We start from the raw sequence: 144,179 nt of genomic DNA on the forward strand, positions 1-144,179 counted from the left end.
GGCCTTCGAAAGCCCAGAGGGCAGGGCGCAATGTATTTGAAAAGTAGGACATGCACTTTTACGTTTTCCATGTCCTGGTATTGAAAAACAATAACATTCATTTTGCACTACTGCAAGACCTATCTCTCTCCTAGGATGATATTGAAATTGCCCTATTACGTTTTATAAGCATCAATTCCAAATGGGAACAAGTTAACAGTCCATGTTTGGTGTCAACGCAATTTTAATTTCAAATCCTAACATGGTGAAGTTGGATTTTAAATAAAAAAATTGAAAATGGTACTTTTAGAAGGTTGGAATTTTCTTGCTTTGCCCATTAGGTGACTTAAGCCTCCCTCTGGGTCACATTAATTGGTGTGAGTGACAGTTGGTCTTTGTGTATTCCTCCTAGATGCCACACAAAATTGGGTGCTTATGTTTGACTGGATGGGCCATCACTGGCAGGGTTCGAAGGAGTCGCTGGACCCAGCCCCACTTACACTTTAATAAGCTATGGCCTGTCTCCACAAAAAGGGCTGCATACCCCCTGTAGTTAGTCTGGAGCCAGGGCCAGGAAGGCAGGGTATCTGTGCACTTCAAAGGCATGTCTCTAGAAGCTTCTCCCCACTTCAAAGGCACAACTGTGTCTAAATGAAAGACCTCACACAATAACTCTTCAGTTCATTAGACTGCTGTGCTGGTGAAAAGACTGCCACTCTGCTGGACTGTTACTCGGAAGGAACTGCTGTCCTGCTGTGCTGACCTGCTACCTGCTGTCCTCTTGTGTGAGTGAGAAGGACTGGACTTCCATCTCTTGAACCCAGAACCCAGACTTCCTCCAAGTGCTAGTTGTCTGGCCACCTCATTTGAATTCTTAGAGACACAACAGGCTTCCAACAACCTTGCATCTGCACCTTGACTCTGCCATCTGTGGGTCAAGTGGTGCAACCTCAGTCCTGGATCCTTGAAAGTAGGCTTAAGGTGCTTGGAAGCCTCTGTGAATTCTGCAGTACCAATGCATCTCCACTGATGTGTGGCTCAACCCTGAGTAGAACTGATGCACCTCCGCTGCTGCTTAGATTGTATTCATCACAAAAACCTGCATTGCTTCTGCAGCCCGCAATACCTTCGAAACTTCCACAGTGTGATGCCTCCTCAGCGCAGGCCCTTGTATCCCTTATGGACAACAGCCTTGATGCCGGACTCTGCATCGAATCCTTGCAGCTCTTCAGAATCAACAGATTGCCCCGACTTGGTGCTTCATCCTAGATGCCGGACTTCGCATTGCAAGCCTTGTCGACATAATCCTCGGCAAGGACACAGGCCCTTGTGTCGCAGTCTCAATACGGATCCTCGCAAAGCCTGCAGAACAGAATTTAAAGCACTTTGCTTAGTTGGTTTAGCCGGCCACTTTGGTCCCTGTAGCCAGCCCATGCTTCAGCGTGGTCATCCTGAACATGTGAAGTTGTCTCATCTGGTGCAACCACATATGTACAGTTGGCACTTTATGCTTTTTGGAGCTATTTTCACTAAAATCTCTGAAATTGAATATTTCTAGTTCTAAAGATTGGATTTTCCTCGTTTTGATATTGCATTATTCATTCAATTTTACTCTATATTTTTTACTTGGTGTGAGATACTTTTTGCTTGGTGTTTTTCATTGTATTACTGTTTGACATGTTGCACACATTCTTTGCACATTATCTCTAAGTTAAGCCTGCCTGCTCTGTGCCATGCTACCAGAGGGTTGAGCACAGGTTAATTCAGGATTAGCTTGTAGTGCACCCTGACAAGAAATGTAGTTGCCACTTGTCCAGGGCTCCCATCCTAGATAACCAACAACATAATTTCTCACACTAAGTTAGATAAAAGTGTACAAGAGGCATTATCCTTACATGGACTTGGCTGCTGCCGTGATGGCCCAGGGGAACAACCATGACAACCCATCAGAATAGACTAGAGGAACAACCATCATAGGCCAGCAGTAGTCATCATCCTCTTAAGTGCCTTGCCTATTAAGCACTACAGGGCGCCGGGCCTCAATTCCTGAGGACTCATCTACAATGGTATGCGCTGTCTAGAAGTCTAAGATCTGCACACAGCAAACGTCTGCAAACACCCAGGTTTTAGAAAGCATGCTGTGGTGGAAGAAGCCCCTTGTTAGGGACAAAAACCACTTGGAACTTATTCCAGGCCGCAATAAAAAGCATCCCCACACTTCTATCTTTCAGAAAGGTGCTGAAAACCTGGCTCTTTTCCAAATAATATGATCTGCACAACATTCGGACAACCTTACTTGACCCACCTGTCATTAGTGCCAAGACGCCCCTGGGAAATCGTGCGCTTTACAAATGTACAAATCAAATCAAATCAAGCCTAGCAAGCAAATCCTGAGACAAAGATTTAAATATAATGAAATGCAACCAATACTATAATTTGTCTAGTGAAAACTATAATATTCCCAGACATAGCCTCAAAAACCAAAATACAAGCTCAAAGTCTACAAAGAATCTCCACTTATAACAGCAAAAATAATAGATGCCTGTGCACAACTCAGTATGTCGGTGTTTACTCCTAAGAGCATCCTCATTACTCAAAGGCTGTCCCTGGGTGGTACATGCATGTATGCTTTCGTTATTGCACCCACAGTATTAACCTAACCCACTTGCATCCACAAAAATACCTGCCAAAAAGGCACTCCCTCTGCTCACACACAAGTTCCAATCCTTTGCTCTTCTTGAAGCACAACTGACTGCATGCACATGAATTTATTTTGCCTATTCTTGAAATACGTTTTGAAGTTTTATCACTGGTTTGTGTTTCATGTATTTAGCCTTAAATGCTAATGACTGAATTGTTTAAATCAGGAGAATCTAACATACATACAGATTTTCAAGATGACCACTAACCCTAAATGAGATGTATTCAGATTAATTTCACATTAATGCATTTTTATGTGGATAGAATTAAAAGTCCACTATGGATTTAGACTTCCTGCACTGTTTTGGAAAGCCCTGGCATATACTAATTATGTTAGCTATGTATATAATGTACATTTGAAACCATCTGTTGGAACTTTATAAATCAGTATTACTCAACAGAAAACAATTTTCAAAATGTTTAAACCCTTTTAACCTAGCTACTTTTTGGTTTTGTGCACCACAATAGTTGCAGGCAGGCGGTTCTCACAGGTGAGCACCTTGTGCTCTTGTAACTTTCTTCACTAAGTCACATCTTATTTGTGTACATTACTGCCTCCTACTGCAGCATGTGTGCCCAAAACCACACTCTCAACTGTGCGCACAAAGTCACATCTCAGCTCTGTGCACCTACCTACCCCTCCGCTGTGGAAACTGATCTCTTGTGCCTATATGCAAATATTCATACCACCTTTATCTGCACAGAGTCTCACATCTGTGCGTACTCAGAAATCTTTCAATATTTGCACCCAGATCACTATCACTTGTGTGCATCTAGCCTCTTACATCCCTTTGCACAGGACCACCCCATGTACTCCTATTTAAATTGGGACACCCTTTCTGTACATAACCCACCTCACATTTGTGTGCATGTCAATCCTATTCATCTCTGTGAACTTAGACTCTCCTCAATTGCAAGCTGTTAGATTTGGGGTCTCTAGTTGGCATAGGTAGGTACTTGTGAATTGTGACAAATAGGGACCCTTGCCTCTAGTCAGGGTAAGGGGGTACACTCCTAAAATAACCCCTGCTCACCCCCTTGGTAGCTTGGCACAAGCAGAGAGGCTTATCTCAGAGGCAGTGTGTAAAGCATTTGTGAACACATACAGTAACTCAGTGACAACACTACAGATGGACACCACACAGGTTTTATATAAAAAATAAGTATTCTTTAAATAGATTTAAAGCAACACCATAAACGACAAAAATACACAATACTATACTTAAGATGGTAGTATTAGCTTAGTTCTGTTCAGTTCTTAAGATGCAACACTTTGCGTCAATGTACCTTACGATGCGTTGCGCTTCCACAACAAGCAATGTTGCAGGGATGGGAATGCAGCAAAGATCTGGTGCAAAGAAATAAAGATGTGAAGATCTTCCAGATGCGGCACGCTTCTCCGATGATGTGAGATGTCTTGATTCAATGTGTTAGCTGCAGCGGCGACACCCATGTTTAGCGATGCGACGGCAACAGCTTCAGCTGCGAAACTCTTCTCTGACGTTTGCAGGAGGCTACCGCACAATGCGACAACTACAACGGTGACATCCTAGATGCAACGGCAGCAGCTCTGAAGGTGGCGCACTTCTCCTGGGGATGTGAATACGACAGCTACAGCGCCAACATTCACGATGCGACTGCAGCGTCGGTGACACGCTTCTTCCTCATTGCAAAACACTTCTCTCAATGCAATGCAATATGACAGCTACGGCCGAGACACGCTCCTTCGGAGTTGCGATGGCAGCAGCAGCAACGGCGACATGCTTCCTCTTCGTTAGGAGACACTTCTCTTGCTGCGGTGCAATACGACAGGTACAGAGCCGACATTCAAAATTCGACAGCAGCAGCAGCGATGGCGACACGCTTCTTCCTCATTTAGTAGCGCTTCCAGCTCCTTGCGACACTCAGTCCCTCAGAAGGCCCAAAACAGCAGCAGGCACTTCCAAAGAACTCTGGGGAGCTGGGGGTCGAAGTCTGTTGGCTTTGAGACTTCAGCAGGAGACAAGCTCTTTTCCAAGCCCTTGGAGATCCTTCACAAGTTGAAAGTAAAGCACACAAAGTTATTTCTCCTCTCTTTGGCAGTCAGGCAACCACTGCAGGCCAATCCCCTAAGCAGCACTTCAGCTTAGGAATAGTTTCTCCTCAGTTTCTTCCGGTTCCTTTCCTCAGCAGAGGTTTCTTCTTGTAGTCCAAAAGGGATCTACATTCTTGGGATCAGGGTCCCAATACTTATACCCCAAAATCCTTTGTCCTCTGAAGGCATAGAGGCCTTTGCCCAGTCCAAACCAGTTCTGGAGCACTCTGTTTACATGACTCCTTCTTTCCTTTCACAGTGCAGGGCAGAAACATCAGACGCCCCACAGGAGGTGGAGCCAGCATTGTGGAGGAAAAACACAGCCTTGGAGCACTTTGTTGAGAACATTTCTTCACTTCATTCACTGTGCAGGGCAGAGACCTCGGCCACACCCCAGGAGGTGGAGCCGGCATTGAGGAAGGCTGGCACAGCCCTATTCAGGTCCCAGGTGCAACTCCTCCCACCCATCTAGATGTAGATCTCTCTATTCACCACTGGGCTGACTCATTCTGTCTCTTGGAATCCCCCAACCCTGTCACTCAAAAACACCAGACAAGGAATACATAACTTAGCAGAGGCAGGCTTTGGATAGTTAGACAAGAAAATACCTACTTTATAAAAGTGGTATTTTCAAACACAGAATGTTAAAACCAACTTCACTAAAGATGCATTTTATCATTCTGAGTCCAGGCATAGTAAACTCGAAATTCAACTGTATTCTCTGAGTCAGTTAGGATTATAAAATGTAATAATCTAACTGCCCATTCTGGCCTATGGAGAACAGGGGGCCTTGCAATAGTGAAAAACGAAAATGGCTGTAATTCATAGGGGCGTCTGATATGAAAAAAGGGAAGGTTTAGCGACAGGCAAGTGGGTGCACTTGCCCAGTCATCATGACTAAGGGTGGGCGTAAAATCCGTTTCACGGGCGAATTTGCGGATTTTCCACGATTTCGCGATCCGCGAATCTCACGAAATCGCGGTAAAATCCGCGAATCAGCGGGGACGAATTTTCAGCCAAGCAAGGGTTACAGCAGCAGGTGCAAAAGTTGAACCTAATTTCTTTGTAACCTTTTACAAAAGGGTTACAAACAAATTAACTTCAACTTGGACACCTGCTGCTAATTGCTTCCTGGCGCCTCGTTGCCTACTTGCAACTATTCTCTGACCCTGCTCTGACCCTTGAAGCAGGGTCAGAGAATAGTTACAAGTAGGCAACGAGGCACCTGTCCAAGGAATTAAACCTCATCAGGAAGCACTTACAGATATAAAAAACAGGAAGAAGGGAGAGGATGGCAAAAACACCCCTTTTGAGTTGTCAGGAGGGGTTAAACTAAAAGAGACCTTTACAGCACAATTTTCATATGCATTTTGCTAAAAATTAAAAGCTGTATGTTCTGTAGGGACAACTCAGGAATCTGGCCCTTCAGAGATCCGGCCTCTCTTTCTTTCTCTCGTTCTCTCTCTCCCTCTCTCTTTCCCTATCTATCTATCTATCTATCTATCTATCTATCTATCTATCTATCTATCTATCTATCTATCTATCTATCTATCTATCTATCTATCTATCTATCTATCTATCTATCTATCTATCTATCTATCTATCTATCTATCTATCTATCTATCTATCTATCCATCTATCTCTCTCCCTCTCCCATAAACGACTGCATGGGTAACTTCGCTATGCAAGCGGCTCGCGAAGACGCAAAAATCCCCGCGAACACGCAAAAAACCCCGCAAACATGCAAAAAAAAAATCCGCAAATTCGCACAAATTCGCGAATTTTGCGGATCGCAAATTCGCAGATTGCGAATTCGCAAAATTCGCCCATGCTTAATCATGACAGTACCAGACTGCACGCAGGCTCTGCAATGGCAGACCTTAGACACATTTTACAAGGCTGCTTCTGTGGGTAGCACAACCAGTGCTACAAGCCCACCAGCAGCATTTGGATTTACACGCCCTGGGCACACGCAGTGCTCTGTACTAGGGTCTGACAAGTAAACCAAACCAGTCAATTAAGGAATCACAAATTCATACATTAATTTACAGTAGGGAGCACTAAGGTGCAAGGGTGCCTTTGTTGCAGGGATGATTGATTTTGTGCGGGAATCAATCAATCAAGCAGGGGTATATATATCTAGCGCAGCTACTCACCTGTGAGTTCTCAAGGCACTGAGGGGGCAGGTCTTGAGGTCTTTCCTGAATTGGGTCAATGACAAGAATTGCCTGAGGTAGATAGGCAGGGTGTTCCAGGTTTTGGCGGCGAGGTAGAAGAAGGATCTTCCTCCTGTTCTGGTCTTGTGGATTCGTGGGACGGAGGCCAGGGCGAGTTGCGTGGAGTTGTGTGGCGGGTGTGTGTAAAGGTAGGCTGTGGTTCCGATATACTGGCCCTGCATGACGGAGAGCCTTGTAGGCATGTGTGAAGAGCTTGTAGGTGATTCTCTTATTGATTGGGTGTCAGTGGAGTTGTTGGAGGTGTTGTGTCATGTGGCTGCAGCAGGGGATGTTGAGGACCAGTCTGGCTCCGGCAGTTTGGATGTTCTGTAGTTTCCTGAGCTGTTTCTGGGTGACACTGGCATAGAATGCATTGTTGTAGTCCAATCTGCTGGGGATGCATGGGTGACCTTCTTTTAACCCTTGGCGTAGTTCGCGGAGTCGGACTCCGCGGAGCTACGCGAAGCCGCACTTGCACTCCGCGAACTACACGTAGCTCCGCAGTCATGCGTAGTTGCTTGCTAGACCGTTTTTCGTCTTCGGGAGCGCGGTGCGCGTGTTCGGGGCGTTGCCTGCATGCTCGGGATGGCTAGCGCGCTAAGTTACCCAAGAGGTTTGTCCCGCCCGCTTGCGTTCCCTTATTTCCTGTTCCGGGTCAAAAGTAACGTGTTCGGGGTGTGCAAGACATGTTCGGGAACTCATCTTCTCGTTCGCACTACAAAAGTGCGTGATCGCGTTAAATATCGCGCGAACCTACCCACGCGGTCGCGATGGGCGCAGCCATCTTGGATCACACACTCTGGCTATGGTTTTGGGCCTACTTTAGCATCTTGCTGATATCTCTTCAATCCTGGTCTTTTTACTTACTTTTTCAAACTTTCTTTAGGTATTACCTATCTCTATCTGTGCCTAGGTTTATATTTTTCATTTTATTTCTACTTTTACAACTTTTCTACTGTTTTATTTTACTTCCTTCTTTTACCTTGCTTCTTCTTTCCCCTACCTGTTTTTCTTGAACTTTTCTTCTCCCCTCCACCCAGAACCATGGTCAAGGGCGCCAGCAGCAGCGGCGGCTCAAAGGGCAAGGCGCCTGTGCCCCAAAAAACCCGGCTGCATTGCGGCAGAATGCGCCCCCTAGGGGTGAGGCCCGCCAACTTTTTGGGGAGGAGGAGGTGGCTGCCCTGGTCTTTTTTATCCAGCGGCACCTCCCCTTAATGTTGGCAGCAGGCGGCAGGCCCGGCTCCGGCTACCACCAGATTGAAGAGCGTCTCCGGCGGTGGGCGAAGGTGCGCCGGGCAGTCTTCCGCTGCTCCGGTATCCGGCGTACCCACCATCAGCTGACCCACCGCTGGGCAGACATTTTGGACCGGGAGCAGGACCTGTTGGACCTGCTTGGTGTCGAGGTCGTGGGTCTTGGTGAGTGGCTTCCCCCCAAAAAAAAGTGTGTGTATAATATATATCTATAGTAGTATAAGTATTGTTATTGTATCTTTGTAAATCTTGCCTGAATAAGTACCGCGATGACTGGTGCTCCTAGTTACATTTCCGATGTATTCCGTTATATCTATTGTAATTGTATGACACTGGTCTGTGCTGCGCTTCTTCATCTTCACTGACTCTTGCGTGTTCAATTTGGCGCTAGCTTTTGCTGTTTATTGATGTGAGATTTTCTTTATTGAAGAGAACTGAAGTTAGTTAATGCTATTAATAGAGTCTTGTCCTTCCTTTGTCCGTCAGTGAAATAGCGGATTGATGGATAATTGTACGTGTTTGCATATTGTATCATTTTTTTTTCACGGCCTTCTCTTCTGCATGAATCCTCCTCTGGCAATGAATGCTAAAGTTACTTTGTTCTTCTTACCTCAGCCAGGGTCGGCTTTATAGGCATGTGCAAGCTGTGCAACTGCACAGGGCCACCAAACACCAGGGGCCACCACACCAATATATATCCTTAATTTAATAATCCTCATAGGATGGATACATATTTGCATGGCGGCCCCTGGCAGGGATTTGGTGCCTCCGGCTCTGTTCCACTTCCAAACACCCTGACTCCCCCCTCTTCACTGGCCTCCATGCTCCGCCCCAACCTCCTCTTCCGGGCCCCCCTACCTACGCTCCCTGGCCAGGACCACCATGAGCCTAGAGCCGCCCCTGCCTCAGCCCTCCATAGAACTGATGTAGTTTGTTAAGTGAGTGGGTAGGGCAGCACTAGCATTCAGTGAGTAGCAGAACAAAATATGATGCAATGAACGTACAATTTCGTGTTAGTATGCACAAAGTTAAGCATGTCTCCTCCTTGTGATCTATGCATTTTGCTGGCAAAAATAAAAAAGAAATGCCTACTTACAGATAATTGATTACCCCATTCTTGAATCGGTGGTGTTGTTCAGGTGTTACTGCCTCTGTGTTACTTAGTAATCTGCAATCAGAAGGTTTATGGAACATTTGATTTGTTTTCTCCAAGTATCGAGTCAGTGAATCATGCAAGGCAGTAGTCATTTGGTAGATCAATGTTTGTTTCTTTTAATGTTGTAGCAGTCGTTTTTGAAAATGCTGTGCTGTCTATGTTTCACAGCACTCAATGCTTTTCTCTTTCTTTATTATTTCTTACATGAACCACAGAACCCAGGGGCAAGCAGAAGGCTGGGACCGAGTCGGCGGGTGAACCTGAACCACAGGCACAGAGCTCCTCTACTGAGGATCCTGCTGCTGTCCCCAGTAAGCCCAACAGTGCTTTATTTTGGAACAATGATATTTCCCTAACTTTCTAACGGAGCTTTTTTTCCAACTGATTAATGACATTTCATTCCTAACTAAATTTTGACAAATGCTTTTTTGATTTTGATTATGTTTTCAAAATTTTGGGTATCTGTTCCTGCCTTTCTGTTCCTTCAAAGAGCCTCTGCTATGACTCTCTGTGCTACTACTAGACTGTCTGTAGGTAAGCTTGCCTGTTGCCCACTCTTTAGTTAAGGTATTAATCTTTTCAAAAAATCTGTGATAGAATAGCTGCAGGCACAGGGTCCACTCCTGTCTTATGCTTTTTCCTCTGTAATGTCTCTTCTTTGCCAATTGACACCAACCAAGTATGCATCCAGATGTTGGTCTAGTATTTTGTAAACGTTAGTATACCACTACTACTCTTGTGGGTATTCTATTATTCTATGCAGTCACATACATAACTATGTAACTATGCACCACAAAATTGGATGTTGGTGATAGGCAGGTTGGACCTTACTTACTTACAGTCTTACACCTCAGTCACAGAACTCTGAGGAACCCACAATTCACTGAACGACAACCTATATGGGCTCAGTCATTGGTCAATTATTCAATTATCCCACTCCTGAATCCCAATACCAAGATGCCCAATGCTTTTATTACACAATCCATAACCTAAGTAACCCCCTTTTGCTCACTCTCTCGTGTAAGTCTACAAGACAACAGACACTGAAAATATACTTCCGAGTCAATGTGGTACTTCAAAAGCTTTATTTTGTTAGAAGTAACTAAGTAAGTAACATCAAAGTTTTTTTAAGTTGTTCCGTGAAATACGTCAAGGCCCACCATAAAAAAATCAAGAGTTAAAAAAGGCTGAATAAAGTAATCTCCATTTGTACAGCTACCAGTTCACGATAGGGAAATGTGGGAAATGTCGGAGACCCCTCACCATTGAACGTATACTGGTTACATATGCCTCTTTTTGGTAAGCTCTGGAAATCTCTGCTTCGTAGAAGGAAATCTTCTCATCTGCCGAAAAATAATGACAAAAGTGGTGCACGTTAGACAGTATGAAAAAATTAAATACATTTATGCAAGTTTTTAGCAGTCGTGCTAAAAAAAAGGTGTAACCTGAGGCTGTAAGCATACTCGATTCCACAATCCACATTGAAAAAGTAAATACGGGCCTTTTTTTTCCAAACTCTTCAGGTGTATGCTTTGAACAATCATGTGGCCTCAAAGGCGTCTTCTCGTACTGCGCAACAAGCTGCGAGGTAGCATGCGCAAAACTGTAGACATTGATGTACAAACTGGTTAGGTTACATGGTTCAGTCTAACTTTCCAAGGACTAGAGTAGCAGTAGAGATGAGATGAGCTTGGGTACCATACCATAACAAATGAATGCTAAATGTGTAGTGAGTTAGTTACTCTGCTGTACTAGGCAATGTGGACTACTACTGATTACGTTGTACTTAACTGTTTTGCAGAACTCCATTCTTGGTGAACAAGTACAATGGGGGCTGTGCATCCATCTAAAAAGGTGTACTTATTTCTATAGGTGCATAACCGGTACCATCCACCAGTGCCGACGGGGACAGCGGCGCAGCGTCAGCAGAGGCGATCCCGGAGGGGAATGGAGGACCAGAGGCACCTACACCAGCACCAGCAGCAGTGGGGGAGGAGCCAACAACATTGGGCGATGGTAAGTTACATTCAATAGTGATCCGCATTACTTGGTGGGTGGGGAAAACTTCCTCACTGTACTCTGATATTTATAATGAACTTGAAGTTCTACTAGACAATATATGACGCCACCTTTATTTGTCATTACCAAGCTTAGCATTACCACCGGCGAGAATTGATAAAATAACAGGCCTCTTCTATCTGACTACAACTCAGCTGTGAAAGGTTGGTGGCAGACTAAAAAAGTCTTATCCACAACATTACATGACCGCGATGGATTAACACTAAGGAGATCGATTTTAAGTATGATGAAAGGAGCAAGGAAAAAGCACCAATCATCTAATATAGAGGGATACTTTGGAATCAGCAATGCAGGTGGCTGATAGCAGTCGGATGCATGGGTTGTTGTGGAAGCATAGAAAGGGGAAAACACAGCTGCCTGCGTGGGTGGGAGACACATCCAATATCGGTGGGTAGTGGTGGATAGTGTCAGCAGCGGTGTTTTGGTCAAACCCAAAGGCAAGGGAAGGAGGGGACGACTGGATGCATTCCAGGTCGTTGCTGATGAAACACAAACCACCTAAGGTTTGTTGCGCGATATAAAGAATGATAGTCTCTACTAGACATTTACTAGTACTAGCTGGCCCCTGTTAATTAATGTTAGTTTGAGACTGTCACTGTTCCCGGAAGCACAGAGTATATGATATAAAAAAACGAGATATGAAAAAGACAGATGTTGTATGTGTGTGACCGTTGAAGTACACCCATGCTATGCTACTAGGGCAGGCATAATGCCGTGCCAAAAAGTCAAACAAATTAAGTATATAAGCTGTAGAATGTTCAAGATAGATAAAACACCATTTTTTGTACTCAGCTTGCTTGCTAGTGCTACTGTACTGTGCCACTATGTGTTGAATACATTTTGTGTTCTTGATTTGCTGGGATTTTGGATTACAACAATTCTGTCTCTTTCTTTATAGTTACTCCTTCAAAACCAACGAGAAAGGAGTTGGCAGTCCGGGCCCGGCAGCGAAAACTGCAGGCCATCGTTGAGGCCTACCGCTGGCTGGTGGCTCAGGCCGAGAAGGAGGAGGAGGAGGCGGCGGCAGCAGCTGCTGCTCTTCCAATGTCCCGGCCCCCAAGCCTGCAGGAGTACGTCGCCATGGTCAGGCAGCCGCCCGCCGCCAGATTTTTTCAGCATCGCCCACCCCCCCACAACAACATGCATGCCAATGTAGGTGCCGTCAATTCCAAAGAAAGATTCTCCTCCGGGTAGCCAGGCTGGAGGGTGAAATAGAGGAGCGTGTGAAGCTCATTGTTGATAAACACTTAAAAGCCCGCCGGCTTTGAGATGGACCCTGTTTGTTTGTTGGGTGGGAATTGGGTGTTGGGGTTTACACATTACATTGAACGTGGAAATTTGGTTAGGGGAGGTGGGTAGGGACAGCTGTGGGGTAAGATTTAATATATATTTTATTTTTGTATCATCTTTATTTATATTATTTTAAAATAAACGATAAACGAGACACAAAGTTATGTTCAAAAGAAAACATTTGAAGTTCATTTGCGTTTCTTGGGGGGTGGAGGGGGGATTGTTTCACCAGATAATGTACGTTGTGCAACATCGCAAGGTTTAATTGGCCATGCAGGTCGGCGGACAGTGCTTTCTAATAAAAAAATATATTGCCCACATCTTTAACATGCATATTTGTAGTATTAGACTGTAAGTCTGTCTTGCGTTATACCTCACAGCAAAGTTATCTTACCTGTGATTGCTGATGATGATTTATGATGAAGTGTGGCACTGCAAGGGCTGCATTTGTTTCCCAAGACAATGGAGAAGAATCTGTGGTTCTGAACTTCTGTGATAGTACTAGTAGTAGACAGACCCTGCCAGTAGCATTTTGAGACAAAAAGAAAGAGGCAGTCATTTGCGTGACAGACAATGTGGGGGTAGTATAAGTAAGTACAGTACATTACACGACTGACCCAATATTGCAACTGCTAAACTGAAACAAAACAATGGTTTTGGGGACTGGAAACTAAGTGCAAGAGAAGATAAGAAGTTCAACTGTAGTTGTAGTACTCACGGCAACGTCAAACTTTTCTAAATCATAATGCTTTAAACTTAAACCCAAACAATTACGCCAATTCATTAGATGTATTCGTTGTTTGATGGTAATGGTAAATTATTTGGCATTATACACAGAGCTTGATTTGGGAAGCCGAAGAAGATCCTGGCCATGCCTTGTTGACATTTCACTATTGTTGCTGTCACCACATCTGCCCCAGCAAGCGCGTAATCAAATTGTTGGTGTATATTTAATGTAAGAAACATCACACCTCAATGAAACCACGCAGCCCGGGGGAAGAGGGTTAGGGTTTGTTGAATGGATGGGTACGGGGGGTTTGGGAAAGGTTTGAGAAAGAAAAACAGTACGCACGGAGACAACAAAAGCAAAACAATGAAGACAATGATTTATGATGTTGATCCACTAGCCAATGAATGTAAGGAATAAACGTAAGAAAAGGACACGCTGAATATCATTCTTGGTTTCCCGCCATCCAATTGCTTGATGATGAGGATTAGTTTTAAGGGTGAGTTGATGCTCATAGTATAATAGCAGTGGGTGAAAAACGTCCAGCCTGAAAAAGAAAAGGCAAATACAAAAGAATGTGAATGACCTAAACAAATTGTAATACAGTAAAGATCAAAAAAATACTACAAGAGGAGTAGTCGTATGAGAGGACTTTCAGACTGAGGCGGCTTGGATACAATATGTATAAGTCTACTAGTTGCACATCATTATTAATCTAGAAGTAAAAAAAAAGACAGGAGCCAGCACAGAAGAGGCCCACGACGACGACACAGGGTCGCCCGTAATACAAACTGCGTTTCCCTAAAAATTTCACAGAGCCACAGAAAGGGGAATAAAAAAGCAACCTAGCATTTACAAAATTAATCAACAAAATCAATGCGTCATTCTCAGTCATCAATCATACCACTATTGTACTCTACCACTGCACAGTACACACACATGTAGTAGCCTGGGTCTAATGTGCTGTGCCTCTTATTTGTATTTATTACCTTGTATTCCACTCCAAGAAACATCGTACATCAATCAGCTCAGATCCAACTGCCTAACAGCAAAGATATGGTGGTCACCATCATTATCAGGTGTGGCACGTCAAGTCCAACAGCAACAGCAACTCAGTCTGTAGTGAGTGACTACGATAAATTAAGTCCTGACTGCATCTGTGTAGTAGTAGGAACACAAGTGCGTAAATAATTTATATTATTAAATAACATGGAAAAATTGGCTATCACGTGAGTCTGAAGTTACTAGTATACTTCAACTCCATGCACATTTGCTCAGAGTCAGCAAAACAATACATCCAATGCAATGCATGGCATCATTCATTTAATATACCTGATTGCTCTTCTCTTTCACTGTCAGATGATTGATCACAGATGCTGCCGAGCCTTTTAAAAGTAATGCGAGTCACAACAAGTTGACTTCAGTTGTGGAAGCCTGCTCAAGTTTCTTTTGACACTGAAGAGTCGTCTATGAATGCCTGCTCAATTTTCTTTTGACACTGAAGAGTCGTCTATGAATGCCTGCAGACAGAGGTGGTAGCCTTAAGACTCAGTAAGGCAGTGATGAGTTGCAGATTTCAAATGAAATAGAGGATGGCTGTAGTCATGTACGGTTCACTTGTTATGGAGGGACTGTTAGAGGCTACATTATTGTTATTGTACTATACTCCATCTACAACATCCAATGTATGGCTGGCAAGATGGAATTGTGTTGACTTGAGTGGAAGTCAAGAAGATGGAGCAAGACTCTGAGGAGTGCAGTCAACATGGAACATAAATGCACAGGCGTGCAACTCCAGGAGGTAAATAAAAAGATACAGTGAAAATAAATGCACAGGCGTGCAACTCCAGTAGGTACATAAAAAGAATCAGTGGTGGGGATGGATTTGGTTGTGGTTTTTATTAGCAGTTTTGCACCAGAAAGCCATTGTTAATAAGAAAATAAATAACACAAATAAAGGAAGGGAGAAAGTAACAATTTAAAAGCCTATTTGTCAGGGAAGAGGAGCTCGTCCTCAAACTCAGGGGGTTCAGACAGAAGTAGGTCATGTAACACAGTAGTGATGATGTCTTCGGACTCGCTTTCTTCATCCAGCTCTGATTCACGTACAGTATAGTCTGGTGGTATGAAGTGTTGATTCATTTTTATCATTGTCAGCCTCTCCACGCTTTTGGGGGAGAGACTGGTCCTTTTCGATGTCACAATGGCACCAGCAGCACTGAAAACCCACTCAGAAGGGACACTGGCTACAGGACAAGCCAGATACTTTATCGCCAGCCTGCTCAGCACTGGCCACTGTCTTCTTCTTTCATACCAATAGACCAATGGGCTTTGCTCCATGAACACCTCTGTTGTGTCATCCAGATAGGCCTGAACCATCCGCTCAGTGTTCATTGGTGCTCGGCTTTGCTGGTCCTCTTTCCCCTTTGCAACAGCAACGGACTTACCCATCCCTTTTTGTAGAAAAAAAGCAGTTATGCTTTTGGTTGTGTCTGCTGAATCAGATCGTGTAGGTGCTGCTTTTGGTACTGTTGGTGCCTGCTGGGAAGCAGACGCACTGCTCTCATGCTCTGATGAACTTGCCTCAGGAGGGTGACCTGGAGTACTTTGACTGTCCTGGGCTGGCACTGGCAGGCCTTTAAGTAACAGCCGTTCGGTTTCTAAATCATTAGCTTCCACAGTTATGGAAGTTTTGTAATTGGCAACATCCCCATCTGAAAAAGGAATTACTGCGCTACTGCTGACAAACAATTTGTACCGTGGATCCAACATTGTTGCAGTTATGTAATGTTGATCTGACACAATCATTTGAAGCCTTGCATTTACAGATAAGCGGTTGGCTAAGGCCTTGGCCAAGGTATATGCATCAACTTTTTCTTCGTCACCTTCGTATCTTTCACAGACCTCCTTCAGCTGTTGCTCGAGCATGTACAACAATGGGATGGCTTGGCCCATAGTACAGTCCTCCCTGCTAACTGCACGTGTGAAGACCTCAAAAGGTTGTAGCATCTCTGTCAAGCATTTAATGATGTCCCACTGCCACATCTCAACGGTCAGGGTTTTAAGATTAACAGTAGGATCCCCTAATCTTCTTGACATGACATAAGCATTCAGTTGTATGTACTGCTCAAAGAGACGCTCAAGCATGAAATAAGTAGAGTTCCAACGTGTTGGGACCTCCTGGATCAGTGCTTTGACTGGCAATCTATGTTCACGCTGAATGACGCGTAGCAGCTTCCGTGCTTTAAAATAATGGTTAAAATGCGTGCATATTCTTCTGCAGATGGTCAGTATGTTACTGACTTTGGCTTCAGTTTTCAGAAAGTCTTGCACGACTAAGTTAATGCAGTATGCCAAACAGGGTACCCTGAAATAATGTCCTTCTCCCATTGCCTTCACTACATTACTGCCATTGTCGGTGGCAACAAAACCAATCTTAAGGCCTCTTGGTTGCAGCCATTCAAAGACCTTGCTGTTAAACTCAGACAAAATGTTTTCAGCAGTATGATTTTTCTCCATACCAAACATGGCTACAGTTGCATGTCTGCGAGTATCATTAAAAATCCCAGCAACGTCAAGGCCTGAAGTTAACTTGTCTTTAACACCTGCAAAAGAGATCCAGTGTGCGGTGATGCACATGTAATCTGCTGTGGCTTCGCGACTGCTCCACATGTCTGTTGTCAGGTGGATACAATGGACAACACTCTGTTGTAAGGCTTTCCCAATCAATTCCAGCACGTCGTGGTGTAGTGCTGGAATAGCAACTCTTGCAAAATAGTAGCAACTGGGAACGTCCCATTTTGGGGAGAGTGTTGGCACTAATTCCCGAAATCCCACTGCCTCAACAAATGAAAATGGGAGAAGGTCGAGTGCCAACATTTTTACAAGTTTCGCATTGTACAAACGTGCTATTGGGTGGTTCCGCTTGTACTTTCCCTCCTGCCTAAACATGCTAGTAATGGTATGCTGCTTGGTATTTCTTTTTGTTATGCTAGACGGACCACCTTTCAACGCAGACTTTGCACTCCTTGGTGTCTCCGGCTGACTCTGGTGCCACTGAGAAGTTGCTGATGCGGAGGATGTGGACTGCACCACTCCAGTGCTGGCGACAGGGCTCATTTGTATACCACTCCCAGATAGAAGGTCATCGTCTCCCTCTTCTTCCTCCTGGTCAACCATGAGTGGACCTTGTAGTACTGTATCCCCACCAACACCAGTGCTTACATTTTTTAAGCTCGCAAGGTGGTTCTCCCACTGGATTACGTGTGTTTTTTTCAAATGGGTCGTTTGGCCTCCAGGACCATAGTTTGTACCAATCTTACCACGACTAACATTGGTATGACAAATGGTGCATACAGCAATGTTCTCCTGATGTGGGTGAACCGTAAAAAAATCCCACACTGGGGAGGTAAACTTTTGTCTCCTGCCAGAGGAAGAGGACCCACTTCCAATGCCGGATGAACTGGAGGATTTTTGTTGAATTTCCCTATGTAACAGCTCAGTACTAGTACTGCCACTACCTCCTTCTGTTGAGGTGGCGCTTGTGCCGGATGTCGGACGCTGCTGGGCCTTCGCTGATGAAAAAATGGGAGCTGGTGTTACTTTGGGTGCTGAGTGTGTAGGAGTTATACGTGCTACCTGCTCATCACTAATCGCAGCCCTTCTGGATAGGGTGAAAATGTTGGTCTCTACATCCTCTGCACCAGGAATAACGCTCGTGATGATAACAGTGTCAGACCCGTCTTTATCACCAGCAGTATCCTGCTCACCTACATCGACCTCCATTTCAAGCCTTGGTGGATCCTTCCTTTTTCCTAGCCTGGTCTTGGGATGTCTCTCCTTTGAATGCTCAGATACTTTTGGATGCCACTCCTTATCAAGGTCATCTGAAGGGATGCTTGGCGAAGAAGTCGATGCACTGCCACTACTAACCCTCCTTTCCCTTGGTAAATTGAAAGACAATAGATCACCTCCAGAAGTGGCTTCCTCTTCTTCTTCCTCGGAATGAGGCTCTACTTCCTGAACTGCCCCGACTTCAGGAGGAACAACTACTACTATTGCGTGCGGAGATGGTGGTTGTTGTTCTTGAGGAAGCACTATAGCGAGCTGTGGTTCTTCAACAACTACTATTGTGGGATTTGGTTGTGTTGTTGAACAACTATTGCGGGCGGTGCTTGTGGTTGTTCAACAACTATTGCGGGAAGTGGTTGTGGTTGTTGAACATCTACTGCTGGCGGTGGTTGTTGAGCACTTTCATCTTGCAAGGATTGTGTACTACTTTGAGACAGCGATAAGTTTAGTTCAGGCTCAGTATCACTGCTTTGTAACACTAGACTGGCTACCTCTTCGACCCTCATGTGCTTGGCCCTGGGTTGGTGGCTTGCCCCCGTTAATGCGGATGTGCTGGCCCCAGCTTGCACCCCGGACACCGCTGCTGTAGGCGTACCTTTTGGGGGCCCAAAAAAGGTTTTGGGGTCCATACCACACTTAAGTGACACTTCCTTCTTCTGTACCTTCTTCTCAGCAACTTTCTTGGTGGTGGAGGACCTGGTACCTGCTTTCTTAGGGCCCATCTTCTTCTGATGTCAGCACACAGCAGCACTCAGTAGCACAAATTGCAGAGATGTGTGGTCAGATGAGTCACACACCACACATGGCGTACAACTGAAGGACGTCCGTCTGGCAGTAGAATGGGCGATGGATGAAAACAACCAGCACCTCCTCAGTCTTTCTTTGTGCACCTACAAGCAAAGAAGACAGAACAACATCAGTCAAACAAGCAGTAAGCCAACATGAACAATTGAAAGACACACAGGCCAATGTATAGAACACAAAACAGAAGACTAATACTACCAGCACCACAGCTCCCAGCCACATGAAGTCCAGAAAGAACCAGTAAAGTCAAGTGGGCCTATATACCAATATGGACAGAAAAAGGAGGATGCCTGCTAAACATGACAGGTTAATGCAAGGAATAAAAATACCCCATGGCTAAGAGGTTGGAAACCTACACCGCAAAAACACATACAAGGCATAACATTATTACACACACAAAAAAGTTACCTACACCCCTGCCCAGACAACACATTTGGGAATGCAATGCCATACACACATGCACTAATGATGTTAATTGAATAGACCAAATAGAAACAGCTATATAGAGCAGCCCCGCTAACTACTACCTCTGGGACTCTGGCCTACTGTCAGATCAGACCAAAAGCAGGGAGGCCAATGATAAATGCACAAAGGAAGTACCTACAAAATGGCCGCCACCACATGGCCTGTCCACCAACAACAACATGGCAGAATCATCACAAAGGAAGTACACACAAAATGGCCCCCACCACATGGCCTGGCCACCCACAACAACATGAAAAGAAAGAGAAGACAGATAATAAATGCCTATGCCAAAGGGACAATGCCTAGCTTCACAAAATGGACACACCACCGCCCAAATTGGTCACCCCACCCATAAACAAGAAATCATTACATAGAGGACAGAAAGAAACTGGAAGTGGTCCATGCTCCAATAAGACAAAACTACAACCAAATGACACATAAATGAGGACTTTTTGTAGCACAAGAAACACATTAAACATTTTCGAGGAACTTTTATGCAACTCGGGACATATTGTTCGCGAGAATGCAAAATCGGCGTGTTCGGCAGCGCGATTTGAATGAAACGTCGGTATCGCGTTCCCGAGCCAGTACATTGAGCGCGCGAACAAGACAAAAAATGTAAAGTCACGTTCTCACACTGTGCAAAGTTACCAAAAGTATGCGAGCTGTATTCCTAAGGTTACCTACTGGCAGGGAGTGCCCTATTAGTTACACACAAGCAACCAAAAGCTGAAAGTACCAACATAAAAAAAATGTGAAGCAATCCAAAGCCATACACAATGTAATTAAAGATACAGCACAAAAAGACTTGATTAACTTTAATGCACCTATGGCTGTGAGTAGTAGTACCTCTGCCCTACTGCCAGAATAGTCAAAAACCTTGGATGCCTATGGCAAAAGCACAAAGGAAGGACACACAAAATGGCCGCCACCATAGGGCCTGGCCACCAACAACAACATGGAAAAATCACAAAGCATGTATACCCAAAATGGCCTCCACCACATGGCCTGGCCACCAACAACATGGTAAAATCAGTCACAAAGAAAGCATACACAAAATGGCCGCCACCACATGGCCTGGCCACCAACAACAACATGGCAGAATCATCACAAAGGAAGTACACACAAAATGGCCCCCACCACATGGCCTGGCCACCCACAACAACATGAAAAGAAAGAGAAGACAGACAATAAATGCCTATGGCAAAGGGACAATGCTTAGCTACACAAAATGGACACACCACCGCCCAAATTGGTCACCCCACCCATAAACAAGAAATCATTACATAGAGGACAGAAAGAAACTGGAAGTGGTCCATGCTCCAATAAGACAAAACTACAACCAAATGACACATAAATGAGGACTTTTTGTAGCACAAGAAACACATTAAACATTTTCGAGGAACTTTTATGCAACTCGGGACATATTGTTCGCGAGAATGCAAAATCGGCGTGTTCGGCAGCGCAAATTGAATGAAACGTCGTTATCACGTTCCCGAGCCAGTACATTGAGCGCGCGAACAAGACAAAAAATGTAAGGTCACGTTCTCACACTGTGCGAAGTTACCAAATGTACGCGAGCTGTATTCCTAAGGTTACCTACTGGCAGGGAGTGCCCTATTAGTTACACACAAGCAACCAAAAGCTGAAAGTACCAACATAAAAAAAATGTGAAGCAATCCAAAGCCATACACGATGTAATTAAAGATACAGCACAAAAAGAGTTGATTAACTGTAATGCACCTATGGCTGTGAGTAGTAGTACCTCTGCCCTACTGCCAGAATAGTCAAAAACCTTGGATGCCTATGGCAAAAGCACAAAGGAAGGACACACATAATGGCTGCCACTATAGGGCCTGGCCACCAACAACAACATGGAAAAATCACAAAGCATGTATACCCAAAATGGCCTCCACCACATGGCCTGGCCACCAACAACATGGCAAAATCAGTCACTAAGGAAGCATACACAAAATGGCCGCCACCACATGGCCTGGCCACCAACAACAACATGGCAGAATCATCACAAAGGAAGTACACACAAAATGGCCCCCACCACATGGCCTGGCCACCCACAACAACATGAAAAGAAAGAGAAGACAGACAATAAATGCCTATGGCAAAGGGACAATGCTTAGCTTCACAAAATGGACACACCACCGCCCAAATTGGTCACCCCACCCATAAACAAGAAATCATTACATAGAGGACAGAAAGAAACTGGAAGAGGTCCATGCTCCAATAAGACAAAACTACAACCAAATGACACATAAATGAGGACTTTTTGTAGCACAAGAAACACATTAAACTTTTTCGAGGAACTTTTATGCAACTCGGGACATATTGTTCGCGAGAATGCAAAATCGGCGTGTTCGGCAGCGCGAATTGAATGAAACGTCGTTATCTCGTTCCCGAGCCAGTACATTGAGCGCGCGAACAAGACAAAAAATGTAAGGTCACGTTCTCACACTGTGCGAAGTTACCAAAACTACCCAAGCTGTATTCCTAGGGTTACCTAATGGCAGAAATTGACACATTAGTTAAACACACCCAAAACCTGACATACCCCACACATAAAAATAAGATGTTCTAAATCAAACCAAGCCATCCATGATTTTCAAATTAAGGGTACACCACAAAAACAGTTGATTAACTTTCATGACCCTATGACTAGTACCTCTGGCCTACTGGCAGAGTAGGCCACAAGGTTGGAGGCCTATGGCAAGAGCAAAGTGGCTGGGAAACATAAAATGGCCGCCAACACATGGCCAGGCCAACCACAGAAAGTTAATACAATGAACTCAAGCATGCCTACACACTAACTACATGGAGTACTAGGGTCAGCTATTGGCTTAAAAAAAATAAAAAACATTTAAATTACACAAACAGAAATTCCACAACAGACATTGGTATTGCATAATGACCATAATCCAATGCCAGCCATGATGTTTGTTTACAAACTTGAATAAAAATGTAAACACAGACCACAGAATTATGATTTTACCCATGGGTACCTCTCTATGTAGCCTGGATGAAATTTAAAAAGAAATACAAGTTGGGACCTCATAAAAGTACAGGCCCCCATCAATAATTTAAATCCAGGAATGAATACTTTAGTTAAAAAAATCTCAAATCAAACAAACACAAGTCTACAACATCATATTCACTCATACATTACTGAAACTTACTTGAAAAAGAGAATTCCAAATCCGAAAGTCCTCAATAAAATCCAAGAAAAAGCAGTAATGCAGCCAACACACCCAGAAAGTGATCCTTCCAGCTCAAAATCCAAATGAAAGTGAGCACCTCATGGACAAAGCACTGGGAGGAGCCTTGTGGACAGGAACAGGAAGTTGTAAACTCAAGAGCCCTTCCTCCTTGATCTTCAAAAATAGAGTAGAAACAAAAAGAGGACTCCTTCCCCCCAAAAAATACAGCCAAAGGCACAACTTTAAGGGGTTTCTCACTTTTTGGCTAACCAAAATGGTAATTTATTATTATGGTTTAACTTTTAACATGCTCGCGAGTTATTCTGTGCAAGATTGCAGGTTCTGCGTGTTCGGCAACTCGATCTTACGAACAAGCATCCTCGCGCGTCCTTATGACGCTATCGCGCATCCAAATGACGTTATCACGTTCGCACAGTCGCACGGAATGGTGCGGGAGGGTTTACAAACATGGTGGCACATGCGACCGGGAAAAAGCGAACGCAGAACCAAGGTAAGCCATTGCCACGCACGCGATAATTTTATTCAGTGCGCGAGAACTACGCTACACACCGGATCGCGGAGTAATCGACAGCTACGCGTACTCCGCGGAACGCGGAGTTGACGTAACTCCGCAAACTCCGCGAACGGAGCGTAGTTCTTTGCCCAGGGTTACCTTCTTTCTGGATTCTGTGGGGATCCATCTGAATTTCTTTTGAAGCAGGAGGAGTATGTGGAAGGAGGATGAGGATACTGCATTGGTTTGGCAGTTCAATGTGAGTGTGGAGTTCAGTATGATGCTGAGTTGTCCCAGGCTGAAGGGGTACATCCCAAGATGAGTACTTTGGTGTTTTCCAAGTTGAGCTTGAGGCTGCTATACTTCATCCAGGTAGCAACGTCTTCCATTCGGTTGTGAAAGTTGATTCTGGCAGCTTTGGGTTCATTGGTGAGGGAGATGATTAGCTGTGTGCCGTCTGCGTAGGAGACAATGTTGAGTCTGTGGCTTTTGATGATGGCTGCGAGGGGCCATGTTGATGTTGAAGAGGGTTGAGCTCAGAGAGGAGCCCTGGGGCACTCTGCAGCTGATCTCAGTGGGTTCTAAGAGGTAGGGGGTAGTCTGACTCGCTGTGTTTGGCTGGTCAGGAAGAAGTGATCCAGTCCAGTCCCTTGTCACAGATACCAGGGTCATTGAGCCTTGTGATTAGGATGCAGTGAGAGATGGTGTGGAAGGCAGCCAAGAGGTCGAGTAAGAGGAGGGCTCAGGTTTCGCCTTGGTCGAGGAGCGAGCAGATGTCGTCGGAGGCAGTGAAGAGTGTGATCTCCGTGCTGTGGTTGCTTCGGAAGCTCGATTGGGTGGTGTTCAAGACGTGGTTCATTTCAATTAACTCAGAAACTTGGGCATTGATGGCCTTCTCAATGACCTTGGATAGGAAGGGAAGGAGGGAGAGGGGTCTACTGTTCTTGAGGTCTGTCTCATCGGTGGACAGCTTTTTCAGAAGGGGGTTGATCTCAGTATGTTTCCAGTAGTCAAGTAAGGTGGCGATTTCGATGGAGCAGTTGATGGTGTGACGAAGCTGGGGGAGATGGAGGCGGCGGCTCTATGGAAGATGTGGTACCGGCAGGGATCTGATAGGGCTCCTGAGTGGATGCTCTTCATAGTCTTGAGTGTGTTGCTATGGTGAGTGGAGTCCAGTTGAGGACGATCTGTTGGGGTGTGGCTTGGTTTCATGCCTGGTGGTGGTGGGTGTAGTGGCAGGGTCTTGGGTATCAAAGCTGTTGTAGATCCGCCTGATCTTTTGGTGGAGGAAGGTCCTGAGTTTGTTGCAGAGGTTTTGGGTATGTGGGACGTCTGTAGTCTCACTATGGGACCTGTTGAACTTCTTGATGATGACGAAAATTCTTTGCTGTTGTTTGCACTGGCGTTGGTTTTGTCTTGGAAGGCTGTCTTCTTTGTGCTTTTGAGGAGAATATGGCCTGTGTTGATGGTCGATTTGAAGGTTGCATCGGTTTCTGGGTTTTTGTTGTTCCTCCACCTCTTCTCGAGCTGTTTGCAGGTGCATCTTGATTCATGGAGGGCGTGAGTGAACAAGCTGGCTTTCTTGGAGTGTTGCTTGCCAGGTGTCCTCTTGAGGGGTGCCAGAGTGTCTGCACAGTTGTAGATCCATTGATGAAGGTTGCATGCTGCGGTGTTGGTGTTTTTTGGTGTTTTGCGGAGTGGTCGTGCTGAGGAAGTCAACGAGACGTTCTCCAGTGGCCTTGTTTCAACAATGACGGGGCGATGAGGGCAGTGGTGTGCGGTAGGCATGGCTCAAGGGAGATGTACGCAGTGGTATTCGTTCCAAAGGAGTTTAGTGGTGTGGCTGTAGGTGTAGTTCCTGCTGGCAGAGAAAATGGGGTTGAGTGTGTTTCCAACTGTGTGGGTCGGTGCAGTGACTAGCAGATTGAGTCTGATGTTGTTGAAGTTCTCCAGCAGAGATGTAGTGTTCTTGTCACTGGGGTTGTCCAGGTAGAAATTGAGGTCTCCGAATAGAAAGTAATCAGTGGATGTGAAAGCCTGGGGTAGGATGATGTCTACAATGGCATCAGTGAAGGGTGGGCAGTGGCTGGGGGGCCTGTAGATGAGAAAGGGACACCTTCCTGCATAAAAACAATAATTTCTCATAATGCAGGCACCCTTGCACTATGGTGTACGGGTGCCTCCGTTGCCTCTAGGCAGCTGACACAAGGAGCCCTGTAAAAGTGACGCAGTGAAATCTACGAATTTTCACTAGTGACTTTTACGTCCATGGTGCATCAAAACATTACTCCTGCTTGAAGAAGGCATAGGGAGTGCGCAGCATGTTAGGTATAGGGCGCCCTGAGCATTGCTGGAGTTGCGTCGCGCTTGTGACACGACTCCAGCAATGCGCTGCCCTTATGCCAGAAGATGCGACACGCATCTGACTATCCTTGCACCACGGTGCATCACATTGTAAATACGACGCATACATGATGGTGCTAGGGTATTCCTGCGTGTCGCATCTTTACTGGTGCATCCCTGCTAATATGCAGGGATGCGCCAGTCCTTGTGAATCTGCCCCATAGTGTTGTGTGTTGTTTTCTAAAATAGCTTTAATCTGCGTGAGAAATGGATTCCAGTTCATTAACCAAGGACTTTGGTTTAGAATGAGAGATGTTAGCCTGATAAGAGTGTTCTTGATAGGGATGGGAGAAACTCAGAGCTTTTCCATGTGAAATTTCTTGAAACATGGACATTTTCAGCAATTAAGCTTTTGAGGTGAAATGTAAATTGCCTGTATATAGCACCACTTTTCTTTTTACAGAAGCTCGCACCTCGCATTAAAACAATTTATATGGGCAAAAACTCTTCAAATCTTCCAAAGCTGCAAATATTACACAATCCTTATATTTTATTTATAATGAAGTTGTTATTACCCCCCTTCTTTTACATAAGTTTAATAAATCAGTCTCTTCATCTTGTTGGTGATGTCTTACTGCTGAAGGTTCTTTAATGCATTTATTGTTCTATTGTTCTAAGGTACATGATTTCTGGAAAGCTGTTTGGTCAAAATGTGGATCCATTTTTTCCTATAAAATTCAGTTTAACATTCACAATGTATTTTTAGGTACTTTGTCCCATGGCTTTGATCAAATTATCTCTAAATCAATAGGTTTTGATCTAGTTATTGCTACAGCTTTTAAGGTTATATTAACATGCTGGAAAGACAACTCTAAACTATCATTTTTACTTTGGTGGAATCTAACATGTGATGAGCATAGGATTTCCTTGTGCCCCATGCTTCAATTCATCTACAAATTAAATTTGATTTACTGTGGCTACCATTCACTACTTTTCTATCATCGAATTTACCTTCTTTATCGTTTTCTCTTTTATATTATTTTTTGCCTTTTTTTTCTCTCTTCTTCTATCTTCTTTTCTTTTCTTTCTATCTCCTCTTTCTCTCCTTTCTCTTCCTTTCTATACTTTTTTATAAAAAAAAGAATTTTTAATTGCATTTCTTGAATACTGTTTACATTCTCTTATTTCACGCAGGGTCTTAATTCACCAATACAATTGTTTATGTCCTTGTTCTATTCTTCTTGTGTATTTTGCTTCATGGTCTTATGTTCAAGACTAGCAGTATAAGAATTATATAATCTGTTTTATATCACTTATTCTACTGATGGGGTAACAGCGTTTACAACGCAACTTTTACCACGCAGTACCTTTACCACGCAACTTTTACAACGCAAGTCGTTACAACGACTTGCGCTGGGGGGCGCTGTAGGATGGGGAAAAGTTTAATTTACGATCCAAAACCTTCCTTACTATCCACGGGGACTGGAGTTGGAATAGTAAATTAAACTATTCATTATCCAGCGCCCCCCAACTCAAGTCGTTGTAACGACTTGCGTTGTAAAACCTGCGTGAAAAAAGGCATGCGTTGTAAAAGCATGCATAGTAACGACATACATCCCTACTGTTGCTTTGCATGTATACTTGTATACTTTTTCCTTCCTAGGAACCAAATGATTTTATTTGTATTTCTGTGTTATTTATCCTCAATAAAAATTTTATAACAAAAAAAAACAATTCATATGATTCTGGCAGGATACTGGTTTGAGTAGAAAATATCTCTTTGGAGACATTTTGGGCCCAAAACTTTGGGGGCAGGGCAGAGCCTCAAGACTTCTTGCTGCGCTGCGCTGCCCTGCGTCAAAAGTAAAGGGCAGGAATGCACCTTATCTATGACATACAGAGCATTCCTGTCCTCTTTCACTGCGCTGGCACACAAATGGCTGCCTTGGGCCTACAAAGGCACCCTTGCACTATGCTTGCACCATGATGCAAGGGGTTCCGCATTGTAGGAATGATTGCTCTTGTGCAGCAAGGGACACCTTCTGGCACCAAAATAATCAATGGAGTTTTCCTCTTTCTGCATTTTGCAGCGCACATAGAAAGACACAATAACGAGGACAAATAAAGGCGGAGAAATAAAGTTATTTCTTCTCGTCACAAAACACTTTGCTTGGCGCACATTTTTGAAGCATCCCCAGATTTACCCTATGTTATAAATCTGGGGTGCGTCAAAACCATGGCATGCCTAATGCAACTTTTGCTTCTATGCCTTACACCAAATCTATGCGGCTACGAAAACCCAAGCAGTTTGGCTGTGCATGGCCTCCTAGATATGGGTCTGCACTCTGCGCCTCCGTAGCGTCAAAAAAAGTGATGGTCCAGTGCGTCACAGGCTTTGTACATAAGCTCCTCCATGTGCAAACCCATCTCCTGCTGATATCCCACAAGACTTTTGAATGCAAGATACACACTGAAGTAAAAGAATATATAAAAAGTTGCGTAAAGTTTAATTTCACAACATTTTATTAAATGTACATACAGTGAACTTAAGGAATTTTGATGGTATGAATATAACTTCTTCCAGCCCCCGTCCTACGTTAAGTATGATATTGCAAAGGCGACTTTGATATGCCTTCAAGTAAATAAACGGGTTGGGCTAAGAACTAACTGCAAATAATGTAACAGGCAGTGCCACCCTTTGTTGGCATTATTGCTAATTTCTGATCATTTCGTAGCATTATTATTGCCAATGGAGACAGTTTCTGAGATTCGGTTGGAAGTAGCAGTGGCAATGGCAGGTGGGGTCTGATTACCTGAGTTTCGCAAAAATGGTCTTTATTGGCAGTCAGTACCTAAATCTTTTATGTTTCTTGGCGATGATCTGAGCCATCCCTTGAATGTAGTTATCAAATGGATCCATGGGTCTGGCACACTGGTAGGTTCCGGTTGAGCAGACCTACTGAAAGCCCCTGCCCTATCTGAACACCTATGCCAGTAGGAAAGGGAGCACCATCTCTGTGGTGGGAATCAGTAGGGTGGGGATGAGAAAAAGGTACTGAACTAGAAACACTGGACTGGATCTCACTCTCAGAATTGATCATCAAAGGCTGAAATTGCCGCAGGGTAACTTTGATGTTTTAAGTAATGACCCTTTTCAAGGCACAGACTCCTTGTCAAGGTAACCTTAAGTATGTGACCTCAAATACTGGCAGTATTCCTTAGGCCGGGGAAGTGTACCAGTAACTAGGAAGTGAGCATCTAAGTGTATCATAGCAAAAGAGGTCTAGGGCCGAGCAGGGATGAAGGAGTCTCAACACCCTTTGGGCAGAATCTCCGCAATGATAATTCACATTATGGAGACTTCGCCCCTAAGGTGGAGACCCCATGATTGAGGGGCCCCCACCTTGTGAATCAGGCCCTTAGTGTCCCATTTTCCAGTCTCCAGCCCGACTAGTCCTGCACCTGATTCATTGTCTTTGCTGAGCCTGAATCCTGATACCGAGGTCTACATGTAAACTGAATATAGAGCAACTTTGTCTGGGTGCCAGCACACAACCTGGCCAATCTACTTTATTGCTTTAAATTATTTCCTTCCATAATTTATTACTTTGACCCTTGACTACCCAGAGATCTCCTGCTATATATGACTCCTTCAGTCATTCCTGTCTTCTCAAACCAGCAACACATGCATTGGTGGACCGCCTATATCTGATTTCACATATTAATATCAGCCTATGTAGGCCAGAAAGCAAAGTAGAGTTCAACCACAAAATCACTACCTTAGACAATGTGGCACCCATGACTGCTGCAGACAGCCACAGAGAGGCTTATTTATGAGGGCCCAGCGTACATTTTGCACCATGTGTGATAAAAGCTTTCATAAAGATTTGTGAAGCCATGCAAAGCCAGCCTGCGAGGATTTGGGAGGCCATAGTGGAAATCGCTGTGTCACCTTACTCTGCACCCTGGAGGGGTTCCATGGGCATTGCAGTGGGTTTTCCCACACAACATAAATGAATTTGATGCTGCCCTAGATTTATAAAGTGATGTAATTCTGGGGAAGCGTCAAGTCCATACGTCTCCCAAGGTGAGGAATAATGAGAAGAAATATGTTTATTTCCCCTTGATTGTCTTCTTTCCAAGTGTGCTTCAGTCTGCAGAGGACACAGAAAGAGGAGAACGCCCTGTAAGGCTGTTTTGTGTAGGAAGGCAGGAGCAGTTGCTTCTAAAGGGAAGGATCCCCACACCTGCTGCGAGGGCTGCAGGTATACACAAATAAATAAACTGCATTGGCAATATCATTTTATTTTGTCGCCAGCTCACTCTGTGTACAATGTGAGTGTGAGGACAGGGGTGTGGCTGAATCCTTCAATTGCAGGATGACTGCTGCCCCTGCTAGTGCGCATGTCTGATTGGCCAGATGTCTTCCGACGGCCAGCCCGGCATGCGCACTGTAAACCCAGCTATCCCAGTGCTGGGAAACAGCTGGGGGATTGCATGCAAAAAAACCTCAGTCTCAAAATGAGCGCTGGGTTGGTGTGCTCCAACCAATCCTGGAGCTGGTCTCATGCTGAAAACGGTGTGAGAGCAGCTCCAGGTTTGGTTGGATTCACGTTTCACTGGTCAGGGAGGAAATCCTTCACTTTCCTGCTCATGGTCACAGGAAGTGAAGTAACGAACCAAAGGGACGGAGCATTTATGGGGAGTTTTGCGCCCACTCACCTCACCATACTTTCATATTGCAAACCACTACTGTAGGAAGGTACCTCTTCCTGTATAGAAACAATCCTGCCTGCAACAATGGCACCCTTGCACTATGATGCATGGGTCCCTACGTTGGTGCTAGGTTGCCAAAAAAGTGCCAGCACAGGCAGAAAGGACAGCAATGCACTGTATTGCTTAATTATGGTACATTCCTGCCCTTTCACTTTGGCTAAGGGCAGTGCAGCAAAATGCCTATATAAGGCCCCAGTTCTCTAGAATAGCATAAATGCAGCATTCTCTATTGAATTGATACAGCTTACAGTATGTTTTATGTAATATCCAATGCACTGTGCATTAACCAAAAAGGCTAAGAAATATTGTCCATCTCTTGAGGCCTCTAGTGTATTTTGATTCAGAAAAGGGGGTGGTGATGAACAGAGTGTCTGAATTAAGCACATTGCACCATCAGGATTCAAGCAAGCCGGGCCGACGACGGCTGAAATGCCAGACACCGGTCCACGGTAGCTTGTTTCCTTCCCAGTGTAAGAATTGGCTTGGTAGTTTGGTTTGCCCTGTTCCCATCATGCACTGGGACAGGAACAGACTAATTTGCATGTAGCCGGGTTCTGAGCTGGGATGGTGCAGTGAGCTAAAAAACGGTGATGGATCAAGCCCTGATCTTTGGACTGGGTAAGAGTGGTCTGCTTAATTCAGACACTCTGTTCATCACCACCCCCTTTTCTGAATCATTTTGTCCACCATAAGTGTGGAAGGGTATACTCAGATGCGAGTCCCTTGCTCATTGCACCATCAGGATTCAAGCAAGCCGGGCCGACTACGGCTGAAATGCCAGAAACCGGTCCCCGGTAGCTTGTTTCCTTCCCAGTGTAAGAATTGGCTTGGTAGTTTGGTTTGCCCTGTTCCTATCATGCACTGGGACAGGAACAGACTAATTTGCATGTAGCCAGGTTCTGAGCTGGGATGGTGCAGTGAGCTAAAAAATGGTGATGGATCAAGCCCTGATCTTTGGACTGGGTAAGAGTGGTCTGCTTAATTCAGACACTCTGTTCATCACCACCCCCTTTTCTGAATAATTTTTTCCACCATAAGCGTGGAAGGGTATACTCAGATGTGAGTCCCTTGCTCATTGCACCATCAGGATTCAAGCAAGCCGGGCCAACGACGGCTGAAATGCCAGAAACCGGTCCCCGGTAGCTTGTTTCCTTCCCAGTGTAAGAATTGGCTTGGTAGTTTGGTTTGCCCGGTTCCCATCATGCACTGGGACAGGAACAGACTAATTTGCATGTAGCCAGGTTCTGAGCTGGGATGGTGCAGTGAGCTAAAAAACAGTGATGGATCAAGCCCTGATCTTTGGACTGGGTAAGAGTGGTCTGCTTAATTCAGACACTCTGTTCATCACCACCCCCTTTTCTGAATCATTTTGTCCACCATAAGCGTGGAAGGGTATACTCAGATGTGAGTCCCTTGCTCATTGCACCATCAGGATTCAAGCAAACCGGGCCGACGACGGCTGAAATGCCAGAAACCGGTCCCCTGTAGCTTGTTTCCTTCCCAGTGTAAGAATTGGCTTGGTAGTTTGGTTTGCCCTGTTCCCATCATGCACTGGGACAGGAACAGACTAATTTGCATGTAGCCAGGTTCTGAGCTGGGATGGTGCAGTGAGCTAAAAAACGGTGATGGATCAAGCCCTGATCTTTGGACTGGGTAAGAGTGGTCTGCTTAATTCAAACACTCTGTTCATCACCACCCCCTTTTCTGAATCATCTAGTGTATTTTGAGCACTTTGCATTATGAAACATAAGATAAATTAATTCACTCACCAGAGTGACCATCTGCAATGTCCAGGCGTGGGCCACTATCCTTCTGAAGGTAATGGAATATGTTCTGTTACCTAAAAGAACACATTTCAAAAACTTCAGTCCGATGAAGGTCTGATTTACGCAGGACATAAGCAGACCTTGAAATAAAAGAAAATATGTCTCTACTTTGCCACATGCAGTCTATGTCTTGTGACTTCGAAGCACTGTACAAACAGGTTCTTCCATTCCACCAAAGCAGCAGTAGTAATTTTACAGTCTCAAACGATGGAACGTGAACCTGCAACTGCATGCTAGATAAAGATTTCAGCAGCCACATTCAGATTGTTGATCTATAAATCCTAAAAGCTTACACAAATATAACAAGAATACATATGCTGGAAAATATGGGATATGTAGAATTCTTATTGTATACAAATTGAAATGTTATTTTCAGTTTTACATTGTTGTGTTGGAACTATATATTGGGCTTGTTTGGCGCTGCACATGCAAATAGTTATGCTGTCATATTCATCTCCACCAGGAAGATGAAAAGGTGATGTAGACTGAAGACCTGGGCAGAGTTCACAGATTCAGTCTAGACGGAACTCCACAAAGTGGTTAAAAAACTCTGCAGCGCTATGTGGTGTTCCACGGGTGGGCGTAGTTTCCTGGCGCACCCGTCTGCGTTACATTTTATGCTAAACACAATGCGGAGTACATCCTCGTATTCAAAATCACATGCGTACAGCCATGTGCGGTTTGCATGCTCCAGCCATCTTGTTTTCTTACTCTGTTTATGGTGCTGGACCTGTTTTTCAATCCCTTCTTCATCTTTTTAATACTCTATCCTCATAATTAATATACCCTTCTATTTTATTTATTGTATTAGTGTGTGTTTTGTCTCTGTGTATATTATATTTTTTTTAAATGTATTTTCGTGACTTTTTGTATTTTTCTTTATTTTTCCCTTTACTTCCTTATCTCTTCCTTCCTTCCTTTTCCTATTTCCTTACTCTATCCCACCCAAAGCCATGGCAGTGCAGGTTGAGCAGAGGAGCGGCATCCCCAGTCCCTCCTAAACAGCCAGCAGCAGCCGCCTACCTTGCAGGTAGCAACTCCATCAAGTGGTGCAGCCCGGGGCAATCATTTTTAGGTGGCGGTGGCAGCACTGTTATTGTTGTGCAGCGCTACTCCGCTCCATGCTTGTAGTAGAGAGCAGACCCGGCAGTGGGTACCCCCTGTGGGAGCATAGGCTGCGTTGGAGTGGGGTATGGAGGTCCGCGCAGCGCATCAGCCAAGTCCAGTGCACAACCCAGCAGCTGGCCTACTGCTGGGCGGATATCTTCGACAGGGAACAGGACCTGATCGACCTGCTTGGTGTTGAGATTCCCGAGCTCAATGAGTATTATTTATTTGTTGTGTTTGTGTTCTACAATACTACATTTTTTTCCAAATAGCATGCTGCTCACACTCAGATGGAAGGTATGCTTAGTTTATGTTAGAATATTATTATTATGTGATCCAGTTTTAGCTAGGCAGGTGCTCGCCACTGCCTAATCATATTCATCGGAGCGAGCTTTGGCTGATTAATTAGGTAGCCATTCCAGACTCTCTGTCCTTCTGTCACCACAGTGAATCATTGATGTCAGTGACTTAGCGTTCTCTGTGACTTTCATTAAGTAGCTTGTACAGTCCTAAGCTATTAATATTACGGTCGCAAGCTATGTGTAGTATGCATCTATGCTTTGCAAAAAAGTGAGACCGAGTTGGTCAATCAATGAGCTTGAGAAATGAGAATAGAATCAAAGATCCTTCATTGCAATACATTAGTTCGAAATGTTTTTTAAGTTACTTTGGAATATGGATGTTAGGATTAGTATGGCCCACTCAATTACAGTCAATAGACTCAAATCTAGTACTAGAGGCAATCTATTTTAAATAAGTACAATGTCATTGTGTTTGCTTTCATGATAATTCTGTGGAGATTAACACTACTATTGATCTATTGATCTATTTTTTTAATCTTATTTCTTACATTAGCTCCCAAGGGCAAGAAGAGAAGAGAAGCCAACCACCAGTGTCACTGCCGAGGGCTCGGCTAACAACAGTAAGTCCTAATATTTATTATTGTCATTTCCCTAATGTTGAGTTTTATGATTTTTATGGATTTAGGGTAGAATCTTGGTGTATTGGAATGCTGGTGCTGGGTTCCAGGATGGGAGTTGCTGGCTGGAGCCTAATGTTACTGGTGAGAAATAAAGTTGCTCTGACACAATTGCCTGCTGTCTTAATTTCACGTGGCCACAAGTACCTGTGCTGTGTGAACCACAATGGATTGGCTCTTTTTCATCTGCCCACTATGCTACTTTTAAATGTTCTCTTGTTTATTTTTTGATACAGTCTCCTTTTTTCTAACTCCACTATCCAATTTGTGTTTAATTCTTATCCCTGGATTATCCTTTTTTTCCCATATTTATTTTATTTGTAGCAGACTTTCTTCTGTATCTACTAGTCTATGGATTTCTTCGGCTTTTTAGTACTGTGTTCCCTATATATCTTGCAGTACTGTAAGAATAAGAACAGATTTTCGGTACTGATTTTTTCTGTGATGATTGCAGGCCAGAGTAAGCTAGATAAGCATGTTTGTTGTGAATGTTAACAAGAGCGTGGCCATGGTCATGGACTTCTCCCCCAAGGTTGTGCTGTAATTCATTCATACAGTATACCATTAGTTTCCATCACAGTGCAGCATAGCTGGAATATATGAGGTTCCATTGAATTTATCAACCAACACAATATATCCTTTAGTGACCATTATTCCACCCCTTCATGTGCTTCAATGACTCAGAGTCATCACCATAGAATATAATTCTGCCCCTCCATTATGAAATATGTTTGGTTGGCTTGACTACCTGGCTTTTCTAACACTGTCAATCAATGGTGTAAGACCATTGTGATTTGTGACTCGCAAATTGTGAGCCGCAATTTGCGAGTCACAAATCACAATGTGCAACAGTGTCTCAGACACTGTTTGCGATTTCCTATGGGAGTCGCAAATTATATGCCTCATGAATATTAATAAAGCACTCTTAATTTGCAAACCCATTGGAAATGGCTGGCCCTCCCAGGTATGGTGGCCTGCTGGGCTCACCTGGGACCACTTGACGACTGAGCATTTAAGGTCCAAGGATTCCAGAACTATATCTGTTTTCACAAAGATTTTTGTGGAGGTAAAGGAAACATACTCAAAAAACTCTGGACCTTTTAGAGTTTTGGAAAAGAACAGTTTTTTGGAAGGTAGAGTATCGGGACTTGCCTGCTGCGCTCGGCATCACCGTGATAACGTGTTGACCTGGCGGGAGATTTATCTCCAAATTGAAATATTTAAGGAATCTACCTTTGTATATACCCACTATGATGTACTTTTGAGAATCCAATTGAATGTCATTAAGAAACTGAATTTAGCCTTGAGAAAGCCCTGGCGCAATTCGCCCTAGAGGGCGAAACAGAGGGCGAAACACGTGTTGGCTGTTTATGTTCAATTCTGCACAAAAATAGTATGTACAATCACCTGGGACCACTGCCTGCCCCCAAAAGTATTTCCCCCTTGCATTCGCAAAGGGGAAGCGATCCCTTTTGGACCCCTTCCAGTTTGCGAGTGCTTTACCACCCTTCTGAGAAGGGTGTAAAACTGCAACTGTTTTGCAACCGCAATTGCGGTTTAAAAATAGTCTTACATAGGGTTCAGACTCGCTATTATGAAGGGACACCCTTGGAACATCCATTCCTAATAGCGAGTCGCTAATCCTATTTAGCGAGTCCCTGATCCTATTTAGCGAGCCGCAAATCATTTGTGACTTGCTATATTGGGTTAGTACATGGGCCATTTATTTTTTGCATGCGTAAACAAGTTGCAAACCTGTTTGCACATGCAAACAATGGTTTTACATCTGGTCCCAAAAGTCCAAAGTTATATTCTTGATAAATGATACTGCTAACTGAAATGTAGTGTTGTATTACAGTTGTATCTTTTGATAAAACAAATTAAGGGGATGCATATCTGGCATCTAAAAAATGTGTAATGTTTTTTTCTAGCTGTACAGTGCTTGGACCAGTTCTGCTGCAGAGGCGGTTGGAGGGGAAGACAAAGTCGTGGCAGGGACGGGCAGTGGTAGTCATATTGTTTGCTTATTGGATGGATGGCTGAAAGGATGGTCGAAATGGTGGATACTGAATGGATGGATATGTAGATGGATATATGGATTTGAAATTTTGGTGAGAGAAAGTAAAACTCAAATCATGGTGGCAATCAATGGGTGACTATAAAAGAATGAAATGATGAATGAGTAATTGCTTGGATGAGGAAGCAAGGGACCTCTTCTGGAGAGAGGCATACTCACCTACTTCCTTAACTTGATTGTATCAAAGCTTTGGCTTAAATTGGGGGTATTTAAATGTTTGCCTGAAACAATTGGGTACTACTTGCGAAACTGACAAATCCAATTCAATGTCACTGCTTGTCGGCTTCACCATGATTGCAGTGGCTGCCTCACTGACGGAAATGATGTTCGGCTTAGGTTGGGGTGGTGCTGTTGATGCAGGAATACTGCTCCCAACTTGCTGCCAGTAGGCCAGTGTGACAGACACACAATGTTGTTCGAAAAAGATTTGGACCAACATGTCTCTGGTAGGAAGCTGCTTCTTGTCACTGACCACTTTCAAGGAAGGATCTTTTTTTTGTTGCCATCTTAAAGCTCTCAGTTGGCAGTTGTACTAAACTGCAGAAGCGGAAGAGATTAGAGGACTGATGTGTGACATCACTGCACAGGCCTTCTGTTTGACACTACTGCGGGTAATATCTCTTCTTCTCTTGTGCACCTAAACAAGGAAGGAAAGCATTTAGTGAAATGTGGCATTGTTGCAGTTTGAATTAGCACAGATAAAGGCAATTTTAGTGTGGTTGGTTACTTAGGTAATTACCACTTTAAAGTCAAACCACACCACCATACCATGAAATGTAATTCCCCATCAGGATAACACACAATATACAGATAGAACTCTTCCCTTTATGTTCATATATTCTAACAAACATGCTTGTGGCACTGAGGTAACTGTATAGGTAAATGGAATAATATTTCTTTTTTTAAATGGAGATTAGTGTTTTGCATATTGCATGCAAAGTGGTCCAGGAGGGAATGGAATCATCATTACACAAATGAATGATGCTGATGTGTCTGCAGTGCACAACAGCCCGGGTGTCCAGGAGGAAATGGAATTATTTCTAAAAAAACTGAATGCTGTTGCGCATCACAGAAATCAAAGAAATTAATTTAATCTTTTTTTTTAAAACTTTAAATTAAAAAATAAAACTATTTTTTAAATTAAAACTAAAAAATAAGAACATTTGTTAAGAAACCTAAAATAAATCAATTACAATTAAAATTTAAAAAATAAAATCGATAATTTGTAATGTTGGTATGGGAGGATGAGAAGAAACCTATTGTGAGGCAACAAGGTGAAAATAAATGCAAGTCATATATAAGCACTGTTCATCAACATTATATTCTTAATATAAATACTACAATGATCCTCAGGCATATTATTAAACTGGTGTCTCACATTCATCCATGCAAGCCTATAGGCCACTGACTACATGCATAAAATGTCTGTCAGCCAGTGCCACATGGTCAAAAAACAGCAGCAAGCAAGGAGGCACGAGGAACAAAGAACACATGCAAGCCTATGGCAAAAGCACACTGGCTGGATGCACAAAATGGCTGCCAGCCCGTGCCATATCATCAAACGACAGCTAGTGGTAATAGGGTTACCCGGTATCCTTCAACACCGGGGCATTAACAAGTAATCTACAGCTGATGCTGTAGGGTCAAGCAATTGCATAGTATATTATGCCGTAATAAAGTTTTAAACCAGTAAATTAATTCAGCATGATCATTGAACAATTTCAGAAACACCCCAAATTACATTAATAAAGATACTCACACAATTATAAATGTAAACAATAACTTTTTTGTTTTTATATTTGAAAAAGGTTCAGACATATATGGCTGTCACATATACAATTCTTTCACAAAGGTGAGCTCTGTGACATATGTGAATCAAATGAGACAAAATGACACAATGGTGATATCAGTGTAGGGAAAATACATTTTTACATATATATATACATCACTACAAAGTCCCCCAGATGTAGGACTGAACTCCACAGCAGGTAAGTTCCAAACTTATTTATTCAAAGGCATACAATTTCTCTTCCCTGATTTCAGTCCCTAGACTGACACGTTTCGAAGCTATGTTGCTTCTCTTCAGAGACTGTGTCAGGCAGACAGTTAAACAAGTCTCGCTATATCCCTGTGCACACTCACATTAATTAATTGACCTCCAGTGTGCCTACTGTGATGGTAATTATTCAGTTTCATGCACACTGGGATCTGTAGTCCCCTTTACTGCTGATTAAACCCTCCAGTGGGTTTGTCTGCAGCACTCAGTCGGGGACCCTTTTTCCAGCCCTCCAGTGGGCTACAGGAAGGGACCTTGCATGCCTAATTCAAATTGCTTGGTGTGCCCTTCAGGATGTGACATTACACCCCCACGGGACCCTCATTGTTCTCAGGAGGTGCATCGTCCCCGCGGACGGTGGCGCAGCGATTCAACCTTCACTACAAAGTCCCCCAGATGTAGGACCGCATTCCACACCAGGTAAATTCCAAACTTATTTATTCAAAGTCATACAATTTCTCTTCCCTGATTCCAGTCCCTGTCCTGACGCGTTTCAAAGTGGTGTTGCTTCTCTTCAGAGGCTGTGTCGGGCAGACAGTTAAATAATGCTCACTATATCTCCTGTGCGCGCTCACATTAACTAATTGGCCTCCAGTGTGCCTACGGTGATGGCAATTATTCCATTTCATGCACTCTGGGATCTGTAGTCTCTTTTTACTGCCGATTAAACCCTTAAGTGGGTTTGTCTGCCGCACTCAGTCTGGGACCCCTTTTCCAGCCCTCCAGTGGGCTACAGGAAGGGACCTTGCATGCCCAATTCAAATCACTTGGTGTGCCCTTCAGGATGTGACATTACACCTCCGCAGGACCCTCATTTTTCCTAGGAGGTGTGTCGTCCCTGTGGCCGTTGGCGCCGCAATTAAATCTTCACTACAAAGTCCCCCAGATGTAGGACCGCACTCCACACCAGGTATGTTCCAACCGTATTAATTCAAAGGCAGACAATTTCTCTTCCCTGATTTCAGTCCCTAGCCTAACGCGTTTTGAAGCAGTGTTGCTTATCTTCTGAGGCCGTGTTGGGCAGACAGTTAAACAAAGCTCACTATATCTCCTATGCATGCTCACATTAAATAATTGGCCTCCGGTGTGCCTACCGTGATGGTAATTATTCTGTTTCATGCACGCTGGGATCTGTAGTCTCTTTTACTGCTGATTAAAAACTCCAGTGGGTTTGTCCGCCACACTCAGTCTGGGCCCCTTTTTCCAGCTCTCCAGTGGGCTACAGGAAGGGACCTTGCATGCCTGATTCAAATCACTTGGTGTGCCCTTAAGGATTGTGACATTACACATCCACGGGACCCTTGTTGTTCTCAAGAGGTGCGTCGTCCCCGCTGCTGGTGGCGCCGCGAACAAACCTTCACTACAACGTCCCCCAGATGTAGGACAGCACTCCACACCAGGTAAGTTCAAAAAGTTTATTCAAAGGCATACAATTTCTCTTCCCTGATATCTGTCCCTGGCCTCACGCGTTTCGAAGCAGTGTAGCTTCTCTTCAGAGGCCGTGTCGGGCAGACAGTTAAACAAGGCTCCTTATATTGCCCGTGCCCGCTCACATTAATTAATTGGCCTTCGGTGTGCCTACTGTGATGGTAATTATTCCGTTTCATGCATGCTGGGATCTGTAGTCTCTTTTACTGCTGATTAAACAAAATGTAATGGTCTGTCCTTTAGTGGTTATTTGTGTCTTCCGCAGTAACCCTGGTGATAGTTATTTCAACCTTAGGGTGAGGGTGTAGGAATGGGAGGAAGAGAAGAAACCTATTGTGAGGCAAGAAGGTGAAAAATAAAAAAATGCAAAACAAATCCATTTAATATATAAGCACTGCTCATCAACATCATATTCGTAATGTAAATACTACAATGATCCTCAAGCATATTATTAAACTGATGTATCACATTTATCCATGCACGCCTATGGCAAGGGCTCACTGGCTAGATGCACAAAATGGCTGCCAGCCAGTGCCACATGGTCCAACAACAGAAGCATGAAAGGCACCATGGGAAACAAAGTACACATGCAAGCCTGTGTTAAAGGCACACTGGCTGGATGTATAAAATGGCTTCCAGTCACATGGCCAAACAACAACCTCAAGTAAGGATGCATGAGGAACAAAGAGAACAGATTCCACAAAATGGCCCCGGCCACAAGGCATGGAGAACAACGACAAATCAATGGTGGCCTATGGTAAACACACACACTTGTGTAAGGGTGTCCGAGTGGTAGGGAATCATCCCTGCAATGCAGGCACCCTTGTGTCACGGTGCAAGCATGTCTGTGTTGGCACTAGGCAGCTTTTTTTTGTGTTGACGCAAGGGTAAACACAGGGGTGTACTGTATTTCTGTGAATACGATACATCACTGTTTTTTTTAAATAACACAGTGCAACACTGCTAAATTACTAGCAGCACCACGCTGCTCCATTTCTTTGTGAATATGCCCCTCAGTTACCAATACCGGGGATACCAATAACTGTGGGAACAAGGACCCTGAGAGTCCATTAAGGCAATAAGAAATACAGAGTAATGAGTGATTCAGAATCTGTTTTCTTTAATTCCCTATTCTAACCGAGATTTCCACCCAGAGATTTCAGCTGTTTTTAGCTGCCAAAATTACCCAGTTAATGAAGACATACATATCTGTGTTGTTCACAATAGATCTCCTAATTTGAAGGTGTCAGTAATTGCTATTACCGCCCCAATGGAATTAAGGGCTTAATTTTGAATTTGTTAGACGGGTATTTACTTTGTCAAGGCAATCGAGTACACTACCCTGTCTCCTTGAGGGAGTATAATTCCCCGGCAAATTTTGAGCTGTCCACTACCCCATACAGCACTGCGATGCAGTGAAACTGATATATGACAGGTCATTTTATAATGCACATGCAGAATCCGTGGCCCTAGCCCACTTCCACTGTTCAGGTAACCCTGACTACCTTACACCCAGGGGCTGGAGATAAAGAAACCTTCCCCCCTGATTCTAGACTACTCATGGTCTGGGTCCCAGGGAAGAAGGCGGGGGTAGGTTGCAGGATTAACTAGGTGCCAGTCAAAAAATTGAGGTTTTGCCACTACTCAGAGACTACACCCACAGTGTGCGGAGCAGAAGAGGGCTAAGGGCGATAGTAGTTTAATCAAAGAATTTCGCACAGTGCCTATTGTGACCAGCCCAGTTCTGCAAAGAACAGGGGGTCACACAGTCTCTTGACCCACTTCGGATTGCTCTCACATGCGTTTCCCTAGCCCAGTCAATTACTCTCATCACCCTGCCTGGCAAAACAAAGTTGTCGGGTCGGAGAGGAAAGGGCAGTTGGTCTGTCACACTGAGGGCACAAAAGGAACAATTTATGAATGGGGATGAAGCAGGGGAGCCTCTCAGAGGAAGGAGGTACTCCATTAAACACACGTCGATCAGAGTAGCAGCCAGGCAATCAAGGCACCAAGGAACAATGATCCCCTTCTCTGCATCTCCCAGGAAAAGAGGCACAACATCGCAAACTCTGTACTGCCCTGGAAATGAGGCACAACGTCTTGAGTCAGACCAGCTGGTCGCACACAATGAAGAACTGCAAGTTCCGTACCTCCCTCGAAATGAGGCTCACTGTCAGGAGCACATTAATTCAAGTCGCACCACATAATCGCAGTAACACACGCAGGTTCAGGTTCAGCAGTGCCGAACAAGCTTGAATGAAGCACCACTTACGGTACACCCCCACCTCCGAGGGTTGCACCCTATGAATCGAACAACTCATGCAATGAGCATGCATTTGGCGTGTCACATGACAGAGATGCAGCACCATCATCACAGCAGGCCACTTGGGGTCCCATAACCAGTTCATCTGCTCACCCCCAACAAAACGCATATGCAGGTTGAGGCCCCACTCCTTAGATGCAGGCAGCACTCTTACGGCTCTGCACAAGGCAATCTGGTCTCCAGGAACAATACTTAGTTCCACGCTCATGCCGTGCTACCAGTTGGACTCCAGCAGATGATGTGGGCACTTAAAAGGGCACCGCTCTCCAAGTGCAAAAATTAGATGGGGTGGGTCCCACGAAGAAGGTCTTTGTTGTCCATGAGATCTCCACAAGAAAACAGGGGCAAGCCAAGAAGCCCTTGGAGAGCACACTTCAGGATGCCACACATCAGCAGGTATTCAGCCGAGGTGAGCCACTATTCAGGAATGGTGCACGGTCCCTTCCAAATGTGGTAATCCTCCTTTTGCACAACAGATTCCACCTGCAGTGTGCACCATGCAGTTACAGGATGTCTGGTCCCTATAAAAGTATCTCCCCCTGCTGAACTATGGCACCAGTAGTTATAGTGTAGTGTGCCTTTGAAGTTGAGGGTGGTTTCCCGTTGAACCACAGATGCCTTCCCTAAACTTCAGTTCTGTCTGCCATGGGGTTGTGGAATGCAGATTCAATCTTTATTGGGGCCTATAATCTGGTTTCTCAGAGGCAGAGTATCAAAATCTTCCCCCTAAATCTATCCAGCCAAACCCTCAAAAAGGTCTGCTAATTCCAACTGATGCCCAAAGTTTATAGCTATCTCTAGGGAATGAACAGGTGCTCCCCAAGCCTCCAGTATGAACTGATGGCAAACTAAAAACAAAGGGTTTTAGAGCAGAGAAATGCCCACTTTCAAGAAGTTGCATTTCTAACCTATTGATGACCAATCCCTGTTTACCACCGGAGAGGGTTTGTCATTATGAATGCGCTGTATGCCACTGTTATAGCTTGAAGTGATTTCAACCATTCCCCCATGTTAATCTATGGGACGAACACACCTCATAGGTAGTGAATACACAGATGGGGATTCTTCACTGGGTATTCTTCACTACTGGACAGGGAACGCACATGTGCACCTGCCCTACCTTTCACCTACCACTTGTTTCACCCCTTAAGGATTACCACAGGGGTGCCCTAATGGTAGTGAAAGGTCCCCTCAGGATTGGCCAATGGCTTATAAAGGCCAACCTGAGCATGAGTTCAAATGCACACACATAGGCCTGCAAGGGCAGGCTTGAGGAATGTTTAAAAGCATCAGGCAAGCACCACTTCCTAAAGAGTGTAGGAAGGGCGTGCACATTTTCACACTGTAAATACAGTGTGAAAGTGCCCAGAGTCCTAAGGCCACTAAAAGTGAATCAGCAAAACCCCGGTTTTGTCCCATGGTAAGAGACGACCTCCTAGGCTGGTAAAACCCACATGGGAGCTCTTCATTACCTGGGCAGGGAACACCGATGTGTACCTGCCCTGTCTTTTCCCTACCATTTGCTGCACCCCTTCGAGCTTACCGTACAGGTGCTCTAGTGGTAGTGGAAGGTCCACTCAGGTTTGGCTGAGTTAAGAATACCAACATTCATGCTCTCATACATCGGGGACGGTAGCTGTGGTGATGGATACGTTGAGGATCTCGGTGCGTGCAATGCTGATTTCCTTCTGTCCCAGGTTGAAGATGTGGTGGGGCGGTTGGTGCTCCAGAGTGGATTGTGGTCATGATTGTTGATGTGCTCGGTCTCATGAGTGGCTTCCCTTCGGTGAGGAGCTGGTGGTTGGCGGCATCTACAGGTGTTAGGTGTTGGCTGAAATTGGTGGGTTGTGGGTATGGGGAGGGGTAATGATGGTTTCAATTGCCGAAGGGTAGGAAAGCTCTCTGGTAATGCTGTAGAATTCCTACATGTGATTGGAGCTCGCTTTTAAATGGCTTGTTAGGGACTCCTTCTTGGCTTCTTTGAGGAAAGGACGGTAATTGTTGACGCCCGATTTGAAGGTGGTGAGGTCAGAAAGATTCCTGCTGGAATGCCTTCACCTCTCTAGTTGCTTACATTCTCATTTGAGGGTCCCGTGTTTGGGGGTAAACCAAGTGGTATGCTTGCTGGACCAGTTGATGCTGGACGTTTTTTATGGGGGTAATTGTGTCGGTGCTGTTGTAATTCCAAATGGAGAAGTTCTGGATGGCCTGCTCCAGGTTGCTGGTGGTGGCGAGTCTGGAGGTGGAGAGGACAGTTGTCCACTGGGTCTTGGTGATTCTGTTCCATCGGCGGTGGGGGGTTTAGGGGACATGGTGGCAGGTCCTGGTGGGCCTGCAATGCTGAAGTTGATGATGCAGTGATCGGTCCATGTTAGGTCGGTGACATGGATGAATCACGGATACAAATGCATTGTAATCATCCTACTACTGAAATGTTAACGCACTTACCAAAATCGTGCTTCAATGCAACTCTTAAACAAATAAATTCATTCTTTGTGGAGCTCATTAGAGGAGAGTTTAAAAACAAGACATATCAGCTACTCTAACACTGCTTAACAAAACCTAATCATGAAATCTTTAAACAGTGAAAATATTGATTCCAGTAGGACTCTGTGTTGTTCAGCTATCATACAATGTGTTATTCATACCCATCTAATAAAAACTTCTTATTGTAAATATGCTACCTTTTTAACTATTGTAGTTTACGGCAACCTTATTTAACTTGGGGGCATATTTACAATAACTGGCGCATCCCTGCAAATCAGCAGGGATGCGCCAGTTATTGTGCGCCACAGCTCCGCCATCAAGGATGTGCCGCAGTTACAATGCGGCGCACCATGGGGCAAAAACGGCACAGATGCGTGACGCATCTGTGCTGTAAAAGTGGTGCATTGCTGGAGTTGCGTCGCAAGCGCGACGCAGCTCCAGCAATGCTCTTGGAGGCCCTATCTTGTTAATGCTGCGTCAATCCTTATGCCTGCTTCAAGCAGGCACAAGGTTTTGACGCAGCATGGGCCTAAATGTGACTGAGTGAAATTTTGTTGATTTCACTCAGCCACTTTTAGGAGGCGTTCCTGTGCCGCAACGCCCCCCACCCCTGCACAGGAACGCCTACATGTGGCGCAGGGCTTTACAACGTGACGCATCTCCCAGATGCGTCACGTTGTAAGTACCCCGCACCATGGCGCAGGATTTGCGCCGCCGCTGCCTCACAAAAGTGAAGCAGCAACGGCGTAAATGAGGCGCAAGGGCCTTGTAAATCTGCCCCTCGGTATTTTAAATATTGCAGTATGCAGTTAACTTTCAGTAAGCACTTCAAGAAGTGAGAATGGACTGAAAATACAGAAAAGGAGAATGAAGTTACTTAATCTTCGTAAGGCAAATAGCGCCGTGAAGTTGCATACATTATATAGGCACCATGAACACTCATTTATGATGCACTCTTTTTACAGAATTGCTTGCAACAAGGTAAGCAAATCAGTAGGCACCCTGCTGAATATCCAGACTTGGAAGGAAGCTTCACAGAGAAAGCAAAGCTGACTCCCTGGAGCTTTCTGAAGCAACAAAGATGCCTGGAAGGTTACATTTCAAAAGGCATGAGTGAATAAAGATCCACAAAAGGATCTCTAAAAATAACTCCTTTCAAATCATAGCCCTAATTTGTTCCCTTGGGTCTCTTCCATGTGTGCAGTATGATAGAGTCATGGTTGTTGACCCATATAGATAACGAATCATCTTTCTGTTTTTAAACTTATTTTTCCTATTGATCATAAGCCTGTGAAAAACTCATGTAAAGTTCTATGTGGAAATGATGTGAAATTCCCAGAAAAATAATGGAATACTGCATTGCTACACGCAATGGCGGTCGAAAAACAACAAGGCAAACGAGTAAAAGGCATCCTGCATAAACACAAGTGGTACAGGTTGATAAAGCATTTTTGGTCATTCAGGAGGTGTGTACACAAGGGTGTATGACTGTATGCATGCATAGGTTCATGTTTGTTATGCACCTTTAGGTAGATTGGTGCATGTGCACCTTCTGAAGGCGGGTTATATAAAGGCCAGGCTTAGAGAAGCTATTAGCCTCGTTTGGATTCAATTAATAATGTGCCAACCAGAGATGCCGTGAATCAAGGCAAAATATGTGCAACTGCTCAAGCGTGATCTTGAAATTGATGTGAATGTTTAGGTGAACCCCAAGCATTTTTGTAATTTTTGCCACGGTGACAGAGTGCTTGAAAATAAATGTGAAGTTGGAGATCAAGGTGCTGATGTTTTCATCTTGTGTCCATGGTCTAAGTTGGGAACCTTTCCCTGTGGGGTGAAGGCCGCAGTCTATGCCTCACTGACCTTTCATCAGCCATGTACAAGGGCTACTAACATTGAGGAGGAAACTGGTGTTGTCACTGCGAGCAGGAGGACACGTTTGGATCCTTAAGGAAATATGTAAGATACATCATGAACTTAGGGCAGATCTGCAGGGTTGAGGTTGGGCTCCTGGTTACTTTGAAGGAGGTTATAACAAAATCCCATAAGGAGCCTGACAATTGGAACTCATGCTCTCATTTTGGTGCAGAAGTACATAAACTGTTTGTGCTAGAAGCCAGAGTCACCTCTGTCATCTGTGATTCTTACATTCACTGTGCGCTACGGAAGAGACAGCAGTGCCCCTCAGTACCAGACTGTGCTTAGAAAGGTGTTTCCAATATATCTGGGTTATTGATGCATCTGGGGAAAGCCAAGGATGCGGTTGTACATATTTATGTGGATGGAAGATGTTCTGCAATAATTTGGAGGTTGGCAAGGGGACAGCAGTTTGCAAGGTAAGATGTCTTAAGTGTTTTAGTAGGAGAGTCTTAAGGAAGCCTTGAAGGAGCTGCGATCCATCCCAAAGGTGAGGGATGTGTGTCTGATGTAGGAGAGTCTTAAGGAAGTCTTGAAGCAGCTGCGATCCATCCCAAAGGTGAGGGATGTGTGTCTGATGTAGGAGAGTCTTAAGGAAGTCTTGAAGCAGCTGCGATCCATCCCAAAGGTGAGGGATGTGTGTCTGAGGTAGGAGAGTCTTAAGGAAGTCTTGAAGGAGCAGTGATCCATCCCAAAGGTGGGGAATGTGTGTCTGATGTAGGAGAGTCTTAAGGAAGTCTTGAAGGAGCTGCGATCCATCCCAAAGGTGAGGGATGTGTGTATGATGTAGGAGAGTCTTATAGAAGTCTTGTAGGAGCTGCGATCCATCTCAGCGGTGAGGGATATGTGTCTGATGTAGTAGAGTCTTATAGCAGTCTTGAAAGAGCTGCGATCCGTCCCAAAGGGAAGGGATATGTGTCTGATGTAGGAGAGTCTTAAGGAAGTCTTGAAGCAGCTACGATCCATACCAAAAGGGAGGGATGTGTGTCTGATGTAGGAGAGTCTTATAGAAGTCTTGAAGGAGCTGCGATCCATCTCAGCGATGAGGGATGTGTGTCTGATGTAGTAGAGTCTTATAGCAGTCTTGAAAAAGCTGCGATCCATCCCAAAGGGAAGGGATATGTGTCTGATGTAGGAGAGTCTTAAGGAAGTCTTGAAGCAGCTACGATCCATACCAAAAGGGAGGGATGTGTGTCTGATGTAGGAGAGTCTTATAGAAGTCTTGAAGGAGCTGCGATCCATCTCAGCGATGAGGGATGTGTGTCTGATGTAGGAGAGTCTTATAGAAGTCTTGAAGGAGCTGTGATCTATCTCAGCGGTGAGGGATGTACGTCTGATGTAGGAGAGTCTTATAGAAGTCTTGTAGGAGCTGCGATCCATCCCAAGGGTGAGGGATATGTGTGTCTGATGTAGAAGAGTATTAAGGAAGTCTTGTAGGAGCTGTAATCCATCCTAAAAGTGAGGGATGTGTGTCTGATGTAGGAGAGTCTTCTAGAAGTCTTGAAGGAGCTGTGATCTATCTCAGCGGTGAGGGATGTACGTCTGATGTAGGAGAGTCTTATAGAAGTCTTGTAGGAGCTGCGATCCATCCCAAGGGTGAGGGATATGTGTGTCTGATGTAGAAGAGTATTAAGGAAGTCTTGTAGGAGCTGTAATCCATCCTAAAAGTGAGGGATATGTGTCTGATGTAGGAGAGACTTAAGGATGTTTTGATAGAGCTGCGATCCATCCCAAGGGTGAGGGATATGCGTCTGATGTAGATTCTGAAAGAGAAGAGGAAATTCAAAAACGTTGTCCATGAGGCGTAAGATACACATTCAGAAACTTAAACTGGGGTTTGGATTGGTCATTTGTATTTGGCGAGAAGTGAAAATGCTTGAGTCTGCGTTCTCATTGGGAGAGGGAGGACACCGTGTAGTCATGTCTGAGGAGGATCAAGTGGCTCAAGATAGTATTGAATTTTCAGAGTTGCCCTTTGACATTAGATATTTAATGATAAGTGGATGTACGAGATGACATAATCTGATTCAAGTGTGATAAGCACACCGCGCAGCACTTCACCGAGGGTAGGAGTGAATGACGCCTACGGAGGGAGACAATACACTCTCTCGTTATTTGGGCAAGTGGCTGCCGAGGGGGCTAACACCTAGGACTACTGGGGTTGGACTTAGGTACAGAATTTGAAAGTACCGGATAGCGCTAAGACGCTTGACACCTTGATGACAAAGGTACTGCAGGCTCACGGGCATTAGGCTTGGAACCTGCATCTTCAGATCCAACTTTTTGGTTTGATTAATATGATTTGGTCCTGAAGAAGCGCAGCTGGATCCTTTAGGGACCACTCAATGCGCGAAACATGTTGACCCAGTAATTATATTTATATATATAATTTTACTTCACTTATCTCTACACCCACACTCTTACCCTGAGATAGACATCTAGTATTACAGACGCCCCCCTATTATTTGATTCATATAGGGACATTCCAGGGATCACCTTTTTAACTGGCTAGCCAGATCCTTGAATAAATTGATTGACGGGTACTGTTTAGTCATTTTATTTTCACACTCACGCTGTATATATCTTTCACACCAGGCTCTCAGACCCGCTTGCACAACTGCGGCATCTCCATCAAAAGAACTCCGCTAAAGAGCCCCCTTGTGGGGCCCGTGAGGGACTGCAGCGCCACCCACACGAGGAGCAACGCCCAATGATGACACAGGGCGCTTGTACGGTCTTCTGAGGGCACTAGGTCACCAAGGAGAATCAATCCACACAACATTTCCCGCCCTTCCTGTAGGCTTATTTCCAGAGCACACGACAGAATCACTCAGAATACTCCTTCTTTTTATTTACACGATAGAGAGAACTAGATTATGGTACACTCTCCTAGAGGAACTGATGCCCTCTTTTGTGTGTTTAATAATCTGATTCAAACCATCCTAAACAATGGGCATTGTAATCAATTCAAATTACATGAACCAAATGTAAAAAGGAAATAAAAATAGTTTAAAAGATCCAAATTCTGATGCTAAACAGCTTGAAGCATAGAAAGCGATAGAAGTGAGTACTTGTTTCAGCTTCAGTCAAATGTTAGGCGTAGGCTCAAAATTAATCCAAAGAAAACCAATGGCAATCTAGAATTCTGGGATATTGTTTTTAAGGAAGTCATGCAGCAGGGGTGGTATTTCTTGCCTTTGAAAATTTCAATGCAGTGTGCAGAACAGTAGCAATTGTAGACCCTTAGAGATAATTTTAAATAATTATCTTTAAATAATTTTCTTTGTATAGCTATATTTTTTATTTGCTTGAGCTCTTTCACATATTACCCTCGCCAATATGGTTATGTTGGTCACTTTGCCTCCTGTGTCAGTATGTGGCTGCAATCCAAACGTCGGCTCCGACTACAGGGTCACTGACAAGCCCAGTGTGTTAATACCTGGCTTGACAACATTTGTAACTGTCGTCTTAACAAGCCTTGATACTAACCACTCACTTTGGTTAAGCACATATGAGGTGCTTGGGGTAGTACGTCTGATGGCTGGCAAGGAGTCACCTACTGGTCCCTGGACCCTTTTTGGATACAGTCCAGGCTGCTTCAGCTCTCTCTATGCTGCGGAGACCACACATTCCAATGCCAGTCAGGCACAGTACATGCACTCTTTCTTCACGTCATTACTGATCTCACATATGGATCACAAACTATTTTCCTTAAGGCTATGCAGATAGTATTCACACTGGAGTCTTGCACCCACACCTTTAGGATAGCACCGTGAGATGAGGTTTTCAATTCTGGATCTGTATTCAGAAATTCAGCATTTATATGGTAACACAGCACCTCCAGTGTGGACACACAAGCCACTCTGGGAATATCAAAGTCATTTTGTGTCATGAAGGGATCTGCTTAATACAGGTCTTATCTTCTTTCTCTCTCTGATAGTGTAGGAAAGGTTCACCTCATTAGGGCCAGTCTTGAGGTCCTCTCCTGTTCATGCAAGTAACCCCTGACTCACTTGTCTCCCCACTTATACCTGTCTACTTCCCTTTAATCTATTATTGGGTTTCTGAATGCTATCTTCAGGTTCAGTCTCACATGGAATTTTAGTGGGCAACCTGAACCCCTCGACCTCTGCTATCCATCCCACTTTTGCAATGCACTACTCAGTGCCCAACATGTATTCTACAAGTAAGCAAGGGCACAATGCCAACCTCCTCTGGGCCATAAATGCATCCATTCTTAAGTGACATGTCCATCGGCTGATCATTTCCCTTGAAGGACATTTCCTACCCTGTAGATCCCTCCTATCAAGAACTGTTCAAGGGTATTCAGCCGCAGCCTGCAGGGTGTTAGAACTTGCTGAACAGATTTTGTGTGGCCTGAGTCTGGTTCTATACAGAGTGTAAGTCTCCTGATTGACTGAACTCCTTGGGTGTGACTGTATTTGCTTCAACTGTGAATGATCAGGTATTTAGGAGTTTTTGTTAATTTTAGAACTCGAGAAGAACTCAGTGGGGACTCAGGCAGTACTGAGTTAGTGCACAGCATACAGAGAAAGGTTAGTGGGTCATAGCTTGCCCTCTTAGTGGGACACAAGGTTGGAATGAGGCTTCAGATGAGGCTGGAACCAGATCCACAGAGACCCAAGATGTGAGCAGGTCAGCATCAGTTTATACCTTAGCTACCAAGAGGCAGATTCTCCCGGTCACCCTTTGCGAATCCATCATTTCAGAATGGCCAGCACTTTAAATTGAGCAGTGCCAGGTCGTAGTTTGATGTACCAGAGCTAGAAATGGGAGACACAGATCACATCACTATTGTGGTTACTAGCATTGGGTTAGATACACAGACATGATAAGGTTCCACCATCTACACTTAGCCTTTAACCATTTACTTTGAGCTTATCATTTAAACAGAGAATGGGACTTTCCTGCAGAACATGGAAGGGATATTGTCTCACAGCAATTCACCAAATTATGTTTGTCTCACTATGGGATAAAGTGAATATGAGCACTTTAATAAACCATACCGGAGAGAGGATTGTTCATGTTAGGATGGGAGATAAAGTATCCCAATGAGATATATCAAGACCAAATGAGAGTGAGAGAGAATAACCACAATTCAATGTTAAATGACTAGTCAGATGGTGTGCAACGTGTACACCTCAGCAAGTTATATTTTGTACCATCTCTTCATTCAATTTTTTGGCCCATGCAGAACAATTCTGTAACACAGAGGTAGTTGAATTAAGTATCCTGAGTGTGATACCTTACAGCCCTAGTGTGGTCTTCTCTCTTACTTTTTACCTACCTCCCCTACTTTTCTGACCTCAGTTTTGCTGGCTTCAGGACTCTGCTTGTGCTCTCTCCCTTACACATGGTAACATTGGTTCATCCCCAATTGGCATATTTAATTTACGTATAAATCTTTAGTAAAGTGGTACCCCTAATACCCAAGGTCTGTACATTAAATGCTACTAGTGGGCCTGCAGCGCCGATTGTGCCACCAACTGTAGTAGCCCCTTAACCATGTCTCAGGTCTGCCACTGTACAGCTATATGTGCAGTTTTACACTACCATGCCAACCTGGCACAATAAATCTTTTGCCAGGCCCAAACCTTCCCTTTTCACACAAATAAGTCACTCCTTAGGCCGACCCTGGAAATCCCGGAGGGCAGGGTGCAATGTATTTAAAAGACAGGACATGTCCTGCAGGCCGGGCCGCTCCCCACGCCGCACAGCTCAGCCAGTTGTGCCCGTGCCTGCCCCCCTGCTACCTCCTGTGAGCGTGAGTTCGCCGCTCCTGCTGCCCCATGTTTCCTTGTCTTCTGTATTGTTGCCTATATTTCATTGCCACATTTCACTGGTTTAGTGTTTCATTATTTGCTCCCCTGCTTCGCCGCTTGCTCACTTGTCTCCCCCCTTGAACCCACTCCCCGCCGTCAGTCCCGTCTTTCCCGCTCCCGCTGCTGCTCCCTTGAAGCCCCGCCCCCTTGCCTTCTGCTCCTATTCCCATTCCCCTCCCCGCTCCCACCTCCCAGCTGCTCCTCCCTCCCTTCCCGCCTTACATGGCTGTCGCTCCTCTGCAGATCGCCCGGACCCCGGTCACAGTTCAGCGACTCCATTGCAGACCTCGCCAGAACCCACGCACTCGCCTCCACGGACTACATCCTCCTCGGGGACCTCAACTTCCACCTCGAGAACAACGACGACATCAACTCCGCCACCCTGACAGACAACCTCGCCACTCTCAGCCACAGACAACTGGTCACCGCACCTACCCACACGCTTGACCCCATCTTCTCCACAAGCACCCACGTCTCCTGCGACCACACCACCGAACTCCACTGGACAATCACTGCTGCATCCACTTCACTTACAAGAAACCCGCCACACACCATCGTACCCAACAGCTACCCCGCCGATGCTGGAGGAAAGTCACTGAGGACCAGTGTGCCGACACCCTCAGCCAGAACCCACCCACCGACCCAGACACCGCCGCCCGCAACTTCAGGCAATGGATCGATGACTGCGCCAACACTCTCGCCCCGCTCAAGAAACCATCCAACAGCCGCACCTGCAAGAAAGCAGCCTGGTTCACTGAAGAACTCCAGACATCCAAACGAACATGCCGGAAATTGGAGAAGAAGTGGATCCACGAACGAACATCGGACAGCTACGCAGCCCACAAGGAGGCCATCCGCAGACATCACCACCTCATCAGATCAGCCAAGAGATCGTCCTTCAAAGCCTTCTTGGACAACAACGCACACAATAGCAAAGAACTCTTCAGCATCGTCAAGGAACTCTCCAACCCCAGCACCATCACCAACGATAGCCTACCCTCACAACTGTGCGACTCACTGGCCACCTTCTTCCACCGCAAGATCGCTGACATCTATGACTGCTCCCTCGAGACAGCCACATTCCCGGAAAGCTGGAAGCACGCCGAGATCAAAGCCCTCCTCAAGAAGCCCAAGGCAGACCCCAAGGAGCTCAAGAACTTCTGACCCATCTCCCTACTCCCGTTCCCGGTGAAGGTCATCGAGAAAGTCGTCAACACGCAACTGATCAGATACCCCGAAGACAACAACATCCTAGACCCCTCCCAGTACGGGTTCTGAAGAAACCATAGTATCGAGACAGCCCTCATCGCCGCCACAAACGACATCAGGATGCAACTAGACAATGGTGAGACATCTGCCCTCATCCTCCTGGACCTGTCAGCCGCCTTCGACACGGTCTGCCACCGCACACTGAAGACACGTCTCCAAGAGGCTGGAATACAAGAGAAAGCCCTAGACTGGACCACATCCTTCCTCTCCAGGAGAACACAGAGCGTCCGCCTCCCCCCTTTCTGCTCCGAAGCCACCAACATCATCTGTGGCGTACCCCTGGGCTCATCTCTCAGCCTGCCGCTGTTCAACATCTACATGGCCCCCCTCGCCCAGGTCGCCCTCCAGCACCACCTCAACATCATCTCCTCCGCCGGCGACACCCAGCTGATCCTCTCCCTCACCAAGGACCCGCACACCGCCAAAACCATCCTCCACAAAGGAAAAGGAATGAAGGCCGTCGCAGAATGGGTGAGGAACAGCAGATTGAAGCTGAACTCTGACAAGACGGAGGTCCTCATCCTTGGCTCCACCCCCTCAGCCTGGGATGACTCCTGGTGGCTGACCACGCTGGGAACAGCACAGACACCCACTGACCACGCACGCAACTTGGGTATCACCCTCGTCTCCTCTCTCTCCATGTCAAAGAAGGTCAACGCTGTTTCCTCCTCCTGCTTCAACACCCTCCGTATGCTCTGCAGGATCTAAAAGTGGATCCCAACCGAAACAAGAAGAACGGTCACCCAGGCCCTCGTCAGCAGCAGACTGGACTACGGTAACGCACTTTATGCAGGAATCCCGGCCAATCACCTGCGACGACTACATTCAACGAACGACCGCCGGCGGAAGATCCATCTCCTTCCTCCCTGCCAAGACCTGGAACACCCTCCCGACCCACCTGCGGCAGACTCATGACCTGCACGCCTTTAGAAGACTCCTCAAGACCTGGCTCTTTGAACAGTAGCAGCACCCCCCGCCCCTCAGCCCCTTGAGACCCTTGCGGGTATATAGTGCGCTTTACAAATGGATTGATTGATTGATTGATTGACTGGTGGTAAAAAACTCCTAAATATGTTTTCACTACTGCAAGGCCTTTCTCTCCCACTAAATAACATTGGAATATTCTAATAACATTTCACAAGTGTAATTTGCCATTGGGAAGAGCTAAGATCCCCAAGTCTTATGTCTCCGGTATCTTATTTTAAAATCCTAACTCATGGTAAAGTTGTATTTTAAATCACCATTCAGGAAATGCCACTTTTACAAAGATGGCATTTTCTCACTTTACCCATTTTGTACTGCCTGTCTGCTGGACTGCTGGACTGTTGGGAATCCTGCCTTGCTGTGCTGCCCTGCTGCCTGCTGTTCCCCTGCATGAGTGAGGAGGACTGAATTTCCATCACTTGAACCCAGAGTGACTTAAAAGGCTTGCTGGCATGCTTCCTGATCTGAAGTCTCAGGGACAGAAATTACTTCCAACTCTTCTGTTGCTGCCTACACCTTGACTCTATCATCTGTGGGTGTGTCCTGCCAACTGGTTCCACCACAGTCCTGGACTCTTGGAAGTGATGCCTAAGGTGCTTGCCACAACAATATGTAAATGTAAATTATTTGTAGAGCGCACTGCTACCAAGCGGTTTCGTGGCGCTATTACTCATACCGCTGTGGAACCCTTCCTGGCTTTCCCTGTGAAGTGTCCACTCCTGGGCACCCCTAGGGTGAAGCCAGGCATCCTAGCGCTGTTGGGGCCGTTGTGGAGATTAAGCAAGCTATCGCCCAGAGTTGCAGCGTGGGACCCATGATTGGAATAGGCACTGAGGCAAGAATATCAGGTCCGAGGAATTTTTGAGCCCAAGACCCGCCGAGGTGGGAATCGAACCCTGGTCCCGGACCAGAGCTCTGCATCAAGGTCTGCCACTCTAACCATTGAGCCACACTTCTCCACTCCATATCCACACATACTCTCTGGAACTGATGCTTTGATGCAGTTGCATGGATCAGAACTGTCACATCACATTCAGAACCAGCGCATCACCCTCGGAATCGACATATCATCTGATACAGGAACAGAAACAACACATGGCATTTGGAACCAGTGCATCACACTCAAAAAAGACACAGCGCCATTGTTGCGTGGAGAAAATCGATGCATCGCCTCCACTGCGTGGATAGGCGCATAGCTTTGGCTGCACCCCGGATCTTCTTCTACATCAACACTGCCAGGATCAAAGTACATTAGTTCAGCTGGCCTAATTGATGCTCTCTAACTGGACCGCACTCCATCGTGGTCGGCCTCAACTTTTGACTTTGTTCTGGTCTGGCGCGACCAAATATCTCAAATAAGTGCTTATTGCTTCAAAGTGCTATTTTTCAGTGTATTCCTCAAAAAAATCATATATCAAATTCGACTTTTAGTTTTTTGGTCATTTTGCCTTGTTTTGTTTAGTAAATTAATTGCTATTTTTCGAACCTAGTGTGGAATCGTTTCTACTGTTTTACGTTTTGAAGTGTTGCACAAATACTTTACATATTGCCTCTAAAGTTAAGCTCTGTGTCCAAGCTACCAGAGGATGAGCACAGGATAATTTAGGGTTTGTCTGCCTCCTACCTTGACTAGGATTGTGGTAATTGCTTGACTAGGGTTTGACCCCAGTCAACCTGTAACCCAATATCTAACATGGAGTATGGCACACTGCGTAATCATTGGCGTAAATATCTTTATTTTGGGCCTAATGTTGGAACTTTGGACATGCACTCCCATTTAAAGCACTACATGGCCTCTTTGTTTCCAGCTGAATTATGATGTCAGAGGTTAGGGCCATCCATAGGCACGTTCATCTGCCTGCCAGGCACACATTTCTCTATTCCCTTGAATGAAGCAGTATGTGATGATCCCTGAAACCAGACTTTACCCAAGGTTGGCAAGGGAATCGTCCATTTTTTGTAGAGAAGTTGAGCTCAGAAACAAGCTGAAGAGGGTTAGTGAAAGTAGTTATTTGCTCACATAAATGTAGCTTGTAGTGACAGTAGTAAGGGGCTCTAAGGACCTGTGTGTGCTGATTTCTCTAATTCTCAGTAGTAAAGGTAGCTTACGTTTTTTTTTTTTTTTTAGTCAACTATTATATTTTGGTAGAATTGCAGATGCCTGAATGTCTCACTAACCATGAGTAAATCCCTCCAGCGGAATCTATAACCCCAGGTCTGACTCCCTGGTAATTATTCACTTTCCGTTGGATTTTCTCATGGACATGTTGGTTAATCTCTGTGAGAAAATAAATAGATCCCAGCAAACACCCCAGATCTCATCATTCTAATGGGGCCGGTAACTGCTGTTTATCCTCTGACCTGGCCACTGGGCACTTGCCTGGAATGTCTAAGCTGTTACCTTACAGTACCGAACTGCAGAGACATTGTATCCCGGGCAACCACCCAAATGGGGTGGAACACGTTTTCGGTTTGAGAAGTGGAAAAGACATACAACAGAAATAAATATTGTATATATATATATATATATGTGAACAAGGCTCCTGTGAGCCGAAACGTCATGAGACTACCCTGCACTAGGAAATAAAAAACGCAAGCACTTAACTGGTCCATGTCCGTGTACTTCATATCCTGGCTGGCGTGACTCCAGAGCATGAGAGAAGTGGCGGAGCGTTTGATATATATATATCTATGTGTACATTTTAGTTGCTAATACTTCAATCGGGTTTTTAGAGTGACCAGCAAATATGCAAATCATCTTGACTATAATTGTATATATGCAAATTCACTGGATACATATTAAGTGAATATATAATGGTTACATAGGTATTAGTCTTATTGCACTGCCAAAGAGGGCATGCTACAATAACAACCTCTCATTGAGCCTCATTACCCTCAAACATCTCTTTCTCATCACATTGACTGGACAATATCACATCCCAAATAGCCCTCAGGTCTAATGCATCCAAACCGTCTGCACCATGATTGCCTGATTCTCCCAGGGCAAAAAAATCCCAGTAAAAGACCAGAGCGGAGATGGAGTTGGTTTACGATACGGAAGCTAAAGCAATATACCAGGCTGCGTTGAAAAGCTATCACTCCACCATTCGGAAAGCCCACAAATCATTCCTTGCCTCCATTTCAGAGGCAGCTAACAGACCTCAGGAGCTTTTCTTGTTGTCAATTCATTCCTCTCTCTCACCGCCAAAGAAAATGTTCCACCCCTTGGGGGGAGCTGTGCCAAGAGCGGTCTGAGTTCTCTTTCAATAAGATCCAGATAATCTACAAGCAATTCAGTATGTAGGTACCTCCTGGGATGGTGGATCTAGCTTCTGCTCAACCTGGCCCTGTTCTCTCGATGTTTGTCCCTATCTACCTCAAAGACTCAGCGGCTGAACTTGCACTATGCAAATCTGGCACCCTTTTAGATCCCTGCCCCCCTTCCATTTCAAGTCTTGCTACCACTGTGATCAACTCTGTTTTCAATAAACTAATGAATACTTCTCTTGAATCAGCAATAGTTCCCAAAAATTGGAAACAAGGGGCCAGATGTATGACCATTTGCTTTTGCGACTCGCAATTTGTGAAAAATTGTGAGTTGCAAAAGCAAATGTAGAACAGTATCAGAGACACTTGTAGCAAATCCCAGTGGGGTCGCAAAATGCGAAGCTCATGAATATTAGTGAGCCACACGCAATTTACAACCCCCTTGGGAATGGCTAGCCCTCCCAGGGATGGTGGCCTGCTGGGCTCAGCAGATCTCCATGTCTGGGACTGCTTTTTAATAAAGCAGTTATTGTCTTTTTAAATGCAGACCGTTTTCCTTAAAGGAAAAAGGGATGCATTGAAAAAGAAAATGAAACGTTTTCGTTTCAATTTTTTAAGGGCAGATAGTGGTCCCTGGGACCACTGCCTGGGCTTAAAAAATATTTTTGGAGCCAGTCTCAAAGGGGAAAGAGTCCCATGGGGACGGCTTCCCATTTGTGACTCCACCACCACCCTCTTGAAGAGGGCAGTTTTTTGCTAGAGTTTTGCAACCGCAATTGCGGGTGTAAAACATTCTCACATAGGGTAGAGACTTGCTATTAGAAAGGGATGCCCTTATCACGCCCCTTCCTAATAGAGAATCGCAATTCCTAATTAGCGAGCCGCAAAACAATTGCAACTTACCAATTAGGAATTATACATAGCCCAGTAACATTTTGCATGTGCAAACCTGGGTCGAAAACTTGTTGGTACATGCAATTTAGGGTCTTACATTTGGCCCAAGGTTTTTTACTCCCTCTGTTAGTAAAAATGTCAATTTCAGGCCAATTTCTCTTCTCCCCACAATTGCTAAAATGTTTAAGAAAAGGGTCAAGAGGCAGCTATCTCATTTTTTAGAATCTAACCTCCTTCTATAAGACTCACAATTAGGTTTTCGGGTGGGCTATAGCATCAAATCTGCCTTACTCAAGGTCCCCAAATTCATCATGAAAATCAGAGTACGCCAGTTATGGTCATCCTTTTGTATTTCTCTGCAGCGTTCAATACTGTTTCCTATACAATCTTGGTAGAAATGCTTGAAAAGATTGCAATAAGAGATCAAGCTTTGCTGTGGCTCAACTATTTTTTGAAGGTTCGTTAACAGGCAGTCTTCCTGCCTCCTTTCACCTCTTCATCTAAGTCCCTAGAGTACGGAGTACCCCAGGGTTCTGAGCTTCGCCCCACCCTAATATTTACTATCTACTTTGAGCCTCTGGCTACACTTGTGGAGTCTTGGGGGGTGCGTTGGTGTCCTATATAGATGAAACCCAGCTCCTCTTGGCTTTTAACGAAAACGCGCCATCAACCTTGTGTTCTCTCTAACCCTGCCTCAAGGCTACTGAGGAATGGATAAATAGAAGCTGCCTGAAACTTATTTTATTGGGCACCAAGTCTTCTCCAGGGGCTAACATTTGGGGGCCACCAGAATTAGGTGTTCTTCCCTACTCTGCTGTGGTAGTGAGGAACCTAGAGATAAAGTTTGATTCCTATCTCACTTTTGATCCTCAGTTCAAAACAATATCTGCCACTTGCTTTGCCACTTTGAGGTCTCCCACCTGATTCCTGAAGACAGTTGGAGAATAATTATTCATGCTTAAGTCATGTCCTAAGTGGACTATACCAATAGGCTGCTTTTAGGCCTTGGAGCTTTCCTAATTCAACGGTGCCAAACTATCCAAAATGCTTCTGCTCACCTAATCCTCAAAATTCCATTGCCTCCGTCGGGCTCTCATCCCCTCTGGCATCTTCATTGGCTCCCTGTCAACAAAAACATTCAATTTAAGGTGCTCATTTTAGGTTTCAGACCCTTTAGTCATAAAGATCCTCTTTACCTAAGGTAAAACTTTTAGCCCTATTCACAAACCAGATCCTTAAGATCGCTCCCCACACCGCAACAGCACCACCTGTTGTGCCTGTGTTCCTTGCTCGCTGCCACTGCCGCGAGTTCGAGGCCCTCCTCCACCCGCTGGCTACCATCTGCGCCTCATCCCCGGTGGCCAGTGGTTGGCCGTAGGTTTGCCTGTACTGTATTGCTTCTGTTTTTTATTGTTTAATTGTTTCATGTTTCCTCCTTCCCCTTTGTACACTGTGCCCTGTGCCCCTTTGCCTCTGTTCCCTCACCGTTCCTGCCCGTTTTTCCCGCCGCGGCAACCCCTGCGGCTCGCCCCCCGCTTTGTACTGTCTTGCTTCTGTTTTTATATTGTTTAATTTTTTCGTTTTTCCTCCTTTCCCCTTGTATTTTGTGCCCTGTGCCCTTTTGCCTTCTGTTCCCTCGCCGTTCCTGCCCCGTTCTTCCTGCCGCTGCGTCCCCTGCGGCTCCGCTCCCCCGCTCACCCATTCATCCACTCCCTCCTCCCAGATGCTACTCCATCACACCTCCGCTTCTTATGCCGAAGGCGAGCCTAAGGCAAGCCCGTCTGTGCCCAGCGCCAGAACCCCTGTCCCCCGCGAACACCACGACACCCGACACCTCTACAATGCTGTAAAAAAGGGGGGTGGTGATGGACGGAGCATCTGAATCAATCAAACACTCACACCCAGTCAAAAGATCTGGGTTTAATCCATCACCGTTCTTTAGCCCACTCTGCCACCCCAGTTCAAACATGGCTATATGCAAATCAGTCTGACCATGTGCCTCATGGGAACAGTCCAGCCCGAACTGTCAAGCCATGTCTTCCCTGGACCGGAAACATCCTTCCGAGGACCGGTTTCTGGCATTCCACCCGTCTTCATCCCGGCTTGCTTGAATCCAGTGGCAAAGTGAGCAAGGGACTCACGTCTGAGCATACCCTGCCACACTTATGGTGGCCAAAAGCGGTACAAAAGGGGGTGGTGATGGACGGAGCATCTGAATCAATCAAACACTCACATCCAGTCAAAAGATCTGGGTTTAATCCATCACCGTTCTTTAGCCCACTCTGCCACCCCAGTTCAGACATGGCTATATGCAAATCAGTCTGACCCTGTGCCTCATAGGAACAGTCCAGCCCGAACTGCCAAGCCATGTCTTCCCTGGACCGGAAAGAAGCTTCCGAGGACCGGTTTCTGGCATTCCAGCCGTCTTCAGCCCGGCTTGCTTGAATCCAGTGGCAAAGTCAGCAAGGGACTCACGTCTGAGCATACCAGCCCGGCTTGCTTGAATCCAGTGGCAAAGTCAGCAAGGGACTCACGTCTGAGCATACCCTACCGATCTTTTGACTGGGTGTGAGTGTTTGATTGATTCAGATGCTCCGTCCATCACCACCCTCTTTTGTACCACTTTTGGTCGCTCCCCATCCACCTACAGCAGACCCAGGACCTGCTAACCTTCAGAAGACTACTCAAGACCTGGCTATTCGAGCAGTAACAGCATGCCCCCCCCAGTGCCTTGAGATCCCCATGGGTGAGAAGCACGCTTTACAAATGTTCTGATTGATTGATTGGTTGATTGATTGAGTAAGCGGAATGTTCTCCAAGTCCCAAGCATTTACAAAGCAGGAAGAGGTGAGAGTACTTTCTCATATTTGGCTCCCAGACTTTGAAATGCACTGCCTTTTAGTTTCCAGTGCAGCCCTTCTGAACCCTGCTTCAGAAGGAGTCTTAAGACCTGATTTGTATCCCGTGCCTGGTAGGCTAATTGGTCCTGATCTCTTTTTAGGCCTTTCCTGCTGCGCACTCCATAAATGCCATGAATTGAATTGAATTGAATCGACCAGTCTCATTCAATCCAAAATATGCCATTGGTTGACAAACGGCTTTAAGAGTTTTCTAGTTTTAGTGACAATGATACCTTTAAATTGAACCTGCTGAAAGATGACAAGTAACTTGAAGTGTTTTCTTGGTATCATCACTTTTAAATAGATAGCACTACATTTTCAGAGCTAGTGAAATAGTTGCCGTAAAAATAGATCTGATGGACAAAGAACTTTTATGGTTGCCATCACACTATTTGTGACCAGAAAAAGACTGTTTGCAATGTCTTTCTGACTCATTAAAGGACTTTTACAACACTTCTTCCAATGCATTTCGAATCTTATCTAGGAGGGGGATGTAAAGGGGGTGCTTTCTCTACTATTTAGGAGTCAGAAAGGCATGTATTAATGGTTTGCGACTCTTGATACGTGGCTTCCTGTTATGGTTACAGATGATTGATCAGTTACCAACTCTCAAGCTATGCGGTTAAAATATACTGTGTCCCTTTGTGACATTTTACCCTTTTTGTATTGTCTTCAGCATCTTCTCGGTAGCAGACAATGGTAGAGTAATCCATAAGTCAATATATATGCAAAAAAAAACATAATTTACAATTTCAAATATAACTAGTATTGTACCAGTGGGGGCGGTAAAGCCGACAACGGAGCTGTAGACACAACAAAAACAACAGTTACAATTTTTTTTTAAACTAGGAGAACTATAAAAAAAAATCTAATTTCATGTATTTCCCAAAAATAAGACAAATATATAAAAAACAGGTGCATTATTCTGGAACATATAGCAGTCAAAATTTTCCTATTGCGTGCAGAACAACACTGAGGGTCTCATGACGCCCTTACGCCACCGGAACGTCAGTTTTTTGACCTTCTAGTGGCACAATGTGCCACTGGCATATTTGTGAGGCCACATGAAGCCATGTAATGTGGCTTTCCATGTACATGGGAAGGAAAAGATGGCGAAAGGAGGAACAAATATATACAAATTTTCCCAATAGGTGCCAATAAATTCTCCTATTGGTCTTGCGGCAGAAGTCCACTGTAGAATTATTCAAAAATGTACAATGTCATCGCACCCACAGGAGGATAAGATTCCACATTTCTATTTATTGTAATCCAACCAAAATATACTTATCTAATTTCTTTTTTTATATATATATCACAAAACAAAAACAGAAATCCTCTCAAAGCAAATATATGCACAATACTCAGCAACTTAACATACCTATGTACATACCTATATACAACAAATATACACAATGAGACAACATATACACTTTGTACAGCAAAACATATAACAAAAAAAGGAAGGTTTTTTTTTATATATATATATATATGTCTTTGTTATGAACTAGTTATATTTTCTTCACCCTAAGAAACAGTACTACAAGAGTGTCCTCCTATTAAATCTAGGTGGTACACTAAGAGGTAGTCGGACACTACGGTTCCAAGTCAAAACCTCATGGAACCTAAATCTTCACATGTGTCCAGTGGTGTATCATTCCCAAATTAATTGAAAACAAAAAGACTCCTCCAATTGGAAAGTGTCAACGGGGTCACGCTTCGGCCTTCCAACAAATCAGGCCTCTTCAGGACAGGGCGACAAAAAAAGAACCTAAAATACTACAATTCCAAGGCGGCAAGCCGCCGGAAGAGCACATCAACGCCAATTGTTTCTTATATATGTCCGCTCAGCTACTCTTAAAAGACAATCTCGGGGTAGTCAATGTCCCTGGGGCCACAAACACTCGGGTGTAGGTAGTTCTTAGTTCTACTACAGTAACTCGCCAGAAAGGTCGAATGTGGCTTTTCATGGCCATATATACATAGGCCCCTTTCAAGCAGAAAACTGTGTGAAAGGTGCGTTTCATGGGTGTTGTTAGGGGCGTTCCCAGCAACATTTATGGTTTTGGCATACTACCCCAGATTTACGACAAATCGTAAGTCAGAGGCAGCGCCAATAACGTACGGAGACGTAATGGTGGCACAACGAGTATAAATGTCTTTATATATCCTCATATTTCCTCTTTCTATGTGTGCTGCATTTTGCAGGATGCATAGAATGGGGAAAAAGCCTCTAGTGATTGTCTTTGTGCAGGAAGTTTCCTTCCAGCACAAAAATATTCCTCCCCGCAATGCAGGCACCCTTGCGCCATGGTGCAAACATGCCTTGGTTGGTGCACAGCAGCCCATTAAGTGCCAGCACAGGGGTAAAGGACAGGAATGCACCATATCTAATAGATATAGCGCATTCCTGCCCTTTTATTTTGCCGTAGGGCAGCGCCGCAGGAAGGACTTCGGCACTGCCCTACGGTACAAACCCATAAAAGAGTCCCCTTGTGATTGTTTTTGTGCAGGAAGACTTCCCTTCCTGCACAAAAACAATCATCCCGGCAATGCAGGCAGCCTTGCACCATGGTGCAAACATGCCTGCGTTGGCGCACAGCAGCTCATTGTGCAAAGGCCCAGGGAAAAAGAACAGAATGCGCCGTATCAGATAGATACAGTGCATTCCTGCCCTTCTCTTTCGACGTAGGGCAGCGCAGCAGGAAGGGCTGCGGTGCTGCCCTACAGCAAAATGAGTCCCTGTATGTTCAAGCATCAAGCCTAGTGGTATTTACCTAAGGAGCTACAGTAAGTATGCACACACAACCTGAACCCTATGTCATATCAAATTATAGACATGGCCAGATATGTATGTAAGTTATAATGAGCAGCCGCGGCCCGTGCAGGTTAGAGCGGTAGGCTGTGGGTCCGGGTGGAGGGGGATTTCCACAGACGATGGGGAGGGAAAATGTATTTATTTAATTTTCCCTTGTTTTTGTCTATCGTAATCCACCCTAGCCGGCCCCACCGCTCTTACCTGCATGGGCTGTGGCTGATTATGAATATCCATTACTGTTTGCTAAATTGCTGATGCTCCTGATACATTGAATCATTAGGTTTTGTTAAAAAAACTTATCAAATTCCAAACAACTATTTGCTAACAGCTCCTCCAATTACTTCATCACTGACTGAATAATGTGATTGAATTCATTTAAAACAAGCGCAACCTAGAATCTGCAGTAGATGAAAACTATTATTGGGTATTTCAAGCAAGTCCTCTCCATGCATGAGCCTCCTGGTCCACCCCCCCCTGCTCCCGAACCAATGTGTTCCCAACTCGGAACCCACCTACTTTTGCAAAGCAGCCCCTATCTCTTAGGCTGCATGAAACAAAATGTTCTCCATTTGGGAACTCAAAGCCAGGGATAAAGTTTTAGGTCTCCATCCTTGTATTTATAGCCAATAACAAGAGGTTGCAACTTGTGACCTGCCTAATTAACCCCTTAACCGTGGGTTAATTCCCCTCCTGTGCGGGGGGGGAGGCCGCGCGTGGTGCCGTGGTGCTCATGACGAGATGAGGCACAGTGCAGCTGTGCTCATGCCGAGCTGAATCTCGCAGCTTGCCTGCTAGTCTGCCTAGCCCCCTGTCCTTTGTGCCCTTTGACTAAGCACTCCTTCTCCCCTTGTTGGGGAAAGTTCCAATATTTATACTCTGGAGTCTCAGCGTACCCGCTGAGAGAGTCCACTGCACCAAGGGAGCCACTCACAGCTGAGGTATGGTATGGCACCCCTTGCCAAAGCACTCCCTTGCCCCTTTTTAGGTCGATCTGGAGAAAGCAATGCCCAGCTCGACAACTAATGTTGCCCGTCTCCTGGGAATCTGAGACAGGGGTCGGGCACGCGCGGCGATTGGTGTCTGTGGTCGCGCATGTCCAGGCCGGCGCCGTGCACATCCCCTGTCCCACTTTCAGAGCAAGTCAGGCTTTCGAATCACACGCACACGCACACAGAGAAGAACAAACACACACACACACATACACAAGCACAGCTACACACATGCACACCTACACACACGCACACAGCTACACCCACACATGCGCACCACTCCCCCCCACTCACCGGGCTTTTACATCGCGTCACTGGATGTTCTGGGAGTTGGAGGCCCTTCCTCGCTTGCACCGTTATGGCTTGCCTGCTCTCTCCCGGGAACCCCAGCAGTCCCGGAATCCCAGCATTCTTCTGGTTTGTATTTCCATTTCAAACACTGCGTACAACGTCGACCCCCAGACGCACGCACGTCAGACACGGGCCGGACTGAGAACCAGGAACGTGGGAAACGCCGACATTACAACGAAGAGGGTCTCGCTGTTACTTGTGGAAATAAAACCAGCCACCAGATCCATAAACAGGCAGAACACAGCTAGCCACAGGATCTCCGTGACAGAATCCGTCCATCACTCCCTCTGACCACCGGAAGACAGAACTGTTCGGACTCAGATCTGAATGCTGCCGGCGCGAACCAATACAAACACCCTCCTCTCCAAAATGCGTACAGAAATACTTGCCCGCTGCAAAACGGGGATGGCACACACCGAACAGCGGAAGGACTGCTTGGAAGGAAACACATGCAGACTCGACAGCCAACCAATACTTCGGATTTACAATTCAATAGGCGTGGCTGTCGCCGGCGCTCCAATCCTAGGTCCCCTTAGACATAACTCTTTTCAAACAACTACCAGAGTATGTTCAGCATGATGATTGGTTATGATACGACCCGGAAGATTTGAAATATAGCCCAAATGACATCCGTTGAAATATCAACAATTGACAGCGGGCTATGTATGAGCTGAATTCACAGACGGTCCAGTAAGTAGTGGTCAGGTTCATCCTAGGTGGGAAGTGGGAGCTACGGGATGCCTCCATGCTATGAGGAGGCATACCAGGGGTTACTTCCTGGCTCTTTGCCGGCAGAAACACAATCGTACGCACGGATCTTTTAACAGTTTCTTTATTGCCAAATTTATACAGCTTTACAAGATTTGGCAGCGTAGTTTGAGAGCCCAAAACAAGAAGCTACGAGAAAGAAAGGAAGTGGGAATCTGCATAGTCTGATAAAAAGGACGGATAAATAGTATTATTAAAGCAACAAAAGTATACGGAGAAGTAAAGAAGAAGCTGCAATTGGAAAGTGATCCTGAACGGGTGGTTAAGCAGATGTTACTTGAAGGCGGCAAAGACAGGAATTGACGTAAGGGCTAAACATTCCGTAGTTATACTTCCTTGGATCACTGCAATTTGTTGCCAGTTCTCGTGCGTTGGGAGACACAGGCGTGAGCATTTCTGGTTTTAACGCGCTATAAATTTAAAATGCACTCCGCCCCCACCCCTTCCTCTGCTGCATGAACACCTGCAAGGCGGGCGATGTCTTAATTTAAAAAATCTGTTTTCATATTTACATACTTAAATGGCGGCCACACATCTCATTGCAGGTGGCTCACCAAACTAATTTTATTAAATGTATTTACATGCGACATAATGGCAGCCACGCGTTCTGTTGCTCGTGGCTCACCCAACTCAGTTTTTATTTTCTTTATTTACATGTTAAATATTGGCAGCCATGCCTCTCATTGTGCGCGGTTCACTCCACTCGTTATTTGTTTTATATACATGGTAAATAATGGCACTCACGCGTCCCATTTGTGTTTTGATGATCTAACCCGTCCCAATGTCTAGTGGTTCTAGATAGGCGAGATGGACAGCCATAAGAAGTTGTGTGGAGGCTGGGGAGCAACATTGTGCCAGGCTGACCCTAGTTCGAACGACGGATGTTAAGCCCATCTGCGAGCACCTGTGGTGGCCAGGCGCTCATGACAGCCAGCCAGCCTGCCCACATTCCTGGGGCCCAAGCCGCGCTGGTGACTGCAGTCTGCGGTCTTATAACTTATTGCTTCATTAGCATTTGCTGACTGACGCTAAATGTTGTCTGCTGCTACGTTAATACCACTTGGTATATATCCTATATGCAAACATTACTTTGGGGACGATCAATTGCTGTGTGTTAAACCGCATTTCATCTGTTGGCATAATTTCTGAGGCCAGTTGAGTGTTCAATGGTTGCGAATTTATTAGACCAAACCGTTCGAGCGACTGCTTGCATGCAGTTAATAATTTTAATTATATTCATTAAAAAGGTATGCTGCTCGTGCTGCCCTCACCAAACACAGGCTAGTGAATAATCACACCGGAAAAGGGACAGGGGTCACCCTGCATATGTGCTAGCTTGCATTAACACTTCTCAACACCTGATCAGGAATAGCCTGCAATTTTGGATTAAGGGATGATCCCCCAAATTTAGCAGGTCATCTGCCCTCCCTCCAAATTATCAATGAAGCAGCTAATGATGCCTCCACTTTCTTGCTGTGAAACAAGAAAGACCCCCCTATTTCTCTTTTTCTTTATGACCCTCCCTCTTCAGAGCACGTGAAGGACCCTGCCTTCAATGTCGCAATTATGGTGAGGTTTTTCTGGTGCTGGCAACGTGGAGTTGTTTATGAGAACCATCCTTTCCAATGCAATAGGTCTCACATTTGTGAGAGTTTGAGCTATTAGCATTTACATGACCATGCCTTTTATTTATCTGTTTTAAAAACCAACACAAATAAAAAAGGCATTGTCATTTACAATGCCAAAAGCTTAAACTCACAAATGCGAGACCTATTGCAATGCAAATGCTTGTTGGGGAAGGATCCAGTATGTAGGCCTTGGAGTCTCAGAGACCGCTCTGAGAGACTCCACTGCTTAAAGGGAGCCTCCCGCAACAGAGATAGGGAAGTTATACCACTTCCCCTGGGATCACAGCTTACTGGACTTTGGACGTGACTTTGACTCGTCTTCCAGTTTGTGTCCCAGTCGCCCTGCTCCTCTTTCCATGCATTGTCCTTCACCATCCCCTCCTCTTTCCCACCTTCATTACCTGTCTACTTCCCCAGCTCCTCCCCCCTCCGCTGAATCTTTCCCCTTGCCTGCTTTTCCCCTTACGTATTTGTCCTTATTGTTTATCTTGACCTTACAAGTAACTATGTTGCCATGCTCTAATAACTGTGTAACCTTTGTAATGATGTAACCTGTAACTATGATCTGATGCTCATGTAAAGCGCTCTGGTACCTCCGGGTCTAGCTAGCGCTATATAAAACCTTTAAAATAAATAAATAAACAAATAAATAAATAAATAAATAAATAAATAAATAAATAAATAAAAATAGAACGTCCGCACAGGTGTGGAATTCACCGCACAGGGGAGTGGCGCGGCCGTTATGACGAGCCCAGCTCGTCATGAGGCACAGTGGAGCTCGGCTCGTCATCAGCAGGCAAGGGGTTAATATACTTTAGTCTGATCTTTTTGTAATGACTGTCAATAGACAATTTGTCATGTACATGGGTTGCATCATAAATGTTTTCTTTGATCAGAAATTTGCAAATCGATGCTTTCTGAACAGGAATGGTACATGAGCACCGATGAGGACTATTTTTCATTAGGAAAAATATTTCTGCTTAGCAAAAACTCTGAAAGTGTGGGAGGAAAACTCCTCTAACGGTTAATGCTTCCATTTAAACATTCAATTTGAAAATTATGAATGGCCTGCTCTTTCCTGATCTTTAGTGATCTGCTCAGCTGAGCAATGGGCATTACTGTCTTCTGTGGATTGCATTACCTCGGTGTGTGCATAGTTATGGCTGTACTGTACTGAAAGGCAGCAGGCCTTTAGGTCAAAATGCTCCAGTCATGCTAATGGATCTCATGAACCGTGCGGGCTATGAAGCAAGAATGAGCAGCTGAAGCAAAATTCTTTCCTAGAAAAACATTCAATTACATTTTTCATTAGTTTGCATTCATCCAAAATAGATGTGAAATTCTGACTGCTGCAGTTTTCAGACAATTTTAAAGAGAATTACACAAATATGTAATTATTCCAAATGAGCAACTCCTAAACATTGTGGCTTGCATCTGCAAAAGCTCTATTTTACCATCTAAAGGTGAAAGCCTTGAGGCAAGGCAGAGGGCTTGGTGCTTTCAGTAGGATTCTCTTGGCCACTGGATCCGTGTAAGTAGCTGCTGTGCCAACCAAGAGGAGAAAATGGATCAGGGGTCTGTGGTAGAGTAAGTTCAGTGAGTAAAGTGTGTGAGAGGTGCGTGAAATAGGTGGTGTGCAGGACGTGAGCTGGTAAAATGATTATGCTTCGGAGGATGGTCATTGGGACTGTGCAGTCAGTGGCATAACGCAACATGTTCACTTGCAGGACATGAGGAAGGCAGTGCTTAGTGTTTCAAACATAAGTGCCAGGGCCCTAGTCAGGAGGAGACCCCATTGCGCACTACACATTGCCCCTGCTAGTGATGCCAACGGCTGTGCCGATAGAACTACTAATCATCACACTCTTACAAGTGTGACATTTCAGACTATTCCAGAATACCAAAGTTTTAAGAATGTCTTGGGCAGCAGGTATTAGTTTTTTTTAATGTATTTTAATTAATAAACAACAGTTGTTTGTTATGCTGATCTCTAAATCAGGCAAACAGTGCCACCATGTGGCAGACTGACATAAGTCCCGGTGTTGAAAATTAAACGCCAGTGCCAAGCACTGGAAAACACCAGTACAAATAAAGCACTGGAGGAGGGGGACCTAGATCTACAAGATCTCACAGCTATTCATTGACCTTAACCTAAATGGGGGCCTCTCTGAAGAGTTGAGTACCGCCTGCACGTCAGTGGCTGCAAGACCTTGTATTGGGCTCCTTTCTGCAATGTGGAGGAAAGAGTAGGGTTTCCTAATTGTTCCTATAGTCAGTGGTCGAGGTGGAGGAAAAAAGGTTGGGGAACTGTGGGTGGAGAATCAGAAGGGAGGAATAACCCATCGATTGGGTCAGTGGGCGGAGTTAGAGGTGTGGCAGAAAGAGCAAAATATCCACATTTTTAGTATTTGTTTCTCATTTCACTAACCGGTTACATCTTATTACGTTATTTAATTTAATCAATGGATACACATGTTTATTTGAGGTTATAATATACGCTATTGACATTTAAATACATTCACAAAGTGGGATACTTTTCCAATCACAGAATGTACCAAATATCCTTAAAAGTGGAATCGCAAGTCATTTGTCTCTGAGCTATGCAGATTCTGTCATCATCACTTCTCCTCCCTTTTTCCCTTTTTTCCACAAGAGCAGTTCAAACATGAATGTTTTCCACATAATTATGGCTCTGCCATATTTGCCACATAAAACATCTTCTGCTGCATAATCAGACGATTTTAACTAATAAATTGTTTATAACTCAAAAAATGTGACTTGTGCTGCTGTGAAGTAGAGGGCCCTTTGCAAAGGTTGACTGGTCACCTTTCTCACTGCTGCAGTTGTATGTTCACTGGTACTAATAAGGAAAAATATTTGAAGAGACTGTTAGCATGTATAAAATGTCAAAATAATAAAGTCTCAGAAAATTGACAGCACCACTAATACCAGTGTAGGGTGTCAGAGCACTTTACATCATATATATTACACAGAGACATTCAATCATATGTGCATAAATCACTGTATAGGAAATGTTACATAAGACAAAGGCCTACAAGGTGTAGGACTCATGACAACCATCTAGTAGGCAGCATAGTTTAATAGTGATTGGTCTGGAGAAACACAAACCCAGAATTTAAAACGTAATACCATGGTTGGGAGTCCTCTTTAATAATCAGAATTGATTTCTACCCAAATTAACCCTTTTTTGCAACAATAGGATAAACAAAGACTGGGGAAAAAAATATAATGCTCTAATGTATAACTTGCAGTTTGCATGCAGCTCTTAGATGACAGTTAATAGCTCACTGTTTTATGTTAGAATTTTGACTTATAAACTGCAAGTAACAAAAAGATCTCACCGACAAAAGCAGTAACCCACAAATCTATTTACATTATGGGCACTTTGTGATCTGCATGGTACATGTTCTTAGCAGCAGACACATTATCCCTCTGTGCTTCCTTTCCATGAGTCAAAACGTCCACTAGACAAAACACCATCTTTCTCTACTAAGAACATTAATCACTGGAGTTATCATGACATTTTTATTGTTGCCGAAAATTGTAGGAAGCCAGGAAGGAGGCAGCAAGTGCTTTTAAAACCATATTATACTTGCAAACACAATGCCCCCACCTGAAGTTAGCCCCAGCCGCGGATGGTGCAGGTAATAGCGGTGGAGCGGTGGGGCGAGGTGAAGGGGGATTTCGAGGGACGATGCCGAAGGAAAATTAATTATTTCTTTAATTTTCCCTCAGCATTGTCCCTCGAAATCCCCCCTTTCCCGGCCCTCTGCCCCATCACTGTTACCTGCATGGACTGCGGCTGGTCAGCGCCTGGTGCGGTCGCACTGCCCTAGAGCCACCCTGCTCAAGGCTCCTGTGACCTCAGTAACAGAGTCACTGTCACCCTATGGTGTGCTGCTTCATAGGCCTGCCTGTAAGACTGGAGATGAACTTCAGAATTAATTGTGGCAGACAGGCCTTCAAGGTTAACCTACACTTGCCACTTCTAGGTTCCACCTGCTGGTGCTAAGACACCAGGGCTTTTAAGTTCTTACGGGCCTTCTAAGGTCTAGCATGGGAATGTGCTCCCTCAGGGGGAGTGGTCTGGTGGACTGGTCATGAAGGCTGAACCTTGTTCCCCAGTTCCAAGTTCAGCAGCTCTGACCATAGTGCCACATCCTCTCCCCCACACCATACTGCCCCATTAAAGAAACTTGCACTGCACTGACCTGCTATAAACACCTGGATGCGACTCAATTCAAATTACGCACTAGAAGAGCAATAGGCTGCCTAAAAAAAAATGAACAGCATCCTAGAAAAAATAAACACTCATAGGGAATGCAAGATTAAGTAGAGCATGTGAAATTTAAGCAAAAACAACATGGTCACCATAACGCTTTTACACTCACTTTTTAGAAATCAGTGAGTGCTTTTGCCTGAAATGTAAAGGCAATGTCTACCGGGCCCGGAAGGGACCCGTTTCAATGTCCATTGCTTGTATCCTTTCAAAACGCAAGTAATATGGTTTAAAAAGACCACACTTGTGAACACACAGCTTCTGTACACATTTTGTTTTCCAGTTCACCCATCAAGCATATATTTCAGTGCCTCCAGGCATAGTGCACTTTCCCACCCAGGGAAAACAATTTTGTTCAAAGAGAGATGAGAAAACAAAAGTAGCGCTTCACTGGCAAACACTGTAAAGTGGCGCTAATATATTCAGGTGTGAATAAATCAATCTGGACACCTTGCAACTCCTCTGTCTTACTTTAGTTAGTTTTCAAATTTTTTATGTTTTATTTCTCTCCACCCCGAGGCTGCACTAAGAAACTGAAAACTGTCAGAAAAAGATGTCATTTCCAGCAAAAGTGTTTTCTTTGTTGGATCCATTTCACAGGGGAGCAAATAAACAAAAGGAGGCAAGAGAGGGTAGTACGTATTTCCTGAAGTCTCGGTTTTCACTAAATGAGGAGGAGCGAGACAGAAAGAGAGGGACGAGGAGGAACAAAGAGAGGGGGGGCAGCTGCCAGCGGCAGGAGAACTGGACACTGTCCTTGTCTTCTCTGGGCACGAAGGAAAAGAGAGAGTGCTTTTCATTCTCTGCCCTTTCTGCCCCTCCCCAAAAGTTGAGCCTTAACTATCGGCCTTGGTGATTTCTGGCATCCAGGAGGAAAGTTTAAAATAAGAAAGTAGGGGAACGGACTCTATGAAATTAAAGAAGTAGGGGCTCACTGTGCCCTGCCAATCCCACCCACTTCGAACACTGCCTATAGTAGTACACTGTTTTATTAGATCGACCTAATAAGATATCCTGAGACACTGTCTTCTTTCTTTGCTACATTGGATACCGTAGGGTTGGTTGTAGTGATGAGGGTTTGTCAGTGTGCCATGCGTCAAGTACCTGGTGGCCAAGTCACTTTTCCAGACCAACAGTATGTTGGAGTTGACTAGTCTGGCGCCAAGAGGCAAGTGTTGGACTAAGACTCTGTGTGGGTTTATTTACAGGCATGAATGTATGAAGCTGAGTAGCTCTGAGGTCTTTCTACGTGGCTCATTCCTACAGAGTTTGGTGACTTTAAACTTAGGGTCAAGCGCGTCCATCATTGCAATATCTTTTCATTAATGTGACAACATACACACCGTTGTTGCACGCCACAACCTCCAGGCAAACAGTGCAATTCTGTCAAAACAAATCATATAGTAGAACTACTGGTAAGATACTATGGAAAAATAGAAAGTAAACAAAGTGCTTTAGAAAAGCACACTGATTTTTACAGGCATTTTGATGAGACGTACACTTCATTTATGAGCAAAGGTGTTTGTTAGACCAAGGCTCTGGCACCATTGGTGTGGGTCTCCCCAGCATTTTTTGCTTTTGCCTCCTGTGATTTTGCTGTGTGTTGGACTCTATTTTGCAGGTCTGGATGCCTTGGCCACTTTGCCACTGCTGTTCAGTGCCAAAGTGCAAGTGCTCCCTTTGTAAATTGTTGTTAAGGATTGGTGTTTCAATGATTGGCTGATTTGATTTACTAGTCAGTCCCTACTACAGTGCGCTGTGCATGCCCAGGGCCTCTAAATCAAATGCTGCTAGTGGGCTGCAGCACTGATTGTGCCACCCACAGAAGCATCCTGTAAAATGTAACTCTGGCCTGCCATTGCAGGGCCGGCGTGCAATCTGGTACTGCCATGTCGACTTGGCAAGTGCACACACTTGTCAGACCCCAACCTTCCGTTTTCTTACATGTTAGTCACCCCTAAGGTAGGTCCAAGGTACCCCTGTGGGCAGGGTGCATTGTATGTGAAAGGTAGGACATGCCCTGATGTGTGTGGCATGTCCTGATAGTGAAATATTGCCAATTTTGTTTTCACTATTGCCAGGCTACCTGTTAAAACTATGGCTATAGGCAGGTTTGACAGGCCTAAAGGGGAATATGACAATAGTCAAAGGGTTGCTCTAGCAGGCCAGGTATGTTTACTGTCAATTTCCCAGATTTTACCACAAACATTGCCTGCAGCAAGCACAAATGTATACGATCTCCCGCACCTCTCCCAATCATTGCAAAACAAGCAAACAGGGTGTCTCAGCAAAGTTCAGAACTGCTTGTTTTTAAAATGTTGGCCACATTTTTTACTATCTTATTTGCTAATTGGAGCTCACGGGATATGAGGATAAACCTGGTGTCAAAGAAAGTACATGATGACCTTTTAACTCTAAAACCTCATGTTGTCCACAGTGCAGGGGAGAGATCAATCAACTGACTACCATGTATGTGGTCAAAATGAATGGGTGCCGCTCGCAGTCGCAATCGTGAGCTTGCCTTGTTTCCAGGAAGGAAAATCGTGTTGAAGTGCCCCTGCTGCCGTCTCTCCCTGTGGATTTGCTAGTGACTCTTGGGGGATTAGACTACCGCCGTTGGATTGTAGAGCCCGGGACTGCGAGGCCCACAGGTCCTTGCGCTCACAACACCACGCGCACCTGTTGCCTCTTCCCGGACTCCTCCCAACTGATTCAGCCTCCTATATCAGCGACTCGTGGCCCCCGTTTCATGGGTGCCGCTCGCAGTCGCAATCGTGAGCTTGCCTTGTTTCCAATAAGGAAAATCGTGTTGAAGTGCCCCTGCTGCCGTCTCTCCCTGTGGCTGTGCTAGTGACTCTTGCGGGATTAGACTACCGCCGTTGGATTGTAGAGCCCGGGACTGCAAGGCCCACAGGTCCTTGCGCTCACAACACCACGCGCACCTGTTGTCTCTTCCCGGACTCCTCCTAACTGGTTCAGCCTCCTATATTAGCGACTCGCGGCCCCCGTTTCGCGGGTGCCGCTCGCAGTCGCAATGGTGAGCTTGCCATGTTTCCAGGAAGGAAAATCGCGTTGAAGTGCCCCTGCTGCCGTCTCTCCCTGTGGATGTGCTAGTGACTCTTGGGGGATTAGACTACCGCCGTTGGATTGTAGAGCCCGGGACTGCGATGCCCACAGGTCCTTGCGCTCACAACACCACGCGCCCCTGTTGCCTCTTCCCGGACTCCTCCTCCTCTCTATATTAATCCCGCGTATACCCCGACCGCGGGACGCGCGCGGGACCAAGCCCGGGCTAAGCCCGGGCAAAGAGCGGGCCGTTGTGTGGCCGTCAGGTGGCTGTAGGAGGCTGGGCTGGGGCCCTTCTCTTCCACCCTTCCTGCTTTCTATGCTGTTGCGTACACTTGCTGCAAGTAAGATAAACGCTCACCCATAGCATCCATTAGTTTTCCCCATTGACTAGTATATAGTCTCCCCCGCTACGGGATTTTCTTTTATTAGTGGCATTTGTGATCAGATTTTTGCTCCCGTTATAAACTACAATACTTATTCCCGTGTTGCGGTGGTGACAGCTGGGGGTCTAATTCGCCACTAGTGTAGACACTCTGCGCGGGTCCCGGGTTTTTGTAAAGAAAAGTTTTTTGGGCCACTATAAAGGCATTATTTAAAATATCATCTGAAGGGTTCCTTCCCATGGCTACCACCACTGATCCACCCTCGTTGAGTAAGGGTGGGCGTAGTTTGCGAAGTAGCGCTATGCGAAGCTACGCATAGCAATACGCGAGCTGCATAGTAGCATGTTCGCACTGTGCACGATGCATTTTCAACGATTGCACAGTGCGGACAAGCATCCGGCACTGTGCAATCATTGAAAACGGCATCTTGCACAGTGCGAGCTGTAGTTTTCTGCTGTTCGAGTAGATTATTACTCGAGCTGCAGCTTTCTCAACGCGAACTGGTAGTTTCTCATTGAGAGCGGTCGCGAGCATGCGCAACCACTCACAATGAGAAACCTTACCTCCCTGCGTTGAGAATCTCGCTGGGATGTCATTTTGCTTGCTCGCGGTTGCGAACATGATGTTCAGGACCGCAAACAAGCAAAAAATGAGCGCTGCACTACGCGTGTTCGCACTGTGCTACGTGCAGCTCGCGTAGTGCGAAGTTGCGCAAACTTCGCAAACTCCGCGAGCGTAGCGTAGTGCTTCGCCCAGGGTTAACGTTGAGTACTGCAGGGGGAAATATTAGTAAAGGCACCCTATATAATTACTTTAAAAAACCTATCCCTGATATAGATAGGGAAAATGCATTGGCTGAACGGAGTGCTGAGCGACGTCGCTCCATTGAAGATATTAAAGCCAGACCCTCTCCAGCCACAGCACTACAGACCCTCACCCTTGGTATAGGTGTGGTCCTAAAAAACGAGGATCCACTAGCCACTCAGGGTATCCAGTACTTCTCCGAGACACACCCCTCACACCCCACACATTAGCTGATTCGAACAGCACGGCTACAAATATCACACTAATTTCCAGCAGCTCTTGTACGGGGCTAGAAGCTCCATCTGATACCCCACGAGTTGCGAAAGTGACTGCTAAAATAAATCCAGGAAATTGGAGTTGCCCAAAGTACATGGCCCACCGCCAAACAAAAGACAGAGGAGGGGTGGTGCACAACAAAGAGGTAGGGTCAGCCACTCTGACTTTGGCAAGGGCAAAGGGGCTAACGCTGCTTCTGCACCCAAACCAAAGGACACTCTAACATCTGAAGAAATCCAAATGGCCGCTCAAGAAATACCATCACCTCCTATACCGACTGTTCTGACACTTGGCCCAGAATCCTTTAGGGACAGTTCGCTGGATCTACAGTTGTCTGTCCTTTCTCTTGACACTCTTGAACACCTATTCAGGACATACACATTATCAATTCTAGAAAGATTAATGGGGGTAGAGCAACGGTTGGGGCAGTTGGAAATGGTTATTTCCAACAAAGTGGGCCAACCAAACGATCCTGTTAACCTAGTCCCAACCCCTGCTGTCGCAGTTACATCTTCTATTCCTGCCTCTCACAAGGACTCAAATGTACCTAGCAAAATAGCGAGCCGTACCCAACAGGGGGTAAATTCTTCCAAACCTGCCCACCAACCTGTCCTGTATGCTTCTGGCTCAATCCCGAAGGGGAGAAATAGTACTGCTGCAAGAAGCATGCGGGAGGTAAGAGGGAGGGCATCCCCTAATAGAGCTGAACACCATAGGGGCCACCAGGTCAAACTACCCTCAGAAGCGTTTCCCTACGTGGTGGTGCTCACGGGTGTCCCTACACTTGAGGCTGATAGGAGGAAAGGCCCTGTTCAGCTTAAAAACAAAACTATGCATTGGCTCACCCAGAATAGACCGCTCCCTGGTAACATCAAGTTCAAGTTCAAGTTCAGGAATTTGTATAGCGCACTACTCACCCAGAGGGTCTCAAGGCGCTTGAGGGAGGGTGGGTGCATTACTTATCGAATAGCCAGGTTTTTAGTTGCTTTCTGAAGGAGAGGTGGTTCTGTGTAATTCGGAGGTGAGTGGGGAGAGAATTCCAGGTTTTGGCCGCTAAGTAGGAGAAGGATCTTCCACCCATGGTGGATCTGTGGATGCGCGGAATTGCTGCGAGGGCTTGATTTGATGATCGTAGTTGGCGGGTGGGTGTGTAGAAGGACAGTCGTGTGTTGAGGCATTCGGGTCCTAGGTCGTAGAGGGCCTTGTGTGCGTGGGTGAGGAGACGGAACGTTATTTTCTTGTTGACGAGGAGCCAGTGGAGATCCTTCAGGTGACCGGAAATGTGAGCATGACGGGGAATTTCCAGTATGAGTCTGGCTGAGGCATTTTGGATGCATTGGAGTTTTTTCTGTAGTTTGGCTGTGGTCCCGGCGTAAAGGGTATTTCAATAATCCAGACGGCTGGTGACCAGTGCGTGGGTGACAGTCTTTCTTGTTTCGTTCGGGATCCAGCGGAAGATTTTTTTGAGCATGCGTAGGATGTTGAAGCATGAAGATGAGACGGCGTTGACTTGTCTAGTCATCGAGAGGGAGGAGTCTAGGATGAAGCCCAGGTTACGTGCGTGATCTGTAGGTATGGGTGCTGTACCCAGGGCCGGTGGCCACCATGAGTCGTCCCAAGCAGAGGGGGATGATCCTAAGATGAGGACTTCCGTTTTGTCTGAGTTAAGTTTTAAACAGCTGTTTTTCATCCATTCTGCTACTTCATTCATTCCTTCATGTAGATTGGTTTTGGCGGTGTTTGGGTCTTTGGTGAGGGAGAGGATCAGCTGGGTGTCGTCTGCGTATGAGATGATGTTGAGGTTGTGTTGGCGCGCGATGGAAGCGAGGGGACTCATGTATACGTTGAAGAGGGTGGGGCTGAGTGAAGATCCTTGTGGAACACCACAGATGACTTTGGTGGCCTCTGATTTAAATGGGGGGAAGCGGATTCTCTGGGTTCTTCCGGCGAGGAACAAGATGATCCAATCCAAAGCTTTTCCTTGTATTCCGACGTTGTTGAGGCGTTGTATGAGTGTGCTATGACATACTGTGTCGAAGGCGGCAGAGAGGTCGAGTAGGATGAGGGCAACTGTTTCTCCGTTGTCCAGAATCGTTCTGATGTCGTCTGTAGCTGCGATGAGGGCGGTTTCGGTGCTGTGTTTGGCTCGGAAGCCAGACTGTGAAGGGTCGAGGAAATTTTTGGATTCGAGGAAGGCGGCGAGCTGATTATTGACGGCTTTCTCAATGACTTTGGCAGGGAATGGGAGGAGTGAGATGGGGCGGTAGTTCTTAAGTTCAGAGGGGTCTGCTGTGAGTTTTTTCAGAAGGGCGCTGAGTTCGGCATGTTTCCAGCTTACCGGGAAGGTAGCGGAGTTGAAGGAACAGTTGATGACATCGCGGAGATGGGGTGCGATGATGGAGTCTGCTTTGTTGAAGATGTAGTGAGGACATTGGTCGGTTGGCGATCCTGAGTGAATGGAGTTCATCAGGCGGATGGTGTCTTCAGTGGTGATTGGGTTCCAGGCGAGAAGGTTGTGAGAGTGCTGTTTTGGTTCGGAGGTGGGTGGAGTGGGCTGTTCATCGGACTGCTTTTCAAAGCTGTTATGTATGTCAGCGATTTCGTTGTGGAAGAAAGAGGATAAAGAGTCGCAGAGGTCTTGGGAGGGAGTGATGTCGTTGGTGCCGGCGGTGGTGTTGGTAAATTCTTTGACGATGTTGAATAGTTCCTTGCTGTTGTGGGCGTTGTTGTCGAGTCGATCCTTGAATGCTGATTTCTTGGTTGATCGGATCAATTGGTGGTGTTTGCGGGAGGCGTCCTTGAAGGTGGTCAGGTTGTCAGAGGTTGTTTTTTTTCTCCAGGTTTTCTCGAGGCTACGACATAATTTCTTGGATTTTTTAAGGTCATCGTTGAACCAGGGGGCCTTTTTGCTACCTTGTTTGATCTGTTGGTTTTTCAAGGGTGCTAATACGTCGGCGCTGTGGGTGATCCATTGTGTGAGTTTGGTGGCAGCTTGGTTTGGGTCCGATGATATGGCAGGAGGGTTTTGATTTAGCGATGTGAAGAGTTGGTCATGGTGATTTTCTTCCAGTTTCTTCGAGGAATAGGTTGTGGGGGGTTGTGGGTCGTGGTCTTTTTGTAGCTGAAGTGAATGCAGTTGTGGTCCGTCCAATGGAGAGCTGTGGTGTGATCGAAGGAAATGTGCTTGCTGGAGGTGAAGATAGGGTCGAGCGTGTGTCCGGCAAGGTGGGTGGGGGTGTCAACAAGTTGTTTGAGTCCGAGATTGGCCAGGTTGTCCAGGAGGGTGGTGGTGTTGCTGTTGTTTATCTTTTCCAGGTGGAAGTTGAGGTCTCCCAGTAGAATGTAGTTCTCGGAGGTGAGGGCATGTGGGCTGATGAAGTTGGTGATGTCTTCGTTGAATTGTGTGCGGGTTCCTGGTGGTCTGTAGATGAGGGTGCCTCTAAGTGTGGTCCTGGGGTCGGTGTGGATCTGGAAATGAAGGTGTTCGGCGGTCGCGAGGTTATCGTCGGAGCTGGTCGTGATTTGGATGGTGTTCTTATGGACGATGGCGATGCCTCATCCGTTTTGGTTGGTGCGGTCTTTTCGGATGATTTTGTAAGCGTCCGGGATGGCTATGGCGAGCAACGGGGAGATAGTGCATGTACGTCGACTCCCCTGGTTGGGGAGCCCGAGAAAAAGATATTAAGGGTGATCTTATAGTGGTAAACTTCAGAGATCCAGGGGCGGTCAGGCACATCCTTAATTGGATACCAGGGAACGTAGGCAAAACAATCGTCCCCTGTGATCTAACATACTTCTATCCAAGAGCCCTAGTGGCTCCGATGGTGTGTCCTTGGGCACCCCTGCCCTATTGAATAATCCATGCACAAAATTCAATAATCAGTATTTGCCGATGATGCCCAATCCTATGGCCCCAAAGAACGCATTTCGGTGGGACACTGTTCCTTATAGGGGTTACGGTAGTAATTTCGGGAGGGTGGACCACTCGTCAGAAACAAGGGGGATGGAACACTTGCTCCCTTTTACCCCTTTGGAAGTCACCAACAGATTCGAAGTCTTTTCAGGCCTCGAAGACTGCGAATGACGGTTTGGGTCCCCCATTAATTTATTGTTGCCCCCGAGGACTAATAGCACAAAAGTGAACCCAAGCCACTGTAAATAGATTCGGCCAACCACTAGTGAATCTACAGGGCTGGGGATCGTGGGAGGTAATGCTGGCCCCACCACTCGAGGAAGTGATACATTCCATTCAGACAACCTAACTCCTCTTAGGACGCGGGGCCTAGAAAACATTTTACCTGGTAGTCCACCTGCTCACATACTAACACCCACTGACCTGCCTGACTCGAACTCAATACCTCTAGCTCCACTCAACCCGGAAACAACACAACTGCAAGGGTCTGCTGTTCCTTCAGTGGTCATTGTACACGAGAAAACTGGAGGACCGGGCTCTAAATTTCTACCCGAAACTTTGAAGGTCCTGTCCTGGAATGTGGCAGGTATTGGCAACAAACTATGGGGTCGATTACGATCGCGGACGGACTTGCGTCCGTCCGCGACCCCAGAGCAGGAGGGAACCTCCGCATGGCCTGCGGAGTTCCCTCCTGTGCAATTAGGATGTGACCGCCACCCTGGCGGTCACATCCTCTATTTTTAACATTGCCGCGGGTGCAGCTTCAAGCTGCACCGCGGCAATGTTAAAAATGCACGCATTGCATTTGCATGCAGAAAGAGGCAGGCACCGCGCGGTGCCTGCCGCTTTCTGCATGCAAATGCAGGGGGGTACCATAGGTACCCCCCATGTGCACCCCCCACCCCCCCCTTCACCTAGGGGGCCCGCAACGGGCCCCCGCAGTGAAGTTCCGTATGCTTTTCCGCGGCGGAAAACCCGCCGCGGAAAAGCATACTTTACTGGCCATCCTAATATGGTGGACGGTGTCTGACAGACACCGTCACCATATTAGAGCTTTTCCGCCGCGGTTGTAATCCGACCGCGGCGGAAAAGCTGCGGACGGAAACCAGGACCCACCAGCCATCCTAATCTGGCGGTGGGTCTTTGGTCAGTCCGCTGCGGATTTTCCGCATCCTCGGGGCCGGCGGTGGCTTCCGCCGGCCCCGAGGATGCGGAAAATCCGCTATCATAATGACCCCCTTAATACTGATGACTGGGACTCCTTAGTAGGTAACAGTGATGTTTGTCTCTTTCAAGAGACTTGGGCCAGGGAACCCCTGTCTAGAACGGGTTATGCAATTTTTGAAATCAAAGCCAGCTGGGGTGGCAAAGGGAGGCCTTCAGGTGGCTTGGCTGTGTGGGTAGCCAGTCACATTGGATGTAATGCGGAGAATGTAGTCACATTCTCGCAGGACATACAGTGTGTTTTACTTAAGTGGCCAAATGCCTTTAAGATGGCAATTATCAACGTGTACTCTCACCCAGTTGGTGCAACCATGGAATCACCCACACTTGATGATCTTTCGTCCTTTTTGGGCCAACTCCCTAAAGACTGTAAGATAGTGATGGGTGGAGATTTTAATTGTCACTTTGAACCTCTGGAAGGGCTGAGGGAAGGTGCACTTACTGCAGAAGATGACTTTTGGGGTGTTCCACCATGTCAATCCCCCCACCCCAAATCTTGGTCTCCTCTTGCGGTGCAAATTACATCCTTGACACTTATTTTTGCGTTAAGGGCTTGTAATGGTCGCACAATTTCAGACACCCCCTCGCTATGTACCTTCAATAGGAAGGATCACGAATCGCGGTTGGACTACATTTTTGTAGACATCAGCTTGTGGGCCTAGGTCCAGGATTTCAGAGTAGTTGCAAGAACGGACAGCGATCAAAATGCACTTCTACTAGATATGGTGTACCCTGTAGTCGTTGCTGGATCGCAGCCCGTGAGCCCAGTGAGGATTTGGGGAACCTGGTTCTTAGCTCCAACAGGCGCAGGGTAAAATGGGAGAAACTGGCAAATTCACAAGAGAGTATCAGGAAAATCTATGATCTAGCACTCCCCAGGCTAAAGGACTTGGACGATTTAATCAATCAACCTAGACCCCGAGACTTTAACAAGAGATTAGCTCAAATCCATGAAGAGTTAGTGGGAGCTCTAGGTGAGGTCCTCTACCCGGTGGTAGTGCAGCGCAAGCAAAAGACCCGAACCTCCACCTGGTACAGCTCTGTCTGTAAAAAGGCTAAGACAGAACTAATAGCAGCAATAAAAGCAGGTACGGACAGGAGCAAGGTACCTGAGCTTAGGCGGGAATACAGGGAAACAATGGTACTGGCAAGGTCAGAATGGGATTGGAACAGATGGCAGGACCTCTCCCTAGCTTTAGAAATGAAGGACTCCAGGAGATTCTGGTCCTTGGTAAATATTGGCACAGGTGAACCAAAAGCTGCAGTGGAGCCCAACATTGCAGCTTCTGTTTGGGAAGCCCACTTTGGCAAACTATATGAAGATACCTTTGAATTTGCCAATGATGTGGCTGCTGATGTTTTATCCCATCCTGATGACGGATTGGAATTCAGCCTTGGGGAGGTGGTCAGTGCAATAGAGAGACTGGCGACGGGGAAAGCCCCGGGACTCAATAGACTGCCTGGTGACCTCTTTAGGTTCCACCCTGAGATCTGGGCCCCGTACCTCCTCATTCTCTTTAATTCCATCGCGGGAGGCATGGAGATCCCCTGTACTTGGCTGGGGGCGGAGATTGTACCTATCTTCAAGAAGGGCTGTCCTCTTCTCCCAGCCAACTACAGGCCGATCAGCCTTATAGATGTCCCTCAAAAACTATTTTCCCGCCTTCTACTGGACCATCTTTTAGACTGGATGGAGGACAAAGAAATTCTTAGCCCCCTCCAGGCTGGCTTCAGGAAAATTATGTCCACCATGGACCAGATTTTCCGCCTCGTTCTCCTCTATTGGAAAACTGTGAGGATCGAGGGGGGAGGCTGTATATGGTGTTCGTGGACCTGAGATCAGCATTCGATTTGGTCCCTCGAAAGAAACTCTGGGAGGTTTTAAAAGAGCTGGGTGTCCCTATCCACCTTCTACGGGCCATAATTAGGCTCCATGATAGTAATTTTGCTCAGGTCAGGTGCGGGAGGGACGGAGCATTGTCAAAAAGGTTCCCAGTTCTTAGGGGGTAAGGCAGGGTTGCGTCTTGGCGCCAACCCTGTTTTGCCTTTATGTTAATAATGTTATATCCCACCTTGATAATGTGAGGGACAATGACGCTCCAGTTTTAGCAGGCAGGAGGGTGCCGGCCATCATGTTTGCTGACGATACCCTCCTGCTTTCCAAATCCCCGATGGGGATTCAACGCATCCTGGATGGATTTGGTCTTTTCTGTAGACAATATGGTCTAGAGATCAATACAGGGAAGACCAAGTTCATGATATTTAACCCCTCACCCAAGACTAGACCTAATCCATTAATTTGCTCAGTAAGACTGGAGAGGGTAAAAACATTTCAGTATTTGGGGGTAACCCTACATGAGAATTTATCCTGGGAACCACAAATAGCAAGATTTCGGTTAAAGCTGTCTCAATTGTCAGGGGCAATTTTGAAGGTTGCGAACACTTCTACTTTTAAACCTATCACCCCGGCAGTAGAAATGTATAAAACACAAGCTAAAGCGGCTGCATCATATAGTAGCGATCTATGGGGGTATAAAGCAGGGACAGCGCTGGCCAGTGTAGAAAACAACTTCTTGAGACGTCTCCTGGCCCTTCCCCGTGGCACACCCTTGCTTCCCTTAAGATTAGATGTGGGTCTTCCCCCTATAGGTGAGGATTTGGAATCAAAGCCACTAAGATTTTGGCATAGGCTCTGGTCCATCAGGGAGCTTGCACATTACAAGCAAGACCTCATCCACGTAATGAATTTGAACCAGTGTGATAGAATTCCGTGGCTGGCATTTGTAAAGAAAGAACTGTACCGGCTGAGTCTTCATGAGCTATGGGAGGCTCCTGAGCTAGGCTGCCAAAAAGTCTCTTGAAAAAGACTGGTGGAGATTCATAAGGAGAGAAGTCTTGCTTCCCTTGTGTTTGCACCCCACGATGGTATTTTAACTGAACGATTCCTGGACTCCAAGAATTCTTATCACTTTGAAAGTTTTATGGATATCATTTTCCCGATATTGGCAAGAAAACTGTTCATCCAATGGAGGCTAGGTACATTGCCCATCAATTCTTTTACATGTAAATGGGAAAAGGGGGATGATAAAACTTGCCCTGGGTGTAGCAACTATGATGAGGAGGAAATTCATGTCCTGTTCTTTTGCCCAGCCTACAATAGACCAAGGAAATATTGGCTAGTGCCTCTATGTAGGAATCTGGGTGTAAGGAGCCTTGCTATTTCATACAGAATATTGAAAACAAATACTTCCCCTCATATAGTATTTGCAGTTGCTAAATTCTTAATGGCCATGTGGCACATCAGGAGAAAACTATTAAAAGCCTGATTATTAAAGGACGGAACTCTTATATAACTGAAATGTCAATCCGCCTCCTGATTACCAAAGGGAACTGATTCTTTTTATTTTTTCCCTTTTTCCCCTTTCAAAGTAATGTCTTAATACAATGTTTTAATATAATGTGGATGTTTTATGATGTATGTTTTTATATGTATCTTTTATGGTCTAAATGGCCGAAATAAAGAATTTTTGGATTGGATTGGAATGGCAAAGACGCCCTAGTTAAGAAGGACTCCTGTGCATTGCATAACATTTTGATAAAACTGCTATTGGACAACTTATGATGTGACTGGAAACTGCACCCCATAGATACATTTTAAGAAGAGATCAGGACATATTACCAACTTGATGAGTTACGTTTGGAGTGGACCTTCATTGTAATGGAGTCATACACAATGTAAATGTGGTGGAGGAAAGGGAATCAATATTTGAAATATCTCATCAAGAAGAAATGAGGATTAAGTTGGATCCTAGAGCAAATCCTCCAGTTTATGTTACCAGTGATAAGAAGCAATATACTGATGTAATCCAAATATCTCTACTGATATCTCTAGAGCGAAATGTAAAACAAGAGAGAATAATATTATTTCTCCAGAGGATTAAGTTCAGAGGCAAAAAATGAAATTCCATGTGGTATATAATGAAAAGATAGGGTAAGTTGAGGGTTTTGTAAACTATATAATTTTGAAAGAGAATACCTTTACTAGTAATGTGAGGAATGCCCCCTTTTGTCAAGGCCCGGAATCTTCGCAGGAACAAAATGGCCGCTCTTTCCCAACTCCCAACCGCCGGTGACGTCGCGCTTCTGACAGAGCAACTCCACCAACGGAAGGGAAAGGGAATTGGAAGAGAAAAAAGAGACACTTTAAGTGCTGTCCCCGAATAGTCTTCTGAGGCTGCTACTGGTCTTCTGATTCCTTGAAGGGACACCTAATGCACAGATGGGAAGAGACTTAAACACCAATACTCTAACCAATTCTCTGTATATCTATTCTCTGATATTTCATCTACTATACCAGTGTTAACTTGGAGTATTGCCTCTCTTCAGTGGTGTAATTATGGTACTCAATGGAACTAGCAGAGCATGTGAATTTCTGTAATGAAAAAACAACCTTAGTACTAATTATTAAATGTCTTTCCTTCTTTCTTTTGGATATCTCCATGGAACCTTTACCTTCTAATTCCAAAGAGGATTGGTCTGTTCAATATCATACATTGAGGAGAACCCTTGACTCTCTTTCAAAGTCCTGGATTTGTTAAACGTGAAGGTCCTTTCGTTGACGCCCAAAAAGGAAACGAGGAAGGAAGGAAGGGGAGGAAAGATAAGGTAAAGCGCCAAAAGGACAGGGCTCAAAGAGGACGTTGACGTGAGGATATATTATTCAGTGCGGCAACCAATGGAAAAGTCTTACTTGGGTAGTGGCCACGCTTTGACTTTTCCCAGCCACTAGTCTTACAGTTCTCCTTAGGGAGTTCAACCACGCTGATACTTCTCAGCGCACGAAGCACTCTGGAACTTTGAAGACGATCTCGCTGTTTACTCCGCTGATACTTCTCAGCGCACAAAACACTCTGGAACACTGGACTCGGAATGTCAACAGAAATTTCCGAGAGCTGAGTGAGACTAACTCAGCCTCTCGAAAACGGACTGGCTTCTAAAGACTGGAAAATTAGTGAAACGCTCTCTTACGCACTTGAAAAGGCGGAGAGACGGTTAAAAACGTGTTGCTCCAAACAGATTCAAATTGAAATGCGCAGTGGAACCTGCGCGCGTCATCTAAATAGACTAGACTGTGAATGTAAAACAAAATGGCGTCACATTCAACCAATGCGGCGGTGATCTTGCAATGGTTAACTGTCATTATAAATTATACCAAAAATTGACCATTTGTGGTTTGATAACCACTTGTAGTCTTCTCTTAGAGGTACAAGGCAAAGGCTTGTTCAAAATGGTAGTGATTGTGTGGTTCCTGACACCTTTTATAGGCAAATTTTAAAGAACTGTTGAGTGAGATGTGTTTAAAATAATTATAAAGCCCAGAGAGTTATCATATCAGGTAGTAACAACAGTGATTTAATTAAGCACTAGAGATTTAAGGTTGTACGTAGATGTCTGTATCCCATGTATAAAGCAATTTGAGTAGACCCTCACCCTTATCAAATTAGCAAGGACTTTCAATATAAACAAGATCTACTTTCAGTCCAGTTTTGCTTTGGCTCCCTCATACTATAGTTCAAGTTCAAGTTCGGGCACTTATATAGCGCACTACTCACCCGGAGGGTCTCAAGGCGCTAGAGGAAGGGATTTATTATTTGTCGAATAGCCAGGTTTTCAGTTCTTTTCTGAAGGAGATGTGGTTCTGAGTAAGGCGGAGGTGGGTGGGGAGTGAGTTCCAGGTCTTGGCAGCCAGGAAGGAGAAGGATCTGCCACCCATGGTGGATTTCCGGATGCGTGGGACTGCGGCGAGGGCTAGATTGGACGATCTTAGTTGGCGGGTGGGTTTGTAGAAGGACAGTCGAGTGTTGAGGCATTCGGGTCCTAGATTGTAGAGGGCCTTGTGTGCGTGGGTGAGAAGGCGGAAAGTGATTCTTTTGTTGATGGGAAGCCAGTGGAGGTCTTTTAGATGTCCGGTGATGTGATCTTGGCGGGGGATGTCTAATATGAGTCTTGCTGATGCGTTTTGGATGCGCTGGAGTTTTTTCTGTAATTTTGTTGTGATTCTGGCGTAAAGTGTGTTACCATAATCCAGTCGACTGGTGACCAGTGCATGGGTGACAGTCTTTCTTGTCTCGAAGGGGATCCAGCGGAAGATCTTTTTGAGAATGCGATGGACGTTGAAGCAGGAGGACGAGACGGCGTTGACTTGTCTGGACATCGAGAGAGAGGAGTCTAGTGTGAATCCAAGGTTACGTGCATGGTCTGTGGGTGTAGGTGCTGTGCCCAGAGCGGAAGGCCACCAAGAGTCGTCCCAAGCTGAGGGGGAAGATCCTAGGATGAGCACCTCCGTTTTGTCTGAGTTGAGTTTTAGGCGGCTTTGTTTCATCCATTCGGCTACTTTTTTCATGCCTTCATGAAGATTGGTTTTGGCGTGTTGGGGTCTTTGGTGAGGGAAAGGATTAGCTGGGTGTCGTCGGCGTAAGAGATAATGTTGAGGTTGTGTTGACGCGCGATGGAGGCGAGAGGACTCATGTAGACGTTGAAGAGGGTGGGACTGAGTGAGGATCCTTGAGGTACGCCGCAGATCACTTCGGTGGCCTCTGAGTAGATAGGGGGGAGTCGGACTCTTTGAGTTCTCCCGGCGAGGAATGAGATGATCCAGTCCAAGGCTTTTCCTTGTATGCTGATGTTGCTGAAGCGATGTATAAGGGTGCTGTGGCAGACTGTCAGGATGGATGACAAATCTAAATATCTCACAGCGTTTTTCACTCTTTAAGAGATGTTTTAATACTCCAAAATTCTTGTTTGGTTTATTTGGGCGTGGGCAATTACTCACAATTACGTAAAATGTCAGTCCAGTATTTAGCACTATTTTTTAGTGCAAAATGCACAGGACATAGTTTGTGCTACAAATAGAGCTAAATCATTAGTGACACAAACAAGATCCTATTACGTTTGTTGTTTTGTTCCTATGCACCTGCAGTAGGATGTTCACCCAAACAGCATCTCAATTGAGTAATGTGGCATAGCAGCGTGAATCTCAAGCATTTTGAGTAACAAACATACTGTAAAATGCTGAGACTGCATAGGATTACACATGCGTAACTGAAATTTCATCTTGGTCCAGTTGACTTATCGCAGCCTCTGTGTTTCATTCCTTAATAAAGAAAACACTGTAGGGAATTAGTATTGCTGTAGTTTTCCTGGACTATATTGTACAATGCAGCAGGAATCAGTTGAGCATGACTATAACCTGGAGACATTTTTTGGTTTCTGCTGTACAGCGCTTGTGCTGTGCTTGTGAAATCTATTGTATTGAATATACCTTAAAAAGGGGCTTGCCTTCAGCCTTTTCTTCTTTTTTTTTCAGTGTGCTTGTCACATTTATTTTTTCTCCATTTCTATTGGCTATAGGCATTTTATTTCCAGTTCTCCTTGTGCGTGCCTCTTATCAGTATCCTGTGGCCCAAGTACTCATTCTCATCCACTTTGTCGGTGGAACTTCTTTGATCACGTTAAAGCTGCACAGTGTTTGCTGTTAACCTTTACTTATCTTCCCCTAGTGCACGCATTTAGTGTATTTGGCTACAAGCATACAGCGTGCATTTAAATGAAACCTAATTTTGTTAGCATACATTTCTACTGTGCTTGCCAGCTGTATGTTTTTTTTTCTTATTTGTTGCTCCGGTGCTGTATGTTCTTTATTTTTATTTTTGGCTCCAATGTCTTTGAACTAATTTTATCATTTATACAAAGCATCTACAGTAATATTTTCATAGCAGTACGCATATTACGCGTTTATTGGCTGCATGTTTTTGCTTTATCTTCAACCCTTCATCTTCTTATTTAGAAATTTGTCTCGTGAACATACTTTCAGTTTCAAAGAGGCTGTGGTGTTATTTATGAATTTGGCAATGGGCAATCATATTGTTTTTTGTACTCTGTGACGTTTGTTTACATTGTGTTTTAAAAACCTGCCACAATGTAAATTTAAACATGACGCATGTCTGAACATCCCCTCCCATGTACACTATAAACAGCCAGCCGCATGAATAGCGATAGCCAGTGCATTACATTTGGAGAGTTTATTAAATTTTCTGTTCTCTCCATTTCCGCTAACCTCATAGTTGGCATCAATCTGGGATGCTGTTTACTTTTCTCCATGATTGTAGCTTATTTTTTATCTTTAATACTTTTGTGCCCAAGTGTACTGTGCAACCAAACTGTCACTGTGTCACACTGTTAAACACCAGACAACTTGCTCTCTGCTCTATATCTAAAAGACGTCATGGATTGCCCAGAGAGGCCTATCTAAAAGTTAGATATGCATCCTCAATGCCCAATTGCTTGGTACGTCTTTATCAAGGACAGAACAGGGAGCATCATGGTTTTGTATCAGATAATTTGAGTACTATTTGTCAATTGTAATATAAGAGAGTGGGCCTGAGGCTGACTGCTTTTTAAAAATGAATAAGGCAGGAATCCGTTTACATTTCCTTGCAAAAAAAGCAAATGGTGTGACGGAGATCTGCATGGAACAACAGATCTCCAACCCGGCATTTGCTTTTGTAATCCGCCTGCCCACTGAACACTGTCTCTTAGGCACCAGAAGTCATAATGTTGCTTTGCAACTTGAAAAACCATTGCAAAACATGTGTGCATAATCTTGCTAAGTAGAGAGGCAGGAATGCTTCTTGGATAGCCCCTTTTTCTCATCAAGTGTATAGGCTAGCAGACGGTTGCATGGTAATTAGTAACACCCAGTATGAACCATAACTAACAGTTCTGCCATGCAAACTCAGACTTTATGGACACAAACCCTTTGGTGAATCAGAATCATAATTAGCTACATTCTGTTGTGACAACTGTTTGCAATGAGTGGTTGAGTGGTTTAGTTGCGTTCCATTTCGGTCCAGACACAACTTCATACTTCCAGTGTGCCTCATACGCCTTCAGAGTAGAGTATGCTGCAGACATTTTGCAGATCATGATGCCTGCTCTGCTCAAGCTGATAGACGGTAGACTGCAGCATTGCGTCCATGCTTGTCGTATCCTGGAGCTTAAGGGGTCTGCAGAAAAGCTGATCAGATCCAGTGGATTACATCACAATTCCAAAGAGCCCCAATATATATATATATATAAGGTCAGTGAGCAAGGGCACGGACGTGCCCGAAACGCGTCTGATGGCAGCCTTTTATCCACAGGTTACGAAATAAATATGAGCATTTAAAATATTGATTTCGCCTCGGAGTGCTGATTCTGCAGTCTGCGTACCTTTCAGTGCACGAAGCACTTTGGTGACGGGTTGGATTGACATATATATATATATATATATCCACCCGTCCCAGTGGTAAAAGCGAGGAACTTGGGAGTCATCTTCGATAGCAAACTAACTTTCAACCTCCATGTTAACAAGATTGTCTCTTCTGCTTTCTTCACGTTAAAGAAAATAAAGAAATTGCTGCCTTATCTCCCCTCCTCTGCCGGGAAGACTTTAGTTACCACTCTGGTATTTTCCAAAATGGATTATGGAAATGCCCTCTTCCTCAACACCCAGAAATCTGTGCTGTCAAAGTTACAGTCTGTACAGAACGCGGCTGCCAGAATTCTTTTAAACATCCCTCGCCGCCAGCCTACTACCCTTGCCATCCGCCAGCTTCACTGGCTCAGAGTAGAGAGCCGTCTTAAGTTCAAGGCCCTCTGCATTGCCTACAAGGCAGTGCATGGCACAGGACCCAAATTCTTGACTGAGGCACTCCAGCTGTACACCCCCAAAAGACTGTTGAGATCTGCTAACACTTGCCTTCTTCCTGTACCCCGCACTAGAACGGCAACGTGGGGAGACCGTCGCGTTTTAGTGGCTACACCAAAACTCTGGAACCTTCTTCCATTAAATATCAAAATCGCCCCCAACCTGATGAGCTTCCGGAGGCTCATAAAGACATGGCTGTTTGACCAGTGAACTCCACTATTATGGTCCTGCTAGCTCACACATGCGCCGAGACACCCTTGGGTAATTGTTTGCGCAATAAAAATTTCAAAAATAAATAAATAAATAAATAAAATATATATATATATATATATATTCACTGAAAAAACCATAGGTTATAGACCATATATAGTTAGGAATTAGCATTTACAAAACCTTGAAAATTCACTGAAAAAACCATAGGTTATAGACCATATATAGTTAGGAATTAGCATTTACAAAACCTTATTTTACTCACACAAAACCATTGAAATTGCACTAACTATATATCGCGCACCCGCAATCCACTGCTGATCATGTCATATATTACATCATTCATGACATGGTCAGTGACATCACTGATGACATCACTGATGACATCTCAAATGACATCACTGATGACATCTCAAATGACATCACTGATGACATCACTGATGACATCTCAAATGACATCACTGATGACATCACTGATGACATCATTCATGTGATTATACGATGAACCTCTTCAGACTCTAATATAACCTTAGATACACTCAGTGTAAACAGACACTCACAGACTGTCACTCATCCATAGAGTTACTCACACACCTAGTCAGTCATGTAAAGAATCAATCACACCTCCATTTCCTCAACTATACAGTTATACACACCTTACTTATTCAAACATATACTAACACATATTTACTCTCTTATACAATCCCTGATACAAGTTCACAATGATCCATACAGCCACTCACACATTCACTGGCTCTTATGCACAGTTATTTATATATGTCAACTCTCACATGTACTGTGTTTTACATATGTACTTACTTTGACATGTAGCACTGAGATATCCATTCACTCACCAATACACTCATGCACACAGTCAATCGCCCATACAGCTGTTTCCACATGCACTTTTCAACCAATACATCTAGTGAATCAACTGCTCACACATCTATGCACAGAGTCATACACCTCCCAGCCACCCACACACACACTCAGTCTCCCATACAAATACGTGGGCAACCAATCAATAACCCATATAGTTACTCATATAGCTACTGATCAACACATGCAGCAGTTTACAGAACAACAGACATAATGATGCACAAATTAAGACAGTTTAGTCACTAACCCATGCACTCGGTGAGACACATTTAATCACTCACTCATACAGTCAGTCATGCACCTACTAAATCCTTCATCCAGACACTTATACATCCACTCATTCTTCAATATGTAAGACATATTTTAACTTTACAGAAACATACAGTCACTGGATGTTGTCATCAGTGATGTCATCAGTGATGTCATTTGAAATGTCATCAGTGATGTCATCAGTGATGTCACTGACCATGTCATGAATGATGTAATATGTGACATGATCAGCAGTGGATTGCGGGTGCGCGATATATAGTTAGTGCAACTAACTATATATGCGAATTTCAATGGTTTTGTGTGAGTAAAATAAGGTTTTGTAAATGCTAATTCCTAACTATAGATGGTCTATAACCTATGGTTTTTTCAGTGAATTTTCAAGGTTTTGTAAATAATAATTCCTAACTATATATGGTCTATAACCTATGGTTTTTTCAGTGAATTTCAATGGTTTTTTAATAGCAAATATCAAAAGCTGTAAAATGTATTCTTCTTTTAAAGGAAAAATATATTTTATATGTATTTAATATAATTTTTTTATGTATATAAATTTTTTGAGGGTACAAATTTATCAACTATCATGCTGAAGAAGAGTGTGGGGAAAAAAAACAAAGTGGAGGACTAAGAGGAAAGAACAATCAGTTCAAAAATACAATTGCTTTAAAGCATGAAGTGCTTTTCCACACATTTACATTTAAATAACCCATATTAGAACATACAAAATATCTACAGAGGAGATGGTGTACATTGAATTTTAGACTCTTCATTGGTACCTACATGTTGGTACTTACATCACCCACACAACACAACAGCTCTATTCAGAGCTACCCTACCTCAAAGCACTCTAAAATATTATTTTACTATTTCCCTTGGTTTTCCCCTTGTTACGCTTTCCGGAACGCTACCCGGTGTGCGGACCGGGCGCTAACCGTGCGAATTTTTTTACATATATGGGCCTCCTCAGCCACCCTCAGAAAACCTAGGGGGTCAGGATATGTCTCCCGTGCCCCCTTATACCCATTTCAAACATTGTTTATCCTCCATCTTGCGACTAAATTCATCCGAAACACAAGATGGCGGACTCCCGTTACGCTACCGGTGAGCTACTCGGTTCGCGTAAGGGGTAGCGCTTCCACCGCGAAAAATCGAAAAAAAATGTATTTTATTTTTTTGCCCCGCGGGGCCCTTTAATAGCCCCCACATCAATCCTAGGGGGTCAGGAGGGGTCTACCTTGCCCCCTTTCATTCATTTCCCCCTTCGATTATTTCCACCTCTTGTCTCTCGATCCTACCGAGAGACAAGATGGCGGCCGCTCCGGACTGTTTAGAATGTTGACAGTCACCGGAGAGCCAATCCGCTTCTCCTCGCGAAGTTCCGTTACGTGTCTGGTACGCGAACCGGGGCGCTAACCGGAACGCTGTCACAGATATATATATTTTTTTGAACGTTAATTTCTCAAAATCCACTGGAGCACATATCTTAAGACCTAGCAAAGGCACATCGGGCAAACAGTCTCTACAATTTTGCCAAGTTTCATAGAAATTCATTCAGCCGTTCGAGCTAAAAGTGAGTCCAACCGCCCTATGGAAAACTCAATGTTAAAAACACGTATATGCCACAAAGTTTGCACCGGAATGTGAGCCAGCAGGCTCTGCAGGGCGGGTCAGTGACACGATACCGGTGCCCTCCGTTAAAATCCAAACACAACCTCACTAAACCTTGAAGTGAGGACACTGACACCACGGCTGGAGGTTGAAAATGCCTTTACTTCATGCAGAAAGTTAGTATTGTGTGCAACTTTTGAAACCCAGCTTTTCATTGTACTTTATGATTACAAAGCCATTTTTTAAGATTAATAGCGTTTACAAATTAGTGTCCCTCATAATCTGCATTCTGTTCATCAGGGTATTTTGATCTCATTGTGCATCACCTGGATTTCTTTCTACGTTCCCATTAGTAAAACCCTTCAGAAGGGCATAACAACTTGCAGGCAGGCTGTGATGCTGTGTTTTAACCCTGAGGAGACTCAGTTAAACTGTAGACTAACTAAATTCTTTGACATAGTGGCCAGAAGGCTTACGATCCAGACACTTGGCTCACACTAAGCTTGGCTCAATGCTGAGCCAAACCCCCTGGAGCACCTTGTTTCCCAAACCCCTAATGTTTCGAACAAAACTCATGGTGACTTTTCTATGATCTCAACAGGCAGCCCCACTTGCTTTTTATATCTTAACTGTAATCATGATTGATTTTTATATATTTGTATGTTTTATATTGTGAGTTTTTATGAACTGTACAATACATCTTACTTACTTACTTACCTTCATTTATTGAACACTCTGGAAATTGGAGATCCATGTCTAGCTGGAAAGCACTGGGGGTAAAAAAAACATTTTGTTGCACTGTCCTTGTCCTGTTGTGCAGTGTATTTACATGGTTCTAGCCTCTGTGGATAGAAATGTATCAGATTATTGGTGGACTATTTGCCAGGTGCACTAAATGCAATGAAGTATGCACCAGAAAAATCACGAGTAAGATCTTAGAGAGGCATATATTTTACACCCAATATGGGGAAGATTGAGATTACTGAGGGCTCTGCGGCATTCCCCATTGTACTGCACTCTAATTCCTACCCACCTCGTGTGCACTGTAAATAGGGCTTACATTCCAGGTTGGGTGGCCTCCGTGGATGCAAAGGGGCAGCACCAGCTTCTGGGACCACCATGTTCTAAAGTATAATACTATGCTTACCCACCACTCATTGAGACCATTTAAAATCAGGCAACCCTGCATTGTCATGTATATTAGGTCCTGGTGAATCCTCATTAATTGTGTTTGCTGACAGTGCTGGTTTAGTTGCCCCTAAAGCCTTTTCATCCTCATTACGACTGTTCCTGGATCACATGTATGAGTTTGAATCTCGTCGATGCACTCAAAGTTGGCACACTTACGGAATTGTCTCAAGTGTAAGCTAAAAAATGTGCGCTGATATATTCAAATGTACGGTCACTGTTATGCCACTATGCTCACACAGTATCAGTCAGGCTTCCTTCACTTGCTTGTACCATAATTAAATACTTTCTTGATGCATATGCAATTATGTTTATGTGGCATCAATCCTTTTTTATGTCTTATGGCTAAATAATGGTAGGACAGTAAAACACCTGCAGACATGTCTTTAACTATTAGGGTTTAAATATAAAATGCCTGATACTTTGTGAGTTTAGTAGAAATATAATTTAAATAGGCCTAGACGTAGCCAGTGCTACTGATGGATACTTTATAGTACCACCAGTAACAACACAATATATTTCCTTTCTCAATAAACAAGTCATAACACGTTAACAGAGTTTCAGTAACTTATTTTGTACAACTGCTCACCAAGCTACAACTTACCAAAAAAACGCGTATTATTATTCACATGGGCAAAACCTATTGCATTTACCAATGCGTGTTAAGAAAGGCGTGAGTCTGAAATGGATAAAACGTAAATTCAGTTGTAGCGAAGTAACACATCAGGGACACTGTATTGGCAGCAATAGTATCAAAGTAAAGAAAAACGATGTCAAAGATAAATTAGAAGCAACCGCTCCTCACACAAATGAACAATTAGTGTATTTTCTAGGTTTAAAAGAATTCTACCTACATTTGTGATTGGCTATGCAAGAAAGATGAAGCTGTTCAGATCACTTTAACCCTTTCGATGCTGATGACGAGCTCAGCTCGTCATCACCCAAAGGTGTCATGTGCTGATGACGAGCTGAGCTCGTCATGGTGCCACTAAAATGGCATTTTCCAGCACAGGGGGGGGAAACGCCCAGCAGCCATGTGGTTAAAACAAAGGGCAGTCTAGTAAAAAAAAGGACTACAGTGAAGCCTTTAAAGCAATTCATTTTTTTGCCTCTTTTAAAATCACCTGTAGTTGGGAAGCAATGTATTTTAGGGGTGAATGTGAGAATGTATCATAGCCGAGGACATTAAAAACAGAATTATTCGTTAATCAAGAAGGAATTGCTGGTGTATGCTTGGGCTGTAAAGTTATACAGCATGTCTCTGTGGTGTACAATATTTATCTTACTGAGTCAATAAGTTTGTTGTTCCTCTACTCCTGCGCCAGGATTTTTGTGGAAAAGTATTCACAGCTATATACACAGGGGTAATTGTATAATTTCCAGTAATTCTAGATCGAAAGAGTAACACGAATAAAAAAATTACTCCAATTACTCCAGCATAATCTAACTTTTGACCAGGCCTAGTCATCACCTGTATCACAGACCTGCAAGCATCATTCAGGCTGCCAGGCAGAGTAATATCAGTGGGTCCATTTTGTAATACTGGTGTTCTCTCTATTGCAGCCTATATTTCACTTTCCTCGTACAGTCCAACAGGTTCAGCTTCCTACCTGTGCTGTTTGTCATTGCTACAATATCTTTTGGTGTGATCCTGCCAATATCTGAAAGGTTCGGATATCAATACAACACTTCTTGTTCATTTAACTGTTGGCTATTTTTGCATTGATACATGTTTCACACACAAAAAAGTTGTTTATATTCATATATTTATGATTCTATTCTCAAAGTGGACAATAGGATGAGCATAAATAGGTATTGTCTTTAAAGCAGCTCCTACCATTGTCCTTTAAAGATGAGCCTTAGACCATGGCTTACAGCAACTAATAAGTCTAGAAGACCTTTGATCAAACTATATTGGCTGCATCAGAGTATGGGCAGGATTTAAGACATTGGCTTATCCACTTTCTAGATGTTAATGTAATTTCAAAATCAGTTCCAGTGGTTTGGTATATATTAAAATCAGATATTTTAGGTTTTGCCTTTGGTTTCGTTAACCCTAAAAATGCTCAAATATAACATACAGCTGCAAAGAATGTGGAGCTGCTGTGGTAGCTAGAGATCAAGCACTGATCATCATGGAAGGTCATATGCAATCGTCTCATTCTCGCCCATAATCAAGCTATGGAAAGTGTAAGAAACAAAGCTGCTCAACTGTTCAATTCTCAGAGGCAAATACCGGTTAATATAGTGAATCCATGGGATTAATTTAAGTAATAACGATGAGGGAAAAGGCAATTAGAAATAAAAATGCATAATAAGAATGACTATTTAGGTTCATGGGATGAAATTGTTACTGAAGTGTTTCAGTCTTACTAAGAGTATTATTGCAACGAGCTAAATGCATGTTATGGGGAAGATATTGATACATCTCCGAGAGGTTTAGATTAGATTGATTAACATTGGTGGAAAGTCTTGTATTTTAGTCACTGGTGTCTCTAATGTACGTAGAAACAGCAATCAGCATAGACCCAAATAGTAAGGCAGCAGTATTAGAAAATTTGGCAATTGAATTTTATGAGGTTTTTGAGATTTGTTTACTTCTCTTTTTTCTTTTACTTTTGGTTTGTATGCAAAAGACCTCAAAAATACCTGGAATATAGAAGATCTCAAACAGTGTAGGTCATATTGACAAATCTCCTTAACTAATGCTGATGCCACAATATATGCTAGCCAAAATTGTATCTAAGTGTGTTACAGCCTGACGAAACAGTTTTGTACTTGGGAATACCACCTCCCACATAAACTGGGCAGTTATTCTATTGGATATTGCCCAGACACAAAAGAAACCTCTTGGGAGGATCATGTGAAAAAGCAATTGACACAGTGGCTCTGCACCATATATGGTTGGTGATGAACACTGCGGAATTTGGAGAAATGTTCTTGAGGACAATGCATGCTTGTCCGGCAGATACATCTTACATTGAAGGGAACTGCGATCACAGCAGTTCCCTTTAGTGCATTAGAAGTTTGCCATATGGCTCCATCAAGATGATGGAGCTGTAAGACAAATGTACAAAGTTTTTTAAATTTTCTGAAAGAAAATATCAAAGTAGGATTTTCATTTTGAAAATAATAAAATAAGTGCTACTCTCGCTATTGGAGTTTCCTTCCTAGGTATGAGGGGCATTGGGCACTTTTCAATGCCTTTAGTGCCATTTTTCGCCTGGTGTTATCAGGCATTGAAGATTAGATGTGTGTACGCCCCTCTAAATTAGGTGGGTGGCATGTTGCTAAACATCCAATGGTGGAGGAAGCTGGGTATTTATATAGTGTACCAATGTATGGGAGCACTATGCAAATAGTCTAGACAACCCTTATTGATTTATAGGTCTATTTTTGGTAGTGTGGTCGAGCAGTTTAGGCTTATCAGAGGTTAGTGTTAAGCATTTGTTGTACACATAGAGTCAATCAATGAGACACACAGTCAAGAAGAAGCTTGAGAACAATTTAGAAAAATAACATCGATTTTTATATAATTTTAGACACCAAGATCATTGGCATCAGGTAAGTACTTTTGGAATTATAGATTTTTGCAGATTTTTGTAGTACAATACAATACAGTCAAACAATGGTTTTGAGGTATGAGCCTCATAATGTTATGCTATGGGAGAAACATACACTGCATGTAAATACTTGCAAATGGTTTCAGGGTTCTTTTTCTGGACTAAAGGGCTTTAGGGTCAAAGGTCAGAGAAACCAACAGCAGTTCGGTTTTCCCTACTCTAGTATGTCCGGGTGCAGAGATGCTGGTCATATTGGTAGCCTCGAGCGCTACCGGGTAAAGTCAATTGAGAAGTACCTGAAAAATGAAAAGCTCCAAGTGGGGACTGGGGGATGAGTCTTCCAGAACCCAAAGGGGGGCTCGGCTCTTGAGGGTCTCTGGAGCACAAAGACACAGTCAGTTTATGTGGACTCAGGCTGCGGGGCTCGGGTGCAGAGGTGTTTTGTCCGATGGGACATTCGCGTTAGAGGCTCTCACTTAGTTTAGCTGTTACGTGTGTATTTTGGTAGCTAAAAGATGCGCTTGTATCCTTGACAATGGACTTTCTTTAATAATGTATCACATTTTCCTGGTTAAAGCTTGTTGTGTGTAGTATACAGTAAGTATCACTTTTGCAGTGATGACCTTCCTGATTGCTACCGTCGCCAGGCTATGTAATTTACGATAGAGTTAACATAGGGTATACATGGTTGCTTTTCCTTTTGACTTCTTTCTTTTCTGATGTATGGTCAGGTTTCCTGTATCACTAAACCAGGCTCCTAGATAATCATAGCTGTTGGTATTATTGGCAAAAGGCCCAGCCTCCACTTTTGCGATGTTTAGGTGCATTACGGCCAAATATCAGCACATTTGTTTTACTTTGATTGGGTACCAGTTCATTACATCATTAAATGTATGTAAGGGGTCAAATGCTTTCTAGAGCCCTATCTTTCTGTGGATAAAAATGTACTGCAGTAGGTGCACTCTCGTTTGACCCATCTTTTAGATTGGCTAGATTGGCGTTCTGTACCGTATATAAGTTAAACAGTGTTGGCACAAGAATGCAACCTTCCTTTGGACCCTGGTCAGTAGAGAATTTTGGGGATATTATCACCCCTGCCAGTTTTACTCTCACCCAGGTCCTGCTGTAGATCGAAATAATGGCATTTAGGAGGTTGTCTGGGCTGTTCCATTTTCTATATTTTTCACATATTTTGTTCTGTACTACCCCTTTGAATGCAGCGGAGTAGTCTACGAATCAGGCAAACACTGACAAGTTGTTCTTAACAGTGGCTTTTTGTGCAATAAAGGAAAAGGCCACAACATTGTCAATGGTTGAGCCCCCTTTTCGAAATCCAGTTTGCTCATTCGCTTAGTAGGGTATGTGCATAGGCTTTCCCCCCTATATACAAGAGGGAGATTAACCTATTATAAACTGGGACAAAACAATCTATTTTTTTATTTTTTTTTATAAAGTTTTATATAGCGCAAACTTGACCCTAGAAGGGTATCAGAGCGCTTTACAGATAGTTCAATTAGTAGAAAATAGATAACCAAGAAACATAAACGCTGACGATGTCCATTGCAAATCAGGAGTGGGACAGTGATTTATAAACCACTACTCAGACGGCTTGTAAGCCCTGTTTGGAGAATAGCGTCAGATCAATATCCAGAGAATGAGTTTGTGGGTTCAGGGTAGAGATTTGTTCATTAAAAGCAGTTTGACTTCTTTTTTTAATTAAGTGATTGAAGAGATCAGTCTGATTTCAGGGGGCAAGGAGTTCCAGATTCTAGGGGTCAATCCGGAGAAGGCTCGGTTGTAGGTATTCTTTTTTCTAGATTTCTGAGGTTTCAAAAGTAAGGTGCTGGTGCTTATAGATGTTTTACCACCACCGGAAACTTCCAGTTTGTCAGCTAGGTTCTTCAGTGTATCGAAGTGTAGGGCTTTGTCGGTCATGCAAGCAATTTTCATCTGAATCCTTGCTTCATAAGGGAGCCAGTTTAGTGCCTTCAGTTCTGGAGTGATGTGGCTGTACCTTTTTGATCCAGTGATGAGCCTTGCAGCAGAGTTCAGGGATGCCCTTAGTGGAGCCAAATTGGATCTCAGTAGACCACATAGGGTAGCACTCCCATAGTCTTATCTAGAGGATAACTAGCGCTTGCACCACTGGCTTAAGGTAGTCAAAGGGGAGGAACGGTTTTATTTTTCTTTGAATTCTCATTTGAAAGTTTGCACCTCTGGTGGCTGAGATGATGTGTTCTTGCATGTTAAGATTCTTGTCAAGTGCAATTCCTAGTGATCTTGCAGAATCTGTAATGTGTGGAAGGCAGTTGAAGTTGAAGTTTCATCCAATCTTCGATGGCGAGGGATCTTTTTGGTGGGGCAATTAAGAGGAATTTGGTTTTGAGCGAGTTGAGTTTAAGGTGGTTTCTGGTTAGCCTGTTTTAGTTTTTTTGCAGTGTTGTGTTGTGTAGATGGATATCCTCACGGTAGGAGATTTTAAGGTATAGTTGGGTGTCATTTGTTTTCATGTGGTATTGCAGATTGGAAAATTTCTGAATTTTGGTTATAGGATCCATGAATCGGTATTCAAGAAACCACATCCCAATGTTACTGCATTTATTATGATAGACAAGAAGCAACCCGGAAGAGAAGGCATCACGCTCTCTTGATGCTGAGGAGGCATTTGATCGAGTATAATGGGCTATCTGTTTCATACCCCAAAGAGGTTCTGCCTCAAGAGCAAATTTAGCTAAATGATAAGTTGGCTATACCAAGAACTTTGGGGTAAATTAACTATAATGACTTTCTCTAAGAATGCATCAAAATCCACAGAGGCATGAGGCAAGGTTGCCCCTTGTTGCTGTTACTTTTCCTGCTGGCCTTGAAACCTCTGGCTATAGCCATCAGGTAATCTGATGCCATCCAGGAGATTTGCACTCCAGTGGGAGATCTCAAACTCATGCTCATTGTTCCTGAGATGATATATTGCTGACACGATGTCAACCGAAAGACTCCATCCCAGCCCTGATGCAGGTAATTGATGAGTTCTCTGAATTCTCAGGATATAAAATTAATTGGAGCAAAAATGAGAGGCGCTGAGACCCTCCACCCCAATGACTGATGCGTCCTTCAAGTTGGTCCCTTGCAGATTAAAGTACTTAGGGCCAGATGTAGGTGGCCGTTTGAGGCCATTTACCGAGCGGTAATGGCCGATTTTGGCTGTTACCGATCGGTAAATGGGTGACAGGTATGTAGGGGGCATTATTTTACCGAATCAGTAAAATTACCGATTCGGTAATTTTACCGTTTCGGTAAAATAATAATTCGGTAATTTTAACGATCCTGAGGCACCCAGATGTAGGCAGGACTCTTCAGAGTCCCAGAGGCCTTACCGAATCGGTATTTTACCATCAAATCCAATTTGATGGTAAAATACCGATTCCGGTGTGCATGCACATGTGTGCATGCACACCTATACCATGTGACAGGCAGACCTGCCCTTAGGGCATGTATGCCTGCCACATGGCACCAGAGCCTGTTTTGGGGGTGCCAGAGGGTGTCAAAGTGACACCCCCTGCACCCTTGTGCAAATCGGTATTTACCGATTCGGTAAATACCAAATCAGTTTTGCCCATTCATTCCTATGGGCTTCAAAGCTCATAGGAATGAATGGGCATTATTCGGTAAATACCAAATTCTTCCGAATCGGTATTCCAGCACATCTGGAATACCTACATATCCACCCCTTAGATTTACCGATTTTTAATTACCGAATCGTTAAAATTCGGTAATTAAAAATCGGTAAATCTATTTTACCTACATCTGGCCCTGAGTTATCCTTGTTACCACAGACTTCTAGGCCATGGTCACTGGCAACATCTATTTGCAATAAAATAAATGGTAATGGACTTCATCAAGTTGGGAAAACTTCAACTGTTCATTTGGGGCATAGTGGAGACAGTGGAAATGGTGCTACCCCGATGTTCAATACAAACATCATCCTAAAATCCATAGATGCCTCAATCAGAAAGTACATATATGGCCAAACCTCTCTGAGAATATCCATGCCACGAATATATGCGACGACTATGGAAGGAGGCTGAGGCAGCCTGACATGACCACGTACTATAGAAGCAAATCACCTCTCACAGTTATCATATTAATCCCACTCACAGGCAGAAATGGCTGATTGGGCTTTCCTCAAAAGACACTAATAATGGGGCTAGACTGGAAACACCACCCTCTACAGAGGTCCGGATTTATGAGGGTTCCGGAAAACCCTCTCATAAAAGAGACATTTCTGACATGGAGAAAAACACCCAAAACTTTCAGCAGCTTCATCAATTGTAATGGTTGCAATAATTAATAACTTTAAAAAAATCCCATGTAGCTTTAAATAAAGTGCTTGTGGACAGACCATATAAAAGTTTTTAAAGGATCCCCAGATGGAATCAAATATCTGAACTTGGATTCTTTTCCATGTAAGATTCCTCCAGGCCAGTAATGTTCAGCCTCTCCTGCAACCACTATTCTAGTAAGGAGTTTTCAGGCGTCCTTTCGTCCAATCATTTCTTGCCCTCGTCCCCTCGTATCTTTGCTTTGTTGAGTTTGTCTGCGTGATAATTATATACTTTTCCCTGGGATGCAGAATTCTGAAGCACGTTTTGAACTCCACCCTCATCTGAGTTGTGAATTCCTTGCTGGGCGCTTAATTGGCTTGAACTTTATTTCCAGACGCTCCGTGTTTATTTTTAGCAGAGCCCCTGGTTTATGCACAGTGCTGTCCCTTGCACAGGCACGCGCTGCCACACTGTGCTGTCCTCCTTAAATGTGGCCCTGCGCATTTTCATAGAAAAGTGACAGCTGCAAGTCAGACTTTACTGAAGTTGTTAAAAGGTTTTCTTTGTTTTCCACATATCTGCTGTTCTTGTTTTTGCTGCAATGTTTAGCACATAAGCGCCCATTATATCAGGTTTTGAGTAGTCCAAACATTTCCTTCCCTGGCCCTAGTGTGATTTGGTTTTGTGAAAGGGAGTGGGTTTGTCAATTCTCATGAGTTGTGTTTTTTGTTTTGTTTATGGGTGGGTGAGGCGGAAGGATACATTGCTCACTTCTTTCCTCGGTTGACGTAGATGAATAGGTGTAACCAGTAGCTGATACCAGCACGTGCTGGTAGATGCATTAAAGGCAAGTTAACTGCTTGTTCAGGCTGTGTTGGAAATAGTTAATGGTCCATTCAAGCTATGTTGGGTGTCGTTAATTGCCTATTAGGCCTGTGTGGGATGTAGTTAATTGCCTGTTCAGGCTCTGATGGGTGTATGAAGTGCTGTCTCAATGTGTGCTCTTGGCACGTTGTACAAGGGGACACCCAATATAGTAACCACCGAGTCCTTATCTGCGACTGTCAATAGCGCACAGAGGACATGATAAATGATGCACCAGGTGATGTGAAGGTCGTGATCGGAACAAGCGCACGCGCAGAGCCCCAGGCACGGCGCTTCGGAGCGTCCATTAATTGTTCACCGGGTATCGCTCCCAACGAGGCGCGCGTCTCCGTTTCAAATAAGGCTGCGAGAAGCGATCAGGGAGGCACCAATACTGAAGAGCTGCAGCCGCACGTGAAAAGGGCAATCACGGCGCCGGCGCGCCCGTGAGGCCGAGCAATGAAGCGGCAGCGGAGTCCACGAGCGCTCGTGTCTGCCTGACTGACGGGCCTGCACATTGCTCACGAGCTGTCAACTCTTTTTAGGGACAATCTTGTCAATTCGCATCCAAAATAGCCAGGCATGGAGCAGACAGCAGGCAGGAGATTGCGGAAATTAGTTAGTTGCTATTATAAATAGATGCGGTGTCACCTCCCCCACCAACCAGCACCAGCAGTGGAAGGTGCCAGAGCTGGTCTTACCTTTGTCCTCTCCCAGGGTGTGCGGTAGGGCCCCTCCTACGTTCTAAAACTACAACTGGACAATTTACTACAACATTCTCAGGGTGCATGGGTGAAAGTTTCCAAAAAGTAGTTTAATGGGGCGATGAAATATTGGTCATTGTAGATTGGACACAGTTCATAGCACGTGGTCTGCATTAAGGAAGCAATTTGGGCTGACACACCTGAAAGGAATGATCCAGTACCGCAACATCGGTGTCCTGATGACGTGAAACAAACCCTAATACTTGTCTCTATGAAATGTGTACTCTACAGAACAACACTTACCTCACTCGTGATACCAGATACAGTTTGTGTGGTAAAAATCTGCAGGATTGGGAATTGCGCTGCTTTAAACAGCCGAAACGTCTGACTGTGTTATTACCCAAGAAACTAACAGGAGGAGGGAGGGAGAGGAAGAAGTGGATTCTGTCTCCCCTGGCAATTTATTTAAACAAAAAGGAATCCACTCTGGTAGTGGTGGTGATCCCTACAATGGTGGGGAGCACACAGTGTTGTTTTAAATACCCCTCACACACCAACAGGCCCCTTGGTGTCATGCTTCATCATCGGGGTCTTCGCACCCCTCTACGGGATGCGGCGTGCTACGACTCACGGCTACGTAGGAGCACTGAAGGTGGACTATGTGTTGATGTGTGTGAAGGTAATAAAATTTGAGTGGTGAGGTGATGGAAGGTGATGGTTAAAAGATACCTGGCTCGTAGGAGAAAAATAATAAAAAATTTTATTAAGCCGAGGATATGCACGGTTATCCCCACCTTACTCACATGGGAAATGTTATGTTATGTTATGTTAGTATTATTTTTATAGCGCACAGCTGCCCCAGCCAAGGGGCGTCCTGGCGCTTAGACAGGTACTATAACATAACACACAAAAGAAAATAGAAGGGGGTGGCGGCTACTCGGAAGCGGGGAACAGGAAAGTTTTAATAGCACGCCTGAAGGTGGACAAATCATTCAGAGCTCGGATGTGCACCGGGAGCGAGTTCCACAGCCCCGCAGCAAGCACCCGGTAGGAGCGGCCACCCATTCTGCTAAGTTTAAAACGGGGGCAAACTGCCAGATGAAGAGCCTCTGATCTTAGTGATCTCGGAGGGATGTAGGGAATAAGCAGGTTGGCAAGAGCCGGCGGCGAAGAAAGTTTCATAATTTTAAAGGCCAGACAGAGCGCCTTAAACTTGATCCGCTGTCTGACCGGTAGCCAATGTAGGGCCGAGATGGTACCCGAGACAGAACAATGTCTGAGAAGACCCACAATGGCCCGCGCCGCAGCATTTTGAACCCTTTGGAGCCTGGATGCCTCAGCCTGGTTAACCCCTAACATCAGCGAGCTTCCGTAGTCCAGCCGGGATAGAATCGATGCCTGGACCAATGTAGATGTCAAAGTGTGCTCTACAAAAATTGAAAAGGCGAAATGTACCTAATCGTGTTTTAGATGAATGAAGTCTGTTGCGCCCAATTGGCGTTAATAGTACAGAACTTATGGACAAAGGCTAACTGGCCTCATGAGCCCAAGCGTAGTATTGGGGGTCTTTTCTTCTCTTCCTGCTCAATGTAGCAACAGTCACTGCATAGCCTGGTAGGCTGTCATCCCCTCAACGCGGCTCCGACGAAGTCCTGAAGAAGGAGTTTTCACACTCCGAAACATGTCGACGCACTTTCGAGGTTGACGTACCCTAACTAGTAACAAATCAACCTCACCCTGCACTTTTTTAACGATACCAGCCGAGGGCTTAATACCATTTTTTATTATTTTTTCTCCTACGAGCCTGGTATCTTTTAACCATCACCTTCCATCACCTCACCACTCACATTTTATTACCTTCACACACATCAACACATAGTCCACCTTCAGTGCTCCTACGTAGCCGTGAGTCGTTGCACGCCGCATCCCGTAGAGGGGTGCGAAGACCCCGATGTTGAAGCATGACACCAAGGGGCCTGTTGGTGTGTGAGGGGTATTTAAAACAACACTGTGTGCTCCCCACCATTGTAGGGATCACCACCACTACCAGAGTGGATTCCTTTGTGTTATTACCCAGTCACATCCACGGTACCACTGTAAGGTGGAAAAATAGCACCGCACGTTTTTTGTATTTCCTTGGGTGCTTTTAGCACTTTAGAATACCAGGCTATTCATAATGGTGGATTGACTTTTCTTTGATTTAAATGTACTCTTTTTTGCTTTTGGTGAGCACACTACACAATTTACTAACATTGCGACCGCCACAAACCAAAAGGTCAACAATTTCCAATGAAAAATATGTTGATTTTCTCACTTATTGGTGATTGATTAGATAGAACCTGCCACTTGATTGCAGTTTCATCGTGTTGGGAGATAGTGACAGTGACATCGGTTCCTTGCAAATGCTTTAGGTAAAATGACCTCTTGCTTGGTGGTCATTTCAAAATTTGGCAGGTGGCAGCTCCATCAAATCAGGGCTCCAATGGAGTAATTTACACCGTTGCACTGGCTGAGAAACAAGCTGCCCGCCAAAAACTAGATTAGGCCCAAAGTCTTAAAGTAGTTGAAATTCAGTTTGCAAGTCCCTGAAGGCATAGGGGTGCAGGGTGGATAGGGTGTTGCTGCAGTCGCGGCCGGCATTAATCGCTGGTGGGGAGGCGCGTGGTAAATGTAATAATACATTTTAAAAACGTACCTGTCCACTGGCCGGCCATGTACCGCATTTTCTCAACTCCAGCTTCTGCTCTTCTGCCAACCAAACCAGTCATGCTCACTCAGGAATGGGCACACCACTCCCTCCCCTGCACAGCCCTGCTCATAGAGCGACCCCCCAGTCAAGAGATCTGGGTTAAATACATCATTCTTTTGCTCACCATGCCACTGCAGTTTAGACCTGGCCATATTCAAATGAGTCTTGACCCTGTGCCTCATGTTTGTCTGAAAGGCGGTTAATGTTCCAACTGCATATTTTAATTTTAGTGAGGGGGACCGTAGGGTCGGGTATTAAGAATGGCGTTTTTTGTCAGTTGGGATCACCTCCAGGTATGGTGCGTGTAATTGTTAGACTAAGTGATGCTGGTTGCTGAGAGATGGGGTTGTGGGAAATCGATGAATATTTTTCCAACCCTGGGGAGTAGCTAAGTGCTCCTTTCAGTATTGATTTAGCCAATTGGGTGCGTTCTTGTTTCCTTTCTTCAAGGAGCAGAGTAGGATAAGCTGGCCTTTTTCCTACTTCGAGCTTGATTCCCCACTGTGAGAATCTAGGAGATTCATTCATGATTAAATTTGCTACCTCCCTTGTTGACCATGTGGTCTTTGTTGTTTCGTTTCCTTGTGGGTAGGGGGCTGGTTGGAATTCAAGTGTTAGCAAATCGGAGGTTTTTATGTTTTTTAACTTCTCTATTGAATTGGTTAACTATAAAATGTTGCCCCTGTTTAAAGTGTCCACTCTTCCTCTGGAAATAAATTCGGGAATGAATAGGATTATGTCCGAGTCCTTTTCTCCGAGGGGCGGTGTTTGCTGGTGCGTTTGTTGCTCGGTATGGGTATTCCCGTGTAGCTGGTGGATATGCGAAGTTGTTGTTCCGCAATTGGAAATCGCCTCCTCCGATTTCTCCTTCGTCTGGCTGCTTTCTGAGTTGGCGACACTTGTTGATCGGCGATTCGTTGTTTCACTGGTAGTGGTCTCATATTTATTGCAGGTGCATTTTTTTGAGAAATGTTTAGATATAACTTCAGTTTGGATTGATTTGGGATCCTCTCTGGCCTGCTTTCCGGCGTCCGAGATTGGTTGCATTGTTGCTGCTTGACAGGCCCGTTGCCCTTTTTGTTCCAGTTCTGGTGGGTTACTGGTTGCCGGATTGTATGTTTGGCCGGCGGGGTTCTGCTTTAAGTAGAGGCTGAGGGCCTCTTTTGAGAGTGTAAAGGTTCCTGTTCCTGCTGCTGTCAGCGTCTTTGTTTGCGGTGAGTTTGTAGGTGATAGTGGGAGATTTGTGAGTTCCCTTTGATTCTTACTATCGCCTGGCAGCTCCTTGTCCCTCGGTGTGATAAGATGACTGTACTCTTCTCTACTGTCCGCTTCTATTGTTTTCTTATTCCAGCCCTTTCTTTTTTGCTTTCGTCTTGTGTGTTTTGCTGTTCACCCTATGAGGGAAGGGTATGCCCAGTCGTGGGTCCTGTGCTCACTAAGCCACTGGAGTCAAGCTTTCTTGGAGGAAGACGGCTGATAGGCAGAAACCGGTCATAGGATGCTCGATTCCGGTCCAGGGAAGACATGGCTTGGCAGTTCGGGCTGGACTGTTCCCATGAGGCACAGGGTCAAGACTGATTTGCATATGACCATGTCTGAACTGGGGTGGCTTGGTGAGCAAAATAACGATGGATTAAACCCACATCCGTGACTGGGGGGGAATGTTTTGCCGTTGTGCAACATTCCGTCCATCATCTTGTGTTTTGCTGGTTGAAAGAGAAGCATCACCACACGCGGTTGTCCTACGAGGTTAGGCAGGGTATGCGGATTTGGAAGGCATTCCTGTGTGGTTTCAATAGCTCAGTAGTGTGGCCCAGCCCTGCTAGGTCCAGCCTGGACCTCAGCCTCTTGACAGACGCCACCAGGAGTGAGGTTTTCGGTGCCATACTGGGTTCACAATGAGCAGCGCAACGTTGGCCCACTTGGTGGGTTGACACCGGTGTAACGACTAACATTTAATTTCTGGAGCTATTCCCCATTTTAATGGCCCTCACTATTTGGCTGCTACATTTTTGTGATCATTCAGTGGTATTCAGGCCCGATAACATGGCAGTGGTTGAATGCATTAACCAGCAATCTGCTAATTGCAAGATGATGCTTCACTTGTTGAAAGAGATAGTGATGCAGTGCATGAGATTAAATGTGATATTTAGGGCCAAGCATGTCCAGGGGGGTACTAAGTCACGCTGCTGATGCATTGTCTTACTTCAAGATGCAGGTTTTCCGGTCCTATCACCCAGTAGCAGTGGATTGCCCCAAACCTTTTCCAGAGCATCTGAGGCAAATTGGTGTCCCAATTTATGGGACCTCATGGCAGCTTGCCTAGCATCCAGGACTAGACGGGCCTAGATGGGCCTATGAAGGGGCCTTTTCCATCTACTGCAATTTTCTGGAGGACTGGGAGGGGGCATGGCATGAACCAACATCAGTCATATCTTTCTCTTTGTTCATTAACGATGTGGTGAGCAGATTAATGGACTGCAGGAATGATTCCTCCTCAATAAATGGTGCGAAAGTCCCAATCTTGCTCTTAGCAGGTGATTCTTTTCTTATATCCACAACAACCATAGGTCTGCAAATTTTATTGGATACATTTTTAGATTTTTACAGGGACAGGAGTTTGGAACTCAACACTGCTAAAACAAAATATATGGTGTTCGGGAAAGTGCGGGGAGGACTTCGTGAGGTCAGGATTGCATGTGAACCCCCTGGGCAGGTAAAGAATTTTGATTACCATGGCATAGGACTGAGTGAGTCACTTAGATGGGAACAACAGTTAGAAAAGAGTTACCTTGTCTTAAGTCATACGTCTAAATCAATACTAAGATTCCATAAACAGTCATACACTCAATCCCTAACCCTAGCAATGGAAGTTAATTGTGCCAAAGCCCAAAGTGGAGCACTGTATGGAGCAGAGATATGGGGCCATACTAAATAAATTAACAATCTGTGAAAACATCCTTGCCAGGTCACTTATTTCTGTACCTATTACCACCCCACTGACTCCCCTATTCTGTGACCTAGGGACGAAGAGAATAGGTGATATGGCTGCCTTTAAACCCCTCACCTATTGGTTGCGATTGTGGACAACCCCTCAAGCGCACTGACTATCGTAACTCTATAAGGGAAGTACTGATGCAAAAAAATACAGTGGTTTATACATATCGCAGATTGGTGCAAATTGATGAACATGTTGGATCTATGGGAATGCCCAGACAAGAGGTGATCTACTCAGACTCCAAGCCAGGTATTCAAGTCAAGTCAGAGAATTTATATAGCGCACTACATACCCAGAGGGTCCCAAGGCGCTTAGAGAGGGGAGGAAGATTACTTGTCAAATATCCATGTTTTAAGTAGCTTTCTGAATGCTAGGTGGTTCTGGGTAAGGCGAAGGTAAGCGGGGAGTGAGTTCCATGTTTTAGCAGCCAGGTATGAGAAGGATCTGCCGCCCATGGTGGTCTTGTTGATGCGAGGTACAGTGGCGAGGGCTTGGCTGGAAGAACGTAGTTGGCGGGAGGGGGTGTAGAAGGACAGTCGTGAGTTGAGGCATTCTGGTCCGATGTCGTAGAGTGATTTGTGTGCGTGGGTTAGCAGTCGGAAAGTGATCCTCTTATTGACGGGTAGCCAGTGGAGGTCTTTAAGGTGACCGGAGATGTGTTCGTTGCGTGGGATGTCTAATATGATCCTGGCTGAGGCGTTTTGGATTCGTTGGAGTTTCTTCTGGAGTTTAGCGGTAATGCCTGCGTAGAGGGTGTTTCCGTAGTCCAGTCGGCTCGTGACCAGAGCATGGGTGACTGTTTTCCTTGTTTCGGTGGGGATCCAGCGAAAAGTTTTTCTCAGCATGCGAAGAATGTTGAAGCAGGAAGAGGATACGGCGCTGACTTGTCTATTCATTGAGAGTGAAGAGTCCAGTATGATGCCTAAGTTCCGTGCGGGGTCTGTCGGGATGGGTGCCTTTCCGAGGGCTTCCGGCCACCAGGAGTCGTCCCATGCAGAGGGGGATGTACCTAAGATGAGGACTTCTGTTTTGTCTGAGTTCAGTTTCAGACAGCTTTGTTTCATCCATTCGGCAACTTCTTTCATTCCTTCGTGTAGGTTAGTTTTGGCGGTGCTGGGGTCATTGGTGAGAGAAAGGATCAGTTGAGTGTCATCCGCGTAAGAGATGATGTTGAGGTTGTGTTGGCGGGCGATGGTCGCGAGGGGGCTCATGTATACGTTGAAGAGGGTGGGGCTGAGCGAGGATCCCTGTGGTACGCCACAGATGACTTCAGTGGCCTCGGACTTGAATGGTGGGAGGCGGACTTTCTGAGTTCTTCCGGTGAGGAACGAGGTGATCCATTCAAGTGCTTTTCCTTGGATTCCGATGTTATTGAGGCGTTGTAAAAGGGTGCTGTGGCAGACTGTGTCAAATGCTGCAGAGAGGTCGAGGAGGATGAGGGCGACTGTGTCTCCATTGTCCAGTAGAGTTCGGATGTCGTCTGTTGCTGCGATGAGGGCGGTCTCAGTGCTGTGTTTTGCTCGGAAGCCAGATTGTGAGGAGTCGAGGGATTTGTTGGCTTCGAGGAAGGCGGCGAGTTGGTTGTTGACAGCTTTCTCGATGACTTTGGCCGGGAATGGAAGGAGCGAGATGGGGAGGAGCATTATGCTATTAAATCAGCTAATAGCCAGCTAACATCAACATTTTTAACTGTTATTTCATGTCTGTAATTTGAACTTTTTTGGGATCAAATCTTGCCCCCCCCTTGCTAAAAGTTTATATGTCAGTTTCAGATATGGCAGCCTGCTCCTAAAGTTTCCAGGAAAAGAGGCTGTTGGATTACTAATAGATTCTTGTCCTGCCTGCACTAGATCTAAAGAGACCGAAGAATATGTACTTTTCTTTTGCCCTAAATACCAATAGATACCCAGGAGGTGGATAAGACCAATTTTCCTAGACCTTGGAGTCAGGTAATATCAGATTGAATATAGAATCTTAAAAACTGAGTATCAGGGCCAATAGTTTTTGCCGTTATCCGCTTTCTATTTGCCTTCTGGATAACTCGACAGAAGCTTTTACCTTAGGTTGCATTGCGATATTAAACGCTCCAGATTGTGATATGTTTGCCAATGGAATGAATGTATTGTGTATTGCATTCCAGCTCCTGCTCTTTTTATTGTCCTTGTAAGCGGTGTGGTTATTAGCTGGAAGGTTGAACGGAAGTTTGTCTTTTATGGATTTTTATTGTGGGTTTTGTATATTTTATTCAAGCATGGGAAATGCATTTTTATTTTATATTTTAAGATTGTAAACTGATGATTGTTCTATTTTTGTATACTTTGATGGTTTGAAACAAATAACCGAATAAAGTTATTTGACATTCATATCTTTCTTAAAGGTGCTAAGGGATGGTGGACGTTCTGTAGCGTGCGCAAGACGCCACATGGCGTCGATAGCCTTTTTTGCAAAAATACCGGGACATCGGGACCCTTAGGGCTCTTTTCTAGTACAGAGGGCACTGAGGGGGTGGCAGCACCTGCAAGGTTCCCAACCAGACATCTGGCACCCAATTAGCATAGAGGTACAGTCAGCCGTCTTGGAGGCAGTAGGGAAGGTATGTAGTTCCATGGGGGAGGTCCTGCTGTTTAAGTCTGCCTTTTCCCTTGCTTTCTATGGCGCTCTGGGGTAGGGGAATTGGTGGCGCATAACAAGCAAGATTGGCAGGGGGGGATGAAATTTGCCCACGTTCTCCTGCAGGGGGGGATCTGTATCGCTATCAATCCCCAGGTCCAAGATGGATCAGAGCGGGGAGCGCATGCTGTCCAGTTGACAACCTAGAAGTTTATCTGACCGACAGGCCACGAAGCACAGGGGGGCCTTTACTAATACACCAGGATGGGACCCCCTCATAAAATTTCAATTTGGAAGAGTATTGACATTGGCCTTGTGTTTATTATTATTTTTTATTTTTTGCATTTGTATTACACGACAGCTACCCAAAAAGGGTTTGCCGGCGCAGAGTAGCCAATTGATGGGTGGAATGTTTGTATCTTATTTATCAAACAGCCAGGTTTTTAGCAACTTGCGGAAACTGGAGTAGTTTGTTTCATTTCTCAGTGAGATAGGGAGAGAGTTCCAATATAGAGGGCCTAGGTAGGCAAAGGATTTGCCTCCAATAAGGGCTAGCTTGAATTTAGGGACCATGAAACGACCATGAGAAGCAGATCTTAGATTTCTTGATGGAGTGTATGTTTTGGCCAAAGTGCAGAGGTACTTGGGGGCTGTGTTAGTTTTTATTTTGTGCATGTAGGTGAGTGTTTTAAATTTCACTCGATTTTCTACGCTTAGCCAATGTAGTTTGCGTCTGAATGCAGAAACCAATTCTCTTTTTGGTACCTTACATAATAGTCTAATTGCCGCGTTTTGGGCCATCTGTAATCAATGGAGATTTGCTTTATTTGATCCCACATAGAGGACAAGCAGGTTTAGATGCAACAGCATTTAGTACACATTCTTTCAGGATTGGAGCAGCCGCTGAAGCCATGGCTCGGGACTGCTCGGGACTGCAGGGAAATGACGTTCAGAGAATAGGGCGTTGGTCTTCTGACTGTTACAAATTTTATGAGCGTTTCCACTTGCTTTAAGTATTGAGGATTAAGATTTTGTTTTGTTTCAATCTTTTGCAGTTTCCACATCCTGTACCGTAGGAGGGGAGCTAGCCGTCGTCAACTGGTCATCAGAACATCATCCATCCCAGGTATCCACCTTGGGGCCGGGCAAGAAAGAAGTTTGTAACATAGGCCATTCATATGTCAGCAAGTGGATCCAACATTTTTTCACAGGGAATTTCAAAGTGGAACTGCATGGGCAAGGGGGTCAGTAACTGTCCTAATTTTATAATGTTTTCTGTGCTTTGTTAGCTAGGGCTCAGTTGGCACCCGCAGTGGTAATAATGTATTTGGGAGGGAACGACCAGGTGCACCTAGGCAGGAAAGGCGTAGTGGAAGCACTGATCACGGAAATGGGTTGGTTGGCAAAACAATGTCTGCAGTCAGTGTTGGTTTGGTCTCACAGGATCCCCAGGTTCCAATGGCGGGGGGAGTCGGTATGGGCCTTGAATCACTGCGTGAAGAGAATTAATAACAGAATAGATCACCTTTTTCGCTCGCCAAGACTGCATACGTTTGCGCATGGGTGCATTCTGGGGGAGTGTTTCTTTCTCCAGGACAGGATCCACCTCTTTATCAATCAATCAATCAAAGACATTTATAGAGCGCACTACCTACCCGTAGGGTCTCGAGGCGCTTGGGGGGGGGGGCGTGCCGCTACTGCTCGAACAGCCAGGTCTTGAGCTTGTTCCTGAAGGAGAGGTGGATTTGGGTCAGGCGCAGGTCGGCAGGGAGGGAGTTCCAGGTCTTGGCGGCCAGGTAGGAGAAGGACCTTCCTCCTGTAGTGGCTCTGCGGATGCGTGCGACGGCGGCGAGGGCGTGGCTGGCGGATCGGAGGTGGCGTTTGGGAGCGTAGAAGTTGATTCGGTTGTTGAGGTAGCTCGGGCCTTGGTCGTGGAGAGCTTTGTGTGCGTGGGTAAGGAGGCGGAAGGTGATTCTCTTGTTGACCGGGAGCCAGTGCAGGTCTCTTAGGTGCATTCTTAGGTGGCTGTGTCGTGGGATGTCGAGGATGAGTCTGGCTGAGGCGTTCTGGATGCGCTGGAGTCTCTTCTGGATCTTGGCGGTGGTTCCGGCGTAGAGTGCGTTGCCGTAGTCCAGTCGGCTGGTGACGAGGGCCTGGGTGACGGTCTTCCTGGTCTCTGTGGGGATCCACCAGAAGATCTTCCGAAGCATGCGCAGGATGTTGAAGCACGACGAGGAGACGGCGTTGACTTGCCTGGTCATGGAGAGGGAGGAGTCCAAGATGAAACCCAGGTTGCGTGCGTGGTCCGTCGGTTTGGGTGCGGTGCCCAGGGCGGGGGGCCACCAGGAGTCGTCCCAGGTGGAGGGCGAGGAGCCCAGGATGAGGACCTCCGTCTTATCTGTGTTCAGCTTCAGGCGGCTCGTCGTCATCCACTCGGCTACCTCTCTCATCCCTTCGTGCAGGTTGGCTCTGGCGGCGGCGGGGTCGTTGGTCAGGGAGAGGATCAGCTGGGTGTCGTCGGCGTAGGAGATTATGTTGAGGTTGTGTTGGCGTGCGATGGCTGCGAGGGGGCTCATGTAGACGTTGAAGAGAGTCGGGCTCAGTGAGGATCCTTGAGGGACGCCGCAGATGACTTTGGTGGCCTCTGACTTGTACGGTGGTAGGCGGACTCTTTGTGTTCTTCCGTCGAGAAAGGAGATGATCCATTCCAGCGCCTTCTCCTGGATTCCGACGTTGCTGAGGCGCTGCACTAGGGTGCGGTGGCAGACCGTGTCGAAAGCCGCGGAGAGGTCTAGGAGGATGAGGGCCGCTGTTTCCCCGTTGTCTATCAGGGCTCGGATGTCGTCGGTGGCGGCGATGAGGGCGGTCTCGGTGCTGTGGTTGGCACGGAATCCGGACTGCGATGGGTCGAGGGATCCATTCGTCTCGAGGAAGGTGGCCAGCTGTTTGTTGACGGTCTTCTCGATGACTTTGGCTGGAAACGGGAGTAGCGAGATGGGGCGGTAATTCTTGAGTTCGGTGGGGTCTGCTGTAGGTTTCTTCAATAGAGCGCTGAGTTTGGCGTGCTTCCAGCTCTCGGGGAAGGTGGCGGTGTCGAATGAGGTGTTGATGATGTCCCGCAGGTGGGGTGCGATGACAGCGTCGGCTTTGTTGAAGATGTGGTGAGGGCAGGGGTCGGTTGGAGATCCGGAGTGGACGGAGTTCATCGTGTGGACGGTGTCTTCGGTGTTGACCGGGGTCCAGGCGCGGAGGGTGGTGGTGGGTGGAGGTCCTGCGGTCGTGGCGTGCGTCAGTTGAGTGCTGAAGCTGTCGTGTATGTCCGCGATCTTGTTGTGGAAGTAGGAAGCGAGGGAGTTGCAGAGGTCTTGCGAAGGGGTGATGTCGTTGTTTCCGGCGTTGGAGTTGGAGAGCTCTTTCACGACGTTGAAGAGTTCCTTGCAGTTGTGTGCGTTGTTGTCCAGTCGGTTTTTGAAAGCCGTTTTCTTGGCGATGCGGATCAGTTGGTGGTGTTTCCGGGTGGCGAGCTTCAGGGTGGTCCTGTCGTCCGGCCTGGGTTCCCTTCTCCAGGCTTTCTCGAGGGCTCGGCAGTTCTTCTTGGAGCTCTTGAGTTCGTCGGTGAACCATGGGGCTCTCTTACTGCCGGGTCTGCTGGGCGGGGTCCTCAGTGGGGCGAGTTCGTCCGCGCAGTTGCTGATCCACTTTGTGAGGTTGTCGGCGGCCTGGCTGGGGTTCGCTGAGCTGGCCGGAGGGTGCTGGCTCAGGGAGGCGGCGAGCTGGTCGGCTGTGATCTTGTTCCAGCTTCTTCGGGCAACCTGTTGCTGGTGGTGGTGGGTCGTCGTTCTTCTGAAGGTGAAGTGGATGCATCTGTGATCTGTCCAGTGGAGTTCTGTGGCGTGGCTGAAGGCGATGTCTTTGCTGGATGAGAAGATGGCGTCGAGTGTGTGTCCGGCGAGGTGGGTGGGGGTGGACACCAGCTGCTTGAGTCCAAGGTTGGCGAGGTTGGCGAGCAGGGTGCTGGTGTTGCAGTCGTTGTTGTTCTCCAGGTGGAAGTTGAAGTCCCCCAGGAGGATGTAGTCAGCGGAGGGGAGGGCGTGCGGGCTGACGAAGTCGGGGATGTCCTCGCTGAATTGAGTGCGTGGTCCCGGAGGTCGGTAGATCAGGGTGCCTCTGAGGGTGGTCTTTGGGTCGGTGTGGATCTGGAAGTGCAGGTGTTTGGCGGAGGGTGGGGTGTTGTCGGTGCTGGTCGTGATGCGGATGGTGTTCTTGTGGATGATGGCGATGCCTCCTCCCACCTGGTTGGCGTTGCGGTCCTTCCGGGTGATCTTGTATCCTTCTGGGATGGCGATGGCGATGTCGGGCGCTGAGGAGGCGTTCATCCAGGTCTCCGTGATGAAGGCAACGTCGGGGGCTGTGGTGTCGAGGAGGTTCCAGAGTTCGATGGCGGGTCTGTGGACGGAGCGGGTGTTGAGGAGGATGCACTTCAGGTGGTTGCTGCTGGTGTTCGGTTTGGCAGGTGCTGGTGTCGGGCGGGTCCGGATGCAGGAGAACTTACAGGTGTTGCAGCTGAAGGGTCCGTGGATGCGTCGTGGGGTGGCTCTGCAGCATCCCGGGACTCGGCCGGTGTTTAGGGGGCAGATGTATCAAGATACCCATTTGCGATTCTCAATTAGCGATTTTTTGAGAATCGCTATTTGAGAATTGCAAAATGGTATGTATCTAGAAATTCCGTATTTTTTTGCGATTTCTTAAAATTCCTTAATTGCGATTAGCAAATTGCTAATCGCAATTAAGGAATCGTTTCCCATTCATTTCTATGGGCCAGGAGGCCCATAGGAAGGAATGGGAAGTTATTCTCAATTTGTGAATCGCAATTTGCTAATCGCAAATTGAGAATAATTTCAAGGATGCAAGGGTGTCTTAAGGACACCCTGCTGCACCCCTGAAATTTACATGTGTGCGCATATGGCGCACATACATGCCCTAAGGGCATGTATGAGCGTCACATGGCACCTTTACAAATGCCAAAAAGTGCATTTGTAAAAGAATTCACAAATTACCACCAACTACAAGTTGGTGGTAATTTGAGATTTCTTGGTGTAAATCCGCAAAACATTATTGTTTCTTACATAGCATTTAAGGAATTGCTTTTTGCGATTCCTTAAATGCTTGCGCAAATTTTGCGATGCGATTTTTTCATACATCGCATTTGCCGATTTTTTTGTTGCAAACGCTGCTTTTTTGCGAATTGCAGCATTTGCGACGAAAAAACGGATGATACATCTGCCCCTAGGCTCGGAGATGACTATTTCATGGGAAATGTGCTAGCCTGGTTGTTAGCCGCAAGGGGCAAGGCTTGACCTTGTGTCAGCAGGCAGAAGGGGGTGCCAGATAGTCGGTCAACTATACTGGCTTGTAGTGATAAGGTCATGATTGGTCGCTCAAGTTTGTCCATCTCTTAGTAGGCATCCCTTTATTAAGGGGGATGCCTGGGGGGTGAGACACTTAGCTCTCATCACACTCCAGGGGGCATTTACGGCCGGTAGGCTGAAGGGTGCAGGGGTTTGGGAGTTCTGCTTCCGGCAGGCCCTTGGGCCAATTCCCACACAGGCGCATGGATGCCAATTTTGTCAAAACAGCAGGGCCTGAGAGGTAGTTTTCGAAGGCGTAGTGAGTGCCCGAGGGAAGGAATCTCATGGCCAACTGGGTCTCCTGCGCAAGGTCCATCCTGTAAGAAACGGGACCTAACAAGTAATGGGGACCAGTCTTGACCTTGTGCATAGGCTCTGTGAGAAGTTGGCCTGATATATGATGCTCACTAGTTCTAGTGATCACCTTGTATCAGTCCAAACAACCCTTATGGTGATTGGTTGTAAGTCAACCTTATAGACCAGCTATCCTAATGGTAGCATGGACAAAGCAGTCTTAGGCTAAACTCTTTTGGCATGTGAAGTCAGCTGTTTTACCACATATAACCCCCTTGAATACCAAATGAAAGGACACCACACAGGTTGTTATGAAAATAAACAATATATTTATTACTAACAAACACCTCTGAACTCTTTATGAGATCAGAGGGCTAAGCACATGACAAGACTCGTAAGAAAAATACGTTAAGTTGCACAAATTACAATGGTGCCCTAGGGGCACGACAAACCATATACTAAGTAAATGGTGTAAGGAAATCGATGGGAGGAATGGAGCTGTCCACAGGCTGTAGGTTCGCTGGGACTACACTACCCTAACCTTAGGTAAGGGGCAGGAGGCCCACGGGACGCGTGTGCAGAGTGTGAACTCACACGCGAGATGCGTAACAAAGTCAATGGACACTACAATTTACAAAAAGGTAAGTAATAGACAGTTCCGACTAGTAAGAACTAAAACGACTGGATACTTGGACACTAGGAGAGTCAATCTACCCTTGAGCACCAAATGCTCTCGTTACCTCACCCACAGGCTGCGGGTGCATAGGTGTGAAAGTGTGTTGGGTTTCTGCGTTGAAGTCAATGGAGCCTTGAAGAAAAGATGCTGCAGGCGACCAGGAGGAAGATGTCCGGAGTGATCCAAGGGTGGATCAAGGAAGATGGAGACCTGAAAGCAGAGGGGACAATGTTCACAGTCACTAGCCAGTGAAGGAACCAGATTCTGTTGTCGCGATCAGGTGAAGAGTGGACGCTTGACTCTGCAGCCACGTGGACCTGGAGGTGTCTTCGACGACCAGGATGGAGGCACGAGCTGTCTAACGCAGGCTCTCGCTGTCGGCGGTGTTGGTTCTGGATTCGTCGTCAACAGGCCTTGGCAAAGGCAACTCACGCTGTGAGTGGAAAAGGCATCTGGGGTGCTTCTCCTTTGCAGGGAAGCAGGGGCCAGTCTGGAGCAACCAGACCAGCGGTGTAGATTTCGAGGATCGTCGTCTAGGAGGCCACTAGCCAGCCGGCAAGTGACCAGACAATGCGTCGAGCAGCAATAAAGCAAAAGGGCCCCAAGCAAATCTCGTGGATGCTGGAGGGCTGATCCTCTGTGTAGGAGCTGCTTGAGGCTGGGGCTTCTCAATCCCCAAAGCACTTTCTCGAGGATACCTCTGAAGTCGTGCTGGAAGCAAAGTGCAGTTTCTTCAAGATGGCCGGTCTGGGGATCGTCGCACCCACGGATCTCAGCTGTGCTGCAGATGTAGGTAGAGGTCGGAGAGGTCTGGAAGTCCAGATCTCGTCGGGCTCCGAAGTCTGGTTCCGGCAGGAAGGACGACAAAGTGAACCGCTAGGACGCTTGATGGTGCCTGCTTGTGCAGGGTGGTCACTCCTTAGCCACAAGGGAGATTTCTTCAGTCTTCTGTGGAGCAGAACGTCGAAGTCCAGAGTTTCTTCTTGTAGAGTTTCAAATCAGGATTAATCTAATTTGGAATGGGACCAGCTCCTACCTTTATTCTCCTAAAGGGGGCTGTACTGCGACTAGGTCCCTCCCATGGGTGGGACCAGGAAGGGGGGTGGTTACACCCCCTATCCTTTGTCAGGTTTCGCACCAGAGCTGGGGCTGGAGTGCCCCAGCAACTGGTTTGAACCGGGGTATGCACAGGGACACCTTGTGTGCCCCAGGCATGTCTCATTCCTTTCAGCCTGACCTACCTAATACACAAAATCCTGCCTGGGGTGGTGCTAGCACCTCCCAAGGCAGGAAACCCTTTGTCCAGGCCTCCAACAGCAGGAGGTGAGACTTGTGTCTGTGGTGGCAGCATCCATTTTGTGATGCTGAGGCTCGAGTTAAAAAAGGTTGGAATGCTACCCCCGTGGCCAGAATTGGTGAAGGGGTAGTATTCCAATTCGTATGACACCATACTCGACATGTTTTGATAATGCTATGCCAAAGTTAGCAATAACCACGAGAATTATAATGCACTTAAGAGTATATGGTATAGCGTTATCATGGAAACAGCTAAAGGACTTGGTTCCGAAAGCTTCAGAGAGGCTCAGCTCATGCTAGAGCACCCTCTCACATAATTCCAAACACTCTGCCTCCAGGATTGTTAAGGCCTGCCATAGGAGTGACTTATAGGAGTATATGTGTCCATTTTAGGGTTAGATATAGGTATACTATATCGAAAGCAAAGGGTGATTACACCACCTTGCCCCAGCTGTGTTACCAGACAGTTGTGTCTGTTTAGATGGCCAGCCAGGGGTGGCACAATACATGCTGCAGCCCCTGGTAGGCCTTGGGGGCACTTATGCCCTGGGTACCTATGGTACACTGTACAAGGACTTACAAGAGTAACCCAATACCAATTGGTAAATGCACCTAAAGTACATGGATGTCAATTTAGAGAGAGAACAGCTAGGCTTCGGGTCTGATTAGCAGGCCCACAGCCAGGGAAAGTCGTAAACCAGTGAAGCAAAAAGCAAAAATCTGGGGTGACCATAGGATTGCAGACCCTACTCTCCTACAGGCTCATCTGGGATATGCAGAAAAATAAAAATTGTACATATTCCAGTTTTAGGTTAGGTATGGCTATGTATTGGAGACATATTAAGGTTATCCATAAAGATATGTAAATACGTAGTATATGCAAATTTACCAAGTACTTAATATGTGTGGTTTTTTCTGTGTTTTATAAAGGTATTAAAGTATTTTATGTATTTTGTTTTATAAAATATGTCCGGGGTTATTCCGACCCCTAATCTTAGAATTTGTATTGGATGTGAATTACTTGCTGTTGCCTTGGGGGAGAGAGGGAAACTGAAGTACCCCCCAGCTTTCTGGAAGGGATATTGGGTCAACAGAATGCTAGGGGACTCGGCATTACCTGGCCATTTCGAGAGGTGCCACCGAGAATTCGGGCATGCTGCAAATATGGGGGTTAAATAGCCTTTTCTATTTAACCCCTTTGTTTGCTTTTCCCCACCCACCATCCCCTGAGGCAGCAAATTGTAGGAATGTCATTTGTAGGACTTGTATAATAGTTTTCTTTCAGGATTTGAATTATGTTGTTTTTTTCTCTCTAGGTATTGCAATGTGTGATCAAAAATGTTCATTTGATAATGTTTCTATTTTCAGGGCGATGTTTTTTCTGCTTCTCGTAATTTTATGTTGATGTATCCTTGGTCTGCAGTAAGGTTACGATTGATCGGTCAAGTATTTTCATCTCTTAATAGGCATCCCTTTATTAAGGGGCCTACTGCGCAAGATCTATCTAGTAAGAAGGGGAAGCTAACAAGTAATGGGGACCACTCATGACCTTGCACCTAGGCTCATCCGGGATATGCAGAAGAGATGTAGGATGTAATTTTGCAGTGGCAGCTGGTAGGGACTGGTGGCAGGGGGGTGAGGGTGGTGGGTAACAATTTTTTTATAAAATAGAAGACTTGCCTGCTGCTCACTCATCACCTGCCGCCGCCTCTCCTCCGTCCCACGCAGGAAACAGAAAGCACCTAGGCGCCCAGACTCCCCCCAGCCAATCATGACCCTGCTGCCACCACATGACAGCAGCTTCATGATTGGTCTGAGCGCTGTGGTTCAGCACTCACACATGGAGTGGAAGGTTGTGCATGATCTCCACCCAGGCTGTGCAATACAGCGTTGGAGAACATGCTAAGTGAACATGACGGTTGGGCAGACCCAAGACGGCTGGCCAAACCGTCATGCCAACTTATGGTGCAGGAAAAACTCTTCCTCCCTCCAGCGTTATGGGAGCCCAGCCTCGCCTCACCCCAACCTGGCTGCAAGCTCAATACCAAAAATAAACTGCTAATAACATTCTGTTATTATTTTTTTATCCTTTGCACTGCTCTTGAAGCAGTGGGCGACGCTCCACCGCCTTAGGTAGGAGGCGCTGCTGTCACTTTGTTCCCAAAACACACTAACATTTAAATACCTGTAAATTAACTGTACAAATATTTCAAAATGAGCAGTTAAGAAAGCACTAATGAAGCCCCGTTTTAATTCTGAAGTGTAATGGAAACAAAGATTTTAATAGGATCAAAACAATCAAGATGCTTTACTTGGGGATGAGCAAACTAATTTTTCACACACTATCATTTGTGGTCTGATAATTGTATTAGTTAAAATGTATGTCTGTGCTTATTTAGTTGCAAAAACAACAAGTGATGGACCGAATGTGGATCAATGTCACACATTCCCCCAGTCAAAAGATCTGGGCCCAAATCCATCGTTTTTTTGCACTCCACACCACCCTGGGTTAGACAATGGCGATATGCAAATCAGCTCTGACCCTGTTGCCCCATGGGAACAGTCCAGTCTGAACTACAAAAGCCATGTCCTTCCCAGAACGGAATCAAGCATCCGAGGACCGGACCGGTTTCGAGGTAACACCTCTCATCAGCCCGGCTAGCTTGACTCCAAGTGGTGTGGAGTGCCTGGGACCCACGTCTGGGCATCCCCAGCGCACTTAGGGCGGCAATTGCAAAAACAACAAGTGATGGACCGAATGTGGATCAATGTCACACATTCCCCCAGTCAAAAGATCTGGGCCCAAATCCATAGTTTTTTTGCTCTCCACACCACCCTGGGTTAGACAATGGCGATATGCAAATCAGCTCTGACCCTGTTGCCCCATGGGAACAGTCCAGTCCGAACTACAAAAGCCATGTCCTTCCCAGAACGGAATCAAGCATCCGAGGACCGGACCGGTTTCGAGGTAACACCTCTCATCAGCCCGGCTAGCTTGACTCCAAGTGGTGTGGAGTGCCTGGGACCCACGTCTGGGCATCCCCAGCGCACTTAGGGCGGCAATTGCAAAAACAACAAGTGATGGACCGAATGTGGATCAATGTCACACATTCCCCCAGTCAAAAGATCTGGGCCCAAATCCATCGTTTTTTTGCACTCCACACCACCCTGGGTTAGACAATGGCGATATGCAAATCAGCTCTGACCCTGTTGCCCCATGGGAACAGTCCAGTCCGAACTACAAAAGCCATGTCCTTCCCAGAACGGAATCAAGCATCCGAGGACCGGACCGGTTTCGAGGTAACACCTCTCATCAGCCCGGCTAGCTTGACTCCAAGTGGTGTGGAGTGCCTGGGACCCACGTCTGGGCATCCCCAGCGCACTTAGGGCGGCAATTGCAAAAACAACAAGTGATGGACCGAATGTGGATCAAAGTCACACATTCCCCCAGTCAAAAGATCTGGGCCCAAATCCATCGTTTTTTTGCACTCCAGTGGCCGTTTCAATGGATCGTGCTCTGTGTTTTATAAGAGTGAGCTACCATACCCTGCTGTAATAATATATTTGCAAAAGTGTGCTTCAAAATGCACCCCCAGCTCATACTACACCCATAACACTTTCATGCCTTAAAGGAATCGCTCATTTGCTGTACTTCTGTGATGCTTTGATTTTTCACAATCTCTATGACTTCAGGGATGTGATATTGATGTTGGCACCCCCACTCTACAAATTGTTCCAGCATCACTGCTTGATTAACTTTATATGTTCCGCTGCCATCAGAGCTTGTAAAAGTCAAATACCCTAATCTTACCAGATTATTTCTCAAAAAGGTAGTACTATGATAGTTTACTGCATTGCTGCATAGAAGGAAATTGAGAAGTAGAAACATGCATATATTTAGCTTTTTATATGCCAAAATCCGGGCGCTGAACAAGAGTTACACCATTGGTTCTGAGATTAGGAAGTATGGGGCATATTATCAACAACTAGCGATATTTATAGCTTAATAAACGTAGCAATTTTTTTTTATCGCCGCACATCGCCGTATTTTATTGCAGAGATAACGTGCTATTAGCAATGTTGATCCCCAATGCGATAAAATATCCGGCGATAGCGATGAAATACGTGAATATCGCTGGAAATCCAGCGATATTCAGGCATTATCGCTAATAGGGTCTTAACCTGAATATCCACCTCCCATTGGATATACAGGCTAAGAAGTGGTCTGAGCAGGCGTTAGGTTTTGGCTATATTCGCACTTAGCGCAAATTTTTTCATCGCTACGCCTGCGTTGATAATAGGCGATAGCGATGTTAGTGACTGCTATCAGTCGCTAACAGGTAGAGTACGCCCACTTTTCATGTCATTAGCGATAAATATCGGTAACATGCAAAGCGGGCCCCAAACAGCTCGCTATCGCCTACAAGCTGTCGCTAACTGCTGTTAACAGGCTTTGCGGCCAAAAACAGCAGCTAAAGCGGCAATAATCTCAAATAGCCCGCCTTGATGATATGCCCCCATGTTTGTTGAATTTGTAATTAGGACTCTACTCTCTTTTGCAATCCACCCTAGATTCCTCAGTTTGTAGTCAAAATAGTTTTGCCTTCTCTCTCACCTGGACAATATTGTTATTTGATGTACACAATAGTAAGTTTTCAAGCGAGGAAGGCATACACCACCTGGTTTGCACATCAATGTGCTGTATTGCTATGAGTGACTAATTCAAACAATCACAAAGTGAGTAACCATCAGGGAGCAGTGAGGCAGCGATGAGGCAGCGGAGAGGCAGAGTGCTGGAGCGCTGTTATGCTGTGGCTTAGCGGAACCAGCAACACAGGAAAAAAGTGGGCAGCGGCACGTTGGGAAGCCGCGGTGTAGCGCAGGCAGCACGCTCGCCCCCTTGAAACAGCTCAGGCAAGGTAGCAACGCCAGTTTGAGTTTAAAAAATATTTCTAGAGCGCGCATACACCAGGCGGTTTCTTGGCGCTATGTGATACTACTACTCAAGGGACAGGAAGACTGAGGGACAAGGGAAGATTAAGAAGGGAAAGCTTGGGTAAAAGGGAAGGTTTTGAGATCTTTGCGAAAAATGGGGTACTCGAGCAGGATCTCAGATGAAGTGGGAGAGAGTTCCAAAAGGCCGGGCCGTGGTAGAAAATTTGGAGCCTCCCCATTTTTTCCGTTTAAAGCGAGGGACAATGAGAAGTTGGTGAGTAGCAGAGCGCAATTCTCTAGACGGGGTGTAGTCGTGAATAGCCGTGCTAATGAAAGACGGGGCGGAACCGGACCGGGCTTTGAAGATGATGCAGCCCAACTTGAATAGGGCACGTTGCCGGACAGGGAGCCAGAGTAAGGATTTGAGAAGGGGCGTGACATGTTGAGATTTGGGTAGATTGAATACCAGACGAGCCGCCTGGTTTTGGACCAGCTGGAGGCGCCTCACGAGGTACGCTGGCATGCCATGATAGAGGGCATTGCTGTAGTCCAAGCGAGACGTCACCATGGCCAAAATTATTAGTTTGAGGGCGGATGGGGAAAAAAACCGGGAGACTTTGCGGATTGTCCGGAGGGAGAGGAAGGCTGAGGAAACGACCGCACTAACTTGAGAGTGGAGGGAGAGTTGATTATTGAGTTTGAATCCAAGGGTCTTGACAGAGGGAACGGGAGTGGGTGGGGAACCTAAAGAGAGAGGCCAGAAGGAAGAGGACCAAGGACTGGAACAACCACCCGTCAACACCAATTCTGTTTTGTCGGGATTGAGTTTCAGGTGGTTGAAATTCATCCAGTCCTGGATAAAAGTCATGATAAACTGAAAATTAGATATTGACACGGGGAAGAAGAAAGAGAGAAGATAAGCTGGAGATCGTCTGCATAGTTGTAAACAGAGACCTCCAGCTGCTGTAAAGCAAAAATAAGGGGGGCAATGTAAAGGTTGAATAACAGTGGCGACAAGGAGGATCCTTGGGGGACCCCGCACTGGATGGGGCGAAAGTCAGCTGAGTCACCCAAGCGAACTGCTTGAGTGCGCCCACTCAAGAAGGAGGATAGCCACAGCAGGGCCGACCCTCCGATTCCCGCCGCCTCGACACGTGAAAGTAAGATGGCGTGGTCCACCGTGTCGAACGCGGCGGAGAGATCAAGGAGGACCAGGGCCTGGGGCTGACTAGTATCCATACCCTCCCTGAGGTTGTCCAGGACAGATATTATCACTGACTCTGTAGAGTGTGCAGGGCGGAATCCAGCCTGCCTGGGAGCCAAGACACTGTTCCTTTCCACAAATGAACTCAGAGTTCTAACAACATGGCGTTCCAGTACCTTTGCCAGGAAAGGCAGGAGAGAGATAGGGCGGTAATTAGCTGGGTCAGAAGATTCCCACCAGGTTTTTTTAAAATAGGTACGATCACCGCCGATTTAAGTGATGGAGTGACAATACCCTGGGATAGCGAACTGTTAAGGAACGTAAGGGGCGGTGAAGGGCAGGAGGAGTAGATCTGTTTCAGGATGTAAGTTGGGCAGGGATCCAGAGGGGAGCCGGACTTGACCAGCGGGAGAATGGAGAAAAAAGCATCAGTCGTGAGAAGGGGAATTGAATCAAGACGTGCTGCGACTGGAGGACAGCAAGGGTTGGTGAAGGAGGGGGATGGAGGGGGAATCTTAGCTTTGATCGTGCTAATTTTGTCAAGAAAAAAGGAATTAAGAGAATCGCAGAGTGGTTGCGAGAGAGACGGTTTAAGTGAGGCCCTGTCAGAATAGGCAAGATCTTGAACGATGGAAAATATTTCTCTAGGCCGATTCTCCGCAAGCTGAATTTGAGATGATAAATAGGCCTTCTTAGTTTCCAAAATAGATTTCTTGTATTGGGCTAGGAGAGTGATATATCGGTTTCTTAAAGTAGGACAGTAATCCCGCCGCCAAAGGCGTTCCGCTTGGCGGAGATTGAGTTTTTGGGTCTTCAAATCGTCGGAGAACCAGCGGTTGGCATCTTTGGAGCGCTTAGACGAGATGCGCTTTAAAGGGGCGATTGAGTCGCAGCCAGCCCGCAGCCAGCCGTTGATGGATTCCGCTTGTCCAGAGGATGGCAGCCCTGAAAGATCGGGGCTGGACGTGGATAGTGTGGCAGACATGGCCGCTACGTCTACGCGGTTCCATGATCGTGCCCAGACGTTTTTGGCGGGGGGGGCTTGGAGAGTGAGAGGAGGGATAAAGAAAAAGTGATCAGAAAGTGATCAGACCAGGCACAGGGAGAGATGGATAATGAAATGACCGGGCAGTCTCGGTACCAGATTTGGTCGAGGATGTGGCCCAGACTGTGAGTAGGGGCATGGACAGCAGAAGTGAGGTTAAGAGAGCGTAGTGAATCTGAAAACTCTTTGGAAGTAGCACACTCAGCGGAGTCAGAGGGCCAAAAGTTAAATTCCCCAAGAACAACGATGGAAGAGTGGTTGACTGCCAAGGTAGCCATCAGATCTTGAAAACTTGAAAGAAACGATTGCGGGGAAGACGGGGGTCGATAGATAAGGACACACGTGACCGGGGGGGTCAGGGAAAGTGAGCGGGCTACCAAGCAGTCTGATGAGCCCAAGGAAGAAAAGGCTAAGGATTGGAAAGTGAGTTCTTTGCGGGCAATCAGGGCAACACCTCCACCTGGCTTTCCAGAAGAGCGATCAGCTCGGAGAGCATAATAAGATGGGGGGAGTATTGCCAGTAGTGAGGGGAGAGAGCTGTTCGAGAACCACGTCTCAGTAAGAAATAGCAGGTCGGGTTTATGGGACTCCAGTACCATAAAAAGGTCGAGCTGATGTTTGACTGCCGATCTAGTATTGAGATACATTGCAGATACAACAGTAGGGGAGAGGCCCGTGAGAGGCGGGACCGGAGGGCTACCAGTCCGAGGCAGGGGCAAGGGACGATTGTGGGAGAGGGCTTGAGGAGTAAAGAGGTCAAGTCTGGTGATTCGGGCTGAAGTGGCATCCTCTAATGGCCACTTGCCTTGGAGATCGGTCAGCTGTAAGCGTGAGTATTGAATGAGAGAGGCAGAGTGACCGGCCTCTGGCCTCGGTCGGCCGCGGACGGGCGCAGACGAGCTTTCCTTAGGCGTGCCTTCGGCGCGCAAACGTCGCGCCCGCTGCGCTCGTCCACTGCGCTTCCGAGGGAAGCACATATTTATGGGAGGGTGAGCGGTGGGCGGTGGGCGTGGCCTCCAAAGGGGGCGTGGCCTGTGGGCTGAGCGGGGCGCTGTAACAGCGTTCCAAGCCTGCTGAAAGCAGCGAAAAGCCCGCTTATCAAAAGCGAAACAGTGAAGGAGTAAGTGGATTAAAATATAATGTAACCCAAAACACACAATTTTAAAATCAGCAATCTCCCGGCCTATCCGCCTCAGGAGTGTTGTATTACAGATGGCGACTCTCGTATTCAGCGTCCCATTTGTAGCGTGGGCGGTGGGCGTGGCCTCCGAAGGGGGCGTGGCCTGTGGGCTGAGCGGCGCGCTGTAACAGCGTTCCAAGCCTGCTGAAAGCAGCGAAGAGCCCGCTTATCAAAAGCAAAACAGTGAAGGAGTAAGTGGATTAAAATATAATGTAACCCAAAACACACAATTTTAAAAGCAGCAATCTCCCGGCTTTCCGCCACAGGAGTGTTGTATTACAGATGGCGACGCTCGTATTCAGCGTCCCTTTTGTAGCGTGGGCGGTGGGCGTGGCCTCCGAAGGGGGCGTGGCCTGTGGGCTGAGCGGGGCGCTGTCACAGCGTTCCAAGCCTGCTGAAAGCAGCGAAAAGCCCGCTTATCAAAAGCGAAACAGTGAAGGAGTAAGTGGATTAAAATATAATGTAACCCAAAACACACAATTTTAAAAGCAGCAATCTCCCGGCTTTCCGCCTCAGGAGTGTTGTATTACAGATGGCGACGCTCGTATTCAGCGTCCCTTTTGTAGCGTGGGCGGTGGGCGTGGCCTCCGAAGGGGGCGTGGCCTGTGGGCTGAGCGGGGCGCTGTAACAGCGTTCCAAGCCTGCTGAAAGCAGCGAAAAGCCCGCTTATCAAAAGCGAAACAATGAAGGAGTAAGTGGATTAAAATATAATGTAACCCAAAACACACAATTTTAAAAGCAGCAATCTCCCGGCTTTCCGCCTCAGGAGTGTTGTATTACAGATGGCGACGCTCGTATTCAGCGTCCCTTTTGTAGCGTGGGCGGTGGGCGTGGCCTCCGAAGGGGGCGTGGCCTGTGTGCTGAGCGGGGCGCTGTAACAGCGTTCCAAGCCTGCTGAAAGCAGCGAAAAGCCCGCTTATCAAAAGCGAAACAGTGAAGGAGTAAGTGGATTAAAATATAATGTAACCCAAAACACACAATTTTAAAAGCAGCAATCTCCCGGCTTTCCGCCTCAGGGGTGTTGTATTACAGATGGCGACGCTCGTATTCAGCGTCCCTTTTGTAGCGTGGGCGGTGGGCGTGGCCTCCAAAGGGGGCGTGGCCTGTGGGCTGAGCGGGGCGCTGTAACAGCGTTCCAAGCCTGCTGAAAGCAGCGAAAAGCCCGCTTATCAAAAGCGAAACAGTGAAGGAGTAAGTGGATTAAAATATAATGTAACCCAAAACACACAATTTTAAAAGCAACAATCTCCCGGCTTTCCGCCTCAGGAGTGTTGTATTACATTAACTTTGCATAAAGAGCACAATGGGTGGAGAGTAGCGAGTGCGGCCGCCATTAGATGCGGCCACTGAGTGCGAGCCTGGTGAGCTCGCGGAGGGGGCCCAACTAGGTTGGGTGCAGCTTGCAGCTCACCAGTGTGCCCTGCTCGCTCTTCCCCCACTTGCCCTTCTTGCTCCGCACGTTTCACCTGCTTGTCTCGTTTCCTGTTTTACAGCACCAGGGCTCAGGGCCGCAGGAGGTGGAGGGTAGGGCTCATAGGCACACACAGGCGGGCAGCGGCTGGGCAGAGGGGGAAATCTACCCCATGCCTCTCGATCTACATGCCCCTACCATCTTTTTAACTCCCCTCCACACCACCTCCTACACCACCCTCACTAGCAGACGAGGCCACCTACAAAATGCCATCAGATTGTTACTTCCTTCAACCCTCTCTTAGTCTGCACTTGTTATGAACTGTTTCCTTAGCAGCCCTAGCAGCAGGTGAATGCATCAGAAGGATGGACATTGGAGCACAAGAGTACAATGGCCATAAAAGACGCAATAGCATCCTACAACAGCATCTAAATCTTTCAAACTCTCAGCCAGCTTTCAACCAGCTTGCTATCTCCCATCTCCTTGCCATCTGGACACCAAAATCCGTGAGAGGTGCAATTCTCCAACCGATCTCTCTCACTAGCTGGTATACCATCAAAACCATTGTTAAAACTCGCTGCAGGCTCAGCAAAACGCCCACTCTTTCAAACTTGAATCCTGTTGAAAGAGCTGCAGAATCCCCTCTCAACTCCACCCACCTCTGTCTTTTCCTTGACTGCAAGAAACCTGACTGCATCTGAGGCTTCTGAGGCTCATTGGGAGAAAGCGGCACCTGGGTCCCTTTGGGCACTGGGCTATCAAGGGCACCCAACACCAGAGCGCGCTACCTGGAAACAAAGTTTGGGGCAGGGAGGCACATAGAGAGAGAAGAGGTCAGAGGAGTCAACAACGTACAAGGAGGGACGAGGAGACAAGAGGCAAGAGACAACCAATAGTGGAGCTTCGTCCAAGGGGAAAAGAGATCAGGCAGGGTGAGAGGGTGTCTTCTGCCCAAGACAAAAACAAACAAACGCAAAAGAGGGTCCTTATCACCAAACTGTTGCATGGCTCAGCCACACCCTAAAACCTGAGCAGGCGACATTATTCCAGGGATGGGCCACACCAAGGGGGACAAACAACACGAGGCGAGGTCCCCCCAGAGCTGCTCTCCACTGTTACAGCCTCAGATTTACACAAAATTCCAGTTTCTAAAAAATACGGGTGACGCTCTCCTATCGAGCACAATTGCAGTCCAGGGCCTAAACACCCCACTTACGCTACTCAATATGCTAGATGCTAGATCGCTGAAACAGCAGCATTCTGGCCCCTGGCCCATGCGCAACATCTGGCCTAGAAATCTAAATTGGGCCCGACATCTCACTACCCTCACTACCTATTGCGACTGCTTCAACATCAGACTTGCAAAATCATGCCATATCTCTGCCACAAAACTACCAGTGTCCTGCTGAGCTATATATGACAGAAGCAAGAGCAACTAGTGAACGAGGACCAAAAAAAGAGACGGCAAAGCCTCCCGGGAAGGTTGGAAGAGGATACACAGAGTTGCTGAAGTAGGGGGGTCGCAGTGGGAAAACAGGGAACAACTGCATTCCAATCAAGGATTTGTCCATAATAGAGCTAGGCACATTGCCCAACTCCATCAATGAAGCAAAGCCCAAACCAACCTCAACGCCAGAAGAATCCTATGCTGATCTTCGCTTGCCACTAACATTGATGACACCTAGGATATAATCAGTATTAGGACAAGAGAACGGAGAGTTGGAGCAGTACTCCAATATTGATGGAGGGAACTGCTGTCAACCTACACATAACAATCACCAGCAGAGCAAAAGACGGATACTCAAAATCTTTGTGCAATGAAACACCGGGACACCGATGGGTACAAGGGGGCAGAGGATCCACCACTAGGGACTGATTTGGAAAGCCCAATCAAGTATCAACAAACATTGGACTTCCGAAAGTGCCTTGGCCAGTTTACTCAAAATAGTGCAACTCCTGGTGGAAGCCCTCCAGTATCAGTCAGACAAAATGGACACTCAGTTGACCCCACTAAACACCCTGGCTGTTTTTGTAGTAGCAATTGATGGGAAACTAGGAGCTCTAAACACTCTCTTCCAGAAAATATGGGGCAAGTATCAAGACAGGAGTCAGGCTGTGGGTGCAGCCCAATAGTTTACAAACTAGCCTCCCTCCCCTCAATGCTGAGCAACCTGTGTGGACAAATAAAAAACTCAGCTCGGAGCTCCATCAACCTTAACTCAAAGGGGTCTTCCTCTATTTGAATTTGAATTTGAATTTGAATTTAAAAGTTTTTGTACAGCGCTCGCATACCCAGCGGTTTCATGGAGCTAGTGGTGATCAGTGAGTGGCAGCAGCAGAAGGATTAGGGGTAGGCTTGCGTGAACAGAAAAGTTTTAAGATTTTTACGGAACAGGGGGTAGGAGGGGGAGGTGCGCAGAGCAATCGGAAGGGAGTTCCAAAAAGTTGGAGCCAGGACAGCGAATCTCGCTCCGCCCGCCCTCTGTTTTTTAAAGCGAGGGATGGTGAGGAGGGCCAGATGGGCCGAGCGAAGTTCTCTGCCTGGACAATAAGGTTTGATGAGGGCACAAATGAACTGGGGGGCAGTGCCCACTCTGGCTTGGTAAGTGAGACAGCCGAGTTTAAACAAGGCACGCTCCCTTATGGGGAGCCAATGCAGAGTTTTGAGTATAGGGGTGACCCGATGATATCTGGGAAGGCCATGGATCAGGCGGGCCGCCTGATTCTGCACCAGTTGTAATCGGTGGATCATGTATGCAGGGGCTCCGTTATAGACTATGTTGCCGTAGTCTATACGGGACAATACCATGGCTAGCATGATGATTTTTAAAGCTGGGGGGGAGAAGAAGCGGGAAACTTTTCTAATTACTCTGAGAGAGAAAAAAGATGAAGAAACGACAGAGTTGACTTGTGGGAGGACAGTAAGCTGGGGATTAAGAAAGATTCCCAAGGTTTTCACTTTAGGGACCGGGAGTGGAGGAGCACCAAGGGAGGGGGGCCAGAAAGAAGAAGACCAGGGACTGCAGCCACCTCCGGTCAAGACCAGCTCGGTCTTGTCCGGGTTGAGTTTAAGGTGGCTGCAGTTCATCCAATCTTGAATGAGGGTCATGACGGTTTGAACATTCAGGGCAGATGAAGGTGAGTGGGACAAATTAAAAATGAGCTGGAGGTCATCCGCGTAATTAAACACGGTGACCTCCAGTTGCTGTAACATAAAAATAAGGGGGAAGATGTAGAGGTTAAACAGGAGAGGAGAGAGTGATGAACCCTGGGGGACCCCGCATTCTACCTTACGAGAGGCCGCCGCAAAACCAGCCAAATGGACACCTTGTGTTCTCCCCGCGAGGAAGGACTCTAGCCAAGAAAAGGCTAGGCCCTCTATACCTGCCGCCTTGACACGGTTGAGGAGGATGGTATGGTCCACCGTGTCAAAAGCGGCGGATAAGTCGAGGAGGATCAGGGCTTGCGGAAGGTTGATGTCAATGCCTTCACGCAGCTTGTCCATGACTGAGATGACCACTTTTTCGGTAGAATGCAGGGGGCGGAAACCAGCTTGGCAAGGGGAGAGGCAATGATTTGCCTCGATATGAGTGCTCAGTGTGGAGGTAATGTGAGTTTCAAGGACCTTTGCCAGGTAGGGAAGGAGTGAAATGGGGCGGTAATTAGAAGCAGAGGAGGGATCGGCGTCAGGTTTTTTTAAAATAGGGATGACAATCGCCGATTTGTGTGGAATAGGAACATAACCATGGTTGAGGGAGTCATTGAGGAGGGTCAGAGGGGGAATGGGGCAGGCTGAGTAGATTTCCCTAAGTATGCGGGCAGGGGCAAAGTCCTGAGGAGAGCCTGATTTGACCCGTTGAAGCAGAGGGCGAAGGGAGTCAATAGTTAGGAGTGGGAAATTGGTCAGTTTAGTAGTGGAGGGGGGAGGGGAGGGGTCCACAAAAGTGGAAGAGGGGGGGGGGATGTTATGTTTAATTTTTACAACCTTGTCTATAAAGAACTCGTTGAGCGAGTCACAGAGGGATTGGGACGGGGGAATGGTAGGTGTGGCTCTGGTGGATGAAGCGAGCTCATGGACGGTGGAGAAGATTTCTTTCGATTGTGACTCTGCAACCAATATCCTGTGTGTGTAGTATTCAGCCTTGGCTTCCAGGATACTCTTTTTGTAGGTTTGCAGAGTGGCCAGATAGATTGTTTTTAAGGCAGGATCGTAAGTTCTTCGCCAAGCTCTTTCAGCCCTTCTTGCAGCAAGTTTTTTCTCTTTGAGGTCGGGGGTGAACCAACGATTAGCTGCATGGGCCCGTTTTACTGAGAGGCGCTTGAGGGGGGCGAATTCATCGCTAGCCCTTGTGAGCCAGTTGTTAATTGCGGCCAGTTGGGGGGCAGCTGTCAAACCAGTAAGATCCGGGCAGGTCGTGACCAGGGCCGAACATAGGGAGGGCATGTTTACCTTGCCCCATTTCCGAGCCCAAGTGTTTTTGGGAAGGGGGGGTTTAACCGGGGGAGCTAGGGCAAGGGAGAACGTGATGGTGGAGTGATCTGACCATGGGCAAGGGGAAATCGAGGGAGGAGTGGAGGGAACATTCAGTGTCCAGATTTGGTCCAACATGTGGCCATGACGATGGGTTGGGCTGTGTATGAGCGGTACGAAGTTCAAATTTTCCATGAGGCAGGTGAATTCCTTAGATTGGGGGCTCTCCGCCGGGTCATTGGGCCAGAAGTTAAGGTCCCCTAAAACTAATACAGAGGAATGATTGACTGCCAAAGTGGCCAAAAGGGTTTGAATATCGGGGAGGAACGAAGGAGTCGGCTGGGGAGGACGGTAAATAAGTACAAAGGTAAAAGGGGCTAAATGGGAAGTAGAGCGGGCTACGAGGAGGTCAACATCAGTGATGGGTGGGGAAGGAAGGATTGAAAAGTTAAAATCAGTACGAGCTATTAAAGCCACTCCACCTCCCCGCTTGCCATCAGGACGATCCGCACGAATAGCGGAATAAGTAGATGGTAAGGCGGCAAGCACATTGGGCAGGGAGTCGGACTTGAACCAGGTCTCGGTTAAAAACAGGAGATCTGGTTCGTTGGTATCGAGGTAGTCAAATAGCTCGTATTGGTGATTTACGGCGGACCTTGTATTTAGTAGGGTAGCCGAAGTAGAAAAGGATTGGACAGAAGGTGCCGGGGGAGTCGGGGGAATAGAAAAGGACGAGGTAGGAGAAGCAAAAAGTGATACTAAACCGGGGGGGGGGATTGAGGAGGACTATACAGACCGAGGAGTTGTAAGCCAGTAGTGGTAGAGGGGCTAATGCTGCCGGGGGACCACATGAGGCATAACTGGGACGGAGTGTAGGTGATGTAACCAGCAGCGTCCCGTGCCCCTAGCCCCGGCCAGCCGCGGACGGGCGCAGACGGGCTTAACTCAGGCGCAACTCCGGCGCGCCTTCGTCGCGCCCGCTGCGCTCGTCCGCTGCGCTGCCTCATGATGTCTGTATAAGTAGGGGCGGAGCGGCGGGGGAGGGGCAGGGCTATGGTGGAAGGCGAAGCCCAAGCCAAGATGGCGCCCGCTGCCGCTGGGAGCCCGCGACTAGCACGATCAGCCCCAGCCGGCAGCTCACCCCTAAAATGCCCAATAGAGTCAAGTACCTGCACAATTTTAAAACGAGTTAGTCACAAGTTAAAAACAGTTTCTGCCAGGAAATCGCCACCGCTCGCAATCAGCGGGGCGGGAAATGGGAAGGCAGCGCCACGCCAAGCGACCGGCCAATCAGCCCACTGCCACCGGGCCACTGGTCAGACACGAGGAGGAGCAGGAAACGCGCTACTAAGTAGGGGCGGAGCGGCGGGGGAGGGGCAGGGCTATGGTGGAAGGCGAAGCCCAAGCCAAGATGGCGCCCGCTGCCGCTGGGAGCCCGCGACTAGCACGATCAGCCCCAGCCGGCAGCTCACCCCTAAAATGCCCAATAGAGTCAAGTACCTGCACAATTTTAAAACGAGTTAGTCACAAGTTAAAAACAGTTTCTGCCAGGAAATCGCCACCGCTCGCAATCAGCGGGGCGGGAAATGGGAAAGCAGCGCCACGCCAAGCGACCGGCCAATCAGCCCACTGCCACCGGGCCACTGGTCAGACACGAGGAGGAGCAGGAAACGCGCTACTAAGTAGGGGCGGAGCGGCGGGGGAGGGGCAGGGCTATGGTGGAAGGCGAAGCCCAAGCCAAGATGGCGCCTGCTGCCGCTGGGAGCCCGCGACTAGCACGATCAGCCCCAGCCGGCAGCTCACCCCTAAAATGCCCAATAGAGTCAAGTACCTGCACAATTTTAAAACGAGTTAGTCACAAGTTAAAAACAGTTTCTGCCAGGAAATCGCCACCGCTCGCAATCAGCGGGGCGGGAAATGGGAAAGCAGCGCCACGCCAAGCGACCGGCCAATCAGCCCACTGCCACCGGGCCACTGGTCAGACACGAGGAGGAGCAGGAAACGCGCTACTAAGTAGGGGCGGAGCGGCGGGGGAGGGGCAGGGCTATGGTGGAAGGCGAAGCCCAAGCCAAGATGGCGCCCGCTGCCGCTGGGAGCCCGCGACTAGCACGATCAGCCCCAGCCGGCAGCTCACCCCTAAAATGCCCAATAGAGTCAAGTACCTGCACAATTTTAAAACGAGTTAGTCACAAGTTAAAAACAGTTTCTGCCAGGAAATCGCCACCGCTCGCAATCAGCGGGGCGGGAAATGGGAAAGCAGCGCCACGCCAAGCGACCGGCCAATCAGCCCACTGCCACCGGGCCACTGGTCAGACACGAGGAGGAGCAGGAAACGCGCTACTAAGTAGGGGCGGAGCGGCGGGGGAGGGGCAGGGCTATGGTGGAAGGCGAAGCCCAAGCCAAGATGGCGCCCGCTGCCGCTGGGAGCCCGCGACTAGCACGATCAGCCCCAGCCGGCAGCTCACCCCTAAAATGCCCAATAGAGTCAAGTACCTGCACAATTTTAAAACGAGTTAGTCACAAGTTAAAAACAGTTTCTGCCAGGAAATCGCCACCGCTCGCAATCAGCGGGGCGGGAAATGGGAAAGCAGCGCCACGCCAAGCGACCGGCCAATCAGCCCACTGCCACCGGGCCACTGGTCAGACACCTATTGAGGATCAAATCTGAACAAGGGCATACGGCACAGAGAGATCAGTTCAAAAGCCCCTTCTCCTCAAACATCAGCAAGAGGCAAAGTCAAAAATGATGGATGCAATAAGGCACAGGCACCTGCAACCGAGCCTGCCTGGGGGCCCAGGTCGGAGTCGGTTGACCAAGGAATAACTTGAATACGAAACAATGACGTGCCCAATGGCGGAAGTGTCAGACCCTTTAAGCCCATTTCTAATTAGGAAGACTTTGCCCGCATCTTAAGACTGAGACCTCCAGAGACATCTGAATTCTCAAATCAACTAACTTCAGCGGGAACGGGTGTATGGTATAGAATTCCCACGTCTTCCGAAAAGGGGGCAGCCTCCAAATCCGATGAACAGCCCACTATCCCAGGGTCATCACGACAACCAACGCAGGCTGGAGATGAAGAAAAACATGCCCTCAACCATAACAATCTATGAAAGGAGGCAGACGCATATCAACAAGCGTCAAGCAGAATGAAGTCTAAAGTAATTACATCACATTGTCCCTCTCCCACCTCAATGACAGCATTGCCAGCCCATCATGGAGCTAAGATTCCCCAGGCTGTCTTGGTCGCTTCTACTAGCTAGCCCATCCAGAAATGCACCTTCAATGCTCGTCCTTGTCTTCTACAGAGGACAAGCGACAAGCAAACTTGATCGCATCAGAACAAGACTGATCAAGCATTAAGGCTAAGTCTGCAGAAAAAGGGAGCCCGCGCACTGCACTGGATAGGCCGCAAATAAAACTCAGAGGGACCGGTGCAGGGCTGAAGGACAGTTAATATAAGTTAAACTAGGAATCAATAACTACAGGCCTATTATCAGCCAGCAATCAGCCAACCAAGCGGATAACCCCAATGAGGTCGGGAACACCCTAAAGTTCACACAAGAATATAGATCAAGAGGGCCACATGACATATTAAATCGAGGGAATATTCTCTGCCTGTTGTCGCACATACCATCAGTGACAGACGTAACCACTACAGACTTGGACTCAGTAGAGTTTGTAAACCGTAACAACCCCCAGTGGGGTGAGGATACACTGGCCATATGGAGGCAGTCAAATATTGCACACAAAATACTGCTGGAAAGCTCGATCTTCAAAAGCTGGGGTATAGAGATCAACCCCATTAACATACTTGGCTTACCTGTTCTGCTGGTCCAGGTGCATGCAGATAAAATAAAGACAGCCCAGAAAAAAAACAAGGTCTGTATTGAAAGGGGCAAGAGGGCATTCTCTGCTCACAAAGAGGCAGCCACAGGAAACACGGACAAAATTCCCAGAATCTACACGGCAGGGAATCAGTCCCAAAGATCTAAGATGGCCTACTAGGACAATCATCAAGAAATAATTGACAAAACAGTAGGGGTGGGTATAAGTTGCCTAAGACCTTGTCCATATTTATGAGCCAAATAGAACACTACGTTCAATGGGAACAGGCCTACTGAGGATCCCCCGTGTAAAAAAAGCAAAACTGGGAGGCCGCTCCTTCAGAGCGTTAGCAGCCAACAACTGGAACCTACTCCCGGTTGGCCTTAGGCTAGTAGAAGCAGAGGCTAATTTCAGAAAACTCTTAAAAACACATCTCTTCACTCTATAGAGTGGAGCCTATCTTTTCACTGAACTTTTCTCATCTCCATAGCGCGGGGACACACCGAGATGGCGTCACCAGGCGCTCTATAAACCCCTTTATTATTATTATTATTATTATTATTAAGGTACTTATGCCGAGAGGCACGGAGATTGAACTAATCTCCGCACTCTCCGCATAGTTCCATTACGCGCCGCCCGCCTCCCGCCTGCCTCCCGCCCGCCTCCAGCCCGCATTATTAAATAACCTTAAAAAAACCTTAAAAACATTTAAAATAAATAACCTTACCTTATCGGCTGCGTATCCGTCTCCATCGCGCCTTCTTCTGGGAACTGCACATGCGCGGGACCCTGCACATGCGCATTCCTCACCAGGAATGCGCATGCGCAGGCTCCCGCGCATGCGCAGTTCCCAGAAGAAGGCGCAATGGAAACGGATGCTCCGCTGATAAGGTACGAATATTTTAAATGTTATTTAAGGCTTTTTAAGGTTATTTAGAGATGCGGGCGGGAGGCGGGAGGCGGGCGGCGGGCGGGAGGCCAACTTCCGTTACGCCCGAGTGTGCGGAGATTTGCCTTGTTTCTCCACCTACATTGCGAAAGGCGGAAGGGGCAAATCTCCGCACATTCCGTGGGTGGAACGGAGTTGTCCGCCCACCCCTACAAAACAGTATGCAACAACCACTAGCAGGTGAAATCAACCAGCTGTGGATATGCTTATGGAATATCAACGGGCTGTCTGGTAAGATGACAGATTTAGATTTTATGAAAAATCAAAGAACATTCCACATCATCGCACTGCAGGAGACTTGGATGATTGATCCACCACACTTTCAAGTAAAACTGGGTTTCTTCGCACCAGCGGTCAAAGGGGAAGGTACAGGCACTTGCAGGGAGGCCTCGCAACTCATGTGAACAACACAAGTACATCTTCAGCTCACTCAGTCGGTTCGATAACACCAGATTCATTTACAATAAAAATATCCACTCTGAGGGGGCTACAAGGTGAACGGGTGTAAGGACATTGTAATAATAAACACATACCTATGAATAGGAAGATCAAGGCTGCAAAACTCAACACTAGACTACACCTTTGTGTCCCTAACTAACCCTAGGTGCAGTACTACGCTGCGCTCGCAGAGCGAGCGTAGTTTGCGGTCCTATGCACTACGCGAATTGCACATAGCACAGTGCAAAAACACGTAGGGGGCATTATTTGCTTGCTCGCGGTACTCAACGTCAAGTTGGCGACCTTGAGGGAGCAAAATCAACATCCCAGTGAGACTTTTTCCTCATTCGTGATCAGCAACATCAAGTTGCCGATCGCGAGCGTAGAAAATAAAACACCCGGTGAGATTCTCAATGCGGGGAGATCAGGTTTCTCATTGCAAGTGGGTGCATATGCTCGCGACCGCTTGCAATGAGAAACTGCCAGTCCGCGTTGAGAAAGCTTCCGCTTGCACTGTGCAAGTTGCCATTTGCAATGATTGCACAGTGTGGACTCGCATCGGGCACTGCGCAATCAGTGCGAACTGCATTTCCCTACAGCACTATGCAGTTTGCGTAGCGTGCGTAGTGCGAAGTGCACTTCGCGTAGCTATGCGTAGCGCTACCACACAAACTACGCCCAGGGTTATCCCTAACCCTGTTCAATGAAATGATCACATTCAGCATGGGTGACAAAACTGACAATGATCATCGTTCCCAGGTACTCTCACTTCGCACAAACATGTCTAAGCTCTCGAAAGGGAAAGGTCCACTAGGAACTAATGTTACAGTCAAGTACAGGAAAATAATATGTGTGCAAACATTGCAAGGGAGTTTCTTACAAACTGCAACACTCTTAATTGAAAAGCAGGAAGATGGTAACAAAAAATAGCCACAATGGCAAAGTCTTTCACCACCCCAATGAAATCAAGAGCGTAGCAGAGCTACAGCAGCACAACCAATGTTACAAAATTGCAAAAAAATAAGATAAGATCAATCAAAAATACAATTAATCAAGCACTGCGGCACCAACCAATATCATAAAGTTAGCAGCACAAAGACAGCAGAAAATCTAGCTGAAGCAAGCTTTATGGTCGGCAAAGAGGGACTCTGAGGATTCTTTTTGGGCGAAATTGCATGCAGATATCAAACAGAACTCCTGCGTAAGATTTTGGGGGACAATACATTGATTCATTTGCCCTACACACAGGGGATTATCATCCAACATATCTGAGGAGGACAGGGCAACCTACCTTGGAAATCACTCCCATCAAGATGATATCTCATTGCCTACAGGAACTAAGTCAGACGCAACTCAGAATTACCACACTCGTGTACCGACCCGGCGAGGGAAGGAGGCGAAGGCACAATGCTGGGAGTTATACTAGTGAAGTAGTGTGGCTCACTGGTTAGAGGTGGCAGACCCGAGAGCAGAGGACGGCCCGGGACCAGGGTTCGATTCCCGGCGCGGCAGGTTTCTGGACCAGGGTCAGCGGACTCGATAATTCTCTCGCCTCGGTGCCCACTCTGATCAGCGATCACACTCGGCAACTCTGGGCATTAGCTTGCCTCATCTTCACTAACGGCCCCACCAGACCGCCGGGGATGCCTGGTCTCACCCTGGAGATACCCATTAAGGGACCATCTCTCAGGGAAGCCAGGAAGGGTTTCGCAGCGGTCGAAGCGCTTTGGGACCCTACGGGTAAGTAGTGCGCTATATAAATGCCAATACATTTACACATATACTCCCAAGCAACCATCTGAAGGTGATCAAATGTCAAATAGGGAAAGGATCAAGAGAAGGGATACGCTTGTGCTCTACAAACAAGAAACCGATTACTGGTCAAAAGTACGCAGCCCTCTCTTCACCAAAATAAGCCCCACAGGGCTACTACCTTTGTCCTAGAGGGCCTCGATAATCTTGCCAATCTTTAAGTCAGGCGACAAAGCCATGCCAAAGAATAACCCCTTAGTTGCTCTTCTGGACAATGGGGCAAAATGTTTAGCAGGAACTCTTCTGGACGAATTACAACAATGGGCCAAAGACTACGAGATTACTCCTCTGAATCAGACTGGAATTGGAAATCTGTTGGAACGGTAACAAATATTACGACCATGGCTTTGCTCATTGATAATGCTGAGAATACAAAATGCGATTACATTTATGCTTCATCGATTACAGGGCTGCCATTGATCACGTAAACCGCAACAGACTATGGACAAATTTGGCCAGGTGGGGTATACCACAGCCACTGCTTAATTTGCTAATCAATTTGCACCCTGAAACCTGGATCCAAGAAAAACTGGGTGATGGGCCAACCTTTTTGAGACAGATACCAACAAGGAAAGGACTTAAGCAAGGCTGCGTGCTGGCCCTGACTTTATTCAATCTGTTCCTTGCAGACCTTGCCCCACTATTAAATGTTAGTAACTCACATTCCCCAAGATTAGGGAACCTAGCGTTACCATGTCTACTCTATGCAGATGACTTCATTTTATTCAGTCAGATGAAGGTGGGTCTACACCATCCCCTCAACACCACATTCAAATACTCCGAAGCAAACAGCTTGAACATCAACTTGAAGAAAACCAAGACCATCACAATTTAAAAGAACTCTAAGAAAACCTTGGTTTGGTTCTGGGGGCACACCCGCAAAGACTCAGTATCAGAATATAAATATGTAGGAGTGATCATCGACAAAGGCGGGCACTTTACAGCTCAAAGGGACTCAATTAGGAGGAAGGGAATAGCCCTGGTAGTCTCAATAAGAAACCTCAACTCTAAATTGAATGGCCCTTCCCTCGCCACACTAGCCGGAGTAATACAATAGAAACTCCTACCCACAATAGCTTATGGAAGTGAGGCACAGAGGGGAAGATACTCCAAGCTCCTAAATGGCATGGTTGCAATATTTATTAATTCCTTATTTATTTCTTAATTTTATATAGCGCAAAACTATCACCCTACGGGTATCCTGGCGCTG

This window comes from Lissotriton vulgaris, chromosome 2_1 (genome assembly GCF_964263255.1).
Source record: "Lissotriton vulgaris chromosome 2_1, aLisVul1.2, whole genome shotgun sequence".
In the NCBI taxonomy this organism is placed as follows: Eukaryota; Metazoa; Chordata; class Amphibia; order Caudata; family Salamandridae; genus Lissotriton; species Lissotriton vulgaris.